The 140,608-nt window shown below is 52.6% G+C and overlaps 4 protein-coding genes across 4 annotated transcripts; 1 reads left to right on the top strand and 3 right to left on the bottom strand.

Moving 5' to 3' along the window:
- Positions 1 to 33,685: 33,685 nt before the first annotated feature.
- On the top strand, positions 33,686 to 52,865 carry ONECUT3 (one cut homeobox 3). Its single transcript, XM_053581264.1, has 2 exons — positions 33,686 to 34,874; positions 52,573 to 52,865. Exons 1-2 carry the CDS (start codon positions 33,686 to 33,688, stop codon positions 52,863 to 52,865), a joined length of 1,482 nt encoding a protein of 493 aa, XP_053437239.1.
- Positions 52,866 to 58,272: 5,407 nt separating this feature from the next.
- Positions 58,273 to 84,179, bottom strand: ATP8B3 (ATPase phospholipid transporting 8B3). Its single transcript, XM_053608794.1, has 28 exons — positions 84,081 to 84,179; positions 82,663 to 82,724; positions 82,106 to 82,197; positions 81,448 to 81,561; positions 80,508 to 80,606; positions 80,352 to 80,413; positions 79,859 to 79,931; positions 79,664 to 79,734; positions 79,132 to 79,214; positions 77,270 to 77,428; positions 76,335 to 76,423; positions 74,322 to 74,512; positions 74,004 to 74,212; positions 73,749 to 73,777; positions 73,506 to 73,662; positions 72,849 to 73,037; positions 72,648 to 72,760; positions 70,264 to 70,428; positions 70,023 to 70,134; positions 69,128 to 69,203; positions 68,781 to 68,892; positions 68,159 to 68,525; positions 67,835 to 68,058; positions 63,048 to 63,131; positions 61,793 to 62,032; positions 61,492 to 61,630; positions 61,127 to 61,254; positions 58,273 to 59,301 (listed from the first exon to the last, which is right to left on the bottom strand). Exons 2-28 carry the CDS (start codon positions 82,712 to 82,714, stop codon positions 58,273 to 58,275), a joined length of 4,458 nt encoding a protein of 1,485 aa, XP_053464769.1. The 5' UTR covers positions 82,715 to 82,724; positions 84,081 to 84,179.
- Positions 84,180 to 88,530: 4,351 nt separating this feature from the next.
- REXO1 (RNA exonuclease 1 homolog) lies at positions 88,531 to 122,352 on the bottom strand. The gene is made up of 16 exons (XM_053581208.1): positions 122,062 to 122,352; positions 101,727 to 103,507; positions 100,749 to 100,853; positions 96,075 to 96,288; positions 94,244 to 94,407; positions 93,181 to 93,312; positions 92,860 to 92,983; positions 91,920 to 92,033; positions 91,584 to 91,721; positions 91,327 to 91,440; positions 91,108 to 91,181; positions 90,637 to 90,747; positions 90,128 to 90,243; positions 89,885 to 90,023; positions 89,630 to 89,750; positions 88,531 to 89,419 (listed from the first exon to the last, which is right to left on the bottom strand). The coding sequence occupies exons 1-16, from the start codon at positions 122,210 to 122,212 to the stop codon at positions 89,331 to 89,333; spliced, it is 3,687 nt and encodes a 1,228-aa protein (XP_053437183.1). The 5' UTR covers positions 122,213 to 122,352; the 3' UTR covers positions 88,531 to 89,330.
- A 5,593-nt stretch (positions 122,353 to 127,945) lies between these two features.
- On the bottom strand, positions 127,946 to 140,095 carry KLF16 (KLF transcription factor 16). Its single transcript, XM_053581251.1, has 2 exons — positions 139,507 to 140,095; positions 127,946 to 130,343 (listed from the first exon to the last, which is right to left on the bottom strand). Exons 1-2 carry the CDS (start codon positions 139,961 to 139,963, stop codon positions 130,042 to 130,044), a joined length of 759 nt encoding a protein of 252 aa, XP_053437226.1. The 5' UTR covers positions 139,964 to 140,095; the 3' UTR covers positions 127,946 to 130,041.
- Positions 140,096 to 140,608: the final 513 nt, after the last annotated feature.

Here is a 140,608-nt window from a genome sequence, read left to right as displayed (position 1 = left end):
CAGATGGTGTCAGTGTATCATGGAAATCACTGAGTTTCTGAAGAACTATCAGTATGTTCAAGATAGTTACAATTGTGAATCTATTAAACCAGTAATAACTTTCCACAACCAGGCAGTAACCAGTTAGGAAATAGTATATAAAAAATGAACTCATTCACAGCAACAAGGAGAACAAAAATAAAAGTTCAAAAGGCTTTAGAAAACCAAGACTCAGTGCCTGTGGCTCAGTGGCTAGGGTGCTAGCCACATACACTGAGGCTGGAGGTTTGAACCCGGCCTGGGCCTACCAAACAACAATGACAACTAATAATAATAACCTTATTATTATTATATAGCCAGGCATTGTGGTGGGCACCTGTAGTCCCAGCTACTTGGGAGGCTGAGGCAAGAGAATTACTTAAGCCCAAGAGTTTGAGGTTGCTGTGAGCTGTGACACCACAGCACTCTACCCAGGGTGACAGCTTGAGACTCTGCCTCAAAAAAAGCACATGTATACTTGTCACCCATTCACCCATTGCTGTGTAACAAATGGCCACAAGTTTAGTAGCTTAAAACAATGGCCATTTGTTGTCTTGAGATTTGTGTAGGTCAAAATTTAACAGCCTCCTCTACCTAGGATCTCACAAGGCTATAGCCAAGGTGTCAGTGAGGCTGCATTCACTTCTGGGGCTTGGGGACCTCTTTCAAACTAATGGGGTTGTCAAACCCGGCCCTGGCAAAAAAAAAAAAAAAAAAAAAGCAGAAAACTGCAAACTAATGGGGTTATTGGGAGAATTTAGCTCCTTGAAGCTGTGAAATCCAGGGTGACTTCTTCAAAGAAAGCCAGGAAAGATAGGATCTCAGCTGATGTGAAGTCTCTGACTTGAGAGAGACTTATGCCCTCTTTTAATCAGGGCTGAACTGATTAGGCCAGGCCCTCCCATTTGACTGATTCAATGTCACCTGAGTAGGGACTTTAATTACATCTGCAAAATCCCTTCGCCTTTGCCATAGTCTCTGTGTTAGAATCAAGTCACAGGTGATACCCACACTCAAGGGGATGGGTCTGTATGAGGTGTGACTCACTGGGGGAGGGGAGTCAACCTTGGGTGTGTCTGCCATGAAGGCTACCCTCTGGTTGCAGGGGTAGAGCAAGGAAGCTGAGTTACCCCAGTCACATGGACAATTTTACCTCAGTCAGCCAACAACTAAGCAGCCCCAGACATGTGAATGAGCCTAGTTAAGATGAGTAAAGCCAGGGCAGGCTCAATGGCTCATGCCTATGATCCTAGCACTTTGGAAGGTAAAAGCGGGGCCAAGAGGTGGAGGCTGTAGTGAGCTATGAAAGTACCACTGCACTGCAGTCTGGGTAGACTCCAGACTTAGTCAGGAGTTGTGTTACCCACCTGTAGTCCCAGCTACTTGGGAGGCTAAGGTAGAAGGATCACTTGAGGCGAAGTGTTGGAAGCTACAGTGAGCTATTATCACACCACTGCATTCCAGCCTGGACAACAGAGAGAGACCTTGTCTCTTACAAAAAAAAAAAACAAAACAGATATGCAAAAACCAACCAGTTAACCACTCCCAGTCCTAGGAGCAACATGCTTCATGCTGTTATATCTTGCTGTCTGTGATACACACTGCTGTATGCCAGTGAGATTTTGCCATGTTTGTTATATGGCATTATTATGGCACCTGATGATTGACGCATTCTATGTCAACTAGGGTCTTAATAACTTTAATAGACTTCAATAGGTTTAATAATTTTTTTTTTTTTTACAAAGATGTGGACAACTTGGCTAGGCCTGGTGGCTCACACCTATAATCCCAACACTCTGGGAGGCTGAGGTGGAGAATGACTTGAACTCAGGAATTTGAGATTAGCCTGAGCAAAAGCAAGACCCAGTCTTTTGGGTGGCGCCTGTGGCTCAGTGAGTAGGGCACCGGCCCCATATACCAAGGGTGGCAGGTTTAAACCCAGCCCTGGCCAAACTGCAACCAAAAAATAGCTGGGCATTGTGGCAGGCGCCTGTAGTCCCAGCTGCTCGGGAGGCTGAGGCAAGGGAATCGCGTAAGCCCAAGAGCTAGAGGTTGCTGTGAGTCCTGTGACATCATGGCACTCTACCGAGGGCGGTAAAGTGAGACTCTGTCTCTACAAAAAAAAAAAAATTAGCTGGTGTTGTTGCAGGTGCCTGTAGTTCCAGCTACACAGGAGGCTGAGGCAAGAAGATTGCTTGAGTCCAGGAGTTTGAAGTTGCTGTGAGCTAGGCTAATGCCATGGCATTCTAGCCTGGGCAACAGAGACTCTGTCTCACAAAGACAAAAATGAAAACATCCAGACAACTTGAGAAGCCATAAGAATGGTGCAGTGCCATGGGATTGGGGGTGATGAGAATGTTCTGGAATTAGATAAAGGTGATGGTTACATGAGTCCGTGAATACGCTAGAAGCCACTGAATTGTACACATTAAAATGCTTAATGAATGTGAATTTCACCTCAATCTTTGAAGAAAGAAAAGATAAAAACTTGGTTTCTTTGGTGAACACAATATAGCTGTCAGAAATTGTGAAAAAGATATCTACTGGCCTACAAATGTTCATAATATAACTTTTTTTTTCTTTTAGACAGAGTCTTTCTCTTTCATCCAGGCTGGAGTGCCATAGTGTCATCATACTTGAGGGACCTCAAACTTGAGGGACCAAGTGATCCTCCTGACTCAGCCTCCTGAGTAGCTGGGACTGCAAATGTGAGCCATAATGCCTGGTGCATAATATAACTTTAAATGGAAAGAAAAGGAAAAAAAAAAAACAACCCAGCATTGATAAAATAGATATATTCATATCTCTAACTATATCTGCTTTTTAAAAAGCCTAAACTGGGGTGGCGCCTGTGGCTCAGTGAGTAGGGCGCCGGCCCCATATACCGAGGGTGAGGGGTTCAAGCCCAGCCCCGGCCAAACTGCAACCAAAAAATAGCCGGGCGTTGTGGTGGGCGCCTGTGGTCCCAGCTGCTCGGGAGGCTGAGGCGAGAGAATCGCGTAAGCCCAAGAGCTGGAGGTTGCTGTGAGCCGTGTGACGCCACGGCACTCTACCCGAGGGTGGTACAGTGAGACTCTGTCTCTACAAAAAAAAAAAAAAAAAAGCCTAAACTGGTGTGGATCACAATATTAATAAGAGAGGTGTCAAACAATGTGGGATTCTGGAATTGAAAAAGAACAATAGAGAAAAACCTGGTGAATTCTAAATAAAGTCTGTGAGATATAATACATTGTTCTATCCTTGTTGTTATCATAGTTATTGGAGTATGAACCTCAGGGGAAGCTGAATGAGGCATGGACAGGAAATCTCTGCCCTATCTTTGTAACTTTTCTTTCTTTCTTTCTTTTTTTTGGTTGCAGTTTTTGGCTGGGGCCAGGTTTGAACCTGCCACCTCTGGTATATGGGGCTGGCACCCTACTCCTTGAGCCACAGGTGCCACCCTACAATTTTTCTGTACAGAGAAAGAGATGAGCTATTTCAGTCCCAAGAAATGAAATTACCACTAATTATATTTTCTTCATTTTACTTTTGAGTATTTCCTCATGACTCGTTCTTTCTTTTTTTTTTTTTTCTTTAGACAGAATCTTACTATGTTGCCCTCAGTGGAGTGACATGGTGTCACAGCTCACAACAACCTCAATCTCTCAGTGATCATATTTTTTTGCAGTTGTCATTGTTGTTTAGCTGGCCTGGGTCGAGTTCCAACCCAGCACCTTTGGTGTATGTGGCTGGCTCTGTAGCCACTGTGCTATTGGAGCCTAGCCCCTTATGACTCTTTCAAGCAGAAAGAAAGAACTGCTAACCTTGTACTGCAGATCACAGGTAATGTACGAAGCCATTTTTGTAAACTTCTTCAGTATTTATGTGCAATTATTTTACACATATGTGCATGTTTGCATGCAAGAAATTTCAAAAGGTTTCTCTCTGGAACAGTGAGATTGATATTTTTTGTTGTGGTTGATGGTGTTCATTGTAATATAGTGTTACTAACCCAGACACTGTTGTTTGTGGAATAAAAATATAATAACAGGATGTATTTTTCTACCCCTTAAATTTCCCCCATGGCCTCTTGTGAATTTGCCTGATGACCTTTCTGAACACTCACAATAATTGATACTTAATCAAATATTTAAATAGCTGCTTCAAGGAAAGCCACAGTGATTTGGCAACTTTGATGATAAATAATATTTCTTTCCTTCGATTCTCACCCCCACTCTGGGGCTGCTGGCTCCCCAGTTCCCCCTTTTTTATAGCTTAGCCTGAACATCATACCTCCCCACTGGAGTTTTGTAAATATCTTTTGGTTTTAAGAGTTCCCCAGGGAAGCCTTGATCTAAATGAGGTGTAAAAATCTAAGCGGCGCAAAAAAAAGAAAAAAAAATAGCACGAGGTTGGAATCAATATTCTCTTCACAGTTCCATCGATTAACAACCATATTCTTCATTTATTAATTATGAAGGGGGATCTCAGAGCCTCTGTCTCCTTCTTGCACTGTGACATGGCGGCTTCTCCCTCTTCCTGCCTGCCTGGGTTTGGGGCCTGCAGTACCCACGGCTCAGCATCCCCCTGGCCAGTCGGAAAGCGGAGGGAGGATGTGTTCTTTCCCCACCTACAAGTCCAGCCCAAGCAGGGGGCTGTGTCTGGGTTTGGAATCTGCCTGGCTGCACTGGAGTCTGCGTTTCTACTCTGGCACTGGCTTGTCCTGTCTCTCCCACTAGAACATAAGCCCCAACTGGGACAGAGACAGGCAGGAGAGGGCAGTCCAGAGTAGGACATTAAAGGGCTGCAGAGTTAGACTCTTGGGGGTCGTCTCCCAGAGGTCTTGCTCAGGCCACCATAGACGTGGCAGCTGGCCATGGTGCCAGGCAGTTCAGGCATCGTCTCCCCCAGCCCCCACACCCCACGAGCTGTGTGGGCTTCAGTTTGCTCCTTTGTAAAATGACACCTTGCTCAGATGAGCTGATACCTCATGGCCCTTGTCTGGGATGAACCTCCCTATATACATATTCTTGGATCTGGGAAATCACTGGGTCAGAGGCCAGATCAAATTTGTCTTTGTCCTCAGAGCATGGCATCAAGATGACCCAGGAGTGACCACAGAAAATGCCTGTGTGTAGATGATGAGTGAATGAGTGAACTGATTGATAGATGGATGAAAGAGTGGATGGGTAAATGTGTGGGTAAGTGGATAGGCAGGTGGGTGAAAGGACTGATGAATGAATAAATGGGTGGGTATATGAGTGTGGGGAAGGTGGATAGGTAGAAGAATGAATAGGTGAATGGCTAGTGAATAAGTAAATGGATGAAAAGTGGGTGGATGCAGGAGTGGATGGGTGAATAGTTTGGTGAGTGGGTGGGTGCATGGGTACCTAGCCAGGTGGGTGAGTAGATAGGTGGAGGAGTGAACGGGTGTGTACTTGTGGGAGAAAGAATAGAGAAATGGGTAGATGAATGGGGTGGAGGGGGATAGATAAAGGGATGGGTGGATGAATGGATAGATAGGCTGGTGAATAGATGTTATCATAGAAGGATAAATAGATGGATGGATGGATGGTTGGATGGATGGGTGGGTGGCTTGAAGGACTGATAAGAAGGATGGGTAGATGGATGGATAAATGAGTGGCTGGATGGATTAGTGGATGGATGATGAGTGGATAGATGGATGGATAGTTGAGTCATCAGATGGGCAAGTAACGTATGCTGGTAAATGTCTGTCTTGTTAACTGTGTGGGTGGGTGGATGGGTGAATAAATAGATGAGTGTCTTGGAGGAAAGGCAGGTGAGTGAATGGGTTGGGCATGAATCCATGTGTAGGTCAGATGAGTAGACACCCGAATGGGCACAGAGGTGTATGCTGGACCAGTGGGCACACAGGTGATGAACAAAGAGCTTACGTGGGATTACGTAGCACAGGTTGCATGCCCAGCGCTTAAGCTTTCTGGAACTCCCTTTCCAAGTATTCATTGTACCTTTCTGAGGAAACCAAAAGAAAGACACAAAGGAGGCAGCGAACAAGGGAAGCCTCTGCTGGGCTTGAAGCTGGGATCTGGCAGAGGCCTCAGGAAGTGGGTGGGAGGAGAAGATTTCCCACCATGAAGGGATTCTTGGATAGGTGGGAAGCTCAGCGACCCACCTTCCTCTCTCCTGACCTGGCCTCCTTCCTGAGGGACCCTCTAACACCCAAGCTGGCCACTCTCCACCTCCCCCTTTCCCTCACAGGTCTTCGTGCGCACCCCGCCTTCCCTTGCTGGTTCCAGGAGCAGAAGGGGTGCCCAGACGAAGAGCCCACAGCAGGAGCTGTCAGTGCTGCTATTGCGGGGAGGAGGCGCCTCCACCGAGGTCGATGGGAGTGGGGGTGCAGGCTGCGGTTTACACTGAATCCACAAAAATCACCGAAGCTTGAAAAGTGCTCAATACGCCATCGATCGATCGCTCTCTGCTGATCGGTGCCTGCGGCCCTGGAGGGGCTGGGAGGAGAGGCGGGCCCTGCACCTGCCCTCCACCCTCCTAGGCCGCAGCCCCAGGGGCCCCGAGGAGCGCCAGGCCTGGGGGGAGGGAGGACGGGCCCCGCCGCTGCAGCTCAGAACACCCCCCTCCCCCCTTCCGGTATGCTGCGTGGCCTCAGGACTCCAAAATCCTTCCTCAAGGGTTTTGGCCGACTTGGAATTAAGACGGAAAATCGTGTGACCTTGAGTGCGTTTCTTTACCTCTCCATGTTCCGGTTGCCTGATTGGTAAAATGGGTATCGTGCTTTGTGACCTGTCTGGAGTCCTTGGCTTCCTGATGGTCCCCCTTGTGCACCTTCTCCTCCATTTTAGGTGCTTCCTCCTTCTTTCTCATTAGGGCAGAGGGAACAGCATATGCAAAGACTTGAAGGCTAGACAGAGCATGGGGGTATAGAGGAGAAGGGAAAGTGCAAAGGGCCACGTTTGGTTTCTAATCCTGGAGGTGAACCATGGACAGATACAGAGCAAAGGCATGACATGAGCCAATTAGCATTCTTCCCCAGGGCTGTGCCTGTGTCCTGCCTGGCCTCCGTGTTGGTCTTGCTTCCTCTTCCTCACCCTGCATGACCCACTGGCCACCACTTCCGATGCTTCTCCCTCTCTCTTGCTGTTCCCAGGTTGGCTCTAACAGGCAACTTCCAAGTCCAGATCTGAACTCAGCCCTCCCCCACTCTAAGTCCTCCCATCACTCCTCAGGGTCAGATGCTCTACCCACCCCATACTTGTCTTACTGCAAGTCTAGCCACAGGTTTCCCAAACAGCCAGGCCCTGCTTCAGGCTCCAGGTGCCATCACACTTGCTTTCATATCACCCAGCCTGGGGCTGAGCAACTTCTCCCACCTAGAGTTCTTTCCCCACCCCCCACACCTGCTAAGAACTTCTTCTCCCTCCAAGCCCCTTCCTCAGGGCCCATGCTTGGGGCCGTGTCTGACTTCTCCCTCCCAGCCCAGATTTGGAGACTCTCTGTGGCTTGACACAGTTCTTCTCCACTGGGTTGAGTCCATAGGAGGGAGTTTGCTGAGAGTTTTGTTAAAGGTAGAAGGAGACATTTGGAGCCCAGGCTGGGAGGGCTGGAACCTCCTCTAACCACTGGAAAAACTGAGACCCAGCTGGGGGATTCCACCTCACTCCCTCCTTGCATGCCAGCCCCTAACCACACCCAGAATTACCACCCTAAACCAGTTCCCAGAGGGAGAAAGAACAGGCAAGTGAAACCAGTGGCCTCCCTCCCTCCCTCTCCTTCCACAAGACCCCCCTTTCTAGTCCACTTCACCACCCTGAGTCTCAGCCCCGCATCTGACCTGTGTTGAGCAAGGCTCCTGCTCACATCTTCTCCCCAAAGGTCAGGGAGCTAATTTCATTTCTGTGTATCTCTCACACCTCAATGATTAATAATTGAAGAAAATGTATTTCTTCTGGGGCCCAGGATAAATCAGAAATAACCACAGCATTTGTATGCTGCTGCAGGTCTGGGGACCAGCCCTGAGATGAGGTTCAGGTTTCTGAGGGTCCAACAGTAGTGGATACCAAAGTGGCAGCACTGAAGAATAATCTCAAATTTTTCATAACAGCAGCCCCAGCAAGAATCACTCACTTCCTGAGGACTGCTCCCCATCCCCATGCTGAGCTGAGGCTTTGGAAATTGCTGATCTCATGGCCTCTGTTGTACAGATGGGGTAACTGAAGTACAAATCAGGAAAGTGACTTGCCCAAGGTCACAGAGCTGGGATCCAAACAAAGACCACTCTCACCCTCACCACTTTATACTGTCTTCCCATCACCAAGGCCTGCTTACTGCACCCAGGATTTCAGGGAGCCACAGAGCCAGGGGGTCTAGGGAACCTCTCCATCCTGCGCCCCAACGACCTGCTGCCTGCACATCATAGAAATATCATCCCCACTCACTTTGACTGTCCTGGTAATCTTGGGGGCACTGCTAAGTTCCAGTGCTTTGCCCAGTCATTCATCACAACCACCTCTGTTCACAAATGGCAAGACCAAAGCCCAGAGAGGTAAAGCCACCTAATCAAGGGCCTTTTTATTTGTAGTAAGCATGTAGTAAGCATGTGTGGGGAGTGTTCTTTATTATCTGCAGAGGGATGTAAGTTCAAGTGTATCCTGCCCACATCTGGGGCTCCAGCCAAGACCCCTCCTGGAAGCCCCAAATGAGTAGGAATAGGGGATGTTTCACCCCATGTGGCATTTGCTTATTGCCCATGGTCTACTTGAGAGAAATTGGTGAGGCCAGAAAACAATGAGCTATAGCTGTACGCACAGCAGCACAATCCACAGAGGCCAATGGGTGGAGACAACCCAAGTATCCATGGATGAGTGATCAGATAAACACAATGTGGTCCATCCCCATGCTGGAATATCACTCAGCCATGACAAGGAAGGAGGCTCTGATATAGGCTACGGCATGGAGGGACCTTGAGGACATCATCCTCAAGAAGAGAAGCCCAACACACAAGGACACACAGTGTGAGATTCCATTTATATGAAATGTCCAGAACAGGTACAGGAAGTAGATTTGTGGGTGCCAGGAGCTGGGGAAGGGAAGGGAATAATTGCTGATGGGGACAGGATTTCATTAAGGAGGTGACGAAAATGTTTTGGAACTACATAGAAGTGAAGGTTGCACAACACTGTGAATGTACTAAATGCCACTGAGTCAACACGTGGAAATGGTTGACTTTATGTAGTATGAATTTACCTCAATTTAAAGGAAATTTAAAGGGAGAAGAAGCCTGCTCATTCCATCACTGGATGTGGCTCTGTGTTTCAGTGATGTTGGCTTCCTATGAGGTGGGGTAACAAAATTTAACTGCTTTTTATTCAGCAGTAAGCGCGTGCACATGCGTGGGTTTGTGTTGTGTATGTGGGGGGGGGGTGTTCTTTGTTATTCCCATTCTTACCCCAATTGATTTCAATGTGTTATCCATGACCTGGGCAATTGCACTGTTTTTCAGAACAAAATGTGCTGGGACTAGCCTTGCTCCCCAAGCAAGGGGGATTGATAAACAGTGGCTATCTGTTCCTTGAGGGTAATGCTGGGCAGTCATTAAAGGCATAGAGGAGGAGAAGTTTAATGACATGGAAGATGCCCCTGTGGTGATGTGAAAGACATAGCCCACATGACGGCTGGAGGTCTTGTGAGCCCATTTTGGTAAAAAATGGTAAAACCTTGTTTGTTGGTAAAACCTTGTCTGTTGGTAAAAGGTTTTTAGTAAAACCCTTGTCTGTTGGGTTTTTAAAGCTCTGGGCCTCTTTAAACATGTTCCTGGGGTCATAGGCTGAGCAATGCCCTGGGACCCTGGAGGGGACTGTTATCTTCTCCCTCTATCTGTAATGGATGGGATAGTGTCCCCCCAAATTCATGTCCACCAGGTACCTCAGAATATGAACTTACTTGGAAATACACCCTTAGCAAATGTAATTAAAGTTAAACTGAGGTCATACTGCATCAGGGCAGACTCTAAATCCAATGACCTGTGTCCTTATAAAGAAGAGAGGACACACAGATGCAGAGAGAAGGACATGTGATGGTGAAGGCAGAGACTGGAGCAAAGCAGCTACAAGCCAAGGTATACGGAGGACCTCTAGCCACCACTAGGAGCTGGAGGAGGCAAGAGATCCTCTGCTGGAGCTCTAGGAGGGGCTGTGACCCTGCCAACACCTTGATCTCAAATTTCTGGCCTGCAGAACTGTAGGAGAATAAATCTGTTGTTTGTGGCCTTTTGTTATGGCAGCCTGGGGAAATGAATATACCACCCAACTTGAGAAAATGCAAGAGGGTGCAATGTGGTGCTGGGTGCTAGGTACTGGGCAGCCTCAGGCTCCTTATGTTTTCCAGCATATTCATGCCTCCCCAGGTGGTGCATGCAGCAGGGAATCTGCCCCTGTTTGCAGAGGGAGGGCCATGGCAGGGTGAGGTGGCTCATGATTGTAATCCCTGCACTGTGGGAGGCAGAGGCAGGAGGATCACTTATGGCCAGGAGTTTGAGGCCAGGCTGGACAATATGACAAGACCCTATTTCTACAAAAAACATTTTTAATTAGCTGGGGTGGTAGTACGTGGCTGCAGCCCCAGCTACTCAGGAGGCTGAGGTAGGAGGATTACTGAACACAGGTGTTGAAGGTGAGCTATGATGACACCACTGCACTCCAACCTAGGCGACACAGCAAGACCCTGTCTCTAACAAAACAAAAAACAGAAACAAATAGGAGGAAGAGGCAGAGAAGAAGAGAAGAGGTGGGAAAGGAGGAAAGAGAAGAGAATGGTCTCACTTTTCCTCTTTCTTCATCTGTAAAATGGGCCAAGTGACCCAATTCAGGAGATTTTGAAGACCAGTGAGTGGATATGCGCCAAACACTTACCACAGTGCCTAGCTTACACAAATACTCAACAAATATTAAGAAGACAAATCCGAGGTAGAAAAAAACAAGGGAGAGGGAGGAGGAGAAAACAGAGGAGGAGGAGGGGACGCCACTGTGTGTCTGTGGGTCAGTGGAGGTGCCCTCTCTGGGTCTCGGCTTCCTCATGTGAAAATGGAACATGGCCCACTGATGCTCGGGACAGCCTGGGGCAAGTGCGATCTTCAGCCCACTCTTCGGGTGGGAACGTTGAGGCTCAGAAGGAAGGGAGGAGGAAGGACAGGGCTGGACCCCAGGGGGCTGAAGAGGACACCGACCGCCTCTCCCTGGGTATAGGGAGCCTTCCCGCCTCTCCGAGCTGCGGTCACTGTTGTTGTCATTACTATTACTGAAAGGAGTGAGAAGGCGGAGGCGACCTTCCTCCCAGCAGCCCCTCTCTCAGCTTATTAAGCGCCTCGGGCCGCAGCGATCGATGCCCGCTGGGCGCCGGCTGCAGCCCCCTGCCCAGCCAAACGGCCGCGCATGCGTGCAGGCGCCCGATTGATCGGCTAGGAGCCTAGCTCCCGCGCCTCGCCGTCCCCGCCCCTCCTCCCAGCCACGTTGCCGGGCAACCGCTGCTCTGCTCGCTCTCATTGGCAGGCGGCCGTCCGGACTCCCGGCAGCGCGTGGTCAGTCGGTCAGCGCCGCCACGGCGTGGCCGGGGGCCTGGCTCCGGGCACGGGTCGATGCCGCCTCACATCTGACCTTTCCCCGGTGCGGGGAGGGGCTGGGCGCGCGGGGGCTGAGCTGCGGAGGATGGAGAAACCTGGACCATCTTGGGAAAAAAAAAGTTTATTGACCCGTTTCTTATCTTGGGGACACATGGCCGTGATGGGGGAAGGGCGGCAGCGAGGCCCCCTCAAGACACACGTGGGCCCCCCCTTGGCCAATCTCCATCCCGCAGACGGGAAACCAGGACTCAAAAGAGCTCAGTGGAATGACACAGCCACCCCAGATTTATAGGGGTGCAGTGGGGCTAGTACCCAGAAAGTGTGGCTCAGTGACCTCCAGTCCCTCTGCCGCACCAAGCTCACAACTGCACCCTCCTAAGAAAGACAGGATATCTTCCAGTATCACTGGGTCCCCTACATTCTCTGCCTGTGGCCTTAATTATTTAAACATAAATGTTCTGTTGCAGTTACAGGGGTTAGGGATGCTGTGAGATCTTCCTTTCCAAAGGACATCTCCAATGCACAGAAGTCCAGAGAGAGGACTCAGGATGTAGACCTCAGAAAAGCCGCTAGTTATTTTGAAGGGGGTCTGGGTGGTGCCCTCAAATGCACACACATTTATACACACTGATACACATACGTGCATGAATAGACCTGAACACACTAATATGTGGCTACTAGCAATATACTCACATGCACACACACATTTACACATGAGTGCACTTATATAGCACACATACCTTCTCACACTTATGTGTACACACACACATATACACACATGCATTCCACACACACACACATATACACACATGCATTCCACAGTTTAGTTTTTTTTTTAAGTCCCTAAGTTCCTAACAACAAATTGGGCTTATTAAAATGAACAACTAACCAGCCTGGGCAGCATAGCAAGACTCTGTCTCTAAAGAAAAAAAAAAATCAACAACTGGCGGCGCCTGTGGCTCAGTCGGTAAGGCACCGGCCCCATATACCCAGGGTGACGGGTTCAAACCCGGCCCCGGCTGAACTGCAACCAAAAAAATAGCTGGGCGTTGTGGTAGGCGCCTGTAGTCCCAGCTACTCGGGAGGCTGAGGCAGGAGAATCGCTTAAGCCCAGGAGTTGGAGGTTGCTGTGAGCTGTGTGAGGCCACGGCACTCTACCGAGGGCCATAAAGTGAGACTCTGTCTCTACAAAAAAAATAAATAAATAAATAAAAATCAACAACTGGATTTTGTCAAAGGCAGGTTTATTGGTTTTGTTTGTTTGTTTTTGAGACAGTCTCACTTTGTTGCCCTCTGTATAGTGCTGTACCACCATAGCTCACAGCAACCTCAACTCTTGGGCTCAAGCAATTCTCCTGCTTCAGCCTTCCAAGTAACTGGGACTATAGGCACATGCCACAATGCCTGGCCATTTTTTAGAGACAGGGTCTCATTCCTGCTCAGGCTGGTCCCAAACTCCATCCGCCTTGGCCTCCCAGAGTGCTAGGATTACATGTGTGAGCCACTGCATCCCACAAGTTTATTGTCAAGAATAAAGATGTTGGCTTGGTGACTGTAGCTCAAGTGGCTAAGGCACCAGCCACATACAGCAAAACTGGCGGGTTGGAATCCAGTCTGGGCCTGCCAAACAACAATGACGGCTGCCACCAAAAAATAGCCGGGTGTTGTGGTGGACACCTGTAGTCCCAGCTACTTGGGAGGCTGAAGCAAGAGAATTGCTTACGCCCAGGAGTTGGAGGTTGCTGTGAGCTGTGATGCCAAGGCACTCTACTCAGGGCTACAAATTGAGGCTCTGTCTCAAAAATAAAATAAAATAAAAATAAAGATGTTGGCTCAGCGCCTAAAGCTCAAGCGGCTGGGGCACCAGCCATATACCCTGGAGGTGGCGGGTTTGAATTCAGCCCAGGCCTGCCAAACAACAAACACAACTACAACCAAAAAGAAAAAAATAAAAGAATAAAGATGTTGTTTATAAAATTCCAGGGTTCCCTAGATAAAGCCAAAAATATGTCTTTCCCCTTTGAACAAAATTGCATTATTTGATACAAATGTGAATGCTTTAAAATTACCATGCATGATAGTTTTAATATGTATGCGGTGCCAAGTCCAGTGCTAAAAGATTTAAATAACAATCTTTTTAAAGATTGTTTAAATAATCTTTTAAACAAATCCCGCACATGCCCAAATTGGTATGGTTTTGCAGGGGAAGAAACTCTCAATGCCATTCTATAATCCCCTTAAAGGAAATAGAAAAGGACAACATAGCTGCAACAGCCACAGCTTAACTGAGCTGTGTGACTTTGCTCAGGTCTCTGTCTTCTGCACAGAAACGCCCTACAGAGCTTCAGCCTTCATCCCACTCCCTCAATATTTGCATTTATTTTATATTTTTCTAATAATACTTCCTCCAACATCTCCAATCTCCTTCCTTGGGCTTTCCATTTCTAATTCTTAACAACTGAGGAAGGTTGCACTGACCAGCACATTGTTTGGGGGTTATTTTCTAAAGGAGAGTTGGAATTCAATTTTTATTTTAACCTGGTTATTGAGTAGGGAGGGGGAGGGAGGCACAGGTTAGCTGAAAAAGCTGAATTTTATCAAACTAGGAGCTGTGTTGAAAATGGATGCTTGGGGGTTCTAATGTAGGAACGGTGAGACAGCAGAGTGTGCATGTGAGGCTGTGTGTATGAATATGTCATGGACTGTGTTCATTTGTGTGTATGCGTGAGTGTGAGAGGGTGCACTGAGTGTCTACACGAGCACACTGTGTGAATGAATAGAAGGACAGAGTCGCAGAGGCAGGCCAGCATCTGCAACTGTGTGAATTTTTGGTGTATTGTGGGGTTTGTGTCTCTTTGTGTGTACACGAGTGTGTGAATGTGTGAGAGGGTACATATATATGTGTTGTGTAAGTGCACACATGTGTATATGTGTGTGCATCTGAGTGTGTTATCAGTGGCCACGTGTTAGTGTGTGCAAGTCCTTTCATGCATATGTGTGTGTTGGTGTGTGCAAATGTGTGTGCACTGAGAGCTTCTGTGAGTAGGTACATATGAGTGTATGCCTGTATGTATTTGTGCATTTATTTGTGAGCTTGTGTTTATGTGTTTGTGCATGTATGAGAGTATGTGAGTGGCTGTATACCAGTGTGTAAAAATGTGAGCATGTGATCCGGTCACGGCAGCCTCCGCAGCTATCTACGGGTATTTTTCAGGGCAACTGATGTGAGGGTTGGTACATTAGTGGGAGAAGACAAATATGGCAACAGATACTATGAAGACAACAAGCAATTTTTTGGCCATCACCGATGGGTTATATACACTACCGAAATGAATGGCAAAAACACATTCTGGGATGTGGATGGAAGCATGGTGCCACCTGAATGGCATCGTTGGCTTCACTATATGACTGATGATCCTCCAACAACAAAACCACCTACTGCCCGTAAATTTATTTGGACAAACCATAAATTCAACGTGACTGGCACCCCAGAACAATACGTACCTTATTCCACCACTAGAAAGAAGATTCAGGAGTGGGTCCCACCTTCAACACCTTATAAGTAAAGACAGTGAAAAACAGATTGAACATGCAAAATACGGGCTCTTCATGTAATTGCACTTTTACTGCTGACCATTAACTTAATAAAAGTTGTTTGACTAAAAAAATAAATAAATAAAATAAAAATAAAAATAAAAATAAAAATGTGAGCATGTGCATGGATATATTTTTGCTCATTTCGAGTGTGCCAGGGTGTATGTAAGCACGCACAGAATGGGCGTGTATGTGTGTGTGCATGCATGGCGTGTATGTTTGTGCATTTGTCAGAGCATGTGCACGCATCTGTGTGTGTGTTCAAGTGTGCCTGTGCTCACCTGTGCCTGCACCTGCGTCACCTCTGTGCTCAGCCCCTGCCTTCTCTCCTGCTGTTCCCACTGCAGGATCACTGGTCCACATGCCCACATTACTCCAGCTTACCTCAGGGCCCCCTTCTACTGCCACCTCCTTGGGAGCACCCCAAACCCACCAGCCCAGGTCCAGGCCCCAATATCAGCCCCAGTTGCCTCACCTTGGGAGGACCTGCCACCAATTCTACCTGTTCACTTATTGCATAAATAGTAGCCTCTGCTGGGAGGTCTATAGGGGCAGAGGCCTGTCCCTCTTGAGCACTGCCAGGTGCCCAGAGCCTAAGCCGGAAGATTGGAGATGATCACAGGGTGTGTGAGAGTGTCAGCCTAGGTTGTGGTGCTGCATGCAGGAACTCTCAGCAGTGCAGTGTGGACAGCCCCTGGACAGATGGAGAAAACGAGGCCCAGAGAACAGGTCCCTCATGGCCTTCCCCTGCCTCATCCTGATGGGCAGCAGCTGTGTCCAGGCATGCTGTCCTCATTGGACATGGCTGGGTGCATGGATTTCCGAAGGCTTCTCTAAATCTGGCAGCTTTATTAACCCAATTCGACAGACCGAGTGATTGACGAGTTTGCTTATTGGCTCCTCCTACCTCTCCAGGGACCTGGGCTGGGTGCCCCCATGCAGCCTCACCAGCCCAGGAGGAAAGGAAACATCAGAACCCCCTCACACCCTAAGACACACACTCATAATTACTTACAATTATGCACTCTTGGTAATTGGATCAATTCAAGTGGGTCTTTCCTGAAAGTCATGCACCAATCAATGGCTAGCAAAATTTAAAATGCAAATTCGAGGCTTGGCTTGGTGGCTCCCACCTGTAATACTAGCACTCTGGGAGGCTGAGGCAAGAGGATTGCTTGAATTCAGGAGTTTGAGACCAGCCTCAGCAAGAGCAAGACCCCTTCTCTACTAAAATAGAAAACTAGGAAAATAGAAAAACATGGCAGAACATGCCTGTAGTCCCATCTACTTGGGAGGCTGAGGCAAAAGGATCACTTGAGCCCAAGAGTTTGAGGTTGCTGTGAGCTATGATGATGCCACGGCAGCCTACCCAGGGTGATAGAGTGAGACTATTTCAAAAAATAAAATAATAAATTTGACTTCATTAAAAAAATAAAAGGGCGGCACCTGTGGCTCAAATGAGTAGGGTGCCGGCCCCATAAGCTGGAGGTGGCAGATTCAAACCCAACCCCGGCCAAAACTGCAAAAAATAAAATAAATAAAATAAAATGCAGAGTGGTGCCTGTGGCTCAAGGATTAGGGCACCAGCCCCATATACTGGAGGTGGTGGGTTCAAACCCAGCCCCAGCCAAAAACTACAAAAAAAAAGGAAAAAAATAAAATGCAAATTCAAATGTCAGCTTGGAGAGGACAAGAATTCCCCCCTTTATTTTATTTATTTATTTGTTATTTTTATTTTTATTTATTTATTTATTTTGAGACAGAGTCTCACTATGTTACCCTCAGTAAGGTGCTGTGGCATCACAGCTCACAGCAACCTCAAACTCTTGGACTTAAGCAATTCTCTTGCCTCAGACTCCCAAGTAGCTAGGACTACAGGCACCTGCCACAACACCCAGCTATTTTTTTGTTGTAGTTGTCACTGTTGTTTAGAAGGCCCAGGCCAGGTTCGAACCCACAATCCCAGTGTATGAGGCCAGCGCCCTCATCACTGAGTGACTGGTGCCGAGGCTATTTATTTTTTAAATTTGTTAGAGACTGGGTCTCTCTCTCTCTGCTGCCCAGGCAGGAGTGCAGTGATGTTATCATAGCTCACTACAGCCTTAAACTCCTGGTCTCAAGCCATCTCCTGCCTGAGCCTCCCAAAATATTGGCTCGTGTCTCTAATCTCAACACTTTGGGAGGCCAAGGCATGATGATAGCTTGAAGCCAGGAGTTGGAGACCAGTCTAGGCAATATAGCAAGATGCCATCTCTAAATATATATACATATACACATCTAGCTGGAAGTGGTGGTGGCACATACTGTAGTCCCAGCACTTTCAGAAGCTGAGGCAGGAAGATCACATGAGCCCAGGAGTTGGAGGCTGCAGTGAGCTGTGATGGCACCACTGCACTCCAGCCTGTGCCACAGAGGGAAATCCTGCCCTCAAAAGAAAAAAAGGGTAAATGATATCACTAATATTAGCTAGTACTGAGAAAAGTGTTTATTTTCATTTTTTAAAATCCAGGCCCATCCTAGCCCAGCATACACACCTTACAGTGATGCCAGAGCTTCTCATCTCCTGATATCCAAGCCTTTGCATGTGCTGTTCCTGGTGCCCAGATGCTGTTCCCACTTCTTTCCAGGCATGAACTCTGGCACAATCTACAGCTTTCAGGTTAAATGTGTGTACCGCAGGCTGGGGCCCTACCCCTGGGTTCAGCCACCCTCTCACCCCCAGATCCCTCATGCCCAGGTGCAGGTCCCGCAGTTGGCAGGTACAGGGAAAGGTGTGTGAGCAATCCCATGCCCAAGACACAGCTAGTAAAATGAAAATGAATGGAGACTGCACAGCTGCAGGGATGTAGCAGGAACCCTGCAAATGGGGTGGTGGGGAGGGTCATTAGCACACACGTCCCGCCTGAGCCCTGCCACCGGGGGAGGATGGCAGAGGTGCATTTAAGGACCCAGCACCACCTTCTTTCTCAGCTGGCCAGGCCACCCACCCATGTGCGCTAAGCCCAAGCAGCCCATTAAGTGATTTTTTCCTCCACTTACAGCTAGCGCCATTGACAAGGATACTCAATATCTGATGATGCACTGGCCATGGAAAAGAGACCACAGCCGCCTCGATAAAATATTCCCTCTTTTCAGCACCTCCCCTGCACCCTGCCCAGGGCTGGTTTGACACCTACAATGTGCTCAGGTCTCTCCTCAACTTGAAGGAGAGGTGTGTCCCCCACCTCAGTCTCCCAAGTTGAGCTATGCTGAAATTCCAGGTGGGGACAGCATGGAGGAAGGAGAAGCAGTCGTAGATTCCCATAGGGATACCTCCTCTAGGAAGCCCTCCCAGAAGTTCCATGCTTCTGATGCATGTGGCAGAGGGGCTTAGGTTACAGATGGCCCTCTTTAAGTGGACTGTACCAACTCTTTGGGGACCGTGTTTCGTCTATATAGATTATACCCTGTCTGTGTAGAACTGTACACTCTATGTGTGGGTTACACCCCTCTCTCTGAGGGGCTGTGTCCTCTATGTGTGGAGCTTTACTTTCTCTGAATGGTCTGTACCCTCTGCCTGTGGGCTGTACCTTCTCTGTGTGGGCTGTATCCTCCCTGGTGGCTTGCACCCTCTCAGTGCAGACTGGATCCTCTCTATGGGGACTGCACCCTCTGTAGTAACCCCACCCTCTCTATATGGGGCTTAACTGCACTGTCCCAATGCTCAAATTCTCCTCTGTCCTCATCCAACTATAGGAAAGATGGAGCCGGGCACTGGTGCTCACAGCCCAGGACTCTCCCTCCCTCCTTCCTTCTTTCCCTCCCTCTTCCTGGAAGGATGGGGTGGGGGCCCAGATGTGTTGGGCATGGGAGGAATCATACAGCTTATTGGGCTGAAGGGAGACCTTCAGGATGAGATGGTGACAAGCTGAAGAGTAGACAGACCAGGCTCATGCATCCATCTGGAGATGGGGGCATAGAGTCTGAATCCGGTCAGGAGAGGAGATTAGAGGTAGAAAGTGGTGGCTTGGGAGAGGAGCCTCCTTCCCAAGCCACAGACCAAGGGCAGTGCCCTGCCTCTTCCTCTCTGGAAGTTTGGAGAGGCCTCACTACAGATATTTCCCAGACGGACCCAACTTCCTTCTGCTGGGGCCTTAGGAATCCCCCACCCCAGTAGGGTGGGTGAGGATCAGACAAAGATATCAGTGCTATTTGTAAACCATGGGCTATGGCCAGAGATTCTCCCAGAGTCTTCAGCATTACAAAGTCTACACACAGAAGGGTCTCAGGAAGGTGGGGGGAATGAGTAAGGAGAAGAATTTTGCCCCCATCTCCAGCCAGATTCCAAATCTTCTCTCCAGAACTAAAGGCCCAATGGACAAGAGGAGATAGGGTGGGGGAAGAAAGGGACCTCCTAGGCAGACTGCCACCCACAAAAATGAGTCCCATTCATTCTCCAAGTAATAATGACGCACCCACTGTGCAAGGTGATCCTGCGGTTTCAGAGTGGGGCCAGAGCTCTTAGGAAGCCTCTAGGGCTGGGGGTCCGGAAGATAGAAGCGATATAGATCTGACCTAGGGGAACCCCTTGGAAAGTGGCAGGCCAGGGGCAGGCTAGGGACAGCCCAGGGGAAGAAAGGAAGCTGCCCAGAGGAGGGGGCATTGGCTCCAGGCTCTGCAGGCAGATAGGAGTTTCTCAGGGAGAGGTCAGAAAACGTGGCCTATTTGGGCTGAGCTGAGAGGGGCACAGCTGGGGAGAATGCCTCCTAATGGGAGGGGAAGGTGGGGTAGGGACTGAGGCCCATGAACTGGGCTAGGACCAGACATGGGCTAGAGGGGCCAGGCCCACTTGGAGTGGGCAGTAAATTCCCACCCCCTGCTCCATTCACTACACATCCAACCCAGCCTCCCCCACTTCAGCATTATTAATTTTTCAAAGAAGAAAATGCTTTTTGTATTTTTTCCAGGCAAAATATTGATAATGGGCTTAATGTGTCCTTTCTGCTTTTGTGTGTGGAGAGAGCTTTTCTGTCCTAGCTGCTGCAGAGGCTGCCCCCCCACCAACACTCCTGCACCCCTATTGGCAGACTCCGGGCGCTTGGCTGCTGAGGCTGGGCGTCTGCAGGGACAGGATGGTGGTGGGGTGACGCGGCCCCCTCCCCACATCAAGCTGCGCCCCCCCCCCCAACTCCACTTCCACAAAGCCGTCTGGCAGCAGGTCGATGGTCCCCCACCAGGGGAGCTGGTGTTTTCGGTAGCTCCAGGCTGAACTACATCTTTGAGTTGTTTGAAATTTTGCTTCCTTTCTCTCATGGTATAGAGAAGAGGGAAGGTAGGACCCTGGTTCATTCATTCATTTGTTCATTCATTTATTCATTCACTCACTCGTGGATTACCCAAGAATTGTGCACCTACTATGCACCAGACCGCAGCCACCACTGGGACAGACCTGGCCCCTGCCTCCTCGGAAGTCACAGTCTGGTGACAGAAAAGGATAGAGACCAAGCAAAAAATTTCTAGGAAAAAAATATGTTGTTATAAATCCTGATAAGCCCCCGGAAAGCGAAACACAGAAATAACAAACCATAAAACAGGGGAGAGGCTGTTTGAGTCTGGGGGCTGGGGGTGGGTGCTTCTCTGAGGCAATAACCCCAGCTGAGACCTAAAGGAGGATGATGGGTGGCCGTGGTGACCAGGAGCAGTAGGGACCATGCTCTTCCTCCGAAGGGAACAAGCTGTGCAAAGCCCCAGAGGCAGGAAATAGAAGAACCTCCTCACTCGGCAGTGCTCAGACCTAAGCCTGCATTGGAATTCCCAGGAGGGCTCAGTGAAGCACAGATCACCAGCCCCCCAGATCAGGAGGTCCCCCTGTGGTTGGAGAATTTGAATTTCTGACAAGTTCTCAAGTCACCACACTGATGCTGTTGGTCTAGGGACCTCAGAAGCACTGAGCCAGTGGCTTTACAGAATGAAGACATGTGTCAAGCCTCAACCTTAAGGAGCAGGCAAGCAGTGGGGAGTGCAGCCAGACAACCCTAGAGCCCTCATTTATGTTCTGTGTCCTTTAGAAAAACTCACTTATACCTCTGGGCCTCAGTTTCCCCATCTGGAAAATGGGTGTGATAAGGATCCCAGTTTCCTATATCCCAATTGTCACAGGTTGAGTGGTTAGTGCACAGCTCAGCACACAGTAGTTGTTCTATAAATGTTAGCACCAAGCACAAGTGCTGATGATAACCATATAAGGGATTGATTAAGATGCAGAAGTGGCGTTCACTGAGTCAGTGGCAGGTCAAAAGATGCAGCTGAGTGAGAAATTATCACAAATTGGCTCAGTGCCAGTAGCTCAGTAAGTAGGGCACCAGCCACATACACCAAGGTGTAGCAGGTTTGAGGCCAGCCCAGGCCTGCTAAAACAACAATGACAACTGCAACCAAAAAATAGGCAGGCATTGTGGGGGGCAGCTGTAGTCCCAGCTACTCAGGAGGCTGAGGCAAGTGAACCGTTTAAGCCCAAGAGTTTGAGGATGCTGTGAGCTGTGTCACTACAGCACTCTACTGAGGGTGACATAGTGAGATTCTGTCCGCCCCTCCCCCCCAAAAAAGAAATCATCACAAATTTACTAGTTTCAAACCATACACATTTATTTTCTTTTTCTTTTTTTTTTTTTTTGGCCGGGGCCAGGTTTGAACCTGCCACCTCAGGTATATGGGGCCGGCCCCTACTCCTTGAGCCACGGGCACCACCCCATACACATTTATTTTCTCACAGCTTCTTTAGGTCAGGAGTCTGGGGATCCCATGACCAGGTCCTCTGCCCAGCCTCTCCCAAGTCTCCAGTCAAGATGCTGGCCAGGCCAAGTTCCTTTCTGAAGCTCAAGGTCTTTGTCCAAGCTCATGTGGTTGTTAGTAGAATTTAAGTCCTTTTGGTTGTTAGACTGAAGTCCCTGTTTCCTTCCTGGCTGTCAACAACCACAGGCTACTCACCATTCCCTGCTGCCTGGCTCTTTCCAGGGAAACTCTCAGCAGAAAAATCTCACTTTTGTCTACTCACATGGAGCCTTAAAGAACACAGTCACTGTGGAAGTGACACACATCTTTATTACATTCCATAGGCTAAATAAATCACAGGTTCAGCCCACACTCAAGGATGAGGGCTGAAATAATGGGGACACTTTACAATTCTTTTTTTTTTTTTTTTTGGCCGGGGCCAGGTTTGAACCCGCCATCTCCGGTGTATGGGGCCAGTGCTCTACTCCTTTGAGCCACAGGCACCGCCCCACTTTAGAATTCTGTGACCACACCAATGGCCACAAAATTGTTCATGGCCATAAACATGTACATATTTGCAAGTGTTTCTCTTTTTGCATTGCCTGCTGGGAAGCTCAGAGCTACAATTGTTGCTCATGTGTGGCAAGAGTCCAGAACCACTTGATGTGAGTTTTGTAGACTGAGTTTTCTCTTCCAGTGACAACTTCTCTTGACCTTCATTCCAATTTATTTTCTCTGGCTGCCTAGCAACTCTTTGTACCCCAATCTTTCTGACCCCCAAAGGGCTAATAATGACAGATGCTCCTGTCTGCTCAGTGGGCAGTGTTCTAAGGGCCTTACAGGAATTTTCGCATTCCATCATCTCAGGAACACCCATTGTACAGGTGGGATCACCACACAGAGAGGTTGTAAGAGCTAGCCCAGCACCACCAGCTAAGAGGGAGAGCATGGACTATAGACGGGGCTCAATTCCAGGCAGTTGGATTTAAAAACTTGTGCTATACCCCTGTGTGCACTAGGCACCATCAACACTGGCAGGAAGACTGCAGGCATAAACCCCTCCCCCAACTCTGAGCCCAGGGTTTGAATGCAGGGCTGCCACTGGCATAAATAATCATTTACGAACACACTCAACCACATATTGATCCAGGGCAGGTCAGAAAGCGTTGCTTCAGGAAAACCTGCTCCCTCAAGTGGTGCCCAGAGGCCACCCCAGTATGGCCTGATGAGGTCCATAAACCAGGCCTGCTCAGACAGGAGCCTGGCTGGGCTCTGCACTCCTCCCAGAGCCCCTCAAAGGGAAGACCAGGATCCCAGGGCCAAGGTGTTATCATAAACTAGGCAGGCCCCAGGTCCAATGCTTCAGATTCAATTAACAGACCTCTCATGGGTATCCCTACTGTGTGCCCTCTGGTCTAAGCTAGATGATGGGACGCCAGTTCATCACAAACCTTGTTTGTGCCCTCCAGGGGCTCCCAGGGTGGGGAGAGAGATAACCGCCAACACAGAAAGCAACCTACTGTGCTGGAAACAAGCACTTAGTAGGTCTTCAGGAAGGGAGGCTGAAGAGATTTTTGCCAGAGGCAGGACCACAGTCAGGCCCTTTTGGGGATGCTGACCTTTCACCTCTTATCCTATGTCTCAGCTGCCTCCTCAGCACACAGTCCTGAGTCTGGCTCAAGCCAACTTCTTGTTAGGACAACAGCTTAACAGGGATGAGGGCTGACCAGGTGCTTGGGTCCAAGGACTTGACTTACATTCATTCATAATTCAATGTGATCCCCATCTTACAGATGGTTAAACTGAGACATGAGAAATTGAGTGAGCTGCTCAGAGTCTGGGGGCTAAACTCAGGAGCTTGGGCCTGTCTCTTTGCAAACCCTGAAGCCTGCATCCACACCCCAGTTCTGCAATTATTCAGGTAGCTGGGGAGCTGGAGTCTCGGTTTTCTTACCCATAAAATGTGAATGACTGGGCGGCACCTGTGGCTCAAAGGAGTAGGGCGCTGGGTTTGAACCCAGCCCCGGCCAAAAACTGCAAATAAATAAATAAATAAAATGGGAATGATCTTCCTTGCCTTGCCAACCTGCTGGGGAAAGGAGGTAAGGGGAAATGAACTGAGGCCAACATTCCAGTGATTTTTTTTCTTAATTTTTTTCCAGGCTAGAGTGCAGTGGCCCCATACCTCACTGCAGCCTTAAACTCCCGGACTCAGGTAATCCTCCTGCCTCTGAGTAGCTGTGACTACAGGCACGCACCACCATGCCTGGCTAATTTTTTCATTTTTTGTACAGATGGGCTCCACTATGTTGTTCAGGCTGGGACTCCTGGGATCAAGCAATCCTCCTGCCTTGGCCTCCCAAAGCACTGGGGTTACAGGTGTAAGCCATTGTGCCCAACCTCTGAGATGCTGAATGCTGAATCTAGGACCCCCCCACCCACTCCATCTCAGCCTCACTCTGGGCAAATCCCAGGTAACATTCTCTCTACCTTAATCTTCCCCATTCACTCCTCTCTTGCAGCCCTGTCATTTCTGTCCTCTTAAGAGGAATGAAGATGGAAAAACCCCAACCTAAGGAAACTCTAAGGAACAGAGGATGGTGGACCTCAGGGTGCCCAGAGACACGGAAATCAACCTCTGGGGCATCAGTTTGCTCACCTGACCCACAGGTGACCACAAGCCTCTCATGTGGGGGACTCAGGCAACTCATGTGGGGGGGGTCTGGTGAGGGAGGAGTCTGCACATCTCTTTGTTTGCCCCTCACCCTCCGCCCAGCCTCCCAGGCAGAGTTGGCCTTGCTGGCTCCCTCAGCTCCCCCAGGATCGATGTAAGGATCAATCCCAATGGCTGAGTGGGGGCTGGGTGGGGGCCTCCTCTGGGAAGCCTCCTCCCCTTTCTCCCCTCCCTCTTTTTCCTCTCCCACCTCCCCCTTCCCTCCCCTTCCCCTTCTAGCTTTAATCCTCTGACTCCCACCATGGATTTGCTCTTGCTGCTTGGCAAGGGACTAAAGCTTTGTGGCTCTACTTGTCACAGTGATTCCTGAGTGCCACTAAGTGTTCTTGAGCATGTACTGTGTGTTTTGTCCCCCCATTCCACAGATGAAAAACCGTGGCTCTCCAAGGGCCAGAGATGTGGATCGTGGGGGCTGGAGTTCTGACCCAGAACCTGTCCTTCACCTGCAGAGTGCAAAGCCCCTGACACTGAGTAGGTGCTGATAGAGGCATAAGGCATTCCTGGGGGTGAAGCCCCAGAGGGCTGGAGTCCTAGGCCAGCTGCCCTGCAAACCAAATGCTCCCCAGGGCAGCCAGGCTGGGGTGGTTCAGTCTCCCTGCCTATGAGATGGGCACATGATGAAGCCTCACCTGGGAGATGCAGAATTAGCCACAACAGTGCTGAGCCCAATGGTTCAACACACATCCTCTCCACCCACTACCCATTAGTCCCTCCCCCCACCAAAGCAGCTGAGAGGTTCTGACTGTGGGAGGTACCTTGGACCTGCCTCAGTTTCCTCATCTGTAAAACAAGCAAAGGGAGCAAGCAGATGACTTTTGGGGTCCCTCCCCAACACTCCCTCAGCCTGCTGGTGCTATGACCACAAGGGAGCCCCCTTTCCCTGGGCCTGGCATCCTCCCAGGGACCCTCCTAATGGGTAAGGGCAGGAAAGATGTTGTCCCTGGTCCGTCACTCTCAACAGATTCCTTCCCCCAGGACTCTCACTTCTCTACATCCAGGCACCTGGTGAGAGTGAGGAGGGGGCTCCAAGAAGTTCTCCCTCCCTGCCATTCCCAGGGAAATGCTGCATCTTACTTTTGGGTACACAGAGAGCTCAATAACAACAGAAACGTTTTGTTTTGTTTTGTTTCATTTAAAGCAGAGGAGGAGGAAGAGACGGAAACCCAGCAGCTCCAACCCAGCCAAGGTGTGGGGATTTATTATGGAGGCAATTACTGAGCAGAGCGTCCAGGGACTGCTGGGTGGGGCAGGATGCTCATTAGGGAGGTGGCTGAACAGCAATTACAGCTGTTTGCACTGGAGGGGAGGGCAGGGGAGAAGGGAGGAGAAGGGAGGGAGAAGAGAGGGAGAAGGGTAGAAGAGAGGAGGAAGAGAGAGGGGAAGGGAGGAGGGGGGACGAGGGAAAAGGAGGGGAGGAAAGGAAGAGGAGAGGAGGAGGGATGAGGGGAGGAGAGGAGGAGGGATGAGGGGAGGAGAGGAGGAGGGTTGAGGGGAGAAAGAGGGGAGGAGAAGAGTAGGAGGAGGGGTAGGAGGAAACAGATGGGAGGAGGTAAGAGGTAAGATGTCTAGAAGGAGAGGGGGAAAAGGATAGAGAGGAAGAAGACTGGGGAGAGGGTCCTTGGAGAACCCCAAACTGTCTTCACACTTAAAGAGCATCAAGTCCCTCCTTCTCCTTCCCAGAGGGAGAAACTGAGTCCCAGAGAGAAGTCCTACCTCTGACACCCCACAACTGGTTCTCCCTGTCCACTGCTTCTGTCCTGGGGCTCCCACGTGAGGAGCTGGCATGGGGAGGGTACCCAGGAGCTGGTACCTGCAGCCCCTCCATACCTGTACTCACCTAGAGCAGAGTTCATGGACAGAATAAGGAATCCTGAGCAAGTGCAGATTGAGCTGCACCCCAACTGCCAGGATATGGGGGGTCCTGGCCTTCCTGGGGTTGTCCCCAGAGCTGAGGAAGGGACTTAGAGCAGGGACTGTCTCTATAACTGGAATCCCCCCAGGATATTTACATTTTTAATTGTTAAAGAGGCCTTCTTTCTGGAAGGGGGGGTGCTCAGGTGGTCTAGCTGAGGGCAGAGGCTGCGCTGTGTCAGGTTTGTGTTCAGCTGTGCAGCTGCATGGCTGGGACAGAGATTGAGCCCCTCTGAAGCATGGTGCCCAGTGTGGGTTTCATTGTGCCTGGAAAGTTGGAGGCCTGCAGAGCCTTGCTGACCATCCTCAGCCAGATGGGACACAAAAGACAGCTAGACACACTTTGGGGCCACCCAAAGCCCTGAAGTCAGTGTACCTGCTGGTGGCCCAGAGGCAATCTCAGAACTCCCCTGTGCCTCTGTCTTCTCATCTGAAAAATGGGAATAATTGGAGTTGCTGCCTCATAGCACACTCCCAGCTCACAGCAGGCACGGTAGGGTGGGGAGGGAGGTGAAACTGGGCCAGCTGGGTACATCATTGTCCCTTGGGAATTGGAGGTTCCCACCTCCTGGGAAGAGAGGAGTGAGGCTGGTGCTAATTCAACAAAGGGAAAAAACAAGTTTCCTCTCTGCACAGGGTGACTCACCTGTCAAGCTCAGAATAAACAGCTCCCCTGACTGCCACACATACAAACACACACACACAGAGCTGTGTGTGCCCATGCTACCCCCACATCTGGGGTTCCCCTCAGTTTTACATACTGAACAAGGAAGGGAATTGATTATTCAAAGGCCTCCTAGGACCCTCCCCAGTAGGTCTCTCAGCCAGGGAGGAAAAGCAATCCCCTCATTCAAGTCCTGGCTGTGAATCTGTCCCCCAAAATACTCAGCCTAGTTCAGTTTTATCTCATTGATTCATGCAACAAATATTTCCTTTTTTTTTTGAGACAGTCTCAAGCTGTTGCCCTGGGTAGAGTGCTGTGGCATCATAGCTCACATCAACCTCAAACTCAGGCTTAAGTGATCCTCTTGCATCAGTTTTTCTATTTTTAGTAGAGATGGGGTCTCACTTTTGCTCAGGCTGGTCTGGAACTCATGAGCTCAAGCAATCCACCTGCCTTGGCCTCCCAGAGTGCTAGGATTACAGGCATGAGCCATGGAGCCCAGCCAACAAATATTTCCTAAGGAAGGCCTGAGACATGCCAGCTGTTAGGCTAATGCCAGACTCCTGTTCCCTGCTTCCCTTCTTCCTTAAATTACAAAGAGTCTTTTTGTTCCTTGATTTACCAATCTCACTGTAACTCCTATACATCCTACAGAACACATCCTCTCACGCAGGGGGTCCTCAAACTATGGCCTGCGGGCCCCATGAAGCGGTGTGATTGTATTTATTCCCGTTTTGTTTTTTTACTTCAAAATAAGATATGTGCAGTGTGCATAGGAATTTGTTCATAGTTTTTTTGTTTTTTTTTTTAACTATAGTCTGGCCCTCCAAAGGTCTGAGGGACAGTGAACTGGCCCCCTGTTTAAAAAGTTTGAGGACTCCTGCAGGGCCTCTCCTCCAGGAAGGGGTAGAATGCCTCCCACACCCCAGGTGAATGAAGTTGACCCTGTGGTCTTTATTTTCCCCTCCCTGAGTGGAGGAGCTCCACAGGGAGGGGCAGGGGCTGAGCCCCCAGCTCTAGGGTGGGGGAAGTACACAGAGAGGTTTGTTAAATCCAGGGCATGACCCAGCTCCCATCTTCCCTCCTAGTCAGACTGATTACCCTGGGACGCTTTTGTTCCCTTCCCTCAGACTTTACTTGCCACTCTCTAACCAAAGGTACAAAAGGAAAGACGGATCTAAGGGTGACAAGGATACAGGGGTGGTCTGTCTTGGTGGGATGGGGTGCCCTCCCCTCGCCAGTTCTCCACCCAGCGGAAAGGGCGCTGGTGTGTTCAGATAAATGGCTAGTTGATGAGGCCCAGACACTCCTGTACGGTGTCGGGCAGGGCCAGGCCAGGCCAGGAGCGGGACGAGGTCACAGGCCAGGTGCTGCGCAGCGGAACCCACCAGGGCGGGGTCCTCACTCCCTGCCCAGACCTTGGTGTCTGTGTCTCCGAAGCGGGCGCTGGCCCAGGTCTGTACTCCCCCCTCCGTCGTCCGGTTTCCTCGGCTTTCAGGGTGCAGAGACTCTGCACCCCAGGTGTCGAAAGCCTGTGAAATCAGGCTGAGCAGAGCTAGTCGCGCCGACCGTGGGCTGAGACGACGCCCAGAGATACCCCGAGGGCAGCTTGGGCCCTCTGCACCTTGGGATTCCTACTCCGGGATCCGCCGGACCCCTTGCAGCCAGGAGGACAGCACGAAGAATTAAACATATGTATTTATATTTTTAATTGTAAATAAGGGAAGAAGCCTCCCTTCCGAGAAGAGGGTGGCGCTGGGGTGGTCTAGCCGAGGCCAGAGCCGGGTTAGCGCTCAGCTGCATAGCTGCACAGCTGGGACAGAGATTGAGCCCCTCTGAAGCACGGCGTCCAGTGCGGGTTTCGTTGCGCCCGGGAAGTCGGAGGCCTGTAGATCCGGAGCGGCGGGCGACCAGCCCAGCCCAGGGTGGGGCGTCCTGGAGTCGGCTAGTCTCCTTACTCCTCCTAGAAGCTGCAGCCCGTGCCTACCCGCTCGGCCTAATTTTCCCGCACTGCAAAGTGAAACCAACGCGCAGTTTTCTCAGGAGCTGCAAGTTGGGTGTGTGTGTACGTGTGTGGATAATTTCTACGGAGCCCAGAAAGATCCAGGTCTGAAGGAGAAAGCGTTGCTGTCCCCAGACACATCTGGCTGTGCGTCAGACCCCCAGCATCTGACCAGCACCAACAGGCCACACGCAGAGGAAGTCACAAAAGGGGGGGGAAGGTGGGCAAGAGGAGAGCGGCCAGGCCTGAGCCCAAACCGGGGCATTGACCTGGGAGCCCTCGAGTCCACGGGCTCCAACGTGTCATTTTATAGGTGGGGCAACGGAGGAGCAGCCAGGGTGCCTGGTCGTCCCCTGCGTCTGCCTCAGGTCTGAGAGTTGGGGACAGGAGAAATGTCATTTCCTCCTCTAATCGTGTCCCTCGAACTGAATCCTGGGGCCCACAGAGGCCAAGCTGCTGAGGGAAGGCAGACTAAGTCGCTGAGCTCCAGGGACCCTCTGCCCGCCCCCTGTCCACTGTGGCTGCCCAGCCCTGGGGCCCCCGCGCAAACAAGAGCGTGTTTGCGGAGCGCGCGGCGGGCGGCGCGGCCGGAGAGCGATGAGGATTCGATGGAGCCTGGGCGGGCGCGGGGATCGATCGGGCGCAGCTGTCGCAGAACAGCCTGCGGGAGCATCCACCCCACGGGCCAACGCTGCCCGGACGCCCCGAGACCGCAAGCAGGAAAGCTGGAATGTTAGGCCCGCCAGGAGCGAAACCCCAACGTCGTGACACCCGGGTTTGGGCGCTCAGGCAGTCACGGCTACCAACGTCCGAGAGTGGAAACTTTGGGCACAGGGCACTGAGCTCTACCGGTACCCCCTCCAGGCCGGAAAAAATCTGGGTCTTTCCCAGTCAAAATTTAAATAAAGTCCCGCGACCCCGCCCGAACGAAGGCGGCTGGAGTAGACAGAAAGACGCCGGCCGTACGTAGCAGGCGGCAGGGCCCAGATTTGGGGCGTCTGCATGTTTAGGGAGCTGCGGTGGGACCTGTGAGGATGTAAGGTTCCGGCAGTGGGCGGGAGGGGGCATGCATCGCCGTTATCTATTAAAACCTCGGTCTAAGAAAAGGGGCAGGAGTGCGCAGCAACAGTGAACTTTCCATTTCCGTGGGAGACAAATCGAGTTAAACAATCAGTTGCTGACCCCGGAGGGGCTTGGGGAAGGCCTAGAAAAGGTAAACTTTGGGTATCTATCCTCCTCAATATTTTTAGGGGCGATGAGAGGCCAGCAGGGAAGCCTGCGCGTCCAAGAAAGCGGCAATGGGCTTGGAGTGGGGGGAGGGCTTATGCAGGGAGAAAGTACTAGAACAATTCGGGCCCCCAGGGCTAGAAGAAGGCCCAAGCCCCAGTCTCCCTCCGCTTGTTGGACTGTCCAAGCCCTGTGCTTTCTGGCTTCTCCCAGATTGCGGCTAGGCACAGAGAGGGTTTGTGTTCTCCTCTGACTACCCAGCACCTGCTGAGGCACCCCGAGGGGCAAACATGGACTCTGGGAGTCAAATTCCAATTTACTTGTAGGGAAAAACTGAGACCAGAAAGCCTGGGTTGTAGCCCAGGTTCCTGAAGGGCCGGGATGGGGTGCACCCAGTCCCCATCCAGACCACCCATCCCCCCCAAGGCAATTTGCCTAATGACTTAAGATCGATCAAGGCCTGAGCAGCCTGCCGGTCCTGAAGCTGGCTCAATTCTATTTTACTAATTAATAAAAGGCCACTGGTGGGGGAATGTAGGCTTGGGGCCCCAGGGGGCCATGCTCCCTGTTTAGGGACCCAAAATTTTTGCTTAGTCTCCTAATGGGAACTCAGCCTCTACAAGAAGCAAAGTCCCAGTCTCTGGGGAACTCCAAGTCCCCATCAGCCTAAGTCTGGGGTGGGGGTTGCCCATACCTGCATAAGTGTGATTCCACCAGACTGGCAGCCCCTTCCAAGTCTAGGGAGCTTGGGAATGGGTCACCGGGTGTCCTAAGGCAGCAAGGGGCAGGGCCCTTCCTCTCAAAGCTGCAGATCCACCTTTTTTCTTTCAGAATGGATGCTTTCCCTGTTAGAAAAGTCACACATGCTTGTTACAAAAAATGAAAAATACAATTGAGCTGTAGGAAATACTTTTGAAAAGGAAGCCCACATAATCCCAACCCCTGCCCCTGCCCCATGGAGCTCCCTGAGGTTGGCATTTTAGGAGAACTTTCTTCTTTCTACGTGTTTTCCTACTCATAGAGACCCCCTAGCCCCACCTGGTCTGGGCTTCCTTGAGCCTGGGATGCTATCATTTTATGATGGCTGATTGATTTTTAGATCCCACGATTATTTTTAATTATCTGTGATTGTTGGAGGGTGAGATTGAGGAGCCCTGGCTAGGGCACAGCACAGCCAGACTCTGACTCTGCCCCAGGGTGTGGGGGACACTCTGCTGTTCATACCCACCCCTCTCTCCCCACCTCCATTTCCTACCTAGAAGATGGGTGTAATTATGTAAACTACCTCAACTTGTAGATAGACCCTGGAACTGAAATGTCCAAGAACCTAGACTGGGATATGTGTGGCACTTGGACAGACTTAGGAAAGGGGTAACCTTACCGTCGCCACCCGCACCCTAGTCTACCTGAGGTTTGAGGCAGTATAGAATTTGGTAGTGTGACTCCACTCTCTGCAGCTGGGGAAGGAAAGATTGTGTGCCTGGTTAACATTGGGCACTTCCTCAATGCTGAGTCCTAAGCACTAATAGGAGTTCCTTTAACCCTATCCCACCCCAAGACTTGCATCAGGACACTCTAGTACCTGATCTTTCTAACCTGTAGGTCCAGATCATGTTGTTCCTCCAAGCCCTCCAGTTCAGAGCTAGTCTCCTCCCCACTCCCTTTCTGGTCAATATAGACCCACCTCCAGCCCTTGGCTGAGGCAGCTGGAAAGACCCCCTTCCTATATCACAGAAAAGGAAACTGAGATACAGAAAAAGCCTTGGTATGAGGCTACAAGCCTAGTCACAGTTCAGAAAATCACATCTCAAATGTGTAACCATGTCTGGCGGGGGTGTGTGTGTGCTGGTGATTATGTTGAAGGTCCAAGGCCTGTGACGGGGTCAGGGGGTGCCCAAAGGTTTGCATGTAGTGGAGAAGGAGCTCCTCTACCCCTAGTTTAGAGCTCTTGGTTCTGCCCATTGAGATGGGGGACTGGGGACCCCAGAAGAAAGCTCTCTTAACTTTACCCCCTTTCCTCTCCTAAAGAATGGGCAGCAGTGGGGGAGCATATATAGGGATGAGGAGGACGGGGCTAGGTCTGGGACCCTCACCATAGACTCTGGCCCTAACAGGAGGGTACCTGGGGCCACCCTCTAGGTTCTGGCCCGGCCGCCGTGGAACCCCCTCCTTGATCTCTACATCTTACTCCACTGGAGGGGTCTCATGGGGGAGGGTGAGAAGCCCCCATTTATACCAGTTCCCACAGCCCCTGGGTCTCCCTGTCTCCAGGTGGTGAGGAGAAGGGATGTCTTGGCTCCCCCATCGGAAGAAGATGCTTGGGGGACAAAGAAGAGTTAGCAGCAGGGACTTCTCAGGAAACAGACAGGATGAGCGTCCTCAGCTTCCCTGGGCCTCAGCCTCCTGGCAACATGTAGAAGAACCCTGGAATTGGAAGGAGCCTTTGGCAACCTGAGGCCAGGTACTACATTGTACAGTAGGCGAAACTGACGTCAGGTACCCACACATGGGACAGATCCTAGATCCTAACACCGGCAGATAATGCCCCTGACCCGGCCGACTTTCCTCGTGTGAGGGGGCTAGGACTCCGGAAGTCTGCAGGGAGGAGGAGCTGAGCTTGAAGAGGCCCGCCACGTCCTGGGGAGTTGTTTCAGTGGAAGGGACACTGCAGGCTTCCCTCCAGTTCCACACTCCCAGGAACTCTCTGGAGATGAACTCAGGAGCGCCAGGCAGGGAAGTAAAATTCCAGACTCTCTGGAGAGAACCGAAGAAAAGAGGCACGAAATTAGAGACCAAGAGTCCAGGTTTCCAGCCCGACCTAGGAGTAGTCTGTTTCCGTACTCTCATCCGTTGTCCGCCCAGTGGGCGCGGGCGGACGCAGAAGCAGGGGACCACAGAATCCCATGGTCTAGTGGACACCGGCCTGCCTGGCGTTTGAGGGGGCACGGGCGGGAGAAGAGCGAGACTACGGTGGGAGCCGGTGGGCGGGGGCGCTGACGTCAGACTCGGGCCCGGGCGCCGGCGGCCGCTCCCCCGCCACATCCTGGTGGCCGCGCTCGCAGCCGGGCCGGGCTGAGCGCCGCACAGCCGGGCAGCCTAGCGCGCAGCCACCGGGGAGAGGGCGGGAGCGATGCAGCGGCTTTGAGCGCGCCGGGCCGGCGCCTAGGAGCGCGTGCGGCTGGAGGGCGACAGAGCATGGAGCTGAGCTTGGAGAGCCTGGGGGGCCTGCACGGCGTGGCCCACGCGCAGGCGGGTGAGCTGCTGAGCCCCGGCCACGCGCGCTCGGCGGCAACGCAGCACCGCGGCCTGGTGGCGCCTGGGCGCCCGGGCCTGGTGGCCGGCATGGCGAGCCTGCTGGACGGCGGCGGTGGCAGCGGCGGAGGTTCCGGGGGTGCGGGCGGCCCAGGCAGTGGAAGTGGAGGTGCTGACTTTCGCGGGGAGCTGGCGGGACCGCTGCACCCGGCCATGGGCATGGCCTGTGAGGCGCCTGGGCTGGGCGGCACCTACACGACGCTCACGCCCCTGCAGCACCTGCCGCCGCTGGCGGCGGTGGCCGACAAGTTCCACCAGCACGCGGCAGCCGCAGCCGTGGCCGGGGCGCACGGCGGCCACCCCCACGCGCACCCGCACCCAGCCGCCGCGCCACCCCCGCCGCCCCCGCCGCAACGCCTGGCAGCCAGCGTGAGCGGTAGCTTCACCCTCATGCGCGATGAGCGCGCTGCGCTCGCCTCTGTGGGCCACCTCTACGGGCCCTACGGTAAGGAGCTGCCCGCCATGGGGTCGCCACTGTCGCCGCTGCCCAATGCTTTGCCTCCAGGGCTGCACGGTACCCCACAGCCCCCGCCGCCACCGCCGCCCCCGCCGTTGGCTGCCTATGGTGCGCCAGGCCACCTGGCTGGGGACAAGCTACTGCCGCCCGCCGCCTTCGAACCGCACGCCGCGCTGCTGGGACGCGCAGAGGACGCGCTGGCTCGCGGGCTGCCCGGAGGAAGCGGCGGCGCAGGTAGCGGCGGAGCGAGTGGAGGTGGCGCCGCGGGGCTGCTGGCGCCGCTGGGCGGGCTGGCGGCGGCCGGGGCTCACGGTCCGCACGCGGGAAGCAGCGGCCCTGGCGGAGGCGGCAGCGGCCCCAGCGCGGGCGCTGCTGCAGAGGAAATCAACACCAAGGAGGTGGCGCAGCGCATCACCGCGGAGCTGAAGCGCTACAGCATCCCGCAGGCCATCTTCGCTCAGCGGATCCTGTGCCGCTCGCAGGGTACGCTCTCCGACCTGCTGCGCAACCCCAAGCCCTGGAGCAAGCTCAAATCCGGCCGTGAGACCTTCCGCAGGATGTGGAAGTGGCTGCAAGAGCCCGAGTTCCAGCGCATGTCGGCGCTGCGCCTCGCAGGTAGGAGCGCGGCGCGCATAGGTTGACCGCAGGGCGACGAGTCAGCTTGGGGCTCCCCAACACCGAGAGCCATCCGGGCCAGCTTCCCAGGTTCAGACCAAGCGCACTAAGCCAGCCCGAAACCTTTAGCCCGAGGCTAAACTGTGATCTGTGATCTGCAACCTGAGCCCCTCTCGGTTTATACAGTTTCCAAAAGAGAGAAAGGGATTGTGCCATCTTCCTCCGCCCCCATAGCCTCCTTTGCGCTTTCACGAACGAGTAGGGTTCTCTAGTCCTATTTAGACTCTGGAAAGGGTCCAGGCACCTCCCTGAAACAGCCCTCCGGGTAGCTCATTGTGTACGTATATGTCTTTTTGTGTGAGTGCACACAAATGTGCGGGATGTGGGGAGGGAACTGGGTCCCCGACGAGCTGCTGTAGTCAACTTGGAGTGCCGCTCCCCTCTTCCCAAAGGGCCCTGGAGGGGGGTCACTGAGCCTCCAGTCCCAAGCCTCTGAGTTCCGAGACCGTGTACTAGGTAGGCGCTGGCTCTGTGGCGGCAGAGGCCCGGCCAGCGCTCAGCCTCCGGCCCAGCGCGCGCTTCTTTGTAATTCGGCCTCCGCGATCGATAGCCCCCTCCCCCTTCTGGCCGCTGGCAAAGGTCACTCGAGAATGGGCGGGGGAGGAGCGGCCCGGGGGACCCTTGGTCAGCCGCCCGCAGGCCTTCACACACCGCGACTTCGGTCCTGGCTCCGGAGCGCGCGCCCAGCCTGCCTGCCTTTCGGTTTTGTCTCTCTCATTTCTACTTATCTCCTTTCTCTCCGGACAAACTGGTCTCTATTTCTCGCTTGTTTTTCCGCTCAGCCTTTCTCTTGTTCTTCCCCATGCTTTCTTCTCGCTTTCTGTCTCTGTGTCTCTGTCTCTCTCACTCACATTCAGCCACTGGCTCCTTGGGGACCCACTCTCTCTCCTCTCTCCCAGCTGAAAACAGAAGTCCACGCTAGTCCCCGCTTGCTTAGCGGAGCCAGACCCTCATTTCCTGGGGATTAGTGTGGGGTGGAGGTACAAGAGAACCCCCGGCCTAGGTGGGGGACGTCTCTTTTCCTGGCAATGCTGGGGAGGAGGTTGCCTACCCCAGCCACAGGGACAATAGCTGCCGGTGGCTGGCGCCTGATCGATCGCTACTCTAAGCACAAGGGCGAGAAGCGGGGGGAACAGGAGGAGGCTTTAGGAGGCGCCCCACTAAGGAGGATGTTGTGGGGAGCTATTCCCCAGCTCTCCCAGCCAGGCAGGGGGGCATGGAAGAGAGAGCAAGAGTTGGAGGATGAAGAAGGTCTTCTGTCATTCCTCCCCAGCCAGCCACTCCCTCCCTCCACCCTAGGTGGACTGGAGGACCTCCAGGAGCCTGTACCCACGGGCAGGCCTCAGTTCCCCCCTTCTGCAGAGTAGGATAATTAGCTGGAACTTCTTATGGGATTCTTTTTTTTTTTTTTTTCTGAGACAGTCTCACTATGTCGCCCTCAGTAGAGTGCTGTGGCATCACAGCTCACAGCCACCTCAAAGTCTTGGGCTTAAGTGATTCTCTTGCCTCAGCCTCCCAAGTATCTGGGATTACAAGTGCCCACCACAGTGCCCGGCTATTTTTGTTGTTGTTGTTGTTGTTATTGTTGTTAAGCAGGCCCAGGCCAGGTTCAAACCGTCAGCCCTGGTGTATGTGGCTGGTGCACTAACCACTGAGCTATGGGCACCGAGCCATTCTTATGAGATTCTTAAATCCCTCACTTTGGGGCAGTTAACCAAGTGCCCAGGGAGGTCCATGTTGGAAATGGCTACCAGAACCTAGACAGTCTTGTATAAGGGCAGGATCTGCTCTGCTCTGTCCTGCCCCCATGCCATATGCAATGACACGGCCTGCAATCTACAATGTGGTTGACTTCAGGGGTGCAGAGAGCTCACCCTATGTGCAAAGCTAAAGGTATAGCTCTAACTTGTTAGATACTGCTGCTGCCACCCAGCCAGTAGCACTAGGTGGCTTATATATTGGGACACTCCACCACCTACAGCCTCCTCACCAGAGCATATATTTGAGGAACATTGTCTCCCCCACAGGTGTACCTGAAATTCACATGACTCTCTTTTCCTCACCTTCACTTTATGTAACTAGCATGACGCATTAGCCATATTTGAATACAACAGATCAGCTTGAGCATCACAGAATGAGAGACCACAGGTGAGAAGTCCCTTGAGGGTTCCTACTGCCTGGTGAGCAGCACCAGCCCTGCTCAAAGACCACCCAGTGACAATCCCTGGGTCTGTGTTTGCTTCTACCCACCAGACAGCCACCCAGGACTAAGCATTCCCCATCTTGTCAAAGGTGTAATTACAGATGGGGAAATTGAGGCCAAGTTTTCCTCTCAGCATTGCCCCTCCCTTTCTGTGGCAACGGTGAACAGTTTCATCTCTAAGCCCCGATTTCCCGAACAGGAGTTAAAATAGCTGCCTTTTCAAAGTAACATGGGGGATTGTGTGGGGAGGTGAGTGGGCACTGAGGATGGGCTGGGCTCTGTGGTGTTGCCGGCAATAAATCAGGACTAGCCGGCCGTTCTCCAGCTCCCCTTGGTGGCTACCCAGGTCGTGGGTCGGCCGACCGGCCTTGCAAATCCTAACTGTCCAGTTCACCCCAGCCCTGAGCTCCTACCCGCCTCTGGCAAACTCCCTCCCACCGGGATGTTAGAGGTGGCCGGGTGAGGGCGACAGGGCAATTAGGCTCTGGCCAAGGCCTTTAGTTCCAGTTGCTGCGCAAATGAAAAGTGGTTAAGTGGCGGCAAATCGTGGTGGTTAAGGGGAGGTCGCGGTGGGGGGTGTCTGTGCTGTCTAGCTTGCACTGGGAGCGCAAAAGTCCCTGCTGGTGCCCGACCTACTCACCCACGAAGAGAGAAATCTGTCCCCTTCGCACAATTTGACCTAGTAGGGGAGGACTCCCTGCCTTTCCTCTTTACACATCTCCATCCAGGGCGCCTCCCCAAGGTTTCCTCTGCCAACTTTCCTCCCTGAGTCCGCCCCTGGAGCGCTTGCCCGCTGCCTGCCTCGCCACTCTCTGACTCTCTCTAGAACTGCTGCCAGGAGAGAGACAGAGACACGGAGGGAGAAAGACACATGTGTACAGATGAACAGAAAGAACGGGAAGAGGCAGAGATGAGAGTAGGTAGGGAGGGAGGGAGGAAGAAAGGCAGAGAAAGACAGACGGACAGAGACAGAACGAGATGAAGAGGGAGAGCGAGAAACAGAAAAAGGAGAGAGGGAGTGGAGAGAGAAAAAGAAACCAAAACTGAAAGGAGCAGAGGAAAAGAAAGACAAAAAGAGAGGGGGAGAGACAAAGAAAAAGAGAGATGGGAAGTGGGGATCACTGTCCTGTGGCTGGAGGACCCCTCTGTCCCCCAGCCCATGGACCTCTGTTCCCACCCAGGGCTAAAGGGCAGCATCTCCCTTCTTCCAGGATGGGGGAAAGGGGTGGAGAGGGGAATGGGTTCCTTCTTTGTTTCACCAAAGCACCTAAGAAATCCCCAAACAGGGGTGGCACCTGTGGCTCGGTGAGTAGGGCACCGGCCCTATATACCAAGGGTGGCAGGTTCAAACCCGGCCCCGGCCAAATTGCAACAACAAAAAAAATAGCCGGGCGTTGGGGCGGGTGCCTGTAGTCTCAGCTACTCGGGAGGCTGAGGCAAGAGAATCGCCTAAGCTCAGGAGCTGGAGGTTGCTGTGAGCTGTGTGATGCCACGTCTACCAAGGGCGACAAAGTAAGACTGTCTCTACAAAAAAAAAGAAAGAAAAGAAATCCCACAGCAGACTTTGGAGTCCCTAACCCCACCGCCTGGTCTGTGTGCCTCAGTTTACCCATCAGTAAATTGTGTGCGGAGAGCTGGGTAGTGGATATGACACTGTTCGATTCTGGGCTGTCTAGGCTCCCACCTCAGGGTCCACTGGAGTCCCACAGAGGGGGAGCAACCTCCTCATTGAAACCCTCTTCTTCCCCATCTCAAATAATAATTATGGGAGAAGGGCTGGGGATAGGGTGGGTGGACTCCTCAGCGGGGGTGGTGGTGGTCGATGAATTCGAATTACTGTCTCTAATTCATCACCCTCGCTGGGTCAATAGCTTTGGCCGTCTTCAAATATCGTTTTTAAATTGCAACTCCGGAGGAAAACTATTTTTTGTAACTGATCAGAAAAAAAAAGAATATATGTATATGTGTGTGTATGTGTATATATATGTATATATAAATAAAATAAAATTTTAAACGGAGGTAGTTAAAAGAAGAGCCAGTTTCCTGTTGGCACCATTGTAAGACTGGAGCTCAGAACCCTTTGGGAGTGGTGGAGATGAGGGGAAACCGAGACTGGAAGGAACCCAGGGTAGATGGTATGCTTTGTTCCTGGACAGAACAAATTGTCTTAAAGACAAAACCTGGAACCCAGAGCCGAGGGCGCTGGGTGCAGTAACAGCATAGTGACAGCGCAGCTCCGTCTGGTTGGCAGTTATTGAGCAAGGTGTTCCTGGGGTTGGAGGTCTGGGGGGGATGCTGATGGAAAGGAAGAAGAGTCAGAACAGTCTTCCCCACCTAGGCTAAGACAGGCTCTGCCACTCCCACCTCCTTGTCCTAATGTGCTGCCGCAACACAGATGTTGGAATGTGGGGTGGGGTTGGGGGAGGCTGTCTGTGGCTGCAGAGACTCAGCTCAGAAAGGTCCAATCTGGAAGTCTCCTCCCAGGGACAGCTATATATCCCCCTACAAGCACTCAGAACCCCCTCACTCTTAAGGGGATTTTTTTTTTTTGTTTTTTGCCGGGGCTGGGCTTGAACCTGCCACCTCTGGCATATGGGGCCGGCACCCTACCCTGTTGAGCCACAGGCGCTGCCCAGAACCCCCTCACTCTTAAAGACCCCTCTGCCATCTGTAACAACCTCACCTCCCACTACACAGAGTTCACATGTCTTACAGATACCCCCAGAAAATATGCCCCAGCCCTCTGGGGGCTTGGAGACCTGGGCCTCCCCTGGACTCCGTCCCTCACTGGTCTTGGGCAAAAGGGTCTGAGCCTCAGTTTCCTCATCTGAGAAATGGGCAGAATTAAATGACACCCAGGAGAGAGGGCAGAGGTATGAAGGGGACATTGTAGGCCCCACAGGGGTGCATGGAGTGGGTTAGACTACATCCAGGACTGGGAGTACCAGACACCCTGTGCTCAATGCCCACAGTGACTCTGGGTGTCCCCAAACCAGCCCCTTCCTCTTAACCTCAAGGCCCAGGAAAGACCTTGCCTCCCAGGCAGAGGGGGAGGGTCAGGAGGCGGGCTCTGAGGTGGAAAGAGGGCTAGTTGGATGCCCCAAGCCCTACCTCTTCTTGGTTTTCCTGTCAGGAATAAGAGATGGAATCATCTGGAATGACCCTTCAAACTGGGTGCAGTCTCTGTGCCCATTCTGTAGACCAGCAAGCTGAGGCATAGAGAAAGAAAAGTGCTTTGGCCAAAGCCATACAGCCCAGGTTCCTGCAGAGGGAGAACAGCCACAGCTCCCCCAGCAGTAAAATGGGCTGCTAGGAATGTTTCAGCTCCTCCCACAGGGGTGGGGTGAGGGTAAGTCTGGTGGAGCTAAAGGTAGGCATGAGATGCCCACATTCCCTGACTTTCTGCAGAGGTGAAGGGGACTGCTCAAGGTAGATGGCAACTGGGGGACAAGGGCTAGGAGATGAGGAGGCCCAGGACAGCAGAGGAAGGGGGTATTACAAGCACCTTGGGTGATTTCCTGGTGAGTGGCAGGTGACTAGCTCCACCTTTCCTCCTTAGAGGAGCCACATCTTTTAGGGGCTGTGAGTCCTGTGTTCCTCTTCTGGCTCCCCTAGAGTCACTGTATTGTGAGCACACTGAGCCCCCTCTCCTCTTGGAGACAACCAGAAACTGTCAGGAATGGGGGGTATGAACCAGGTCTAATTTGGAACCACCTGGATCCCCCACCTTGTTCTTCCTGGTGAACCTCCCTCCCCAATGTCAGTGCCAGGCCCAGTGAGCCCCATTCTGTAATTATATCAGAGCTGGAAAGATGGGACACTCAGTTAAGACTACAGTTAAGCCCATAGATGCATTGGGGGATTTGCTTCCATAATAAGGGGTTGGACCTGGCATTTGCTCCTTTATTCTGAAGACCCCTTAGTGTAAAGCCCCAGAACTATATCAAAACTCGCCATTCCATTCTTTTCCCTGAATCTCTCTTCCAGTCTTTTCTGTCAACCATTACCACTCTAGTCTAAATAAACCACCACCAATGGCATCCTCATCCTCCTCTTCCTTGATGGTTTCCCAGCCCTATTCCCACCCTTTGCTGCCCTGTGCCCCACAGCCTGAAGTGGCTTTTTATGGCCACTTGGGAGTTTGATCCCCTGGTTAGCATGCTGCCTCAGAGCCAGTATCATGTAGATACTCTGGCAACACCTTTCAATGCCCTAATCCTCCAGCCTCCTGCATGGATGTGGGAGGGTGCTTCTGGCTAGTGGGACCTACAGGGACAAAGGCTGAAGGCAAGAAAGTCCAGAGTAGCTGTGAAGAGTGAGGGTGGCCTCCACAATCTCTTTGCATGCACCCAGCAGCGGAGTTCAAGCTGGTTTGAATCATGTTCTTAATTAAATATGGACCCTAATCAATAGGGGAGGCACTAGTTTACGAGGGAAAGGCTGGTCTGGGAACTAGGAGTGGCCTGAGAGACTCATCTGACCTTGGGCACTGTGGGGACACTTATACCTCAGTTTCTCCCTTACCAAACAAGTGCAGATGTTGGTGAGGCTCGGAGACAGTTGGCACCCTCTTCCCTTTGGAGTCTTGTGCAGGCAGGTCTGGGGGACACTGGGGGACCCCTCTGGCTTACAGTCAGGCCACAAAGCCACAGATTTACAGAAGAGAGAAAGGAAGAGACTTGGCTGTGGAGAAAGGTACACTTGGTGCAGGCATTGCATGCATGGGAGCACAAGTTTAGATACCCACATTCACACTAGGATAGGTCTGCAGACATCGGTTTATGGCCCCCAATCACCCTTGCGTGGGTCTGGCACGTGAAAGGCCATAAAGTGGGTGTGGGGGCACCTGGAGGAGCCCCCATCTCTCCTGGTGGCAGCCACTGTACCATTCAGAGATATGAGCAAGACCCGTGCCTGGCGGCTGAGGGTGGTCCTTACACCCCCAGCTTTGGATGCCAGACCACTTCTCAGGACATTTGAGCAGATGCTGCCTGACCTTCTCCCTAGTGCTAAGATGTTGAGAGAGTCACTGATGCTCACAGAGAGTGGGGGTGGGTGAATAGAGGACTCTGGATATGGGAACCATGAGTTTCCAAGTGCCCTTTTGCATCCAGGGCCCCATCAGAGGGGATGTATGCACCTCAGTCTTGCCCACTGGGTCTGTCCTCAGCGAGGTTAGGCATTCCCTAAGCCCGAAAGCACCCAGAATGCACCTGCCCTCCTCAGCGTGGTGGGATCTGGACTCACACGGCCAATCTGGACTCACATGGTGCTAAGAGATCCGACATCCCTATACTGCACACCCATGGCCATGGGTCACCTGAATAGGTGCCCACATCCCATCCCCTGGAAACTGCACCTCACTCAAACAGCCTTTGGGCCTCCTTCCCCATGAACAGGAGCCCCAGATTGTACTGCCTGTGTGCTCTGTGCTCCGCTCCAGCCCAGTGGAAGCTCAACAACTGCTCTGGTTCTCTTCCTCTACCTCCCTTCTGTTTTTTTTTTTTTTTTTTGCCATCCCTGTTCTTTTTTTTTTTTTTTTTTTCCTTCAGTTTTTTGGCCGGGACTGGATTTGAACCCGCCACCTCCGTATATAGGGCCTGCGCCCTACTCCTTGAGCCCCTACATCCCTGTTCTTAAAAATGAAAAATCTACATTGTTTTAAAATAGGTGATACATTCACCAAGTTCCAAATTTAAATGGAATAAGAGGGTACTCTCCACTCACCTTCCTCTGCCTATCACAGCTTGTATTTCTCCTTGTCAAGAAAGGCAACACTTAAAGCAGCAACATGTACAAATTCTTTTTATTTTCCTTTTCCTTTTTTTTTTTTTTTGTAGAGACAGAGTCTCACTTTATGGCCCTCGGTAGAGTGCCGTGGCCTCACACAGCTCACAGCAACCTCCAACTCCTGGGCCCAAGCGATTCTCCTGCCTCAGCCTCCCGAGTAGCTGGGACTACAGGCACCCGCCACAATGCCCGGCTATTCCTTTTCCTTTTTATTTTATTTTATTTTATTTATTTATTTTTTTTTTTGGCTGGGGCTGGGTTTGAACACACCACCTCCGGGATATGGGGCCCATGCCCTACTCCTTTGAGCCACAGGCGCCACCCTCCTTATCCTTTTTTATTTTATTTTTATTAATTAATTTATTTATTTAGAGACAGAGTCTCAAGCTGTCACCCTGGGTAGAGTGCCGTGGCATTACGGCTCACAGCAACCTCCAACTCCTGGGCTCAAGCAATTCTCCTGCCTCGGCAAGTAGCCTCCCAAGTAGCTGGGATTATAGGCATCTGCCACAACGCCCGGCTATTTTTCTTTCTTTCTTTTTTTCTTTTTTGGTTGCAGCCATCATTGTTGTTTGGCGGGCTGGGCTGGATTTGAACTCGCCAGCTCAGTTGTATGTGGCTGGCGCCTTAGCCCCTTTTCCTTTTTTAAACAGCCTCCTTATGTCTCCCTCCACACCTGGAGAAATCATTTCCCGTCAGCAAAGAGCGCCCATCCTGGTCACTTTTGCCAGCTGCCTAGTACTTCCACTGGTTGGGCATTTCATTCTTTATATTACCACTTCCCTCCCTGCCCCACTGATATTTAGGCTATTTCAAATAGTTTCTGGTCACCATAGGGCCGCAGTGCCTATGTCCAGGGGCAGATCATTTTGTGTATGTGAGTTTATCTGTGGATTAATTTCCCGATAATTGCAATGGTGGGTCAAACCTCCTCCTTTCCGGGCTGGCCTCTTTGTCCTTTTTCTTATCTCTGGTTCCTTTCCTGTCATCTTTTTCAAATCTATTTCCAAAAGCCAGCCAAATCTCCTTAACATTTTTTTAAAAATCAAAGCCCTGTGTGTGTTGGGGGAGGAGTTCTCTGTGTGTTTGGTGACTCCTTTGCCCCTATTTGCGGATTTACAGGTGCCTGAATGGGGGCATGTCTCTGCGGCTGAAGGAACAAGTGTGAGAGCTACCCCTCCCATGAAGTTACAACCTCCAGATGGAGCCTACTCCTGGGAGGGGTAGGCCAAAGCTACTGGAAACAGCTCATTTCCCTGATAAGTCTTTGAAAGGTTCAGAACTAATTTGAAAATGCAGCCATTAAAATCCCATCAGGGGAGATTGGAGGAGAGAGAGGAAAGGGAGGTGGGACCTCTCTGGAGGGCTGTGTGCTGGCCACGGGGTACCAAGGCCTGGAGTGAAGTGTGGGCAGGTGCACCAGGCAGGCGAGGGAAAGGGGAGGTAGATTGAGGGTGCGGGGGTGCAGATATGGGGCCAATGAGGCCCTTGAGGCAGTCCTCACCTAGGCGCAGGGGTGTGGCTCAGCACCCTTCCCTGCAGAAGACCTCATGCCTCCCATGGGAACCCCTTTTTCAGCTCCCACAGGGGTGCAGGGTATAGATAAAGAGAGTTAAGAGATGTGCTCCAGGTCCTCCCAGGGTGACCAGACATACGACACTGGGCAAGTCATCACCAACTGACTCTGGTCCAGAGAGGCCATTGAGAGATGATAAGCTCAGTGCAGCCCTTGGGGACAAGCCACCAGAGTTGGGGCATCGGTGTTCCTTCCATGTGGGCCCAGGCAGCTAGTGACCAGAGTAGGATGCATCACCAAGGAAACCAGTCATCATCCCAGCTGGGGACCAGTCTTGGTATTGAATTGTCTTCTCCAAGTGAAGCTAGAGCCCAGAGCAGGAGGTAGCCTACAGGTAAAGAGAGGGACATTGCTGCTCATCCCACACTGAGCCCAGGTGGACGGACCCCCAGGGGACAGGCACACAGGGATAGACAAGAGAGCTCAGTTGATGGTGCTCTGTCCAGATAGAGACTGACAGACAGGGGATGGTCACTCAAGTTCCCTCAAGGCTGAATCATGAAGCCATTTTTTAGTCCACCTTTGGGCATCATCCAGCTGTTGTCCTTTGGGGGCCCTGTCCTGCTGGTGCCACCCTAGCTCAGGCCTCTCCTGTCTGAGCCACACCAGCAGTGCCAGCCATCCTCTGGGCTTCACTGGCCCTCCCCTGACTATTCTTTTTTTTTTGTTATGTATTCATATGTTGTGTTTACATGGTATCAGAGTGGCTTATAAATGATAAAGCACTCATAAATTAATTAAGCCTAACGTTTGTTTATTTATTCATTTATTTATTTATTTATTTTGGTTGCAGTTCAGCCGGGGCCAGGTTTGAACCCGCCACCCTTGGTATATGGGGCCGGCACCGACTGAGCCACAGGTGCCGCCCTCTCCCCTGACTATTCTAACACCTGGGTGTGTGCCCAGCTGTGTCCCCACATGGAGGCCTCACTGAGCCCAGCTGAGTCCTGAGGCCACCTCCATGCCTCCTGCTGTGGAGAGGGAGGGCAGCCAGCCTCCTTGTTTGGGAACAAAATCACAGGCATTGCTTTCCATGTATCTGTGTGATTGTTAGAGTAACTCCTCTTCCCAGACCTGGCTGTGGAGCTGAGGCTGCTGGGTGTCTAGCTGCTCACATAGCAGGTGCTTCATCTAGAACCAATGGATGAATGAATGAGTGGGTTTCAGGGATTGGCTTTGGCATTCATTCATTTATAGCTTGCTTCACAGGTTCTGACAACCCCTGCACAGTAGGATCATCACCCCCACTCACAGATGGGGAAACCAGGGTCTGCATCCACTTAATCAAGTAGAAAACTGATGTCTACAAAGCCCAGGGTATGTGTTTGGGGCCACTTAGCCTACAGAGCCTAGCCTGATGTCCCCACTGACTAGGAATGGTGAGGGGAGCTCAGCCAGAGGCAGACAGGGGCCATCCTGGGGGCTAAGTGAATAAGGACGTGCATCCCATGCAGACTTCCACAGGGTGACCCCCACACCCATGCCCAGACCCCTGTACACTCAACATCCCTCCTGCCCCACATCTACTTTACCAGCCTCCTGTACCCCATACCCACTGCAGATGAATGTCACACTGAGATCTGCTGGCCACAGTTCTTCCCCCATGGCCCAAGGCCACCATGGCCACTTCCTCTGGGCCATACCCATCCAACACCTTTCCAGGTCCTCCCACAAGCTGGCCTATCTTTCCCACCTGTCACATGGATAGCGCCTGCCACAGTCACAGGTTTTCCCAGTCTCTCAAATGGACATGGTTTGCTTGTGTGTGGACATGAACCTCTCATTGTAGCCAAGCTCCTGGGCACATGACACACCCACACAACACTCACTCAGACCACCTGCACACCACCCACCCAGCCAGGCCCTCTTAGGCACACACAGTGGTGGAGAACCTCCTTGAGCCCACACAAACATGCACCAAGGGATGGTCTGAATTAGGCACAGGCAGAGGCACTCTGAAAGGAGCCCAGCCACAGAGTGCCCCAGGGGAGAGGAGGGAGGAGAAAAAGAGGGAGGGAGGAGAAGGATGGAAGAGGAAGAGCAAAGGGAAATTGAAGAGAGGGAGAGAAGGAAGGGAGGGAGAGAGAAGCTGGGGGGGGGAGGAGAAAGGTGTAGTCCTCTAATGGAGGGAGAGGGGAATTACTCATCAGGATCCCAGCAGGGTGACTGAATCCAGGTTCTCACCCTCCCACTACTGATCAGCAGGCCCCAACCATTCCCCTGATGAAGGTGCTGGTGTATATGTGTGTGTTGGGGGTGGTGGTGGTGGTTTCCTGGTGTCTTGCCCTGCCCTCCAGGGCAGTGGCAGCCTGAGTCTCCCTTCTAGTCTAGGCTGAGACTCCCCTCCCAGTGCCCCACCATCCAAACAGGGGGGTAACCCAGCAGCAGGTTAGTCATCAAATATCCTCAGCCACCTCCTATAGACACACATTGTGCTGAGCAACAGAGAGGTCTCAAGCCCCATGGGGTCAGTGCTGGGCCAGAAGGAGGGACAGTGGCCAGGATCCCAGAGGACAAAACTGGGCTCCTGCTTGGGAAGAGAAGAAGAATTTCCTGGGGGAGGGACTATTGCTCTGGGGCTTTGAGGGATGTGTAGGAGTTCTCTGGCTGGGACTACTCCCTGCTCCTAACTTCAGTTTCTCCATTCTTCCTCTCTCCAGGAAGATTCTTGTAGAAGCTGAGTGCCTGCTCTGAGAGTGGGGGAAACTTCATGGTCATATAGTGACCCACTCACTATAGATCCCCTCTCTGGTCTCTGGATGGTCTGCTGGCCCTGGCAACTTTTAGAAAAGCAGGAAGCAGAGGGAGCAGGTGCTGTTGGAGGGGGGTGTTAAGTCCCAGGGAAGGGAAGCCAAAAGGCTTTTCCCTTCCTTTTGCCCCACTGAAGACAGTGGAGGCCTCATCCCTTTGGAGCTGGGCTGAGGCAGCTGCCCTCTGTCATACACAGCAAGAACTGCAAGGATATCGGGGACAAAGGGGCAACTGCACTTCCAGGAACTCAGCCCTGAGGTTTCCTGATCCTACATGCTGCTGAAAAGAAAATGACTGGCCTTGTTGGTGGTGGAGACCCCAGGCTAGGATCCCAGCCTCAGCACTTTTCCAAAAAGGCTGCCTTGGGGCTGGAGGCTGGACACGGCTTCATGAGCACCTTTGCTATGTGCCCCTTTGCTCAGATTTGGCGATGGGATCTCAGCCTCCTTTGGGTGGTCTTTGATCTCCTCCCAGGGCCTCTGCAACCCCGTGGGAGCCAGCTCCAGATCTTCTTCATCCCTGGGCCCCAAAATGACTGATAACTGATCCCCGTGGGGAAGGTAGGTGGGCTGGGAGGCCCTGGAACCATAAATTCAGGGCATCTTAGGATCCTTTGTTCAGAGCCTCAGGCCCCAGAGGTGGAAGAAGAGCAGGGCTGACTGGGGGCAAGTGGGCATCTGGACAGACACATTCCCTCACTTCAGGGACTATGGGAAATATGAAAAGAGGAAAGGGTGGGGTGGGTGGGGATAGTTGCAGGATCAAATTGTGGTAGGTGGGTCAGGGGAGCTTCAAGGGGAAGGAGATACTTGAGCAGAGATTAGAAGGTGAGTGGGGGAACTTGGGGAAGAGCAACCCATAGAAGGAACAGCCATTGCAAAGTCTCAGAGGTCAGACTGCGCTGGGATGAGGCCAGTGGGGGAGGGGGCTGAGTGGGCAGGGTGGGAGATGAGGACTGGGAGGTTCCTGGGCAGGGGAAGGAGGGAGGGGGAAAAGGGTGGCCTGCACTTTGGAATGCTTGAAGGAGGTGAATGGTCCTTACCAAAGAGGGACTGAGGTCCTCCAGGAAGTGACTCACCCAGGCTCCCAGAGCTAGCTGTGACACCTCCTGCCTGGTGGTGATAATCCAGGTCTGGGGCCACCCTCATCCCCCCCAGTTGGGATTTGGTGTCCTAGACGAGAATAATGGGAGAGATAGAAAACAGAGGAGGTGCCTAGAGGTGGTAGATGTAAAGGGGAGATGTGACCAGAGGTCAGCAGAGGTCTCCCTAAAACAGGTGGCCATGGTGGGTCCACAGCCTGTGCTGCTGCTAGTTGGTCAGTCGTCGGGCTTTTGGGGTCTAGTCTGTCTCTGGCCTTTCCTTCGTAAAAGAGGGACATGACAGCTGCCTGTGGGGCAGATCAAGGGGTGGCCTTTAGGGCTAAAGTGAGTGAGGTGGCCATAGTGACTTGAGGCATGCTGGTGGGGGGGTGCATAGGGAGACATCCCCCCATGCCCACTCCCAGCCCCTCCGTGGGGGATGGGGCGATGACAAAGCGCTCTCAGTAAATAGCTCGGACTAGAGCCTGGATCGATCGGCTTCGAGAAGCTGTAATTAGATTGAACCAGGGAGGGGGTGAGCCAAGCCTCTTTTTGCTGTAATCGACAAAACCTGAAGTTTTTTCAGGACTCTGCTTCACCCCAGTCCTCTCCCAGCCTCTGCTTCTGGGCTCCTATTAGGCACTTGATTGGGGATGGGGAAATGGGGTGGGACTTGGAGGAGGCGACCTACCTCTCACCTCCTTCTCCCATCAGAGCCAAGCAACTTTGGTTCCTGTCTTGTCCTTGGCGGGACTTGCTTGGCAGCCTTGGGCAGGTGTCTTTCCCTCTCTGAGTATATAAAGAGAAAATCCGGGCCTTATGGAATCATTATAAGGACTGAAGAGTAGAACACATGTAAAGCTCTTGGTAAAATGATCTTGTGAGTTTCTGAGGAGCATTTATGTTTCTGCTCCTAGTGTAAAGGTAGGACGAATTTGTGAGAAAATTGTTAAATGAATGAATAAATGACTGAATGAAGCGAAGATTACAACAGATGAGGTAATCCCCTCCTGTGACCCTGTGACACTCACAGGGTATCCAAGTCCCAAAGAGAGGAGAAGTCTATGCAGTTTCTTGTTTCCTTAAAATGTTTCTTTATGCAGATAAAATATAAACATATGTTCTTCCCTCCCCTTTCATACAAAAAAAGGCTATCTGGTTCACCACCTTGTAGGTTTTGCCTTGCCATCTTTATCTGTACCTACACCCACCTCTTCTGTCAGCTTCTCAACATAAGTAGTTGCCAATATAGTCTTTTGCTTAAATCAATGTTCAGTAATTAACATTGTTATGTTTTTTCTTTTTTTTTTTTTTTTTTTTTGTGTGTGTGTGTGTGTGAGTTTTTTGGCCGGGGCTGGGTTTGAACCCGCCACCTCCGGCATATGGGACCGGTGCCCTACCCCTTGAAGAGCATCCACAGTTGAGCCATATAGAGTTTTAGGATTACATTTCCTTTCTTGTACAACTGTTTGATTTTGTAGGAGTTAATAGTTGCCAAACATAAATTCTTCCCACACACCCCAACAAAATGCAAAACCAACTCAATAGGATTTTCCACACATATCATTTTATCTCTGATCTAAGTGGGACTGTCCTCCTGTCCCAAGTACCTTGGTCTAGCCATCTTCTAGGGTCTCTCCTCTCCTTTTCTCTTTCACCTAGGTTGGATACCATTTCCTGAATTCCATACTTCCCTTTTTAAATATACCTCCTCATTTGGATGGAACACATCCTCTAGTAGCTTTCTGAGAAAGGGTACGCAGAAAGTCATCTTTTGGAGTCCTTGGCTATCTGACTATCTTTTTATTGCACTTCCATGCTTGATGTTTGGATATTTGGCAATGCTGTCTGAATATAATTTTTCTTCAGAATTTGGAAAGCATTGCTTCACTGTCTCCTTGTTTTTGAGACAATCATAGCTTCTCTGATTTCATGTGACTTTTCATTTCTGGAAGCTTTTTAGGATTTTCCCTTTATTCCTGGTGCCCTGAAATTTCACAAAAAGGGGCATCAAATATGTCTTTTTCATGCGTTGAGCTGAAGACTTCCGTTAATCTTGAAGTTCCTGTCCTTTACCTCTAGATTTTTTCATTCTTTATTTGATCATTTCTTCCTCTACTTTTGAACTGACTTTTGATCAGATGACAAAACCCTTTCATTTTAATTCATCTTCTAACTGTATTATCATCTTTCTCCCATTTTCTACCTCTGCATCTAGCCTGGTCTATTTTCTGAGATATTTGTTTAACTTTATCTCCAATCCTTACCTTGAATACTTTTTATTCCAGCTATTATCCTATATTTAAATCGTAAGAACATTTTCTCACTCTTTAATGTACTTGTTTCATGGATACAATAGTTTCCTCTTACCCCTCTGGGAATATTAATTGTAGCTTAATTATAATTACAATTATAGCCTGCTTTGTCATTTTCTCCAGTGTTTATCCCTACCTGCAACCATTTTTCGTGGTTGTTCTTTCTCCTTCTCTCTCCTCTCTCCCTCTTTCATGTTAGATGATTTTCTAAAATGTCCAGTAGCTGCAGCCATCACTCACATTTAATCCTAAAACCTGAAACAAATAACAGTTAGAAGCTCTCTCTGCCTAACCCAGATCAGAGGAAGTGAAGCTCACACAATATATGGGTGAACCTGTTGTCCCTGAAACATGAGTCACCACACAGGGAACATTTATTTATTTTTGTGGACGTGTATGTATGGACATCGATCTAACGCATCAGCTGTTCTGGCTGTTCTGGAACCAAAAAAAGCAAGCTTGCTGTGTGGTCCCAGTAGGCCACAGGGCTGGCACAGAGGAGGGCCAGGGAGCAGAGAGACTTGCTAGTAGAGCATGTACCACTGGTCACTTCTGGGGCCCAGAGGGAAGCAGAGTGGGGCAGGCTGTCCACCACCCACAGCCCCAGGCTGGGTATGGGATTTTGGTCTGGAATTTCCAGACTGGATGCCCGTCCCTTTCCTTAGAGCTGATACCACCAATTAGCCCATCTGCTGGTGGCCCACCCCTGGGTGGGACAGCCCACTTTTGCACCCACTATCGCCCACCCCCTCACCTTCACTGCATTGAGGGGAGGTGTCTGCTTTGCAGCAGGGACAGGGCAAATAACAACTCTGCCCTGCTGCACTGCCCTCAGCTGTTGTTGTTTTCCCCTTTGTAAGCATCTCAGGCCTGCTCTATCCCAGATGGCCCAAGAGGAAGGGCAACCTGCTCCCCTGGGAGAGGGAGAGGTGGTCCCTACACCTTCGCCGCCTCCTCTAATGTCTCCTTCCTTGGGTCCTCTCAATTCCAGAGGGTCCCCTGGGTGCTTGAGGGAGGCCAAGCGGAGTGGTGCTCAAACTGTGATGGGGGTGGAGACTCAGACTCTACAGTCAGCCTGAGACAGGGTCAGGCCTTGCAGAGAGAGCCCAGGGGAGTAGAAGAAGCAACCCTGACTACCCCATGGTTGCAGGAGGGGGTTGCTGGGGCTTGTGATGCACCCCAACATCTATTAATTCACCATTTTTTGTGTGTGTGGTTTTTGGCCGGGGCTGGGTTTGAACCCACCACCTCCGGCATATGGGACCGGTGCCCTATTCCTTGAGCCACAGGCGCGGCCCTAATTCACCATTTCTTTCACCCAAGGCTACACTGAGCCAGAAATAACTCACCAGTAGAGGTTCTATGTCATTTTCTCAACCTCCCCAGTTTGGAGTTGCAGAAAGAAGGGGAGAAAGTGACCAACGCCAGTTTTTGTTGCCCTGTGGATGAAAAGTCTTGGGGAGGAGGCAGGAGGAGAGGTTTGGGAATACAGGGCTGGGGAGGAGTTGCTTGGGACAGGCACCATGGAGAGGGGACTGGGGGAGGGGCGGTGTCCATGCCTGTGTGCTCACCGTGTCCTCTCCTCTGTTCCCCCTCACCTGCCCCCCCCACTCCTGCCTGCCCTCCCTCACCTTCCATTTCTGGCTGTTCCACTTCCTTGCTGTGTTTCCGGTCCCTTCCTTCTGCCCTGTGTGTCTCTGTGTCGCTGGTCCCTCCCTTGTCCCTTCCTCCTTTCCCCGGGTTTCCCTGCGTCTTCGTCCTTACTCGGGTCCCCCACCTCACCCCACCCCCGCTCTGCTTGGTGCTGCGTGCTTTCTCCTCGTGTGGTCTGTATCCCCTCTTCCCGGCCTCCTGGCGCGCGCTGCTTGCCTGTCCCGGGACTGCGGCATGGTGGTGCTGCTCCGGCCGCTGCTCGCCGACAGCCTGCAAGCGCAAGGAGCAGGAGCAGCAGAAGGAGCGCGCGCTGCAGCCCAAGAAGCAGCGCCTGGTGTTCACCGACTTGCAGCGGCGCACGCTCATCGCTATCTTCAAGGAGAACAAGCGGCCGTCCAAGGAGATGCAAGTCACCATCTCGCAGCAGCTGGGCCTGGAGCTCAACACCGTCAGCAATTTCTTCATGAACGCGCGGCGCCGCTGCATGAACCGCTGGGCGGAGGAGCCCGGCACAGCCCCGGGGGGCCCGGCCAGCGCTGCTGCCACCTTCTCCAAGGCCTGAGGCGCACCCAGCCCCCCGACCGCGTCCCCCCCTCCCACCAACCCCCTTGACGGCCTGGCCTGAGCCCTCTGTTCCCACGTCTCCAGCCCCATCCCGCCCGCCCAGAGACCTGCCCCCGGGGTGACACAGGAGTGGGGAGCGCTGTCCAGGCCCCCCCCCACACCTGGGGGTGTGTGCAGCACACTCCCCAGCCCAAGTGCACAAGAAGGGCCCCTCTCCTTCCTCCATTCCAACCCCCTCCAGGCCAAAGGAAGCCCCCGCCCCCAAGGGGGGAGGGGGAGAGAGAAGAGGTCCCCCAGCCACATCTCAGATCAGGATGCCAGGGGGCCTCGAGAAAACCAGGGCTCACTGTGTGGTCCCCTAAAGTGGGCCAAGAAGCACATACTATAAGTATAAACCGGGTATTTTAAAAAAAGGAATTTTATGAATAACTAACCTCCCCTTCACCGTACGCCCCCACTCCCAAAAAGAGAGGCAGGAAAAGCCAGCCCTTCCTTCCCTCCTTCCCTCCCGGGAGGAGGTGCCCTGCAGTACACCCCTCTGCCTCTTTCCCAGAGCTCCCCCCAACCCCTTCCAGGGTCACCCAAACCCCCTCAGACTGCATCCTCACCGTGCCCCACACCCAAACCCATCCGCCCAGCTGACAGGACAGCCCCCACCGCCAAGAACTGAGCCGCTCCTGGGGGGGACGGCCAGGGTTCCTCGTGCCAAGAATCGCCTGCCTTAAAGCCTGGGGAGGGGGCCTGCGGCAGGCCCCAGCACCCACGGAGAAGCACCCTCCCAGCCCGCCCCAGGCCAGAGGGAACAGCAGGCTCCTTCATGCGGGTAACTTCCAGATGCCTCTCCCTCCTCAGCACCCCTCTCTAGTTCACTTTACCTTTAGGCACCTTGTTGAACGTCACACAGAGAAAGAGGCAACCCAGGAGATCTGAAGACTGACTATGTCCAGATTCCACCCAGAGGAGATGAGGCCCCAGGAGGCGCAAAGCCCATCATGCCTGAGGCCTTGGGGATGTGGAGGTGCTTGAAACTCCCTGGAGCTCACCGATTCACCCTCCCAGAGGTTGCTGATCTGGAGCTGGAGAGGGCAATGGGGGTGAACCTTGACATCTCTCCCTAAGGAGAGAGAGAAGATGCTGAAGAAGATGGAATCTGCTGTATCCATTATTTTGCCAAAAAAAATGAGAAGGGGAAGGGTGAGGACGAGCTTCCTACCCTGCCCTGCCCCGGCTCTTCTTATCTTGTCTGGGTGACCTTCAAGACTGGCAGATGGCTGGACCTCAATTGCCAGCCTCCCTGGGGTTCAAGATCCAGAGGCTGGAAGGAAACCCCATCCTTTCCAAAGCCCAGACCCTACTCATCCGCTGCCTCCCAGGGAGGGGGCCACCCCACCTCTTCCCTTGAGAATGCAAAAGACATTTCTAGTGAAATGCCCCTTCCCCTCCCCCAGGTAAAGGCTACCTCACTCAAACGTTCATGTCTGTGATTGGAAAAATCACACCTGATACCAAAGATTTCCCCCAAGGACTAGTGCTGGTTGCTACTGTTCCCTGGACCAGGTGAGCACAGACCGGCTTTGGGCCCTGCCTACTAGGGGCTGCCCCTTCCCCTACCAGAGAGAATGAGAGAGAGAAGGAGAGAGAGAGAGAGAGAGAGAGAGAGGGAGAGAGGATAGTGAGGTCGATGAGTGCCTTCTTCTTGAACCAAAGATGTGTATGGAGTGTTCTCTTGTCCTTATCGACTTGCTATTCTCCCAGCTTTTTAAACAACTGGATCTAAGTGATGCTTCTAGAACCTTTGGGTGTTGGGGCAGAATTCTAAACATAAAGAGTCCCCATTTCCGCTCAGCAGTGAACCCAATACATGAAGACACACCCAGAAGATTTACACACACACACACACACACACACACTCTCTCTCACATCTACACTGGATCTGTTCCTTTTTTTGCTGTCCCTAGGAGTTGGATTCTGGGAGGCCCCTTCCTCCCACCTCCACCTCAAACCCAAGCTCCTGGGTCTTCCTCCATCCTCACCCCCAAGCTTCTGACATGGATCTGGAGCTGTCCTGCTCACTGGATATATGGGAATCCAGCAGGCCCAGGACCATGAAAACATTTTTCTTTTAAAACTAGAAGGACACAAATCAACTTTCAGGTTGTAGAAAATGTTTTGTGTAACATATTCATATATTTGTGTATATATGCACTTAATGAGGGAAGAGACTCCCTTTTAAGGTAATGAAGAGTTTGGGGGTCAGGAGGGTCCGCTGTGGCCCTGGTCCCATGACCTTCTTAGGAAATCCATGTTGGGGTCTCTGACCACCTGGCAGGGGCCAGTGTGGGATGGGGATTTGCTAGGCGCCCTCTGCTGGGACAGTCTTTCACTGGTCCCTGGCCTTGAAGGCCCAAGGGTTAAGTGGGAGGAGCCTCCTGTTTTGTCCCCTGCTGGAAAAGCATCACCTCCAGATCCTTTGGGTTGTGAAACATTCTAGGTATGAACTGTGGTTGGATCAGGATCAAACCCCACTGTCAGAGAAGCAGCCTAGGACTCCCGGATCCTGTTCAGACACCATATAACACACACATTCGCGCACACACACACACACCAGCTTCCTTACCCTCCCCTCCTCCAAACATGGTCAGTCCCCCTAAGGGGGTTGTCATTTCAATCTGCCCCCTACCCCATCCACGCCTCCCCCATACCTAGTCGGTTGTCACATACCAAAGAGCATTCTCCATACGGGGAACAATACCTCCAGCACAATTCCTTTGAGCCTTTGACAATTTTCTCTGAAATACCTCAGAATATTTAATGTATAGTTTATGTGATTAAAAAAATCCTTAGCTAGTTTTTGGAATATGTGACTTGAAGCTTTATACCGTTAAATTATAATTTTGCAGACGATGGCATGTCATGTCGTCCCATGGGAGAGACATATTGAATGTCAGGGCACTGGAAGCTGAAAGCTGGTGGTCACAAGCAGAGTCAGAGGGAGGTGATCATGAGAGAGACTGAGAGGGAGGACTGGTGGCGTTTACAGATTTCTTATTTAAACAAGTCCTTTAGGAAAGAGAGAAGGAGAGAGAGAGGTATACCTTTCTGTTCTCTGGCTTGTTCAGTTTTCTCGTTTTTTGGAGTCATGTCTTATAAGAGTATTTATTATTCTATGTGTTCTGTGTTCAAATGTAATTTAAGAAAAAAAAAAGGAAGAAAAATGAAAAAAAAGACATAATGGAATTTGATTTGCTGCATGACTAATGTACTCTTTCCTGACACTAATGTAACAAATGGCTGGGGTGGGGGGTGGGGGCGGGGCCCCGTGGGGGGTGGCCCCAGGATTCCGTGTTGCATCATTGTGTCTCATGCCCAAGGTGGTGCTGTTCCATGGTTCTTTGTGTTACTGTTTCTTTCCTGCTTTCTAAGGAACTGTGTCCAGCTGGTGGCAGGTGGGCTGGGCCCCAGGTAGACAGGAAGGAGGAGGCCAGCGGCAAGACCTGGGCATCCGGGTTTGTTCCATCCACCAGCTCCCAGATGCTGCCTGCCTTCTATGGTGGGGCAGGGACCACTAGCCTCCTCATTTATTGTTCTTGGGTCCACTGGAGTGTCATCACCATCCTGCACCACCCCCACTCTGTCATCTGGTTGGTTTCACTTCAGCATGAATCTCCAAGTGTCTTGATCGGAGGAGGGAGACAATCAGATAATTCAAGACTTATTGCCCAGGGTAGAGGCTGGGGTGTGCCCCAACTTCCTGAAGCCCTATCACCCCCACCCAGACACCCTCAGCCTCCTGGGTCCAGGGCTGGGTATGTGTTCATCTTTCTGTCTGGCCTGGGAGGTTGGGGGGTGTACACCTGTAGAGACCCTCCCTCCCAGCTCACTTTGGGATCCTAGAGGATAAAGTCCCCGCCACCACCACCAAATCAGGAAAGTGGACTCTGGGACAATGTCTCTCTGCCCATGACTCTGCTTTGGCCATGAGGCCCAGTCTTCAAGCCACCTCCCAACAGTCCCTGGATGTGGAAAAGGAAGAGGACAAGTTGTCTTAGGGTTCCTTGTGTTAGCTTCCCAGGAGGTCAAGGGCTGCAGGGATGAGCCTGTGGGGGAGACATAGGAGGGCTCACATTCTAGAACAGCCCCTGAGGAGGTGGGGGTAGCCAAAGGAGGTGCTTTATACCCTGTGAGACAGAAGGCCTTAGTCTGCCTAGGGCTGGGGGCTCAAGAGACCTGAAATGAAGACAGGGTGAAGGGTGCACCTAGGCCCCTGCACCAGCTGGAACTTGGGCCATTTCACGTTCTCTGCCAACAAATCTGAACCAAACCAATGCCATCAGCCTCCTGGGACATCTCCTTGTGGTCCTGTCAGATGCTCTTCCCCATAAAGGCTGTTTTTGGTGGGATTATCTCAGCCTGCTGGGGGGGGGTGCCTGGGAGGCCAGGTGGCCCTGGGTGTTTTCAAGAGACTGGAAATTAGGGTTTATCCAAAGTCCTCTGTCCCCTAGTGCTTGAGGGGAAGAAGAATGACCTCTTTGCTCTCACCCTCAGGGGACAGGCTTTCAAAAAACAAGTCATTGTTAACCATTGCTGTGCTGGGTTTGTTTTCTTTTTCTTCAATAAATTTTTTTCTAGTCACTCACCTGGGCATGTGTGTTGGCCGACTGGGGATGGGTATAGGAGGAGGAGGAATGGGGCCCACCACAAGACTTGTGAGGGAGGGAAGAAGGACTCTGCCTCCATCCCACTTGCCTCTCTCAGCTCTGAACCCTACCCTCTTCCTTGGCCACTGGCCTGCCTTGAGCCTCCACCCACACACACTGTTTTACCTTTCACAAGGAACAGTTAAGAATCAGATAAAAAAGTTTGGTGTTGGGCGGCGCCTGTGGCTCAGTGAGTAGGGTGCCGGCCCCATATGCCGAGGGTGGCGGGTTCAAACCCAGCCCCGGCCAAACTGCAACAACAACCAAAAAAAACTTAGTGTCTTTGAGTCAACCAAGTCCCAAGATGCAGACCTTCTCAGGACCTACTTCTAAGACATTATTGCCCACTGCTTTCTGGAGTCTGAAGTGAAAGTAAGTTTTGAAGGGAAGAGACCAGGGTAGCCTGGTGGAAGAAGAGGCTAGATGACACCAGAATTGGAGTTTATAAACTGTTTAGAAAGAGGCCTGATGGCAGGCAGTGGCAGGAGCCAGGACTGTCAAACAGAATCTGTTTATACCTTTCTCCCTGTTGAGAACAATGAAGTTTACCCACATTATCTACCTCAGGGTGAAGAAAAAAACCTTTCCCTGCAAATACCCTATTGAGCCACTAGAGGTCAGTGTTCTAACTTTTAAAACCTGGAAAGACTATTCCATGTGGCATCACAAAAAGAAGTGTAGGAAGAGTGAGCCTAAAGAAGCCCCGGGTCAGATGGACCCTGGTTTATTAGACAAAGAAAAAGATGTGGTGCCCTTGTCATTGGAGGAAGGCCTCCTGTTGGCTGCTTGAGAATTATAGGGCAATGACTGCTCCTCTGGGGGCAGGGATAGCTCCTCCACCAAATCAGGTGACAACTGCTGCTCGATAGGCACCGGCAGCCACTCCATGGGTGATGGCTGCCTCTCTGTGGGAAAGGGCTCCACCTCCATGGGCTGCTCTTCCACAGACGATTCTTCTGTATTTGGTAGAATCTTCACCACTGATGTGTGGGTCTTGCTGGGAAGTGACACTATCCCTTCCTTAGGGGCGTGTGGCTTCTCTTGTGAGACATATGGCTGGCTCTTCCAGAATGAAGTCCTCCCAGATGATAACATCTCCTCTGAGGATTCTTGTTGGCTGTCCAAAGCTGGCTGGCCTGAAGGCAAAGGGTGTGGCTGGCACTCAGGAGGGCCCAGCTGGTTTTCTCTGGGCAATGGTGGCTTCTTCTGAAAAGAAGGTGTCCTCTCTTTGGTTGATGGCAGATTCTCAAAAAGAGATGGATTCTGCTTGGGGAGGGAGAGGCTCTCCTGTGCCACCTGAAAGTTCTGGAAAGACCCAGATGGTTTGTTTATGCTACTGGGCAACCTTTTGGTAGAAGAAAGTTGGTTTTCTGAAGAAAGAGGGGATTGCCTGTCCACAGAGAAGGATGAGTTCACTGTGGAAGATTGATGCATGTCCTCAGAGGACAACTTCCCCTGGTGATGGTGCTTCAGCTTCCCTAAGAATGATACCCTCCTGAAATGCCAGGATGCATTCAAGGGCAGCTCTTGAACAGATGGCACTGGAGAATCAGGTATCACCTCACTGCTGACCTCTGGTGGCCTCCGAAGAATTGTGCCCTGAGTGATGAGGTCTGCATAGCCCTCACGGTGGGAGAAGGCATAGCTGGAACGCCGGCTTCTTGTCATTCGCTGTAAATGAGGTATGGGCTCCACAGTGGTAATCTCCTCAGTTGGGGCCTCCTCCTCCTTCTCTTCCTCCTCCTGAAAAGTGAAGCAGGAGGGGGAGAGTATGGTCACCAAGCTCCCATACTTTGGTGATTGGTTTTATATTACCTGCCCACCAGTGGGGGCCAATTCAGAGCCAACTTCTTTCCTACCCAAGGTGAGCTAGAGTCCTCTCTGGATCAGCTAATCAGTCTTGCTCTGGGATTTAACTTTAGACCCGCTAATTATGTCCTGCTCTGAGAGCTATCTCTGGACCAGCCAATCAAAGTCTTTCCCTGAGAACTAACTCTGAACCAGGCACTCAAAATTCTTCTCGGAGACCTAATTCTGCACCAGCCATTAGCTGCCTTGGGTGCCTTCTGGTCATAAACCCAGGAAAGGTGAATCTGGGATAGCCATGTGTCTAGCCTGTGTGGTAGAAGGTGGCAGGAACTGGTGGCAGGTGTATGGCATGTTCTGGTCCTCCACTCCAGTCAAGCCTGGGACCTATCCCAGCTGCAACTTGTTTTTCCATGTTTGATTTATATGAGCTGGTAAATTCCCCCTTTTTATTGTAGTAAAATATACATTAACATAAAATTGACCATCTAAACCATTTTTCATGGCTCAGTGCTCCTAGCTCAGTGGTTAGGGCACCAGCCACATATACCAAGGCTGGCTGGTTCGAAGCTGGCCCGGGCCTGCCAAACAATGACAACTACAACAACAACAAAAAATAGCTGGGCATTATGGAGGGCGCCTGTAGTCCCAGCTACTTGGGAGGCTGAGGCAAGAGAATCACTTAAGCCCAACAATTTGAGGTTGCTGTGAGCTGTGACACCACGGCACTCTACCAAGGGCGACATAGTGAGACTCTGTCTCAAAATCAATCAATCATTGTTCAGTACACACTACAGCTTGGTGGCATTAAGCACATTCACACTGTTGTGTAACCATCACTACCCTCCATCTCCAGAACTTTCTCTCCTCCAAAACTGAAGCTGTGGCTCAGCACCCATAGCTCAGTGTTTAGGGCACCGGCCACACACATTGGGGCTGGCGGGTTCAAACCCGGCCCAGGCCTGCTAAACAACAATGACAACAACAATAAAATAGCTGAGCATTATGGCGGGTGCCTGTAGTCCCAGCTACTAGGGAGGCTGAGGCCAGAAAATCTCTTAAGCCCAAGACTTTGAGGTTGTTGTGAGCTGTGATGACACAGCTCTACCGAGGGTGACATAATGAGACTCTGTCTCAAAAAGAAAACAAAAAACTGAAACTCTGTCCCCATGAAATACTAATTCTCCACCCCCTCCCCAGCACCTGGCATCCACTATTCTATTCTCCTTTGCTATGATTTTGACTCCTCTAGGGACTTCCTAAAAGTAGAATCATAAAATATCTGTCATTTTGTGTCTGTCTTCTCTTACCTAGCATGATGTCATTGAGGTCCATCCATGTTGCATCCTAGAGCTCCCTTCCTTTTCATGACTGAGTGATATTCCAGTGTTTGGATGTACCACATTTATCCAAATTGTCCCTCAATGAACTCTTCAGTTATTTCTTAGTACCCCCTTTTGACTAAACCATTTCAAGGTTGTTTCTGTAACCTCAACCCTAAGCCTTAGATCATTCCTGGTAGAAATCTGATGATGTTAGCCTTCTGAGTGATCCCTGCTACTTTCCTTGAGGCATCTCGCCCCACCCCCAGGGCACTGGGTGTGCCTGGGGCTTTGTGCCCGTCTTCCTCCCCAGCCCAGTGCCTCCACGGGCCAGCAGAGGCTGAAGCACCTTGGAGTCTCTACTCCCAGCACTGGCTTCCCCACTATGGGATCCTGGGAATGTACAGAGTGGGGGGACCCCAGGCAAACCTCACCTTAGGGCGGGGCTTCTTGAGAGCTTGGTAAATGATTCGAAAGGCCAGGATGGGCAAGGTGTTCAGGGACACATTCAACAGGATGACAAGCAGGATGGAAGGGCAGGACAGCACATTTCTGTCAACAGCTGGGGATGGAGCAGGGTCACAGCAGAGCCTCGCCTTCCCTTCAGGCCCCCAGCAGATACCCCCAGACCACAGGACACCTTTGTGCTGGTTTCAAAAAAGGAACCCTTGCCCCGGGGGTTCTTTTGTGCAGCCACTGACTTTTGTGATCAACATGCAACCTGCACAGCTGCCTGTCCTCAGTGCAGGGACACCCATGTCAGGACCTCCTCATCCCCACCCTGACACTGTTAGCTCACACAGAAATGGGAATGTCTTCGGGGAGATCCTGTAGAGCCAGTTGCTCTGGGTAATGCAAGTCATGAGGCCGTAGAAGCTGAAGCTGAGGAGGATGGACAACACGCACAGCAAAGTCCAGTACCTGATGATTAGGATGACCTGGACCAAGAGGGAGGGTCTCAGCTGTAGGACTGGGGATCCTGAGGCCAGGAGTGAGTGAGGCTAGGACACCAAGCCTTTGGGGTTCAGGAAGGGTATCCACTGAGACCTCCAAAGCCAGGAGCCCTGGGGGGGACCTCAATTGGCAAGGACCCTGCCCACCTCCATGGTGATGGACAGCAGCCCTGACAGGGCCACAACCACCGAGAAGGACTGGTGGTCACTGAAGCTGGCAGGCCCTGCAGTGTCCTGGCTGATCCACAGGGTCATGAAGAAGTTGACTAGGGAGGTGACTGTGCCGTGGGCGATGGCTTGGAAGAAGACCCAATAATTGAAGAGCTCGTCCTTCTGCCCTGCCATGTATAGCTCAGGCATCTCCAGGCTCCTCTGGTCACTCACATCCTGGGGTGGGTATGGAGGGATAGCAGGATCTTGGCATAGGGTGGAGGTGGGGGCCCTATAGAGTTATGGACTCTGAGAGTCCTCAGAGTTCATGTCAATTAAAATAAAAATAAACTTGAAGAGTTCTGGAGACTGGTGGGCACCACTCAACCGTATGCGTGGGAATGGCTGAAAGGGTGGCAGGTGTGCTATTTGAACTCTCACCACCATTTAGAATTCTAGATAACATGAAATGACATAAAAAGCTGGTTCCTTTGTCACAGGTCTCCTTACTGGCCACGTGTGGCTGGTGGCTTCTATACTGGACTGTGTAGGTGTGGAATATTTCCATCTTTTGGGACATTCAACGGGACCCCAACCCCTTCACACTCCAGACCACTTAGCTGGGGCCTCTCGGGGCTGGGAGGGGGAGCAAACTTAGCAGGACAATTTCTTCTTTTCCTGGGGAAGGGGAGTAGAGACAGGGTTTCGGTCTGTTACCCAGGCAGGAGTGCAGTGGTGTCATCATAGCTCACTCCAGCCTCTAATTCCTGGGCTCAACTGTTCCTCCCACATCAGCCTCCTGAGTAGCTGAGACTACAGGCTCAAGTCACCATTCCCAACTAATATTTTTTATTTTTTCTAGAGATGGGATCTCACTATGTTGCCCAGGCTGGTCTCAAAGTCTTGGCCTCATGTGATCCTCCCACCTGGGCCTCTCAAAGTGCTGAGGTTACAAACTTGAGTCACCACATCTGGCCCAGGACTGCTTATCTGATGCTGTCTCCCCAGTGCCCAGCTGGATAGACAGAGGCACTGGGGCTTACTTGGCAAGAGGCCTCCTTCTGCTGACCCCAAGATCAGGCTGAGTTCTGGTGGAAGCAGGTACATGGTAGTGGGTGGGGAGAGGTGTGAACTGTCGTCCCGCGCCCCCCCCCACAAAGCCCTGCCTTTGGCTCTGGGGGAGGAGAGGCTGGCTGGGGCACAAATGGGAGGGCCAACCTGGAAGAAGGAGGCTGGGCCTCCACCTGCTCACCTGCTCGAAGAGCCCGATGTAGAGAACTGGGAGGGTGGTATACAGGAGGTTGAACAGGGCCAGGAACCAGCCTTCATACAGGGGCTGAATCGGGGAGAAGGAGGGGAACAGAGTCAGCCTGCAGATGCCCAGGGAGCCCCACTATACTGGCCAGGCACCGGAGGAAGATCTCAGGTGAGTTAGACAGTCACCTTACAATCACAGCTGGGGCTAAGACTGGGCTTGGGTTAAGTGATGCTTGACAAAGGCTGGAAGATAAAAGGCAGAGAGAAAAAAGCATGGTCTAATTCTTTTCAAATGGCACCTCTGAGTTTTTGTTTTAATTGGGTGACTTCAAGAAAGAGCTACAGAAGGAAAAACAGCTATAAAGAATGTGCTTCAGGGTGGCACCTGTGGCTCAAGGAGTAGGGTGCCAGCTCATATACTGGGGGTGGCAGGTTCAAACCCGGCCCTGGCCAAAAAAAAGGACAGTGCCTGTGACTCAAAGGAGTGGGGCACCAGCCCTCATATGCTAGAGGTGGCGGGTTCAAACCCAGCCCCCAGCCTCCATCTCCTGGGTTCACGTGATCCTCCTGCCTCAGCCTACCAAGTAGCCCAAGTAGCTAGGACTACAGGTGCAAGCCACCACATCCAGCTAATTTTTCTGTTTTTTATGGAAAAGGTGTCTCACTCTTGCTCAGGCTGGTCTCAAACCTCTGGTTATGACAGTTGGCCCTATTTCATTATTTAGAATACAGTTGGAAGAAACCCAAGGCTGACTACTTCAACTCCTCTCCCAGTGCACAGATTCAGCCCAGTTTTTAAAGAAAATTACTTCTGGTTTTGGTGCCTATAGGTCAGTGAGTAGGGCACCAGCCACATACACCAAGGCTGGTGGGTTCAAGCCCAGACCTGGCCTGCTAAACAGCCATGACAACTACAACCAAAAATAGCCAGGCATTGTGGTGGGCACCTGTAGTCCTGGTTACCTGGGAGGCTGAGGCAAAGAGAATAATTTAAGCCCGAGAGTTTGAGGTTGCTGTGAGCTTTGATGCCACATCACACCCCTGAGGGCAACATAGTGAAACTCTAGCTCAAAGGAAAAAAAAAAGACAATTACTTCTGGCCAGGTGCATTGGTTACACCTGTAATCCCAGCACTCTGGGAGGCCAAGGTAGGAAGATCACTTGAGATCAGGAGTTTGAGGTTGCTGTGAGCTAGGCTAAAGCCACGGTGCTCTAGCCTGGGGCAAAAGAGTGAGACTCCATCTCAAAACAAAATAAAAGAAAAAGAAGTAATAAAAATATGTACTTCAGTAGTCCCAGCTGCTCGGGAGGCTGAGGCAGGAGAATCGCGTAAGCCCAAGAGTTAAGAGGTTGCTGTGAGCCATGTGACGCCACGGCACTCTACCTGAGGGCGGTACAGTGAGACTCTGTCTCTACAAAAAAAAAAAAAAAAAAAAAAATATGTACTTCAATGCCAAAATCAGTATATGTTTATTCCAGGATTGAGCAAATAAGTAAAGATATTGTCGATAACAAAGATCACATCTCCCACTCGTGGAGAAAACAGCTACAAATAAGTATATGGAGAAGGCTAAACTCAGCCCTGGGCGGTGGGATTGGAATCAGAGGCATTGGTGCAAACACATGGTTTTTAATATACACACAGATAGATATATGATAAATAATAGATTATATAGACAGGCTGGGTGTGCTGACACAGCACTGTAATCCCAGCACTTTGGAAGCTGAGGTGGGAGGATGGCTTGAGCCTATGAGTCTGAGGCTGCAGTGTGCTATGTGATGTCACTGAGCTCCAGCCTGGGTGACAAAACAAGAACCTGTTTCTAAAAAAAAAAAAGATAGATTAGATACAGAGATATACATATAGACATATAGATGATAGATTGGGTACATAGAAATATAATCATGCACATAATGACATTTATTTCTTTTTTTTTTTTTTTGAGACAGTCTCACTATGTTGCCCTCAGTAGAGCTCTGTGGCGTCACAGCTCACAGCAAGCTCAAGCTCTTGGGCTTAAGCAATTCTCTTCCCTCAGCCTCCCAAGTAGCTGGGACTACAGGCGCCCGCCACAACGCCCAGCTATTTTGTTTCTGTTGTTGTTGTCATTGTTGTTTGGCAGGCCTGGGCTGAGTTCGAACCTGCCAGCCCCGGTGTATGTGGCTGGCACCCTAGCTGCTGAGCCACATAATGACATTTCAATCAAAACAAATCACAGAAATATGACAGTGGCCTCGTAAGATTAGAATATTGTATTTTTACTGCACATTTTCTTTCTTTTTTTAATTTTCCTTTTTTTTTTAATTTACTGAACATTTTCTATGTTTATTTTATTTATTTATTTTTTCTAACCACCTGCCAAGGAAACATTTTCTATGTTTAGATGCACAAATAATTTCCATTGTGCTATAATTGCTGTACTCAGCACAGTGATGTGCTGTACATGTTTGTAGTCTAGGAGCAATAGTAATAGGCTACACCATCCAGGTTTGTGCAAGTCCATTCTTTGATGTTTGCATAACAATGAAATGCCTAAGTTGCAGGTTTCCCAGTGCATTTGTTAGAATGTATCCCCATTGCAAAGTGATACATGACTGTAGGAATAGAAATATATGTGTGTCTACACATGGGTTAATATGTGTATATTTCCTAGATCTGCCTATAGAAAAGGTAACAGCATCCCTATAGCAATGAGCACATCAGGCACTCAGACTTGGGGTCTAATTACACCACTCCAGTGAAGAGAACCAGGGCTCCTTAAAGCAAATGGCTGATGCCAGGGCTGGGACAAGGTAAGTGGAAAATGAGCCTGGAATGTCGTGTGGCACAAGAAGGTAAGGCCATACTCAGAGAATAGCAGGTAAATGTCAAGAAGACAAAGCTGAGATAACTTGAAATACAGAAAATACAATATCCACAAGCCCATAGTGATATGAATGAATAATTAAATAAATGAATGGAGGGGAGAAGGAACAGTTCTTCCTGCAGAAGATTTCTAATTGGCTTGGTGCCCATAGCACAATGGTTACAGTGCCAGCCACATACACCCAGGCTGGTGGGTTTAAACCCAGCCCGGGTCAGCTAAACAACAATGACAACTGCAACAAAAAATAGCCAGGAGTTGTGGCCGTGTGCCTGTAGTCCCAGCTACTCGGGAGGTTGAGGCAAGAGAATGGCCTAAGCCCAGGAGTTGGAGGTTGCTGTGAGCTGTGACATCACAGCACTCTACTGAGAGCAATAAAATGAGACTCTGTCTCTAAAAAAATAACTAAATAACTAAATAATAAACAATAAAAAAATAAAGAGTTTAAGGCTGCTCTGAGCTGTGATACCATGGCATTCTACGAAGGGTAACATAGTGAGACTCTGTCTCAAAAAAAAAAAGAAAAGAATTCTAATTAATAAGTAGAGAAAAATTGAAAGCTTTCTGCTTTAATTTTGGGAACAAGATGAGGAAGCCCCCTTTTGCTGTTTGCTATTCAAATACTGGAAGTACTAGCCACTGCAATAAGGCAAGAACAAGAAATAAAGGGCATCCAAACTGGAAAAGAAAAAGTGAAACAACCTCTATTTTCAGATAATATGATCCTGTATGTAGGAAATCCCAAAAAATCCACAAGAAAGATAATAGAGCCAAAAATGAATTCAGCCAAGTCACAAGGTACAAGATCAACACATGAAAAAATCAGCTGTGTTTCTTTTTGTTTTAGATAGAAACTTACTCTGTCACTCTGGGTAGCATGCCATGGCATCATTGTAGCTCAAACTCTTGGGCTCAAACCATCCTCTTACCTCAGCCCACCAAGTAGCTGGGACTACAGGCACCCACCACAATGCCCAGATAATTTTTTTGTTTTTAATAGAGACAGGGTCTTGCTCTTGCTCAGGCTGGTTTTAAACTCCTGCACTCAAGCAATCCACCCACTTTGCCCTCCCAGAGTGCTAGGATTACAGGCATGTGTCACCATGCCTAGTCTCAACTGTGTTTTTGTACACTGGCGATAAACAATCCAAAAAGAAATTCAGAACACTATTCCATTTACAAAAGCATCTAAAGGAGAAAAATACCTAGAAATTAAAAAGTAAAACAGAAGGTGGCGCCTGTGGCTCAAAGGAGTAGGGCACCGGTCCCATATGCTGGAGGTGGCGGTTCAAACCCAGCCCCAGCCAAAAACTGCAAAAAAAAAAAAAAGTAAAACAGAAAATAATAGGTATTTCTTATGGGTGCTTCAGTGAAACTTTCTCTCACTTAAGCATGCGTATTAGTGATAGGGAGCTCATCCCCTCTCAAAGACACCTAATTCAAGACAGTTTCCTTACTGAAGAGAAAATCACTGCCCTATAACTCTTCTAAGGCACCAGAGAACACATTGAGGTTTTATCATGATAACATGGAGAGTCTTGAAGTCAGGGACCTATTGGCAACCAGTTCCCACAATGTTACTTTCTCTGGGGTTCAAGTTCTGTTGTCTTGACTGTCTCCCTGAGGAGCTTTGTTTGAAGCACTCATCCTTATTTCAAAGCTCTCATTGGCCAAATATCCCTGAAAATGCTGCACCAATAGCTGGGCAGGTACCATTACCTCCTTTTATCTGGGCTTTATACTTCTACGAACGTGGCCTCCTCAAAGGCTGCAGTGCTGTGTGACATGGAGCAAGCCCTGCCTAGTGAGGACCCCTGAGTTCTGAGTATACGTGATACTCCTGGCAGCTACAGGAGGAACACTGCATCCCCACAGGACTGCTCTCCCCAGTGGGGCAGCGGTGGCTGGGAAAGCTCACCTGGGCACTGAAGCCATTGTAGAAGGAGAACCAGATCTGAACCATCATGCTGGCCAGCGTCTTGTAGAAGAAGTAGCGCAGGAATTTGCAGACCCGCATGTAAGACCAACGTCCATGCACCAGCAACAGCCGCTGCAGGAAGCAGAACTGGGCCAGCACATAGTCACTGTTGTGCACTGCCTGCATGCCCTCCTGACCTGCCAGTCCCACGCCGATGTCTGCAGCTTCAAGACACATGTGGCCACTCAGCCCCTAGCCACCCCGGGAAGCTACCCCGGCCTCCCCCAGCCCTGCCACCCACCACCCACACCACCTGCCACCCACTCTTGATCATGTTGACGTCATTGGCACCATCCCCGATGGCCAGGGTCACTGCTTGCTGGTATTTCTTGACCAGCGCCACAATCAAGGCCTTTTGCTTGGGCGTCACCCGACAGCAGATGACAGCCTGGCATCTTGAGGCCAGGTCCACGAAGGCCCGCTCACGCCACACCTCGGGGCTCTCTTGGGTTTTTGATTTGTTGGACTTGGATTGAGTCAACTGGGTTCCGAAAGTCCTCCACAGCATGGATATCTGCCTGGCCCGTAGGACATCCCTTATGCCTTCACCAGGCTCTTGTCGAGACTCATCTGTATTCTTGTTCTTGATCAGTGCACGGGGCTCTTTGCGCAAAGACAGCAGCACCTGGTCCTAGCCAGCAGGGAATAGGGCTGTGTCATTCTGACAGCACCATCTCCATCACCAACCCCCTCAGGCTGGCCTCCTGTCTCTTCCCCAGGTCAGGCTTGCCCATGTCTGTCACCCACTCTAGCCCCTCTGAGTCCAGTCTCTCCACATTATCATTTTCCCAACAGTCCTCCTCCCAACCCAGGGCCCTTTGGGCCCCACCCCACCTCTAGTCACCCAATTCTTCCAGCCCCTCCTCTAACCTGAGCTGAAACTAACCAAGAAGTCCCCATTGATGACCATGGCCACATTCATTTGTGGCAGGGACTTCAGAAAGCTGTTCTTGGTCAACAGGTTATTGTTGCACTCTGAGTAGTCCTCCAGGATCCGGCTGGGGGTGCTCGCAAGGGTCAGCAAGGCTAGAGGGTGCGGCCTGCTTTCTACCCTGCCCCCTTCCCTCCCCCAAGGTGCTTCAGGTTCCCCCTCTATCAAGTGACCTCTGAGTAGAGGCAGAGAGGCCCATCAGAAGCCAGCCAAGTTGTGGCAGAGGGTGTTCTTCCAATCCCCAGGTGCCCCCAGATCCTTGTCCCTCCCACTTGCTGGCCCCCCATCCCCCCATCTCTTACAGTATCTCCTTCTCCTCCAGGATGAGCATGTTCTCTGTCAGCAGCTGGCAGGCAAAGCTGATGTTCACTGCCGTCTCTGCAAACAAACTAGGCTCAGTGCCTACTTGGCCCTACCAATCCCAGCAGCATGCTCCACCCTTGGGCTATAGTGATTGGTTCAGAGAAGGGTATGTAAACTGGGCTGTCCATTAAGAGCCAGCCCTCAGATTTAGGCTGCAGTTCTAAGCAAGAGCTGCTCCCTCTCCACTGGCTGCTGAGGAATGTGAGTCAGAGAGGCCGGGATCGTTGGGTGTATCATGCCTAGGGCTTATGGAAATAACTTAATTTTCTTTTAAAATCAGAAGGGAAAAATAGTGAATATAATTCAGCCTGGACATTTGCTCTTATATAGTCAGAAAAATGGCATTGTTAATACAGGGTGGTCATAAAGTTCGTATGCAATTTAAACAGTTGTAGCTATTTAAATGGGGCCTTGCATTCCATGGCAGAAGAGAATTAGGGCTCCAAAGGCACAGGACCTGAAGTTCCCATCCCAGCTTTGCCCTTAAGTGACTAGACCACGTCAGGCAGGTGCCCCAAGCCTCTGAGTCCTATTGAGCCCATTTGTCACACCAGGGTAATAAGGGGTCCACTTTGCAGGGTTGCTATAAGGGTGAAGCTCTCACCAGGTACTCTGCATGGCCCCTGGCCCCCAGGAAGTACCCTGAGCATTGCAATGTTTTTAATCACTCCTGTTTCTCCTTTTCCCCAGGACAGCATGGAAGGCAATGAATGTTTAACTCAAACAAATGAGACCAGCTGACAGCTGGACTTTGGACAAGTTATATGATCTGAACTGGGGGAGTGCAGCTTGACTGGTGACTCAGCGGCTGCTGAGAGCCACTCTGGGACCCACCTTGCTTGTCCCCTGTGAGCACCCATATTTTGATGTTCCCCTTCTTGAGACACTTGATGGTATCAGGGATGCCGTCCTGCAGTTTGTCCTCGATGGCTGTGGCTCCCAGCAGCTGGTGGGGGGTGAGTGGCAGTGGGGGAGGGCCGGGGAGAGACGGAGCAGGGACCTGGCTCCCTGGCAGGGCTGGGAAATCCCAGGTCCCAACTGCTATTCCACCCCCCTCCCCAGCATATCTGCCCACCTGGAGGTCCTGCTCCATCTCCTCATATAGCTCTTGCAGGGCCTGTGCCCGGTCCTGCAGCAAGATGCTGGCATCCTTGTGCCGGCGCTGCCACTCCTCATAGATGTCCTTGTCCACCTCCTTGTAGGCCAGGCACAGCGTCCGGAGGGTCTCTTTCGCAAAGGCCTGGGGACCGGCCAGGCAGGACCTGTTGCCACCTGTCTCTTCTACCCTCCCATGCTCAGCTATTCCCCCTCCCCGACCAACAGGCTGCCTGTCATCCTCCCACCTCCCCACAGCAGCCAGAGGGGCTCAGAAAACCAGCATGGGACCCCAACTCCACACCTGGACATGCTCAGCTCGCTTTTGCTTCCAGACTTTTGCATAGGCCTTTCTCCTGCCAGAAACACTCTCACTACGATTTGCATGGTAAACTCTAACTATTCCCCCATGATTCTCTGGGCAGCCCACCCAACTGGACCCCAGTCAGGGCTCCCCCAGCCCCAGGCCCCTCCCTCTAACCCTTGCTTAGTAGAATCTCTGCACTTCACTCTTTACCTGTGTCACCCAGGGTTGAGTGCAGTGGTACAATCATAGTTCACTACAGCTTTGGATTCCTAGGCTCAAGTATTCCTTTTACCTCAGCCTCCCAAGTAACTGAGACTACAGGTGTGAGCCACCATGCCCATATACTTTTTTTTTTTTTTGCAGTTTTTGGCCAGGGTCGGGTTTTTGAACCTGCCACCTCCGGCGTATGGGGCTGGCGCCCTACTCCTTGAGCCACAGGTGCTGCTCTGCCCATATACTTTTTTTTAAATTTTTGTGGAGTCGACATTTCACTATGTTCCCCAGGCCATCTCAAGCAAGCCTCCTGCCTTGGCCTCCCAGAGTGCTGGGAATAGAGATGTGACCCACAATGCTGGCCACCTACCTTATTTTTCAAGGGCTGGGCTGGGGTTGAGGCCTCCGTGGGGAAGGGAATAGGAAGGATCCTTTGGGGCTTACCCCAAGGGTGGGTAAGCCACACCTGAGAGCTTGGTGGTCTCCAAGGAAAGTACTTATGAGGTTCCTTTCTTCCCCCTCCCATCCCAAAGTTTCTGCCCCAAGGAGGTCTTACTTTTATTCTTTTTTTTTTTTTTTTGTAGAGACAGAGTCTCACTTTATGGCCCTCGGTAGAGTGCCGTGGCCTCACACAGCTCACAGCAACCTCCAACTCCTGGGCTTAAGCGATTCTCTTGCCTCAGCCTCCCGAGTAGCTCTTACTTTTATTCTTGATGGGGGGGTGGGTCCAAGAGGTTGGGCTTGGATGCCATAGAGGGTATCCTGAGCATTGGGAGCTCCTGAAAGGCCTTTACTCTTCTCGTGACTTAGTTTACCCATCTAATCCTTGGGGTGATTGATCCAAGCCATCTTGCTGAGCTCCTGGGCTAGATCATTATTCTGACTGCACTTCTGGTTCTGGGTCAAAGACTGGATGCCTGGCTGCCCCCACACCATGGTAGGGCAGGGAATTCACGGAGGTCTTAAGTGAAGGGCCACAAGGCATTCTTTCCCTACCCTGCCCATGGGCCCCTGTTCCCTCTGGCCCTGTAGAGTCAGGGCTGGGCCAGAGTAAGAAAGATGGGGGTGGGACAGACCTAGGTTAGGGGGACAGGGTAGGAGAGGCCCCCTGAAAGTGGGTACCTTGTGGGCGAGCCTTGAGAACCAAAAGGTTCTGAATGACAAAGCTCTGGACAGGCATTCCAAACACAGGGAAGAGCATGTGCAAAGGCTCCAATGTATCACTTGAGCATGGGGGAAATTGCAAGGCAGACATTGGACTGGAAAGTCCCCTGGGGGACAAGGAGAGGCAAGTTAGAGAGGTCAGCAGGAGATAGACAGCCTTGAAGATTGATCTAAAGAGTTTGGGCTTCATCCACAGAGAGAAAAGGTTTAGAATAGAGAGGACTGAATGTATCCTGAAACCCAGTCTAGGGCCAAAGCGTAACCACAGGGTGTCCTTGTGTGAATTAGAAAAAGACACCCTCTCAAAAAAAAAAAGAAAAAGAAAAAGACACCCTCTCTGGGCAGGTATACTTTGGAGTTTAGCCCTCTTCCCCTGTTTCCCCGAAAATAAGACAGTGTCTTATTTTAAGGTGTGCTCCCAAAGATACGCTAGGTCTTATTTTCAGGGGACATCTTATCTTTCCTGTAAGTAGGTCTTATTTTCGGAGGATGTCTTATTTTTGGGGAAACGGGGTATGTTTGTGTTGGGGGGTGGAGAAGATGCTTTGTGCAATGTACAACCTACCCAACTGTACATGGCTTCCCCCAGGTGCCTGTAGCCATTTCTCTGTACACTCTCCTCCCTCCACAGCCCTGCCCTGTCCCTGTCCATATATGTTCCTCACTGCCAAGGGACTCACAGCCAAGGCCTCCTCTGTGGCAAGCTCGGATACATCTCTCTTGTGCAAGCGATCCAAGATGACAGTGTCAGCACCCTTGGTGTAGAGGCAGATGGTGCCCTCCGGTTTTCGGACTATAGGAGGAAAGATACAGCTGTCCACACACACTCCCCTCTGTCTACCCTTACCTTGAGAGTTAGGCTATGGGCAGCCAGGGCTCACCCAGCACTGACATCCGCTTGCGTATGCTGTTGAAGTCCATCATGGCCAGAACCTGGTAGACCTGCTCCTCCCCCAGCTCCATCAGCGTGATGGTGTCCTGGGTACGCGACATGAACACGTAGCCGAAGTTCCGGGCCGCCGTGACCAGTGCCTCCTCATCTGGGGAAGCCGCCTGGTACAACAGCTGGTCTAGTGGGGGAGGGGACCATTGGGGTATAGGAGGCATACATTTGCAGAGGTCTGGCCACACGTGGGCCCTTTTGGGGTCTCATGATGGGGCCCACCTCCACTCCACAGTGCAGGGAAAGAAACTGGCAGGTGCTTACAAATGTTTAAGGGACAGTGGTCTCTAGGACCTGCACAATCTCTAAGCAAAATAGAGGGAGGTGGGCACTTAGGTCCCAGTCTAGATGACCTCCCCACTCAACAGCAGATTCCTCAAGCTTAAGAACATCTCTGGAAATCCTTTAGCCTTGATGATGACACATGCTTCCTCCAATCCCAATACTAAGCAATCCCTTGGTTTGGCTTCTGGCCTGGACACCCTCAAGGTGGGGCCTGGGACAAAGGCCTGAGTGTCCTCTAAGCCCAGTGGAAAAGCTCTGAGCCCAGGGACCCCTGAGAAGGAGGAGAGGTGGGGGTAGCCACAGCGCTCACTGTCTTTCTCCTGCACCATCACAGTGTGGCAGATGGCAAGCACGCGCCAGAACTCTTGCACCACCTTGTCTTTTCTGGCTCGTACGATGTACAGCAGTTTCTTGTTGTGGAAAAGCAACTTCCCATCAGCAAATTTGTTCCAAAAGTAGGGGTTCTCCTGGGGGTGGTGGGGGCACAGGTAGCTATGAGTGGCTCACTGACCATCCCTCCTGTCTTCTGGCACTGCAGGGAGGCAGCGCTTACCTTAAGGGTCCTTTCCTCTGCGTCTGGACCTGAGGAAAGACCCTGTTTCAGGTCCTAGCTTTCCAGGACCATCTTGGGGATGGGGGTCCCATATTCCCTGCCCTTGGACACCCAGCCCCCACTTAAACAGAATGAGGGTCCCCTGAGTACCAGCTCCCAGCTCAGGCATCAGGGCGCTCCCAGACCCCTGGGTGAACCTGGTGAAGAAGGGGACCCTGATGGTGGGGCAGGGTTGGAGGCAGGGTGGGGCTCTACCATAGATGCAGCCACTTATGCAGCACTTCTTGAAGGTCATGACATTCTGTGTGAGCGTGCCTGTCTTGTCGGAGAAGATGTACTGCACCTGGCCCAACTCATCGTTGAGGCTGGTACTGCGGGCCTTAGCAGGGATATCCTGTGGCTCATAGTACATCTGCTTGTCCCAGTTAATGAAGATGCTGTTTCCCAGGTAGATAAATTCAGCTCTGCAAATGCACTTGGGGTCACACCCCGGCTCTGCCTGCTGATCATAGGCCTCCCCTTGACCCACCTGAGGAATGGGCATGCCTGCAGGAGAGGCTGCCAGGGACTCACAGGATGAACATGGCCATCGGTACCATGACACTGAGCAGGATAAGGAAGCCCCAGAAGATGAAGAAGGACTCGAGGACCACGCTGCCCCTTTGTGGTGTCCACACGTAGTAGTGCCTATCTCTGAATTCTTTGAAGGAGAAACCGAAGCTCACAGCCAAGGCCATAGCGATGACCACCAGGAACAGGAAGATCTGCCAGGTGATGGGAGGGGCGAGGGTGTGGAGAGCCTGGGGGCACTGAGATGCCACAGAGACACCCAGTAGGACATGCTCAGAGATGGGCAGGGCCCCCAACTCTGCATCAGGGGAGATGAGGAGAAAGCAGACAACCCAAGGGCAGGGGAACTTATAGAGTTTTTGCCAAGGTTTTATAGCTGATTTCTTTTTTTTTTCCTTTGAAGACAGATCTCACTCTGTCACCTAGGCTATGCTGCAGTGGCATAATCATAGCCCACTGTAGCTCCAACTCGGGCTCAAGCAATCCTCTTGCCTCAGCCTTCAAGTAGCTGGGACTTCAGACATGCAACACCATTCCAGGTTAATTTTTAATTCTTTGGAGAGATGGAGTCTTGCTTTTTCCTAGGCTGGTCTCAAACTCTTGGCTTCAAGCAATCCTCCCAACTCGGCCTCCCAAAGTACTAGGATTACAGGTGTGAGCCATAGTACCCAGCCTGTGGTTGATTCTTTTTTATTATAGTAACTTCTTTTTTTTTTTTTTTTTTTTTTAATTTGGCCGGGGCTGGGTTTGAACCCGCCACCTCCGGCATATGGGACCGGCGCCCTACCCGCTGAGCCACAGGCGCCGCCCTATAGTAACTTCTTAAAAGATACAGCTGATTGGTCAAAAGTTAATAGTTAATGATTGTTAAACATTTCAGTAGAGAGTAGGTAAGCACCTTATTTCCTATAGGCTTGAAAAATATCAGGACCAGAATTTATTTTATTTTATTTTTTATTTTATTTTGTGACAGTCTCACTACGTTGCCCTTAGTAGAGTGCCATGGCATCACGCTCACAGCAACCTCAAACTTTTGGGCTTAAGTGATTCTCTTGCCTCAGCCTCCCAAGTAGCTGGGACTACGGGCACCCACCACAAGGCCTGGCTATGATTTTTTGTTGTTGTCATAGTTGTCATTGTTGTTCAGCAGGCCAGGGCCAGGTTCGAACCCACCAGCCCCAATGTATGTGGCCGGTGCCCTAACCACTGAGCTATGGGTACCAAGCCACCAAAATTTATTTTATATTACATAATACAGGCCAGGTGGCTTATACCTGCAATCCCAGCACTTTTGGAGAACCAGGTAGGAGGATTACTTGAGGCCAGGACTTTAGGACCATCCTGGGCAACATAGCAGGATCTTGTGTGTACAAAAAAAAAAAATCTTAAAAAAATTAGCCAGGCATGGTGGCATACACCTGTAGTCCAGCTACTCAGGAGACTAAGGTAGGAGAATCATTTGAGCCTAGGAGTCAAGTGCAAAACTGCAGTGAGCTATGATCACACCACTACACTCCAAACTTGGCAACAAAGAGAGACCATATCTCAAAAAAATTTTTTGTAGTTGTTATTTTAACAAAAGATTCTGGGTGGCGCCTGTAGCTCAAGCGGCTAAGGCACCAGCCACATACACCAGAGCTGGCAGGTTCGAATCCCAGGCCTGCCAAACAATGACAACTACAACCAAAAAATAGCTGGGTATTGTGGTGGGCACCTGTAGTCCCAGCTACTTGGGAGGCTGAGGCAAAAGAATCGCTTAAGCCCAGGAGTTTGAGGCTGCTATGAACTGTGACAACATGGCACTCTACCCAGGACAATAGCTTGAGGCTCCATCTCAAAAAAAAAAAAAAGATTCTCTGGTCCAAACACCTGTTCATAGGATCCTATGTTGCAAGTTTAACAGAAGAGGGAAACTGAGGTCTAGATCATGACAGCCAGAGTTTCTGTATGTTGAGTGGGGTCCTTCCTTGCACCTCCTCTGTGGCACCCAAGGAAGGGCACTCATTGGCAACTCACCAAGATCACCAGCCTGTTCATCAGGCGGTCTAGCTTGGTTCTCTTCAAATGGATCTTGCCACAGTTCTTCATAATCTTTGTGTCAAAACCTATGGAATTTGCAACCATCTGTCCACACATCCACCCACTCATCCACCTGTCTATCCTCCTATCCATCCATCCATCCACCATCCACTCATCCATCCATCCACTCCCTAACTCATCCATCCACCTACCAATCTATCCATCTGCCTTCCATCCATTCATTTATCCACCCATCTATCCATCCACCCATCTTCCATCCATCTTCCATTCACCCATCTACCCACCCACTCAACCACCTTTGATCCATCCACCTACCCACTCATCCATTCACCCAATATCCCATCCATCCACTTACACATCCATCCATCCACTCCTCCACGCACCCACCCAGTCATCCACCCATCTATCCACCCATCCATCCATCTACTTACCCACCCACCCATCCTTCCATCTACACATAAGCACTCCATTTTGTTCCAGCCAGAACAAAGGTGCTGGCTCAACATGTCCTTTTTTTTTTGAGGCAGAGTTTCACTTTGTCGCCCTTGGTAGAGTGCTGTGGTATCATAGCTTGCAGCAACCTCAGACTCTTGGGTTTAAGCAATTCTCTTGCCTCAGCCTCCCAAGTAGCTGGGACTATAGATGCCCACCACAACACCCAGCTATTTTTTAGAGATGGGGCGGGTGTCTCGCACTTGCTCGCCGGTATGGAACCTGCGAGCACAGGCAATCCACCCACCTGGCCTAAAATGTCCATTTTAACAGTCTCAGAACCAAGGACCCAGAGACATCAAGCCAGGAAACCCATATTACCAGGCAGATCTGCAGCAGCCTGGCCTGTGTCTGCGGCTTCTCATCCCCCCACCCCACCCTGATCAGCTCCCATTCCAGGGGCCCTAGAGACACCATACCAGCATAGATGACCATTCCGTAACATGTGTCAGTGTTGCGGATCTTGGAGCCACGGAGAAGGAGGTTGCCAATGTCCAGGGGGTAGGTATTTTCACCCCATTCCAGGCACCCCACAAAGTGGTGCATTCTGCTGTTGGGCTCCTCACACATCACCCTGCCTGTGGGCAGCAAGGTGGCCAGTGCACCAGTGGCATGGCTGAGTTCCCTGCCAACCCTCCCCAATCAGTGCCCACAGGAACATTCCTGTCACCCTCCAGCCCCAGAAACCTGAAGTGGGGCCCTGTTCCTTCTACCCTGACTCACACTTCCCTTATCCTCCAGCCAGATGATCCCCCCAACCCCATTCCTTGTGGTTCTGGTGCTAGGATGTGGCAAGATCTCTATTGGTGGATTGGTCATTAATGTCTGTGAGCTTCATGAGAGCAGAGGCCAGCCTTGTCTTGGCTGCACTGTGACTGAAGGGTGCAGCCCAGCATCTAGTACATGGTAGGTACTCAATAAATGTGTGAAGTAGGAAAGACAGAAAGGACACCCACATGGGGCATGGGCTTGTCTGGCAGCTTGCTGCTATTATCCATGGTCACCTGTTCCTCGACACCTTGCAACAAGGAATTGTCAGCCTCACTTCTATTTGAGGAACCAGGCTCAGGTTACAAAGACCAGCCGAGGGCAGTATTCACTGAGGGTCAGTATTACAGTGGGGTATGAGCTGGGACCCTAGAAGGAGGGACCACATGGTTCTTGAACGATCTTCATCTGCTTGCCTTAGGAATTTGGAATCTGACTTAGTCCTGAATGTAGGAATCAGAGACATCTAAGCTAGAATGGATGGAGTGCAGAGGAAATGCAGGGCAAGCCCATGCTGCTTGTCACTGCTATGACCCTTGGTCTCCTTCTCTAAAAAATGGGGTTATGCCCTGCAGGAATGCTGAAGCAGCTGGACCAGGTCAGGGTTCACAGAAAGCCTCCTTGCCAAACACCCTGGGGTCTTCATGATCCAGTAGGAAGTGCCTCTCTCTCTGATCCTGTCTCCTCATGTCCTCATGGGGTCACATGGCAGGAAGGAGGGGAGAACCACTGGCCAAGTTCTAGGACTATCAGGACAGTTAGAAGAGAGGATAGGTATGCTTGCTCTCCATTGAAGCTAAGCCTTTTCCTAGACATCATGGGCAGTAAGGAAAAAAACTGTGTTTGGGCATCAGTCCCCTCTGCCCCCCAAAGAGTCTGCTTTTATTTTTATTATTTTTTTAAAGATATTTTTATTTGACAGCTTTTTTTTTTTTTTTTGCAGTTTTTGGCTGCAGCTGGGTTTGAACCTGCCACCTCCAGCACATGGGGCTGGCACCCTACCCCCTTGAGCCACAGGCTCCGCCCAAGATTCTGCTTTTAAATCAATTAGAGTAGCCTGCTTTTGCAACAAGACAAGGAAAAAGAACTGTTAACTTGCCTGTGCCATAAGACAGGAAAAAAAAACAAAATTGTATCACTATTTGCTGGCTGCAGCAAATAGTAACTGTATACACAATGTGTGAAAAACATGTCCAGGAGGAAAATAAGAAACTGCCAAAGGGTGGAGTAGAGATGGTGCCTGGTTTTTGCCAGCCTGTCCCACCACATGAATTGCTAGACTATGCCAGTGCACCCAGACTGCCTTTTTGATGAAATGATTAAATGATCAAAGGTATTTGTGTTACTGTTAAATGCAGCACAGTAAAATAAAGTGCTATATCATGTTTTGTAACAAAAATAACAACAACAAAATATCCCAGACTTTACCAGCTTTTTGCACTAATTCAAGGAATATGACATAGAAGCCCAGATGGGGTACATGAACAGCTACTCCTCCATCAGTGCTTCTCACCTTGGAAAGACGCCATCTTCCTTGTATTGGTCAACTTGTAGTGGGTGACCATCAGGGCCTGTCTGAACTTCAAGTTGGTCTCCCTGGAGACAGGGAAGGAAAGAAGGTGAAAAGAAAGGTGAGAGGGGAGGGGATAGGTGTCTCCCCAGACCAAAGAGCTCCTAGCCCCCTTCCAGAGTCATGCAAATATTTTCATTGAGCACCTACTATGTGTCAGCTGCCAACCAGAAGGCTGAGGCCCAGAGAGGGAGACAGCCTTGACACCGAGCACATTTGCCAATGGGCTAAGGATGGGGCCTTGGCCTTCCCACTCTCAGGCAAACAGTAAGGCCCTGCAGAAATCCTGGTGCATGGAAGGTGGGTCCCTTACTCTGGTTGATTCTCATCATCTCTGCTGGCTGGATGAATGACCCAAAGTATCTGAGAGGGAAGGGGTTAGACAGCTGCCTCTGAGGCAACTGGTAAAAGGGGGCTCCTCTGGGCTGTGTACCAAAGCCCCCCCCAGGCCCCCAGCAGTGCTGAGGCTCCTTACCCGTCGATGTCTGCTGTCTCCAAATAGCACAAACTGCTGGGCTCTGTGCTGGCCAGCAAGAGCAAGTCAGCCTAGGTAGGGAGGAGTATTGTGGGAAAGGGATGGACTATAAGCAGGAGAGGCTGGGCAGCCAACCCCAGGGGTAGGAGGGCACTCACACAGAGGGGAGTTCTGGGGCAGGTGATACCAGCTCACCGGCACGATGCTATCCCTGCTGAGACAGACTATATCTCCCACACACAGATCCTTCCATTTTTTCCAAACGAAGCTGCAGGGAGTGGAGGTGTGAGAGGAGGGCCTCCCTCTACCTCTTCCCTACTGAGCATGACCAGAAGGAATGGGTAGCAAGGGGCTGCAGCTGGGTGTAGGGGCACTTGGCTTCCCCAACCCCAGGCCTTTACTCCCAAGTCCCTCCCCACTTGGCAGCCTACAAAGCTAGCTCAGTTCTGGGCTTTCCCCAGGAAGCCTTCCTTGACTTCCCGCTTCCCTCCTCAGAGGTCCACACTCCTGCCCAGTGGCCTCCGGGGTCCTGTACCTGAGTCTTTTTCAGACTCTAAGCTCTGCCAGGATTAACAATCAGTGGCAGGCACCTAGTAAATGTAGACCTGGATTCCCCACCAGATTCAGCCAGGAGATGGAGAAGGTGTGGAAGGTGAGGGACCCTCTGCCCCAGGGCCACCAGTCTCACCTCTTCCCCATCAGGATCTGGCAGGGCCTGTTGTTGATGGCTTTGTCACTCCTATGCCGACCCTGAACCACGAAAGAGTGGGTCAGAGGGACCACTCTGCCTTTCCCACCCTGGCCCCATGCTCACACCCAAGGGGACTCCCCTGGCCCTACTCACAATGTCGTCCACTAGATCTCGGGTGGCACGGATGATGATGAGGCAGACCAGAGGGGCGAAGAGAGTGAACCACGGCAGTGTGGAGATCTCAGGAATGCTCTGCCATGGACAGGGGTGAGTCACACCAGTCACTAGCAGGGCTGCCTCCCTCCCTGTCCTTCTGGGTACTCCCCTGCCCACCTCCCCTGCCCTCCCACTCCCTGCTGCTCCCACCGCTGAGTCCCTCCCTTTGCTCAGAGCTTCTCCCCTAGCCTTGTCTCCCAGAACTCCTCATCATCCTTGCCCAGCTTTCCTCCTCCAGGGAGCCCTCCCCAAGTCCTCACCTCACTACTCCTCCATGTCATCCCTGAGGTCTGAGCTCCACTGTCACAGCCCAAGGCCCAGCCTCAGACCTCACACAGCAGGCACTGACTCATGCTTAATGACTGGATGTTGAGAGTGAGTGGGACCCTGGCCAGATGCCCATCCCCTGACGCTGCCTTGGATCCCTCCTGCTTCTGCACCCTCTGAGGTCTCCTCATTGGACAGAGGCTGGGGGGAGTTGTGTGGCCGGGACTTTGCAGGCTGAGGAGGGGCTGTGTCCTCCCACTCTCCTTTTCTGCTCAGCAGGTATCAGTGGAGCACAGAGAAGCTGCCCTCCTCTGGCCAAGTGATCCATCTAATCATTCAACATGTATTGAGCACCTCCTGTGTGCCAGGCAGTGGGGACCCAGAAATAAGGGTCCTCAGGGAGCTCCCAGGGTGTGGGGAGTGGGACACTGATGCATTCATCACACAGACAAATACATAAAGTTGCCTCAGGTCTATGGAGCAACACTACCAGGTGGTTGGGAGGGCTTCCTGGAGGAGGTAACATTCCTGTTATGGCTCCAGAGGAAGCCTGGACCAGGAGGGGAGCAGGGAGAAGAAGCAGAATGGTTGCAGCATTCGGACACCCCACCTGCAGGATGATGATCAGGAGGAAGTACTGGTTGGAAATGCGATGGAACTGCTCGTACAAGTTAAGCGGCAGGAAGGAGAAGAAGTTGTACTTAGCCGTGTGGATGACGTTTGTCTGCAATGAGAGCCGATAGCCACCTGGCATGGGGGCAGTGCCCAGGCCAAAGGGGTCCTGAGGTTGGCCCTGCCCCACTTTGGCCCCCACTGACTAAACATCTGCTGAGCCAAAGTTCATTGAGCACTTGCTGAATGCAAGGTCTGGAAGCCATGATTAATTATCTAATAAATGCAAGGCCTCAGGCCAACGTTTACTGAGTATCTGTTGGATGCAAGGACTGGAGCTGGCATTCATTGAGTCTCTTCTGAGTGCAAAGATTGGTGGAGCTGGGACCCCAAGGTGAGAGACCAGGAGGATTTGGGGTGGGGCCCTGATAGACACAATGTACTTTCCAGGTCATGCAGTCACTTACTTCAATGTGCGCTGGTATGGGGCAAAGGAGACGCACATAACACCCCCATACCAGAGATGAGGTGAGCAAGGCAGATGCTACAGTCCTCACCATTCAAATGACAATATGGAACAAATGCAAGCAAGGAAAAGCATGGGGCTCAGCCTGGCAGCTTTGGGGTGGGGGTGGAGCACCGGAGGGGCTGCCCACCTTATACTTCTCCTTCTCCCAGCACAGAAACACCTTCTTCTTGAACTGCGAGTGGTAGGCCCGGTTGTTGGCTTTTGCCTCCCAGGTGAATGCTGCAGCCAGGGCAGAGCCAGGCATCATTGCAGCATGAGGCCCAGGACAAACACACCTAATAATACCCCAGGGGAGGCTAATGGGGCCCAAGGGGACCCAGTTTGTGGCCAAATAAGTGGAGCTCATAAACAAACGAGGCACCTGCCTGGCTCCTGTACTGCGGTAAGTAGGTCTGAAGACTCCACCTCCCACCCAGCTGTGGGCCCCAGATGCAGAGAATAGGCCCTGAGAGACTCACTGATGTCCATTTGTTTTGCAAGACCACAAACCCAGCCTGGGCATCCCAGACCTTCCTGGGCTTTCCACCTCCATATCCTGAGTCCACCATTCAGCAATAGGGTTTGGGACCACTTGTAACTAAGTGAGAGCCCTAGGCAAGGCCCCTCATGGGGTCTGGGCGTGGTCTCCCCATCCCCTCCCATCTCCCTCCCATCCACATCCCACCCTAGGCCCAGGATGTGCACCTGTGTTCTTGTCACCATCTTCCAGATCTTCTCTGTAGGTAAGAGTGCCCATGCTGGTGGGGCTGTTGGGAGGAGGGCAGCAGGGAGATGGGCCCCAGGTCACATCAGTGGCCTCAGCCCTGGCTGGAGGGACATGGTCCACTCTACCCTCAAGGAGCTCACAGCCTGAGAATTGATCCTTTCAAATGTCGCCCTAACCCTCCCATGCCTCCACCCTGGGCTCTGAAGGCCCAGCCACTGGCTGCATGTCCTTCTCTGGATACCCTCAGGCCCAGAGAAGATTCCCAAACCTGCAACAGTACTGGCCACACCACCCTCTGGCCACTGCTCCTCACACTCAGTCCAGGCTCTCATTGCCCATCTCATCCTGGTTCTACTGCAGCCCTCCTGCCCTGCTCCCCACACAGCACCCACTTAAGTGCTCAGTCGACATTTTTATTAACTGACTGAATGAGCCCCTGGGTGAGATGTTTCATCTCAAAGCAAAGGATCTGAGGGGAAAGCTGCTCTGAGAGGTCTGTGGCCTAGGGGCTGCTTGAGTCCAGCCCAGCACAGGCAGACACCAAACCTAAAGAGCCTCAACCTTCTCCACTAACAGGTTCAGGAAGTTGAGTCTGGGTCTGCATCAGGGGACCCTGGTGCAGACCACCCCTAAAGGGCACCCTCCCAGCTGCCCAAATGACCCTAGGCCCTGACCAGCACTCTAGCACTGCCCTCCCGCCAAGCCCTTGCCCAAGCTGTTCCCTCAGCCAGGAGAGCCCTCCCTCATGCGTGGATGATCCCTCCTCACCCTTCAGGTCTCAGTTCGTACTTCCCAGACCGTCCAGTCTGGGCCCTGCGCCGCCTCTGGCGTTCCCCTCTGCCTGGGGTGTCCCCCATCCCAACTCTGACGACCTTCTGTCCTCTATTTCTTTCCCTGTCTTGGTTGCCTGCCGAACCCTGAACCTCCCCTCCGCAGGGTGTCTGAGTCATCAGTGTCCCAGGGGCCTAGAGGGGTAGGGCCTGGCTCAAGGCCAGCCCCAAGGGCTCTTGAAAGCCTAAGCGGGGCCCTTGCTCTGACTGATGAAGAAAAGTGGGAGAGGAAGGGGCGGGTGAGATCTGGGTGCGTGACAGGCAGACAGCGGGTGGAGGTGATGCTATGAAGGTCAGAATCCACCCAAGTTTATTCGGGGACAGAAACACACACGGTGGTTGCTTGCTTCCTCGCCACCCTCGGCTAACCAGAGCACCTACACAAGGACGCTCCGGACATACCGCGCCGTGCGGCCCAGGCTCTCAGTACCCCGACCGCGAGAACCGCTAGGGGGCTCTCTCTCCACCTCCTCTGCTCCCCACCCCCATCCCTGAGCCGGGGCGGAGCCCAGAGAGGGTGCGCGGGCGCCTGGGGACGCAGAGCAGTGGGAGCACCCGCAGCTCACCTGCGCGGGCCGGGGCGGGCAGGGCCGGGCTGCCTGCGGTGGGCCGCCGGCGTCCAGGGCGGCGGACGTGGTGGGGCTGTTGCCTGGCGCCAACCGGCTTGAAACGGGCGGCGCGGGGCCAGGGGCGGGGCCGGCGGGGCGGGGCCGCGGGTAGGGACTGGGGCTTGGGGAGGGGCCATGGTAGGGGCGGGTCCCATTGGATGGCCGCGGTCGATGCTGACGAGGCGTGGCTGGGCATCGGGGGTGGGGCCAAGGTAGAAGGAGAGGCAAAGAGGAGCATTGTAGAACATGCTAGGGTAGGACCGCACCTCGGTGCGAGCCCAAAGTAGGGGAGGAGCCCAGGGGAGCCTTGACAGACTGGCCAAGGTGGGGGCGGGACAAGATAGGGGCGGGTCCCAGCGGGCTGAGTGAGGCCCAAGCAGGCGGTGGGGAGGGCGGAGCTAAGCAAAGGAGGGACAAGGTAGAGAGTGGGGCTGAATGTGGTCTTGAGTACACTCAGGAAAGGAACCTTGGGGGCGGGGCCAGCTAAGAAAGTGGGACCTGACAGGGCCGTGTGAAGTGGGTCGAGTCTAAAGGTGAGGCCTGCAGGAAGTTGGGGTTGTCAGGTTACAGCTGGGATGGAGCCGTGGGCTGCAGTTGGGAGGTTCTTGTAAAAGCAGAGCCTGGGAAGGGTCTGGGCAGACCAGGAAGGGCCTTGCAGATTGGCTGGAGTTGAGATTGGCGGGGCCCATCTGGATAGAAGGGGAGGAAGGACAGGTAACCGCAGGTACAAGGGGCGAGGGGTGTATGTGTGGTCAGGGCACTTGGGTCCATCATTTATCCATCCCATACATGTTAAACCAGCACCTCCTAAGTACGGTGCAGAGCTGGACCCCAAGCTGAGGTTATGTCACTGGAACCATCCCAAGACCAGCGGGAAGCCAGAGGGGCTCTGTCCAAAGCACACCCACCCCCACGGTGCCTGGGACTTGGGGTGAGGAAGTGAGGACATGGTGAGGTCCAGCACAGCAAGGAAGCTGGGCCAGCATCCAGGCCAGAGATGGGGTTGTGAGAAGGGGCTACCAAAGATAAACTCCCCCTGAGGATGGAGCTCCCTAAAGTGGGCATCCAGGGGGACGGGCAAATGGGGGGCGGGGGGCTAGGGAGGTGAATAAGCTCTGGGGGTTTTTTTTGTTTTTTTTTTAGAGACAGTCTTACTATGGTGCCCATGGTAGAGTGCTGTGGCATCTCAGATCACAGCAACCTCAAACTTTTGGGCTTAAGGGATTCTTTTGCCTCAGCCTCCCAAGTAGCTGTGACTATAGGCGCCTGCCACAAAGCCTGGCTATTTTTTTTTGTTGTAGTTGTCGCTTGTTGTTTTAGCAGGCCCTGGCCAGGTTTGAACCCTCCAACCCCGGTATATGTGACCAGCACCCTAACCAATGAGCCACGGGCACCTAGCCTAAGCTCTTTTTTTTTAGACAGAGTCTCATTACATCACCCTCGGTAGAGTGCTGTGGTATCACAGCGCACAGCAACCTCAAACTCTTGGGCTTAAGTCATTCTCTTGCCTCAGCATCCCAAGTAGCTGGGACTCTAGGTGCCTGCCACAATGCCTGGCTATTTTTCTTTTTTTTTTTGGTTGCAGTTGTCATTGTTATTTAGCTGGCCCGGGCCGGGTCTGAACCCGTCAGCCTTGGTATATGTGGCCAATGCTGTAACCACTGTGTTACAGGCGCCGAGCCCTAAGCTCTGTTTTTGTTTTTTTTTTCTCTTAAGCTCTGTTTTTAATATTTTCACTTTTAGGGAAATTAGGAAGATAGCAGTGCCTGTAGCTCAGTGGGTAGGGCACTGGCCACATGCACCAGGGCTGGTGAGTTTGAACCCAGCCCCGGCCTGCTAAAAACAAAAAAATAGCCAGGCATTGTGGCAGGTACCAGTAGGCCCAGCTACTTGGGAGGCTGAGGCAAGAGAATCACTGAAGCCCAAGAGTTTGAGGTTGTCATGAGCTGCTGACACCACAGCACTCTACCAAAGGCAGTGAAGTGAGACTCTGTCTCAAAAAAAAAAAAAAAAAAAAGATAGTGGACTTTTCTCCACTCTCACCACCCTGCCACCCCCTCCCTATCTCTCTGGCCCAGCTCCAACAGATGGGGGTATCTGAGTCTGATTCTATGCCCCAATCTCCTTTTTTTTTAAGAGTCTAACCCTGTCGCCCTCAGTAGTGTGGTGTCACAGCTCACAGCAACCTCCAGCTCTTGGGCTTAGGTGATTCTCCTGCCTCAGCCTCCTGAGTAGCTGGGACTACAAGCGCCCGACACAACACCCAGCTATTTTTTTTTTTGCAGTTTGGCTGGGGCTGGGTTCGAACCTGCCACCCGCAGTATATGGGGCTGGCACCCTACTCACTAAGCTACAGGCGCCACTCTCTCTCTCTCTCTTTTTTTTTGTTTGTTTATCAGGCCCGGGCCAGGTTTGAACCCACCAGCCCTGAAGCATGTGGCCAGCGCCCTAACCACTGAGTATGGGTGCCCACCCCAATCTCCTTTTCCTGCTCCAGACACCAGTATCATCTATTAGCCGATGCTGGATGAATGAATGAATGAACAAATGATGGATGTGGTAAGCATAGCACCAGACCCAGCCTCCTCCATCAGAGCAGTAACCCCCTAAAGGTTCTGTTATCGAACCCCCACTTTTCTTTGGAAGCCCACACTGCAAGCCTGTTTGGCCCCTGGGGATCTCTCCTTTCATTCATTCAGTAAACACTTATCTAGCACCTACATGGTTAGTTATGAGGAAAACCTTGGGGTCTCTCCTAAGGGGCATTTGAATAATTTGTTCAAACAATCCCCTGCCCCAGTCTTCATAACTACCATGTAGGTGCTAGATTGTGTTTTATGAATGAATGAATGAAAGAAAATCACACACCCCTCCTGGGCAGACTGGTTTATTATTACTTCCAGCCTGGCCTCCTGACTGCTCATAAACTCCCTGCTAGGTGTACAGATACCACACAGAAATTCGAAAAAACAGGGCTTCTGTGAATACACTGACACCCTTTAGAAAACAACTCCTCTTTTACAGAAGAGATGGGCAAAGACTGCCACAAGAACAGCCTCCACGAGGGTAGAGGGGCCTGGCTTAACCAAGAACCCCTGGGAGGGCCATGTAGGCATCACCACAGATTCTAAGGGCCCTGAGAGATGCAAACCCCAGCAGTGAGAGAGGAAAACACTCCTCCCTGCAGCCTTGGGACAGGAAGCCTATGGGGAGGGCCCCATGTTCTTCCCTTCCTGAGAGACCAGGGAGGCAGGAACCACCCCACCCCCAACCACCCCCAGGCAGTCTCCCTTCCAGAAGTTTATGCTTAAAGCATCAGACTGGGCCTCCGGGTCCTGTGGGCTGAGGTTTCCTTAGCATTTCCTGTTCCATGAAGCTCTTCAGCTTGGATTTTTACTTTATTCATCTTTTTTAAAAATTATTTTTATTTGCAATTTTTGGCAGGGGCTGGGTTTTAACCCACCACCTCCGGTATATGGGGCCGGCACCCTACTCCTTTGAGCCACAAGCACTGCTGTTTTTTTTTTTTTATTTTATTTTTTAAGACAGGGTCTTGCTCTGTTGCCCAGGCTAGAGTGCAGTAGTGTCATCATAGCTCACCACAGCCTTGAACTCACAGGTTGGCACCACCAGTCCCAGATAGCTTTTATACTTTCAATAGAAAGTAGGGACCTGGGCGGCGCCTGTGGCTCAATCAGTAAGGCGCCGGCCCCATATACCGAGGGTGGCGGGTTCAAACCCGGCCCCGGCTGAACTGCAACTAAAAAATAGCTGGGCGTTCTGGCGGGCGCCTGTAGTCCCAGCTACTTGGGAGGCTGAGGCAAGAGAATCGCTTAAGCCCAGGAGTTGGAGGTTGCTGTGAGCTGTGTGATGCCACAGCACTCTACCCAGGGCCATAAAGTGAGTCTCTGTCTCTACAAAAAAAAAAAAAAAAAAAGAAAGTAGGGACCTAAGCACCCCTGGGCTTTCCACCCACAAGCCAAAACAATTTACAAATGAGCTGAAGTTGCTTGGAGCTGCATGCACTGCAAGCTTCATGGATTTTGCTGGAGGGTGACAGGGCAGCTCTTGCTGGGCACCTAACAGTGAAGCTGTCCTCCTGCTGGTCACCTGCTCAACATCCCCTATCCCAGGCAGGCTAACTCCAATCCCAAAGTCCAGCCCAGCATGCCTCACACCCTGTGCAGGGGATATCACCCACTGTCCCTCAGAGAGGGGCTGGAAACTGATAGGCTACACACAAAGGTGTGGCCACTTGGGGATCCAGGGCTGGTTTTTTGAAGGTAAACAAGGTTCCATTTCTGTTTCCCCATGTTGGCAGGGAAGAATTGGTCTTGGCCACAGTGACAGTGGCCTCCACAGGTGCATGCAGAAGTGTTACCTGGCACCAAGAACACCACCACCGCTGTGATATCTAAAATCCATACAAACATTTATTCTGTCCCTGGCCAGAGGTGGGGGAGGAGAGGATATAGGAGCCCCACAGAGGAGGACAGTGTTCCTCAGGAAGACAATGTCCAAGGCTACAGGCCCTGGGGCCTGGCTTGGTTTTGAAAGGTCCCAGAAGTTGGGGTGGGGGGTGGTGGCAAGTTCTAGAAGCCAGCCACCCAAAGGCAGACCCAGCCCTCTGGAGCCTAGAAATCCAGGCCCACACTGGGCCAGGTGTGGCCCCTGGGGCCAGGCTTGGGTCTGGTTCACATTCACCCCTAGCTCCTAGGAGGGAAGGCAGCAGTGGGCCATGCCCCCAGGTGAGGACAGTCACTGTGCAAGTTGTCAGGTTTAAATTTAAAATAAAAATAACAATACAAAATTAAAAAAAAAAGGTATCGCTTGTCTCAGACAAATCCGTGACAATACCCTGCCCGCCCACCCCCCCCAACACCAAGTAAGGAGGACGCAGGACTGGGACCTGGCTGGGGGTGCTGGGAGGAGCAGGCAGGGCCAGTCGGGTCAGCAGCGGTCTCACAGAAAGGACAGAGTCTGGGACGGGAAAGAGGAAGGACAGGTGAGAGGGGCCACAGCAGGGTCAGGGCTCCAGGGTTGGTCTCGCTTTTTGTTCTCTTGTGCCACCAGTTCGTCCCGTTTCTCTCGGTTTTCCGTGTCTTGGTGAGGTGGACAGGGTTAGCTCTCGAGATTTATTGCACTGTTTTGGAAGAGGCCTGGGGCTAAGGATGGGCCGGGGCAGCAGGAGAGGCGGGTGGGTGGGAGTCATCGCTTGGTCTTAGCGTCTTCTCGGACCTTCCAGATCACCAGGTGCATGCAGGCGCCGGCGTCCTCACTGGAGCTGTGCCCATCCACTAGGGGGCAGACAAAGTCACTACCCTGCCCTGGTCCCAGGGACGAGAACCCTTCACCTATGACTGTGCTCATCCAATGGGGACACACATAATCACCACCCTGTCCTGGCACAAGGGGATAAGGTTCCTCACTGCTCATTGGAGCTGTGCCTATCCACTGGGGCTGATGTGGTTACCATCCTGCCTTAACCCCACTGGCCTGGCACTCACCATTGTCCTGGATGATCTGTCTGAGGTAGTCGGCCATGAGATTTCGCAGGGAGCGTTTGTAGGGGAGGCCCAGGCGGTGGGGAAAGAGCACGGACGTGTCCACCACAGTGCTGTGGATGACCTGTGGGTGAGAGGTGCCACTTAGAGCTGTGGTCAGGGACTGGGGCAACCCTATCCCCCGAACCTTATCCCCTCAATCCCATAGGGCCTAGAGCCATTTAAGAACCACCAGTGGGGCAGAGGAAAGCAGACTACCTTCAGGGCCAGCAGGTCGCTCTCTAGGCTGTGTCCAATGAGGATAGTGTCTGCGTTGAACATGCTCAGCAGGACAGCTTGCACATCCCTTAGTGTGATGCTCGTGTCAGCAAGGTCGGCCTCTGTCACTCCAGAAAACCTGAGCCAGGAAAGGACCAGGGGCCATCAGGGCTAAGCCCTAAAGGTGGACCCTGGTAGGGAGGGGCTCTGGGGTTCCAGCTCCTAGAGGGCCCAGGGCCACACCTGGTGTTGTAGTCGACAATCTCGTTGTCAGGCTTGACAAAGGTGTCATAAACCACTTGCATCTCTGTGTTGACCACTGTGACACGGGTCAGCTCCAGGCCATACGTGGTATAAGACTAGGTGACAAGAAGAACGGACTCAGATGTGACCCAGCCACTCCAGACTCACCAGCCCTCCCTCCCTCTCCTGGCACTGAAGGCCCTCAAATGCAATGACAAGCTGCTACGGTCCCGGAGCCTGGTCCCACTTGCAGATATGGAACTGAGGCCAGAGGCCTTCCGAGTTTCTGAAGGAGCTTCCAGAAGAATAGTTGTGTGAATTTAGGGTACCCCTCCCCAATTGGCCTTCACTGCTTCCAAGCACAAGAGGGACTGAACTCAGTGGGCCCAACTCTCTTTCTCTTACCCTAACCCTGCAAGGGGCCCTCAGTCCCCAGGGCCCAAACATTCAGTAAGCACTATGGGCACCTGGGCAACCCTGGCTTGGCTAAGATGAAGAGGTAGACTCACCATCTCACAGTCCAGGGCATAGATTCCTGGGTGGGCATCTTCTGAGAGTTCCTTCTCAAAGGTCTTCACGAAACCCTCAAGGCTTTCCTTTCGGCCATCCTGCACATGTTGCTGAGGGTGGGGAGAAGTAGGGTGAGGGGCAGCTGAGAGGCTGCAGTGAGGAGTTGACATCACAACTCCATGCCCCCAGAGGACTGTCCTATTCATTCATCCCGTTTGTAGATGAGAAAAGGGAGGCTGGGAAGTCTAAGACAAGAGTTTGGCAAAAGGCCTCCAAAGACCTAACGTAGGAAAGTGCCCCAGAGAGCAGGGTGGGGCCCATGCTCTGGGGAAGACATGGAGAGGGCTGGCTGGGGCCTCATGGCTAGGACCCGAGTCCAGGACTCTGCTGTGTCCCAAGCCTGAACAATGAAGAACAGGCAGAAGTCTGTCAAGAGAGAGCAGAGAGGGCACCAGGGCCCTGGAACTTACCTTTGCAACCTGACAGCCGACAGAGCCAGTGGCAGCTGAGCAGCACATATACTGGGTCTCCCAGCCTCCAGCCACTGCAAGAGACACACCAGTCAGGGCCTGGCCCAGCCTGTTCCCAAGCCTTAGATAGCTCATCCCAGGGCCCCATGGGGGCACCTTCCAGGTAGCCTGGCGCCTGCCGGTGCCTCCCACCAGGCTAACTTGGGTCTCAGGCCTCACCTCGGTTCCGGCGGAGACGCCCCCAATGGTAATAACACTCCTCATCGCGGACACAGCGTCCAGAGGAGGATACAAGGTACTCAGCACCACAGCGGCAGCAGATCCTGCAGGAAGCTGTGGGGAGGAGGCATCAGGCCGGCACCCAGGCGCCCTACAGCCCAGTTCCTCACTGGAACTGTGCCTACCCACTCAGGCTGTTCAATCTGCCCAGACGCCCTTCCCTCCACCTGAGCACAGAAGTGTAGGAGGCCACTCACAGTCCTTGGGCTTCTTCTCTTCAGCTGTGAAGATGACAGCACCCCCAGGCCACTCTGGGTGCGGGAAGGGGTAGCCATTCTCCTTGAGCTGCTCCTCAGTGAGCAGGTACTCCCTCAGGCGGCTGTATAGGGCAGCCCCTGTGGACGAGCATGAGAGGCTACCAACTGCTGTCTGGGGATAGCCCATTGCACACATGCAGGAGAGAAGGGGCTACTCAGCCTCGAGGGCCAGTGGTGGCTACCAGCTACTGCCTGTGACCACCCTGGTAGAAAGGCGGTCTGGGCCAGGACATAGGAAGGGCAGGAGGGGCAGGAGGGCCGGCACGGCTGCCTCACCTTTCAGATCTTCCACACGGGGGCTGCTGGGGCGGCTGAGTGAGAAGCTGGTCTTGGCAGCCAACTTGCCCCCTAACACTACCTCATGTGACACAACCCTCCGGCCACTGGTTTCTGGAAGGGGAAGTGGAGGAAGAAAAGTGAGGGTGATCTAGACAGGCTTAGACCCCTCCGCCCCCAGCTTACTCGCCCACCTGGCCCTGCTGCCCAGCCCCCCTTTCCAAGACCACTGCCCTTGGGGTCAGGTCTCAACCAGAACCAGAAGAGGCCTGCTGGGGGGTACAGAGCTGGGGGATCTAGGGCAGCCCCCACAGGTGTGGCCCCAACCCCTACTTTCCCTGTAGGGAAAGCTTTCACTACCTCTGAGGGGAAGGGGGGAAAGGCTAGAAGAACTGGATGGGAATCTAATGGCTTTGAGGGCTTTTGTGCTACTACAGGCTGCCTGGGATGTAAAACCTCAACAGGGCCCCTCTGAACACCAGCGAGCAGATAATGGGGGCGGGGGCGAGGGAGGCAGAGCTGGCGCTCAGGATGGGCACTGGCTGATGGCTTAATGCACCCCCTCAAGAGGCTGTAATGAAATGCCTTAACCTCGCTCTTTCTTCCTCCCCAGAGCTTAATGCACAGAGCTCACACAGCCCCAAGCCTCTTGCTTTGAAGAGGCCGCCAATGGCTCCATTAACAGCCCCCAGCTTGCAAAGGAGGGTGGCTAATAGAGAGAAGAGGCTGCTCTGAGGGTACTAGGGACAGCTCAATCTGCTATAGAAGCCCAAGTGCCAAGGAGCCAACAAAGACCCCAGCCCACCCCAGGCTTCTGTGGTGCTTTTTGTCTGAGACTCTCCCAAGACTCAGGGTCCCTGTGGGGGGGCCTGTCATACCTGTAGGGATGCAGGCCTGGATGTTGTTTATGCACACCCTACCCCCGCCTTGCTGTACTCACTGTTGAGCCCAGGCACCGCACTGGGGACCAGGCCTCGCAGCTTCTTTAGGGTGTTCACAGCCACATTCAGGTAGATGTTCTTGCTGGGACTGCGGTCATAGGCTACCTTCTCCTCATTCAGTGCCTGGGGAGGACACACTGTGCTCAGCTGAGGCCCCAATAGATTGGCACTAGACGTTCCGATAGTGGGGTCAACTGGCATCTCCCACAGGCAGTCCTGGGGCTGAGACACTAGGATCAGGGAGACATCTGGTACCACCCTGGCCTGCCCCCTAACCCCATAACCAGTCAACCAGCCCAGCCCAGCCCCATGGATCCCACCTTCTCTACAGCCTCCTGGTTGGAGGCACAGAATTTGAGACATTCCTCGATGAACAGGTTGAGATAGCGCTGCCGGATGACAGTGGGGACTTTGCCCCCAAACTCTTTGGGGATAATGGGTTTCTTTAAACTCTAGAGAGAATATAAAACCAACAGAGGGTGAGGCTTTTTTCAGGCTCTCTGGGAGTAGACACAAAAACAGGAGGCCCTCCAGCACACAGGGGAAGCCCCAATGTAACCTAGGGCTAGAGCTAGTGCTAAGGTACACACTAGTGACATACCAAACTCAGTCCGCCAGCCGTAACACACAAGGCAAGATGTGGACAACATGGGAAATTGAGGGTGGGGGGTGGGGGGGGAAGGGAACTTGTACTTTCTCTAAACCTAAAATTGCTCTAAAAAGTAAAGTCTATTAGCAGCTCCTGTAGCTCAGTGGGTAGGGCACCGGCCACATACACAGGGGATGGCAGGTTTGAATCCGGCCTGGGCCAGCTAAAACAACAATGACAACTGCAACAACAACAACAAAAAAAAAATATCTGGGCGTTGTGGCAGGCGCCTGTAGTCCCAGCTATTTGGGAGGCTGAGGTAAGAGAATTGCTTAAGCCCAAGAGTTGGAGGTTGCTGTGAGCTGTGACACTATGGCTCTCTACTGAGGGTGCCATAGTGAGATCTGTCTCAAAAAAATAAAGAAGGGTGGCACCTATGGCTCAGTGAGTAGGGTGCTGGCCCCATATACTGAGGTGGCAGGTTCAAAGCTGGCCCTGGCCAAACTGCAACAAAAATTAGCTGGGCGTTGTGGTGGGCGCCTGTAATCCCAGCTACTCGGGAGCCTGAGGCAAGAGAGTAGCCTAAGCCCAAGAGCTGGAGGCTGCTATGAGCTGTGATGCCATGACACTCTATGGAGAGCAACAAAGTGAGACTCTGTCTCTTAAAAAAAAAAGAAGTCTATTAATTAAAAACAAAGCAATACAAAATACAAAACCAACAGAGAAAATTAAGAGGGAAAGCAAAGGTAAAGCAGTGCTGGACCAAGGGAGGCTGGTGGGGTGGGGTAGGTCACCTGTAAGGACGGGCTGTGAGCTACCCGCTTGGGGGTGACAGTGGTGGTGGTCTTAGATGCCATCCCAGATAGTGTGCGTGTCTTCAGCGGCTGGCTGCTGGGCTCTGGGCCATGGGAAGGCTGGCTGCTGCTGGCCGTGAGAGTCCTCTTGGCACCTGTGGGGGCTGGTGGGGCACAGGGGACGTGAGTGCAGGAAGAGAGAATGCCCATCACCGAGCTACGGAGCACCAGGTAGCTGCGGTCGTTCAGGGTCAGCAGCACGTGCATCTCTGAGCGCAGGGGCACGGGCCGGGATGCGGGGCTCGGGCTGTGGAATGACATTAGGCTCTATTTGCTTTCGGGCAAGTCCATCCAGATGGGGGAAACAAAATCAGGCTGCAGAGGCCGGCTCGGGCAACGTTGCCACCGGGGCAGTCCAGTGAGTGGCGCGAGGCGTGGCAGGCCTCTGCCACATGTTCCAGCCCCAGCTCTGAGGCATTGACATCCGAGGGGGGAAGGCCCTGGCTCCTGGACAAAGGACCAGAGGGTATGAGACGCCCCTGGCCTGCTCATTGTGACCAGCCAGCCTGCCCAGCTGTCTGTGTTCTGGGGCTCCCTTTGATGAGGTCACAAACCAAATGGTTTCCCTCCTGGAGGGAGGAGGGTAGTTTCCAAGGGTTGGCCAGGCAGGGCAGCTGCACTCTAGTATTTGTACCTGTGTGCAGTTTAGGGAGCTCCTACAGGCCCTCCAGGAAGGAAGCAAGCTGCCCACCATACTAGACATGAATCTCTCACAGTGTGGAAGATTTACTCTCAATCATGGAAGGAGAGCCTCAGGCTCCTTGAGAGGACCTGGCAAGCTGGAAGTGCTAAAGGAGGGTCCTCCCATCCCAGGTCAGTGCACCCCTGCGGCACCAGCAGTGTGCAGGAATGTCAGACTTCCCTGTATCCACAACATGACAACTCTACCACCCCTCACCAGCTGTAAATCAGACAACCCCAAGTGCAGACAACATGGACTAGGTAAAGGGTGGGCATGGCTTGAGATGGACTCAATTTAGTTGCTTCCCTTCCCCTGCTGCTAAGCCCCTACCACCATGTCTCTTGCTGGCTCTGGGTAGAGAAGAACTAGAATCATTGGGAGGGCTCTTCTTCCTTAAAATAGGGTGTCACTCTGGTACCCAGGTTTTAGTGCAATGGCATCATCACAGCTCACTGTAGCCTTTAACTCCTGGGCTCACGTGATCCTCCCACCTCAGCCTCCTCAACTGCTGAGACTGTAGGTGGATCACCATACCTAGCCTTGGAAGGCTTTCAGACAGGAAGGCTTTGGGGACCAGTGCCAGGGAATGGGGACAGGGGGAGGCTAGTGGAGAGGGATTTGAACCCCAGATACTCCTGGGTGGTCTCTGATTCATCAGCAAGGGCTGCGCCTCCCCAGGGGTAGGTTAGAGACATAGGGCACCCTCCCTAGCCCACAAAGGCAGTAACAAATTCTCTAGGTATTTCTCACCTGCAACCTGCCTCAATGTGGAAATTCATAGAACACAAGACAATCACACCACTAAATGTCCTGCCCATCCCAACTGCTGAATAGAGACTGGACTTCCATATGGATAACAGGCAGTGCCCCTCAGAATGCAGGAAATGCAGCCCTGTCCCAGAGCAGATAAGCTGGCTTGATTCAACCACAAGCCACACCCACTCACGCCATCCCAGGCCAGAAGCTACACTTGGGCTAGGTCCTGGCACCCACCCTGCCCTGCCCACCTTGAGCTGACACTGATGCTCTGACCCTTGTAGCCCTGGGACAGAGGAAGCTAAGGAAAGATAGCTCAGCAGCCGGACTTGCCTGTGGCCAAGTGGGGGTTGGGGATGTGGGCGATCCTCTTCTTCTTGCCAGGCGCTGAGATGTGGACAGAAGACGGCTTCTCCACCAGCCTAGGGGCGGCCTGCAGCCAGCTGGCTGACTCCCTCTGTGCTTGCTGGGCCCGCAGATAACACACCTCCTGGGCAGTCGGGGGCCGGGCTGGAGGCAATGCTGGACCCCTCCTCCGAGGCTCCACCTGGATGATGATGATAAATTCCATGGCAGGGCTGTACATTTGTGGTACCCAGAGTAGGCAGCACTGGGCAGGCTGCCAGAGGGCTGAGGCGGCTGCCTTGCTGGCCACCTCCCAATCTCCAGGCTACTTTGGTGGGAACTAGCATCGTGCCATGGCCCTCAAAGCACCAGTCTGGCCCTGCTCTGCTGACTCCTAACCTCTCTGCCTGAGGCTGGCATAGTCAGCCTTGATATAGGCACAGGGGAAGTATGAATGTTGACTCCTGACTAGATTAAATAGGTACTTCAATCCAATCTCACTTAGTCTGATCTGCCAAATCTAGCCTTCAAATCCTTGGGTTCTAGTGATGGGATTGGCTGGGACTCCTGGTTGCTACACTCAGAGTTGGGTTCTCTGTTTTTCCTGTGCTAACTCACTATGGCTGCACAGCAGCCCTACAATCAATGTTGTCTCTCGACAGGGAAGATGAGAGAACTAAGGCTCAAGGAGGTTGTGCAGCTTACCCAGGGCCACACAGCAACACCCCAGAGCAGAACCTGCAACTGGCAACCTGCTACATGGAAGGCAGGGTGGCTCCAGGCTGCCTCTCCCTCTGTGCTCTCCCCAGCACCATGGACAATTTTTTTCTTTTTGCACTGTGGATAATTTGACAATGGAAAATGGGCCAGACCCACTTCTCTCCTAGGACACAGCAGTATAAAGACTCTTCAAAAAGTTCATGGAGGGGGCGGTGCCTGTGGCTCAGCGGGTAGGGCGCCGGTCCCATATGCCAGAGGTGGTGGGTTCAAACCCAGCCCCGGCCAAAAAAAGCCACAAAAAAAAAAAAGTTCATGGAGGCTCGGCGCTTGTAGCTCAGTGGCTAGGGGGCCAGCCACATACACCAGAGCTGGTAGGTTCAAAACTAGCCTGGGCCTGCCAAACGACAACTGCAACCTAAAAATAGCTGGGCATTGTGGTGGGTGCCTATAGTCCCAGCTACTTGGGAGGCTGAGGCAAGAGAATTACTTAAGCCCAAGAGTTTGACGTTGCTATAAGCTGTGATGCCACGGCACTCTACCCAGGGCGACATAGTGAGATTCTTGTCTCAAAAAAAAAAAAAAAAAAGATGAAACCAAGACCATGCTGAAGATGAAGCCCACAGTGACCATCCACATCAATTTTTGAGAAAAATTAATATTGTTCTTGAAGAGGACTTAATTAACTAACAACAGAAACAACACTCAACGCAATTTTTTTTTTTTTTTGTAGAGACAGTTTCACTTTATGGCCCTCGGTAGAGTGCCGTGGCCTCACACAGCTCACAACAACCTCCAACTCCTGGGCTTAAGCGATTCTCTTGCCTCAGCCTCCCAAGTAGCTGGGACTACAGGCGCTCACCACAATGCCCGGCTATTCTTTGGTTGCAATTTGGCCGGGGCCGGGCTTAAACCCGCCACCCTCGGTATATGGGGCCGGCACCTTACCGACTGAGCCAAAGGCGCCGCCCCTCAACGCAATTTTAAACAAGCGGAACCAAGGTTTCTTTAAAGAAGTCTTAACAGAAAAAAAAAAAGTAGTAGTAGTATTAACAGGGCTCAGTGCCCACAGCATAGTGGTTATGGCACCAGCCACATACACTGAGGGTGGTGGGCTCGAACCCGGCCCGGGTCAGCTAAACAACCACAACAAAAAATAGCTAGGCGTTGTGGTGGGCACCTGTAGTCCCAGCTACTTGGGAGGTTGAAGCAAGAGAATTGCTTAAGCCCAAGAATTTAAGGTTGCTGTGAGCTGTGACACCACAGCACTCTATCAAGGGCAACATAGTGAGACTCTGTCTCAAAAAAAAAAAAGTATTAACAGGAAACGGAACCTGGCACAATCAAAACAGCAGTTACTTAGAGGCAGACGTGGTCTAGTCAGAGACAAAGCAGACCAGTCAAAAGCTGAAGTCATCGCATTGGGGGATTTTCAAGGCAATTTTATTTTGCTTGCTGGCTTTCTGAAGGGCCAACAACATAGCACCATCTGCTTGTTGGGAGAGTGTGCTGAGAAAGTTGGCCAAGGCTTTCAGACAAGTACCTGGAAAAGCTTCACCGGAGGGTCTTCCTCCTGCCCACTCCTCTCATCACACAAGAGTGGCAAATCACCAGGAAACCACCTCACAGACTTGATTTGGCTCCTTCTGTGTTTGTGAATTAACCTTTAAAAAATCTTTAAAGGGCACTCATTTTTCTTCAGTTAATAATATTACAAAGACTGCACTAATTTGGTTGCATTCCCAGGAACCTCAATTCTTTAGGGATTAAACTAAATGGCTGGTGTCATCCCTTAGAAGTGTCTCAAACATGATGAAGATTATGCTAAGAAATAAAGTTTTGTTTTTTTTTTTTGTAGAGACAGAGTCTCACTTTACTGCCCTCGGTAGAGTGCCGTGGCGTCACACGGCTCACAGCAACCTCCAGCTCTTGGGCTTATGTGATTCTCTTGCCTCAGCCTCCCGAGCAGCTGGGACCACAGGCGCCCGCCACAACGCCCAGCTATTTTTTTTGTTGCAGTTCGGCGGGGCTGGGTTTGAACCCACCACCCTCAGTATATGGGGCCGGCGCCCTACTCACTGAGCCACAGGTGCCGCCCAGAAATAAAGTTTTACAATGGCTCACGCCTGTAATCTTAGCACTCTCTCAGGCTGCGGTGGGAGGATCCCTTGAGCTCAGGAGTTGGAGACCAGCCTGAGAAAGAGAGACCCCGTTTCCACTAAAAATAGAAAAAATATTCAGGCTTTACTAAAAATAGAAAAACTACCCAGGCATTGTGGAGCACATCTGTAATCCCAGCTACTTGGGAGTCTGAGGTTGCTGTGAGCTACAATGACACCATGGCACTCTACCCAGGACAACAGAGTGAGACACTTGTCTCAAAGAAAACAAAAAACAGGGGCAGCGCCTGTGGCTCAGTCGGTAGGGCGCCGGCCCCATATACCGAGGGTGGTGGGTTCAAGTCCGGCCCCGGCCAAACTGCAACCAAAAAATAGCCGGGCGTTGCGGCGGGCGCCTGTAGTCCCAGCTACTCGGGAGTCTGAGGCAAGAGAATCGCGTAAGCCCAGGAACTGGAGGTTGCTGTGAGCTGTGTGAGGCCACGGCACTCTACCGAGGGCCATAAAGTGAGACTCTGTCTCTACAAAAAAAAAAAAGTAGTTTTGGGTGGCACCTGTGGTTCAGTGAGTAGGGCACCAGCCCCATATACCCAGGGTAGTGGGTTCAAACCCAGCCCCGGCCAAACTGCAACAAAAAAATAGCCAGGCGTTGTGGCGGGCGCCTATGGTCCCAGCTGCTCGGGAGGCTGAAGCAGGAGAATCACCTAGGCCCAGGAGTTGGAGGTTGCTGTGAGCTGTGATGCCATAGCACTCTACCGAGGGTGATAAAGTGAGACTCTGTCTCAAAAAACAAACCAAAGAAAAAAAAAAGAACAGTTTTTAGGCCAGGCATGGTGGCTCACGCCTGTAATTCTAGCACTCAGGGAGGCCAAGGTGGGTGGATTGCTTGAGCTCAGGAGTTCAAGACCAGCCTGAGCAAAGGAGAGACCCTATGTCTACTAAAAATAGAAAAACTGAGGCAAGAGGACTACTTAAGTCCAAGAGTTGGAGATTGCTGTGAGCTATGACACCATCGCACTTTACCCAGGGCGACAGCTTGAGATTGTCTCCAAAAAAAAAAAAAAAAGGGTGGCTCCTGTGGCTCAGTGGGTAGGGTGCCGACCCCATATACCGAGGGCGGTGGGTTCATACCCCAGCCCCGGCCAAATTGCAACAAAAAAATAGCCGGGCGTTGTGGCAGGCGCCTGTAGTCCCAGCTACTTGGAAGGCTGAGGCAAGAGAATCGCCTAAACCCAGGAGTTGGAGGTTGCTGTGAGCTGTGATGCCATAGCACTCTACCGAGGGATAAAGTGAAACTCTGTCTCTAAAAAAAAAAAAAAAAAATTTTTTTAAACTGTTTTTTCTCTTTCTTTTTTTTTTTTTTTTGGAGACAGAGGCTCAACTCTGTTGCCCAGGCTAGAGTGCCATGGTGTCAGCCTACCTCATAGCAACCTCAAAGTCCTGCATTCAAGTGATCCTCCTGCCTCAGCCCCAGTAGCTAGGACTAGAAGTGCCTGCCAAAACGTCCAACTAACTTTTCTAGTTTTAGTAAAGACGGGCTCTCTCTCTTGCTCAGGGTAGTCTTGAACTCTTGAGCTCAATTGATCCTACCACCTAGGCCTCCTGTAGTGCTAAGATTACAGGTGTGAACCACCATACCCAGCCTATTTTTATCTTTAGAGTGACATTTTTCCATGAACCTTTTGAAATCCCCTCTATGATTTGCTGGAAGAATCCATCAGCAAATGGGCAAGAGGAGCTTTCTTATGCAGGAGGGAGCAGAATGGATGGGGTCCTAGATCCTCCAAACCCTGCCCTCTCTCTCCCTTCAGCCTCTATAGGCCCTTACCTCCTTGCCTTGCTTGGAGAGATGAGAGATCCGCCTCTTCTGCCCGGGGAACAAGGTGGTCAGACCCAAGTGTGCCTTCTCCTCGCTCCTTTCTTCCTTTGGGGGCTACAACACACATCCCTTCCTCAAAGTGGGTCTACCTCTGTATTTCACCAACCACCAGAACCAACACACACCCCTTTCTCCTCCACCCTGGCCTCAAACTGCCCTCTGGCAAGTGAAGGATAGAACTCTGCAGACCTCAACCAACACACAGGGATTAAAGCAAGAAGTATCAACAAGCCTCCGGGCAGGGACAACCCTGTCTTTTGGAGAGGACACCCAAACTCAGCATTCTGAGACCCTTCCAAGGCCTCACCGAGTTATGCCCATTCCCAGGGCCCCCTTGGTCAGGATGACACTAGTCTCCAGAGGCTGAGGGGCCATGGAACTGAGCACTCCTACCACTCAGGTAGGGGGAATCTGGCCCGGCCTGGCTTTGTATGAGGTGAGCTCCCTCTGGTGGCTGACGTAGGGATACTGGACAAGGACACCCAGCCAGGTTAAGGCTGGTCCAGGAGAACAAAAGCTATGCACACAGGGTAGGGTGGTGGGGAAAAGGAGAGGGACTCTGGGGGTGGAGAGGCTGGGGGGTTGGGGAAGGGGAGAGACTCGGAGAGGGAGGAGGCTGTGGGTACGGGTGGAGGCCTGATACCCCTTTGCTGGTCAGTCGGAACGGGTCAGTCCGAGCGCTGCTGCAGGAGCCTGGCCAGGCGGCTGTGAGCCAGCGTCCTCTTTCTGGATGGGTGCGGGACGGTGGGCGGCCACCGAGGGCTCCTGAGTTTTAAGCGAGTTAAGGGGCCAACACTGAAGGCAGCATCTCTACCCGGCCAAAGACTTGGAGTCATCTGGAAACAGCTCCAGGACAGGATGCCCCTCACCAGGCCTTGGTCATGGCGGCCTGCCCTGGAGCCCAGCCTGGACGCCCAGCGCCCTCACCTGCCGGGCCAGCCGGCCCTTGTCTTCGGTCTTGACGGCGGTGGACTCGTTGAAGATCCGTAGGCACTCCTCCATGGGATCTGAGTCGAAGTCCACCTCCTTCTCCAGGGCTGAGTAGTCTACCTCCTCCTCTGCGCCCTGCCCAGCGCCTGAGGAGGAGGGGGAGGAGGAGGAGGATAACGGGGCGGGGGAGGAGGGTAAGGAGGCCTTGAGCCGCTTGGGCAGCCCCTGCACCTCTGAGAAACCCAGGCTTGAGTCTGAGTCTGAGTCTGAGTCTGAATCTGAGCTGAGGCTGGGCAGAGAGGGAGCCCAGACCCCCGGCACCCCTGGCCCTTCAGCCTCATCCTCGCTCTCATCCCCAAAGAGGTCAGCATGGCTCAGGGCCCGCTTCTTCAGCTTGGGTGTACCCTGAGAGGCACCCTCGTCCAGTGAGCGGGCCTTCCGCTCTACCAGCTTCCCTGACAGGGCTTTCCCGCTGCTTTTTCTGTCTGGCAGCTGGGGGTTGGGGGCACATCTGCTGGATGCTGGCTGGGAGTCCTGAGGCCGAGGGTCCCCTCTGGAGGGGCTCAGCCACTGCCCTGGATGGTCAGGCCTCCCTTTCCCTGAGCTGGCCACCAGGGTGGCTGAAGATGGCTTTTTCTTGGTCCTTTCCAGCTGCTCTGTCTCATGCCGGGAGCTGCTGGCCTGTGGGCCCTTCCTGTCACCAGGGGGCTTCTCCCCAGGCTGCCCTCGGCCCTTGTCCTTGGTCTTGTCTTTTTTCCGGGCACCATCCTTGTGGCCAGGGGCTGGTGAGGTCCTGCTTTTCTTCCTCTTGTGTTTTCCCTCTTGGGAGTAGCCCCCATCCTGCTGGGAGGCCTTGGCTGGGGAAGTGGGCTTGGTTGGGGGTACCCCACTTGGGCTCTTTGGGGGTAGTTCAAGGTCCCCCACATCACACTGCACAGCTGTCTCCTTGGTCTCCCGCAGGCCACTTCCCTCAGCTTCTAGGGCCTCTTTGCAGGATGGCTGCCTAGGGGCCTTGCTCTCAGGGTCAGCCCCAGCTTTGGCAGGGCTGGTCGTGGGAAGCCCATCACCTGGAGCCATGGCAGTATCATCTTCTGAGTCCGAGAACCTGGCGTCACAGCCACCAAAGGGGTCACAGGGCTTCTTGAGGGCAGGAGTGTAGGGCTCGCTGCCACGGGAGCCCCTGGGCCGTTTGATGGCCCTCTCATCCCTGCAGCTGGCCCTGCCAAGATGCCGGGCTGAGTAGTTGGACAGTGGATCATATTCCAGGTCTGTGGATGGCTTGGAGTTATCCACCACATATTTGCTGCTGGGGACAGGGCGGCTATGCCGTCGAGGTTGGCTCACAGCCTTGGGTACATACTCCAGGGCACTGCAACCCCCTCCACCTCGACCTGGGCCCCTCTCCAGGGAAGCCAGCGAGTACTTGCTGCCTGGCTCAGCAGGGACAGCCAGTGGGGTGGGCTGGTAGCTGGCACCAGGATTTAACAGGCTGCAACCACTGGGGTTGTAGTCAAAGGCCAGTGGGAAGGCATCCTCATCCAAGCCCACAGTGGGGCTAGGGGTGGGGCCTCGGGGCACCAGGGTGGGTGCCTCGCCTGAGCTGTACTCTCGAGCCGTCTCCAGCAGCTCAACCTCGCTGCGCACAGCCTCAATGGCCTGGTTGACACGCTCCAGCTCCAGCATGTCCGAGGGCGGCTCATCCCCCTGGCCAAGGGTGCCATTTTCCCTGTGTTCAGAGGACTTGGGGAGCTCAGGGTTGTAGGGGTCATAACCCAGCCCTGAAAGGGAAGAAAAGAAAACAGCCAGTGAGCAGCCAATAAGAGTCTGCCATGCTGGCAATGCCCATATTCGAATCCCCAGAGCCTGTGGATACCTCCGACAGCAAAAGTGACTCTGTTGGTGGAATTAAACCTTCCTCATTTATTTTGTAAATATTTTGTGAAATTAAAAAAAAAACAACCCTCCCTCACTGATGGGCATGTGAACACACTGAGCTTTCTGGAGAGCAAATTGTAACAACTTTGAGCAGTTCAAATGCTGTGACCCTTAGACTCCAAATTCTAAGAATCCATCCCCCAGACATACCCACACAGAGGTGGACGTGCAGACATGCCCACACAGAAGTGGACGTGCAGAAAATGTGTAGACATTCAGACCCGTCTGTTGTAGTACTTAATGCAAAACTATAATGGTAATAATAGTAAAGGAAGTGACCTAAAAACCTAAATGCAAGTCGACTGGGTTAAAAGGGATGAGCGTGCCCTGTACTGATCTCTAAGTCATGTGGTTACAAAAAAAAAAGCCCACAAGGTAGAGGTGTCAAATCATCACTGTACATTTTCATAATAAACATGAAATCAGCAATTTGAATACAGGTCCAGCCAGGTCCACATCAAACCAAGCCAATGGTCCAATCTTAAGCAGAGGGAGGGTCCTTCTCCATGACAAATACTATCTTGTCTTACTGTACACTGTAACACCAACTGCCAAGAGGGGTTTGAAATGTTGACAGACACACATCCAGAGGCTAACAGTGGAGCAGTGTAACATGAAATCATGCCCCCAAATGCAGATTGGCTGCTGCCCTGTGAATATGCTAGCACCAAGATGTCACCCAGTTCTAACTTGATTCTGTTGGAATGTATATATCTCTGTATTTATTGTCAGGTGTATGGGGTCTACTCATAAAACCTGTATCTCTTTGGCCTACCAGCAGTTCCACTTCCATGGCCTAAAGCCTGTGTAAAGCAGGGGAAAATATAAGGCCAGAAGAGGTGTGCACGAGGCTTTTGTGTTGAGAACAACAGAACTAGAAACAGAGTTCTGTAAGTCTACTCTGCCAGGACCCAAACAGGTGTAGGAAATAACTAGTAGGTTTTCCTGCACTGCCCCCCAAGACCTAGCTGTGTAGGCAAAACTAAGCAAGTAAACACCCAATCCCTGAAACCTTGTGGATATGTGACCTCACATGCAAAAGCAATTTGCAGATGGAATTAAGGATATTGAGATGGGAGATCATCCTGGATAACCAAGGGGGCCCAGTGTCACCACAGGGTCCTCACACAAGAAGCCAGGAAGGTCAGAGGCAGAGACTGGAATATGATGGGCTGCTGGCTCAGACGGTGAAAGAAGAGTCCCCAAATCGAGGGATGAGGGTGGCCTCTAGACTCCAGAGAAGGTGGGAGACGGGTTCTCCTGTGGGAGTCTCCAGGAGGAAGCTACCCTACCACACCTTGATTTTAGCCTAGGGAGACCATGTCAAACTTCTGACCTCTATCACTATGAGAAAAATATGTGTTGTTTTAACACACATTTGCCACATGTCTATTGGTGGCAATTAGCTAGCTATAGCATCTACAGGAAACTTATGCAACGTTAGGCTATGATAAAAACACAATGAGAAACTGCACAGCTGGCTGCCCTTCTGTGAGAATGCAGGATGGACCTTCCCGTTTCTGGTATGTGTGAAAGGACACCCTGCAGGTTCAGTGGTCAGGCCTGGGTGGCCTATGGGGTCCAGAGCAGGGGGCAGGAGTCCACTGTGAGCATGTTGTTTTGCTCTTACCTTAAAACCATGTGAGTTTTGGGCCCACTTTTAAAATTATATTCAGAAAGGAGAAAAGTTCAGATGACTGGGAACACAATAGGGTAGTGAGAGGGCCACAGGCTAGGGACTGGGAGGTAGGGATCACACAGCAATAACCATAGATACGGCAGCAATGGTGCCATGGTGGGGTCTCCCCACAAGGCACAAGCTGCAGCCAAGGCTTTCTGGGGCATCAGTAGGCCTGCAGGTGAGCTCGTCCCTCCCTCAACTCTGCTGAGAATGCTGAGACTCTGGCAGGCTGGGAGTGTGGGGTCAAGAAGCTCAGCTGCCAGAAACACAGTCCTCCCACTCCTCCTGGGGAGGAATAGCACAGGTCAGGAGGGTCCTGCAGGTAGGGCCACAGCTTCCCTTGCAGTCGCCTCAAGGAGGCCAGAGAACTCAGCGCCAGAAGTCCTGGCTGCCCAGTTCATTGGAGCAGTCATGTCAAGGCCACCCAGCCAATTAGCCAGGGAGACACAGGTGGGGACCCTTACTGGGGACATCCACCAAGGAGGCAAGATTGGGTCAGGGACAGGCCTCACATAGCCCACTGGCTTCGCAAGGCTCCAGGTGACACTGCCTCTGTAGCCACACCCTGCATCAGAGGGTGGGGCTAGGGGTAGAGCCTGCCCTGTGGGGCACAGGTTGGAGGGAGATTGGGCCCCAGTAAGGGGACCAAGGATCTGAGAGTGAACGATACAGAAGTCTGCCTCCTTCCCAACCCTTTCCTGAGCTCTGAGACACAGCCTGCAAGATCAATCCCAGCCCCACTGAGAGACATAGACCACCTACATTTCACTCAGAATACACCTCCAGCCCTCCACAGAACAGCAGAGTTCAGACCTCCCGACATTATGGATTTTGAAAGGAGAGATAATTTCCTTCAAAAGGTCCTTCTAGAAGGTCCTGGAAGGGAGGGTGCCCACCTCCCAGTAGGCCAGAACCTGCAGGGAGACCTTGAAGGGTAGACAGGAACGCCAGGCAAGCAAGGTCTGAGTGGGGGCTTGTTTTCCAACAGGGAGCCTTGGCAGTGTTTGTTTAAGGGCAGTTAAACCTGTGTACTTCCAAGAAGGATGGAAGTGGAAAGACACCACTCTAGGCTCGGCACCTGTAGCTCAAGCGGCTAAGGCACCAGCCACATACACCAGAGCTGATGGGTTCGAATCCAGCCCAGGCCTGCCAAACAACAATGACAACTACAACCAAAAAATAGCTAGGCGTTGTGGCAGGCACCTGTAGTCCCCAGCTACTTGGGAGGTCGAGGCAAGAGAATCGCTTAAGCCCAGGAGTTGGAGGTTGCTGTGAGCTGTGATGCCACAGCACTCTACCCAGGGCAACAGCCTGAGACTTTTTTTTTGAGACCCAGTCTCAAAAAAAAAAAAGGCACCAGTCTAGACCTGAAAGGTCAAGGTCGAAACCCCCCATGAGACCTCCCCTGGCCTGCAACCTCAGTTTCCCACTAGTGCTGTAAGGCAGCATCCTGGCCTGAGCAACCCCAAACAGGTCTGGAAGCTTCACGTGCACAACTACCAGGGGCTTGGCTGTGGCCGCCTATGGCTTAAAATTGGGCACATGGGGTCCCTGATCCCCACAAAAGTTTCCTAAGGCCTGGCAGGATCAGATGTGGAAGGTACACAGTGCTTGAGCATCCATGGCCACTCCATACTTGCCATAGGGCTGGATCTTCTAAGGGACCTGTCAGGATTGCAGAGGCTCCCCAAGAGAATGTTCTACGGGCTATGGCCCCAGGAACCCACCTGGGGGGCACGTCTAATGGCAGATTCTGAGGTGGGAGGGCCCACCAAGGTGACTCCACCCATGAGTCCCCCTCTCATCAGGGAACCGTCCTGGTTGGAAGCAGATGGAAGCAGTCCTAGGGCTGAGGGCTAGACGGAGCAAGTCTTGGGTGACTTTAAAGCCTCTCAAAGGCACAGCTTGGAGAGCCCCCTTTTCCACCTAAGAGCTTCCCAGAGCTAAGACCGGGAAGGCACCCTCAGACCAGCAATCACATTGGCCAGTGCTTGACATCCTGACCCGTCTCTTGGGACCAGCTCCTAGGAGCCCTGGGATGGCCAACCAGAGACAGAAGTCCTGGGCATCAAGTCTAGAGCTAGTGCTGTCAGCTGAGGAGCAGCACCTGTCCCTGAAAACCTTCCCTAGGCCCAGAAACACCTCACACAGGTGCCCTCTGCCCTCACAGTTCCTGCCCCTTTGGACCACTACACTCATCTGTGCCCTCATGTGCCATCCACAGGGGTGGGACCTGATGGCCCCAGCCATGGGCACTGAGTGGGACACAAGCTCCACCCACACATGGGATGAATAACTCAAAGGCAGGGAGAATGACAAGATGACTGTCCAGGTGTGGTGGCTCATGCCTGTAATCCCAGAACTCTGGAGGCCAAGGTGGGTGGATCCCTTGAGCTCAGGAGTTCCAGACCAGCCTAGGCAAGACCGAGACTCCATCTCTACTTAAAAAAATAGAAAAACTAGCTGGACGTGTGGCAAGCAGCTGCAGTACCAGCGACTTGGGAGGCTGAGACAAGAGGATCTCTCTCTTTTTTTTTTTTTTGTAGAGACACTGTACCGCTCTCCGGTAGAGTGCCATGACATCACACGGCTCACAGCAACCTCTAACTCTTGGGCTTATGAGATTCTCTTGCCTCAGCCTCCCAAGCAGCTGGGACTACAGGCGCCTGCCACAACACCCAGCTATTTTTTTGTTGCAGTTTGGCGGGGGCTGGGTTTAAACCCGCCACCCTCGGCATATGGGGCTGGCGCCCTACTCACTGAGCCACAGGCGCCGCCCTATAAGAGGATCTCTTGAGCCCAGGAATTAAGAGGTTGCTGTGAGCTATAATGCCACAGCCCTTTACCCAGAGCAGCAGAGTAAGACTCTGTCTCAAAAAAAGAAAAAAAAAGGGCGGCGCCTGTGGCTCAGTCAGTAGGGCGCCGGCCCCATATACCGAGGGTGGCGGGTTCAGACCCAGCCCCGGCCAAACTGCAACCAAAAAAAAAATAGCCGGGCGTTGTGGCGGGCGCCTGTAGTCCCAGCTACTCGGGAGGCTGAGGCAAGAGAATCGCTTAAGCCCAGGAGTTGGAGGTTGCTGTGAGCTGTGTGAGGCCACGGCACTCTACCGAGGGCAGTAAAGTGAGACTCTGTCTCTACAAAAAAAAATAAATAAATAAAAATAAAAAGAAAAAAAGAAAAAAAAAAAACAGGGGCGGCGCCTATGGCTCAGTTGGTAAGGCGCCAGCCCCATATACGGAGGGTGGCGGGTTCAAACCCGGCCCCGGCTGAACAGCAACCAAAAAATAGCTGGGCATTGTGGTGGGCGCCTGTAGTCCCAGCTATTCGGGAGGCTGAGGCAAGAGAATCACTTAAGCCCAGGAGTTGGAGGTTGCTGTGAGCTGTGTGATGCCATGGCACTTTACCAAGGGCCATAAAGTGAGACTCTGTCTCTACAAAAAACAAAACAAAACAACAACAAAAAAAGACAAGATCTGAGCATGAAGACACTCCTTGAATTTCTGGAACATTTCTCTTGTGGGACCCTGACTGAACCCCTGCCTTCCCTCAGTTGATCCTTAAAAGGACCCCATTTGGGCCAGACCATTTCAAAAATGGGACACTGAACCTGGCCCCCTCCCACCCAGACAGGAGATGTAGGGGCCCCAGCCCGTCTGACACTGCATGTGCTCTGGGCTCCCGGCCCTGATAAGGCATCCCCAGGGACTGGCTCCCCAGCCCAGGTGGTGGCAGCAGCATGCTGGGCATGCATGGGGCAAACAAGGTCCTGTCTACGTGGAGCTCAGCCTTAAAGGAGACAAGCCAGCCCTAGCTGCCGTAAAGGTGGAAAGCGCCCACACCTGGCATGATCCCCTTGCAGGTAGAGACAGGAGGACAGGACAGAACAGTACAGTACAGCATGAGGAGGGGCCAGCCTTGGCCACAGGGCCTGAGCACCAGCCCCACTAGGATTTCCCTGGAAGGTGGCGTCTGACCAACAGTGACACCCGAAACCTACCTCCAGAGGAATCAGAATGATTCCAAGGTCCGCACAAGGGGGCCTCCATCCACTCCAGGGGGGTCTCTGCTCCACAGGGAGGCCCTCAAGCCCTGTTCTAAGATGTCTAAACACCCAGGGCCCCTGAAGCACTGTCCACCAGAAGGACAAGAACTGGAAGCTTACACAAAGGGACCTGGCCACTAACACATGAACTGTGCACTCAGAGAGCCCCAGGGCTGCCCTTAACACCTGGGGACACAACCACAGCACCTGTGCCACAGGTCCAGAATGCAGGGACACAGAAATACTGGAAAGGGCTGGCATGGAGCCCAGCTGGGATGGAGGGCTGGACCCTACCACTCAGTGGCATCAGAAACACCCAGAACTCAAGGTGTCCCAGTTCAGTGTCCCTCCAGAGACTCAATGCTGAAGATGGAAGCAGCACTGTGACAGGGCTTCAGAGCAGACAGAGATACACAGGAAGAGCCAGAGGAGAGAAAGGAAAAAAAACTCCAGCCATCCCCTGGGACCACCAGCTCAACTCTTTGAGGACCTTGGACATACACAGCACACAGGCTGCCCAGCAGCCACTTTGGGCATCAAGCTTGAAAAGGGTTGTCAGAATGCTCACAGCATAAGGTTGGGCAACAGGGATGTCACAGGACATGAAGTCAGCCACCTTTCAAAACCAGCAGAAATACAAGTATAAATCACAGAGGAAAAATCAATCAACCAATCAATCAATCACAGAGGAAAAGGACTGGTGGGGGCCAAACTGTTGGCAGGAACACTGGGGCTAGCGGTGGCCTTCTGTTCCTTTTGCCAGTCTCCATCCCCACTAACCTGTCCTCAGTGGACAATAATTGCTTTCATGGTCCAAATAAAGACGTTTTTTAGGCTGGGTGTGGTAGCTCATGCCTCTGATCCTAGTACTCTGGAAGGCTGAGTTAGGTGGATTATTAGAGCTCAGAAGTATGAGACCAACCTGAGCAAGAGCAAGACCTTGTCTCTACTAAAACTAGAAAACTTAGCCAGTAGTGTAGATGCCTGCCATCCCAGCTACTCCGGAGGTTGAGGCAAGAAGATCGCTTGAACGCAAGAATTTGAGGTTGCTGTGAGCTATGATGGCACCATGGCACTCTAGCCTGGGGCAACAGAATGAGACTCTGTCTCAAAAAAACCCACAAATAACGATATTTAAAAAAAAAGCTCTGCCAGGCATATGTGTAATCCCATCACTAATCTAGGAGGCTGAGACAGGAGGATTGCTTGAGCTCAGGAGTTAGAAACCAGTATGAGCAAAGTGAGACTGTCTCTACTAAAAATAAAAAAATTAGCTGGCGTGGTGGCAGGTGCCTGTAGTCCCAGCTACTTGGGAGTCTTAAGAAGCCCAGGAGTTGCGGAGAGGGGGAGGAGAGAGGAAGGAGAGAGGGAGAAGAAAGGAAGAAGAAAGGACAGAGAGAGGGAGGGGAAAAGGAAAAGAAAAAAGCTCTAACACTACAATAACCCTAGAGCAGTTTCACAGGGAGTATTTCTGGGGTCACTTTTCCCTGCCATCTCGTACTAAGACATAACACCATCTGGGAGCCTAGACAGGTGCTGAAGGAACACTGGGCTACGTAGAGGCAGCACCACGGGTCTTCCCACCACCCTAGCCAGGGCATCACAGGTAGTGCCGAGGACTGGGGTGGCCGCATCCCCTAAGCAAGAGCCTGAACACCAGGGCCTCCGTGAGCAGCAGCTGTTTTATTGTATTACTTGACATCATGCACAGGTGCTGGGTGGTGACAGAGGGGGCTAGCCTCTGAGGTGGACCGAGCTGCCCCTGTCACTCACTTCTTCAGCAAATTGCTCTTCCTGCCTAAATACACAGAGAGTGCATGTGGTGTGCAGAGGACTTCCTCCAGGCAGCTCTCCAAGACTCTCGCTGTGGAACTAGAAGTGCCCTGTGGTGTCTGGTATAGGAGGAGAGGCATGGTGGAGACCTCACTTCACACCCCTCCTTAGCCAGGGCAAGTGGGGTACAGCCCCCACAAACCCAGGTTCCCTGGGGCCTGCTCCCAAAGCAGTGTTCACTCCCTCTTGCTCTGAGCCCTAGAGCCACTGTGGGGGGAAGGAGAGGGGAAAATCTGTCTAGACAACCCAACTGTGACTTTCTAACGTTAATTGGGTACAGATGGATTTAGCTGCTAGGATAGACAAGGTCAAGATGCCAGCCAATACATGCCTGGCCTCCGCCCCCCTGTCATGCTCTTCTCTGTACCCCAGTCTTAACCAAGGTGACCTGGGGCAAGATCCTGCAAAGGACTGTAAGAAGAAAAGAAAGAAATGCTAACCCAGAGTCCCTGGCCCCTCAGTGCCTTCAGCTCATCAACTCTCCCAGATACAACCCTCTGAGGTGATGGGGAAGAAACACCAGAAAGTGGAGAAACAGATTGGGCAGGCTAAAGCAATACTCCAAGGCCGCTTCTCACACACCATAAGGTGCAGGGAGCTCCCAACAGCCCCTCTGAGCCACAGACCGTGAGAAGATCCCTGGCCTTTCAGTGGGCTGTCTCCCTGCCCAGAATCCTGAAATGCTGCACTCCTGACCCCAGCTCCACTTCCAGCCACCGAACTCCTACTCATTCTTCAAAACCCAGATCAGTTAATCCTATCACTTTAGGAGGCCGAGGTGGGTGGAATGCTTGAGCTCAGGAGTTTGAGACCATCCTGAGCAAGAGCCAGACCCTGTCTCTACTAAAAATAGAAAAACTAAGGCTGGGCACAGTGGCTCACTCTGGGAGGCTGAGGCGGGCGGCTTGCCTGAGCTCACAGGTTGGAGACCAGCCTAAGCAAGAGCAACACCCTATCTCTAAAAATAGCCAGGTGGCTCAGCGCCCGTAGCTCAATGGTTAGGGAGCTGGCCACATACACTGGAGCTGGTGGGTTCAAACCCAGCCTGGGCCTGCTAAACAACAATATGACAACTATAACAACAACAACAACAACAACAAATAGCCAGGTGTTGTGGCAGGCGCCTGGAGTCCTAGCTACTTGGGAGGCTGAGGCAAGAGAATTGCTTAAGCCCAAGAGTTTGAGGTTGCTGTGAGCTGTGATGCCAGAATACTCTACCAAGGGTGACAAAGTGAGATTGTTTAAATAAATAAATAAATAAAGCCAGGCGTTGTGGCAGGCACCTGTAGTCCCAGCTACTTGGGAGGCTAAGGCAAGAGAATCGCTTGAGCCCAAGAGTTTGAGGTTGCTATGAGCTATGACGGCACAGCATTCTACTGAGGGCAACAAAGTGAGACTCTGTCTTGAAAATAGTAGTAATAATAATAATAAACAAATAATAGAAAAACTAGGCAGGCATTGTGGCAGGCACCTGTAGTCCCAGCTACTCAGGAGGCTAAGGCAAAACTCCTCTAAGTTTTGGAGTTTGAAGTTGCTGTGAGCTATGATGACATGGCACTCTACCCAGGGCTACAGAGTAAGACTCTGTCTCAAAAAAACAAAACAAAACAAAACAAAAAACCAGATCAGTTAGCCAAGCATAGTGGTGTATGCCTGTAGTCCTAGCTACTCGGGAGGCTGAGGCAAGAGGATTGCTCAAGCCCAAGAGCTCGAGGTTGCTGTGAGCTATAATGCCATGGCACTCTACCCAGACCTACAGAGTGAGACTCTCTCAAAAGAAAGCCATATCAGTAACTATAAGCTTGGGGACACTCCCCAGATTTCCCTGCAACTAAAAGTGTCAACTATTCTCTCCCAGACCTGGGCCCATAGGTGTGGCCCACCCACTAGCTGTCACCCCATCCATTTCTGCTTCCCAATTCCCCTCAGCCTGGTCCCACAGATACTTACTGAGTTCAGACCAAACAGAAAGGCTCTCAGAGAGCACTAGGGCCAGTTCCTGGTTTTAGAGAGGACACCAAGGCCTGGAGCATGTGTGCCCAGGCGGAGGTCACAGCTGGGCTACTCTCTTCTACCAAACCGGAGCAAGAGGCAGGAGGTTAGCCACCAGAAAACCCTGGCCGAGCCCTTTGCAGAGCCTATTGTGGGGCAGGAGTAGCTCCATCCCTGAAGCTGTTTTCAGAAAACCTCTGAACACCTACAAGAAGCCCCAGTGGATCCCCAAACACTGCCAGCACAGATGCTGCCTCAAACAGTACACAGTGGCCACTACAAGGACCCCCTAGGACTCAGGCATTAGGGAAGGACAAGGAAAGATGACCTGAGATTCTCCATAAGGCTTGGGGACCCCAGAAGTCTGCCCTGACAGGCTCCCAGCTCTCAGAGACCCTGTTTCCTTTCTAGTTTTTTGTTTCTGAGATAAGGTCTTGCTCTACCACCTGGGGGCTAGAGTGCAGTGGGCTCAAAACTACTGGGCTCAAGTGATCCTCCTGCCTCAGCCTCCTGAGTAGCTGGGACTATAAGCAGGCACCACCACATCCAGCCAATTTTTCTGTATTTTTGTAAAGACGGGGTCTCAATCTTGCTGAGGCTGACTCAAACTCCAGGCTTCAAGTAAGTCAGTGGTTCTCAAGCTGTGGGTCACGACCCACAGGAACTGTATTAAAGGGCCATGGCATTAGGAAGGTTGAGAACCACTGAAGTAAGTGATCCTTCTACCTCAGCCTCCCAAAGCATTAGGATTATATATATGAGCCAACTTGCCCAGGCTCCTTTTTAGTTTTTACTTTAACAAATCCACCTACGGCACATGGACAGTGTAAGGAATGAACCAAATCCTACACATCACCCACTCAGCTTAAAACCCCTTGCTCCTCACTGGACATATGCCAAGGGGGCTCTGAGATGGAGAGGAGGAGGAACTGGGTCTCTCCTGCCATAGTGAGACTAGCACCAGCCAGGCTGCACTCCACATGGAACACTGGGACCCACTGTGCCAGGAAGAGAGGCTCAGGGAATGCAGAGTAAATGGAGGCCAGCTCTTTCCCAGACAACTCTGCAAAACAGAAAGCAAAGTCAAATGCCTTCATCTGGCACTGCACTCTCCCCATGGGGGCTGAAGCCAACAGGTGCCACCTGCACCTGAGTCCCTGGAGGAGGGCTGTGGGAGCAGGGATGGGACATGTTCAGGCACCAGCATAGGTCCCCTGAGCCCCTCCCACTGACACAGGCATCCCCTGACACTAAAGGGCCCCACCCTGAGTGCCCAGTTGCTCTGTCACCTCCCAGGCTCAGAGAGAAGGAATGGAGCTCTTCCCAGCTTCTGCCTTCTCTGTGGGCCAACAGCCAATGCACCATCCTGTTCTCATCCTAAAAAAGACAGCCCAAGTGTAGGAATGCTAGGTCAGGGTCCCCATCTCTCTGCTGCCACTTTTGACCTTCGGGGCAGGATTGTTGTCTGAGGTGGTAGTGGAGACATTCTAGGCACTTCAGGGTGCTGAGCAGCATCCTCAAATTGACAACCAAAATGTCTCCACAAACAGGTTGAGAACACTGCTCTACTGATGGACACTAAGCAAAGAATACTAAAATACCAAAACAAGTTTCAGCATAAACATGTTCCTTTGTATCTTGATTTAAATGGCCCAAGGCCAGAGAGTCTAAGTCCAGGTCAGGATTGGAGGTGAGAAGGCAGGTTTTCAAAGCTCCCCAGACCATGGGGAAGGGACCACCAGGTGAGGACTTCAAGACTTGGGGGAGGAACTTCAGAAAACCACAAAGACCAATTTAATCCATTTCAATTACAACCACTATACCAGGACACCAATTGCAAGGCCTTTTGTTTTTTAGATGTGGGAGGAAACAGCAAGCTGGTAGATGCAGGACTTAGGGCTATTTATTTATTTAGACAAAGCCTCAAGCTGTCGCCCTGGGTAGTGCCATGGCATCACAACTCACAGCAACCTCCAACTACTGGGCTTAAGCGATTCTCTTGCCTCAGCCTCCCAAGTAGCTGGGACTACAGGCGCCTGCCACAACGCCTGACTATTTTTTGGTTGCGGTTGTCATTGTTTGGCAGGCCTGGGCTGGATTCAAACCCACCTGCTCTGGTGTATGTGGGTGGCACCTTAACCGCTTGAACTACAGGTGCCAGGCCAGGATTTAGGGCAATTTTAAAAGCACTTCTTGCTAGGCACAGTGGTGCGTGCCTGTAATCCTAGCACTCTGGGAGACCGAGGCAGATGGACTGTTTGAGCTCAAGAGTTCGAGACCAGCCTGCACAAGAATAAGACCTCATCAGGCGGTGCCTGTGGCTCAGTCGGTAAGGCGCCGGCCCCATATACCGAGGGTGGTGGGTTCGAACCCAGCCCCGGCCAAACTGCAACCAAAAAATAGCCGGGCGTTGTGGTGGGCACCCAGCTGCTCGGGAGGCTGAGGCAAGAGAATCGCTTAAACCCAGGAGTTGGAGGTTGCTGTGAGCTGTGTGTGACGCCACGGCACTCTACAGAGGGCCATAAAATGAGACTCTGCCTCTACAAAAAAAAAAAAAAAAAAGAATAAGACCTCATCTCTACTAAAAACAGGAAAAATTATTTGGGCACTGTAGCAGGCACATGTAGTCCCAGCTACTTGGGAGGCCGAGGCAAGAGGATTGCTTAAGGTTTTGAGGTTGGTGTGAGCTATGACACCATGACACTCTACCTAGGGTGACAAAGTGAGACTCTATCTCAAAAAAAATCAATCAATTAATTAAAAAGCATTTTCTCTTTTGACTTTCCTATATTCTCCAATGTTTCTAAATAGAACATCATTTCTAGTACAGAAAATAATAAAGTGCTGACAGAACTGAGACAACACATACAGGCTTCCATCCAATGGGAAACCTGGGTTCTTCTCACTTCACGCTGCACTGTGATCCATCTTGGTGACAAGAGTGGTGAATTCAGCCCTGACAACCTTTATAAAAAGATGACTGCTTTGGAGAACCACAGCATCTCTCCACTACTCCCATCTTTACAACAAATCAAGAGCAGAACAACAGAAACACCTGCCCTATGGTGGGAGTTTGGGTCAAACACCAATCCTCCCAGCCCTGGGGAGGGTCTTACTCCTGGGGACTGGAGCTTGCTCCTGAACTCACAGGTTCCCTGAACAGGCTGAAAAAGAAAATTAGGTGGCCCCAACAACATCTGTGGTTCTCACCACCACAATGGGAGAAGCCAGGGACGCTGCTCAACAGCCTACCAATGCACAGAACACCCCATCACACAGAACAACTTGGTCCCACATCCCTCCAGTGACCCAGGTGGCCCAGCCACTGGGAGAATAGCCTCAAGTGTCCACACACACTGAGTAGGCCCCAGCACCCTAGAAAGACTACTACTTTCTGCTGGGTTCTCTCTGAGGAAGGGGTGAGAAATGGGTGAGAAAATGTTGGACCAAGGAGAACATACTTTTGTCAGGTCTCTAAAGACAAGGTCCCTGCCACCCATCCTGAAACCCAAAGGTACCCAGCCCTCAGAAGGAAACACTCCTGGGTCAGAATAAACCCCTCCTGGTCCCAAGTCAGCTTACAGAAGAAATGAAACAAAACCCACCCTCTGGGCTCAGCGCCTGTGGCTCAAGCGGCTAAGGCACCAGCCACATACACCTGAGCTGGTAGGTTCGAATCTAGCTCAGACCCGCCAAACAACAATGACGGCTACAACCAAAAAATAGCCAGGTGTTGTGGCGGGTGCCTGTAGTCCCAGCTACTTGGGAGGCTGAGGCAAGAGAATCACTTGAGCCCAGGAGTTGGAAGTTGCTGTGAGCTGTGATGCCACAGCACTCTACCCAGGGTGACAGCTTGAGGCTCTGTCTCAAAAGAAAACAAACAAACAAACAAAAAAAAAAACCCACCCTCTGCAAAAAAGCACTGGACTGGTCAGGGCCTCCCTCGCCCCTCCCACCTGGCTTTCTAGGCTCAGAGGTCCCCTGGAGACTTGCCACCAGGATGCCAGATCAGCAAGACCTTCCTAGTAGGGGGAAGGGCTGCCCCAAGCCACATCTTAGGTTTCCAGGGTCAAGTTCTATCCTTCTGGCAGAGCTAAGCCTGGGCCATGCTGGGCACTTAGGTGGCAAGCATGGCAAGCCCTGGATTTAATGGCCTGCATCTGCCCCACTGCCCCATTTACCAGCCGGGCATACACAGGCAAATGGCTTCCCCTCTCTGGGCCTCGGTTTCCTTATCTATAAAATGGGAATAATCAGTCCCACCACTGTCCAAGGGTCAGAGGGCCTGTTCAAGTGAGTGCTGTGGTCACTGGGCATGTCTGTAGCCAAGTTCGGTATTGGGAATCCCGGAATACACCAGGGGTGGATCTAAAGGGCCAGAAAGAAGAGGACCACTGCCCAGCCCTGACTCTGCTGGGACTCAGGAGGCTGCCTGCCCAAGGATGGAGGTGCTGTGTATGTGGGGGGAGCCCTGAGGCCCACCTGCAGGCACTGTCTACCAGCACCTGAGCACCCCTGCCCAAGGGGTAAAAACAACCAGAGACAAAATGTGTCCACCATGCCCTTGCTACTACTGCCTCTGCCCCACCATGCACACTCAGTTTGTGGACCTGGTTGCCTCCCTTCACCCAACCTTTCCCTCACCTGGGAATGCCTCCCTCCTCTCCTAAACTGACAAAATCCTATTCCTTCTAAAAAGCACAATACGTTCAAACATCTCCTGAGAAGTATTCTAGAAAATTCCACCACACCTGCCCCAAACCTCCATTTTAAGGACTCCCCCACCATGAAGGTCACTCCTTAAGAGTCACCAGGGTCTACACTAAGATTCTGTCAACAGCCCAACCCCAGAGCAATTTCACACAGTTTCCAGGCTGTGGGGTCCTCAAGGACAGCAAGCCTGTGTACCTGACATCCATCATCCCACTGCCTGACTCTGCCTGATGGATGAGACAGCAACTTCTCAAGGCCCATGACTCTCCCACTGGAGAGTTCCCTCAGTACAGCCATGCCAACTTAAGAGTGGGCAATCAGGGGCGGCGCCTGTGGCTCAAGGAGTAGGGCGCTGGTCCCATATGCCAGAGGTGGCGGGTTCAAACCCAGCCCCGGCCAAAAACCACAAAAAAAAAAAAAAAAAAAAAAAAAGAGTGGGCAATCCATCAGGCTCCCTGACATCATTATCTTCTCAGTGCTGTTCCTCTCACCCTCCGCCTCATTTATACAGAAATTACTATTTGTGGGCCAGGCACAGTGGCTCCCCCCTGTAATCTTAGCACTCTGGGAGGCCAAGGTGGGTGGTTTGCCCTGAGTTCACAGGTTCGAAACTAGCCTAAGCAAGAGTGAGACCCCATCTCTAAAAACGGCTGGGCGGGCTTAGCGCCTGTGGCTCAAGCTGCTAAGGCGCCAGCCACATACATCTGGCAGGTTCAAATCCAGCCTGGGCACGCCAAACAACAATGACAGCTGCAACCAAAAAATAGCCAGGCATCGTGGCAGGCGCCTATAGTCCCAGCTACTTGGGAGGCAGAGGCAAGAGAATCACTTGAGCCCAGGAGTTGGAGGCTGCTGTAAGCTGTGATGCCACGGCAACCAGGGTGACAGCTTGAGGCTGTGTCTCAAAAAAAATAAACAAATAAATAAAAACAGTCAGGTGTTGTGGTGGGTGCCTATGGTCCCAGCTATTTGGGAGGCTGAGGCAAGAGGATGACTTGAGCCCAAGAGTTAGAGGTTGCTATGAGCTATGACACCATGAGACTCTACCGAGGGTGACAAAGTGAGATTCTGTCTCAAAAAAAAAAAAAAAGAAAGAAAGAAAAAGAAAGTTACTGTTTGTGAGAGCATTTCTGCTAGAGCAGAAACAGCCTATGCTCTGGAGACCTAGGATGGAGCCCACTTTATCTGTGAAGAGCTGTGTGCTTTCCCGTAAGTTCTCTGGTAAGACAATATCCTACCTCTTGGCAGGGTGCAGACTGCTCAAGATACTGGAGGCAATGTGGCGCTGTGGTTGAGGATCTGGAGTTCAGGGTCAGACAGGAGGGTGGACAGAAATCAGATCCAGCCCCAGGCCCTCCCCTCACACAAGCAGTGGTAGAGCTGGGCACTGGAAAGCTGTCCTCCATGGGGACAGTTCACAGCCCATGACACTCAGGACATGGCACAGAATACAGGGTCAGAACCTCCCTGAGTCCCAGATATATATAATACCCACTGTATAGGTTGCCAGACCAATCCCAGGCAGATCCAGCCAGCTCAAAAATAGCTGAGGAGGGCTCAGTGCCCATAGCTCAGCGGTTAGGGCATGGGCCACATATACCGAGGCAGGTGGGTTTGAACGCCCCTGCCTACTAAACAACAATAACAACTGCAACAACAAAAATAGCCAGGCACTGTGGTGGATGCCTGTAGTCTCAGCTACTTGGGAGGCTGAGGCAAGAGAATCACTTAAACCTAAGAGTTAGAGATTGTTGTGAGCAGTGACGCCACGGCAGTCTACTGAGGACGACACTCTATCTCCAAAAAAAAAAAAAAAAAAGGCTAAGCAGGTCTGGGGATCAGAGCCCAGGAGGAAAACCCAGAGTCCTTCAAACCTGCTGCTCAAAGCCACCACTGACCCTCTGATCCTGTTCTACCTGCCCACTCATGTCATAGCTCCTGGACACTGCTTGTCTCCACAGGGCCAAAACCCGCCTGCCTTTGAGCCTTCATCACATGACCCCTCCAGTGCTCTCCTCTGCACTTGGGAATGACCACAGCTCCCAGAGGCCCAAGACTTGCCCCACCTGGGTGGTGATGTTGCCTCACTAAGCCTCAGTTTCCCCACCAGCAGCACCTAGTTCTGAAGGTCAAGGTGATGTGCAAGCCCACCCCTCACAGATGTTCCAGGGCTAACTGCCAGCATTTCACCCATCTTCCTCTCACGTCTCCTCTCTGGAAGCCCTTTCCCTCTGGAATACTCTCAGAGGCCAAATGAACATGTTTTCTCATCATTTACTGCAGATACAAAGGTACACAGGTGTGCTTGCAAAGAGCAGGGATTCAGAAACCAAAACAAATCGGAATGAACACCTCACAGTTAAAAGTAAAGGGAACTAAAGGGTTCCTCTGCCCTTCCACAGAGCCCAAGAGGGAACAACCAAGGTTAGATCATTCCTGCCTCTACATATCTGAGAGGATACTGGACTGGTCAAAATCTGGACAGGGTAAGCATGTCCCACCATATGAAAGATCGAGTTGAGATCTAATCCTGTCTCTCCGCAGGGAAAGGCAGTCTTCTACTAGAAAGTAACAAAAGAACCCACCCTCCCAACCTCCCAGAGATGAGAAAAGGCCTATTTATTCTTGCCAACAAAAGCAAAATGCAGACATACTAAGGTAACAGGTAGGCAGTTGCATTTTCTCTGTGGCAGATTGGGGCAGACAGGACTACATCACCAAATGGACCCTCAAAAATTATCCTTTGGGGCTCAGTGCCTGTAGCACAGTGGTTACAGCGCCAACCACATACACCCAGGATGGCAGGTTCGAACCCAGCCCGGGCCAGCTAAACTGTGTTAAACTGCCCTTTAACACAATAGAAACAAGCAACATGAGTCAGGGTGTCACCATCTCCCACATGCACTGTCTTCCTCACCAACTCCCCAGCCCATACCAGAGCCAGCCCTATGCTCCCAGGGTATCACGATCTTATGCTAAGGTATCTGTGAGCATGTCTGCCTTCCCTCCTCAACAGCAGGTTCCACTCACATCAAGCACAGCAAAGATGCTGGATGCTAAGGGCTAGAAATTGAATGCTTGCATCTGGCCAGCTGTGAACAACTGGCCACAGGTTCAGGTGTTCTAAGCAAATTTATGGGGGAAATTTAAGAAACTCCTACCCTTTTTTCTGGCAAAATGGGAAAACAGGTCTACTATTTAATCCTGGCAATGGTGTTCCTCTTTTGAACGAAGAACAACAATGACAATCATTGTGTCATGGGGAAGGTGAGAGAGAACGCTTGAAACTGATGCCAAATGAGGAAATCTGCAATGTTATAAGTCAAGAGAAGAGTCACTCCTGAGGCACCAGGGAGTCTGGATAATTCTCCCTCCAAGCCTTTCTTTGTGATGTCCCTCTCTTGCTCTAATTTGAATCCTCACTGTAAATTATTAGCTCAAATCTCACACCTTCTACAAGAAAAGGTGACACTGATTACCATGATTATGCTATTTGCAGTCCATTAACTTTCTCTGCCCAAACACAAAATCAGAGCATTCCTTGGAATGCCTACCTCGCCTCATTCCCATCCCAGTCAAGTGAGTTTTGATGTAATCCCTATCCAGTCGTGTTGGACACACAGCTCAACGCAGGTGCTCCTCTTTGACTATAGTGGAAACAGTGGTGGCCACTAACAGAGGCGCGGCAGGGTAAAGTGTCGCGGAAATAAACAAAGGCTACCACAAGCGCATGGGGTTGGGAGAGCGATGGCAAAGTTTTCCTCCCAAGGAGCGCAGGAGAACGAGTCCTAGGCCTGCCTAGGTTGGCGGCGCTCCCTTCGCAAACCCCATGTGTGCCACGCCCGGTGCTCAGTGTTCAGTCTGCGTTATCTCATTCTGCCCACGCGACAGGCCTGGCAGACCACGTCTTCTCATTGTTTACATTACACACTCGTGAAAATCGAGAACTAAAGAGTTTCAACGACTTGCACTGGGTCCCGGGTGGGTAGTCCTGGCCCCAGCAGGGGGGGACGTCGCCCGCGAATATGTGGAGAGGGAGCTGGGCCGGAACCGTGGGCCCATGGTGGGGCTGGCAGTGGAGTGTAGACCTGGACCGGGAAACCGAGACCAGGGCCGGCGGGCAGGCGGGCATTACCTGCTGCGGGGGACGCCGCTCCGCCGCCGCCGCCGGGGACCCAGGCCCCGCGGTGCCGGAAGTGGCAGTACGGCCGCCGGCAGGGCCCCCCAGGTGCCCCAGCCCAATACGGGCAGTCGATAGCCCGGAAGAAGCCAGTGGAGCGTAGCATGGTCCGTTCCGCGCCGGGGCCCCGGCCCGGAGCCACCCGGGCCCCCGGGCCCCTCACCGGCGCCGCAATCGCCGCCGCCCGCGCCTGACGGACCTCACAGCCGCCATCTTGCTCTGAGGCCCCGGAGGCCCCTGGGACGGCACCGCAAGGAACCCCGGGAGGGCTGTCCGCAGCGCGCCTGCTCAGAAACGCCAAGTCTCGTGGGACAGAGGCGGGTAGTGGACCCATGGCCGGGACAGGAGCCTGCGGAAGAAAGTACGGAGAGCGCGAGCTGCCCTGATTCAGCCTCCGGAGCTTTGCGGGCCGCACCGCCCGGCCATCTGCAGGTGCAGCGGCATCCTTTTAAGGCCCAAGCCCCGCGGGCACCCGGGCTGTCTACGGCGCGCCTGACCACAAAAAGTCTCCCAGGGCCCGGCTGTGGTACGTTTGCATCTCATTTGCGTTGGTTAGTATATCTCCTTAAAGCACCCTCTGCTGGAAGAAACGAGTCCTGCGAGCGGGCCTTACCTGACCAGGTAGTTCCACATTCACTTATTTATTCACGAAATATTGAGCGCCTACTGTACCCTAAGCCCCACAACAGCTAGATGGTACGAAGAATAAGGCGAGGACAGGGAGGTTCAGAGTCTGGTGGGCTAAGCCTGCATCTTAAAAGGGAGTTTAAGAACAGCCTGGGTTGGGCGGCGCCTGTAGCTCAAAGGAGTAGGGCGCCAGTCTCATATGCCTAAAGGTGGCGGGTTCAAACCCAGCCCCGGCCAAAAACAACAAAAAAAGAACAACTTGGGTTATTTTGGTGGGATTTTAAAACGGTGCTACTACGGAAAATAGTTAGATGGTTCTTCAAAAAGTTAACATTATGGACCCAACAGCGGTGACTCACGCCTGTAATCTTAGCACTCCGGGGGTCGGAGGAGAGTGGATTGCCTGAGCTCACAGATTTGAGACCAGCCTGAGCAAATACGAGAAACCGTCTCTAAAAAATAGACGGGCGTTGTGGCGGGCACCTGTGGTCCCAGCTACTCGGGAGGCTGAGGCAAGAGAATCGTTTGAGCCCCAGAGTTTGAGGTTGCTGTGAGCTATGACACCACAGCACTCTACCAAGGGTGACAAAGTGAGACTCTGCCTCAAAAAAGAAAAAAAGGTAACATCATTACCATGTTATCCAGCGATTGTTTCTACTTCTGGTTATATACCCAATACAACTGACAGCAGAATCTCAGAGATTTGTATACCCATGTTCACAGCAGCACTATTCACAAACAGCTGAAAAGTGGAATCAGCCCAAGTGGTCATTGGTGGATGAATGGATAAACACAATGTGGTATATACATTATTCAGCCATGAAAAGGAACAAGGCTCTGACACAGGCTACAACATGATGAACCTTGAGGACATTGTGCTCAGTGAGAGAAGCTGAAGACACAAAAGGACAAATATTGTGTGATTTCACTCATAGGAAGTCCTTAAAGTCATCAGATTCATAGAAACGTAAGGTAGGATGGTGGGTGCCAAGGGCTGGTGAGTTAGTATTTCAAGGGGACAGAATTTTAGTTTGAGAAGATGAGAAAGTTCTGGAGATGGATGATGGTGATAGTTGCCTAACAGTAGAAATGTGCTTAATGCCACTGAACTGTGCACTTACAAATGATTAAGATGGTGGTTCATGCCTATAATTCCAGCACTTTAGTAGGCCAAAAGTGGGAGAATCATTTGAGGCCAGAGATAGGACAAGTCTGGGCAACACAGCAAGAAGGTAAAGAGAGAGGAGCTGTGGCGTCCCTGCCTGGCCTGAGTGCTACAGATGCTGACTTAGTGCTGGCCACCTACTTCTGTCTGTATACAAAATTAAAAAACTCAGCTGGGTGTTGTGGCAGGTGCCTGTAGTCTCAGCTACTCAGGAGGCTGAGGTGGGATGATCACTTGAGACCAGAAGTTGGAGGCTGCAATGAGTTGTGATCATGCCACTGCACTCCAGCCTGGGTAACAAACAAGACCCTATCCCCCTTCCCCTCCCCCACCAAAAAGAAAGAAAATGGTTAAGATGGTAAATTTTACATCATTTGTGTATTTTTTTACAACAATTATAAATATCTCAGCGACTCAGGGGGCTGAGGCAAGAGAATCACTTGAGTACAAGAGTTTGAGGTTGCTGTGAGCCATGACACCGCAGCACTCTACTTAGGGTGACAGAGTGAGACTGTCTCAAAAAAAAAAAATTATAAATAAATGACAGGGCACAGGATAGGAGTCAGGTGGGTTGGGATGGGTAAGAGACAATTTTCTGGAAGATCTGATCTAGTCTCAAAGCCTTTCCATCACTGGCAATGGAGGGATAGACTTCTTGATATAGCACTAATGATGCTTATGAAATGAAATATTATTTATGAGATTGCTCCATCCATGTGAGTTGGTCTTGGTCATTCATTCAGCTAGTATTTACTGAGTATCTAATATATGCAAACAATGCTAGACACATCAGCAAGCAAAGCAATGATCCCCACTCTGGTGGGGGTGGTACTGTAGACAGGGAGGCCAACAATGAAAATAGGAAATAAATAAATGTGGAAGCATGGGAATGGAGAAAGGAGAGAGGCAGAGGGGGCTGAAAGAAGGATTTGTCCAGGTGGTCCTATAGAGAGGTGGGTTTTAAGCAGTTGTTTGTTTTTTTGAGACAGAGTCTCAAACTGTTGCCCTGGGTAGAGTACTGTAGCATCACAGCTCACAGCAACCTCAAACTCTTAGACTTAAGTGATTCCCTTGCCTCAGCCTCCCAAGTAACTGGGACTACAGGTGCCCGCCATAATGCCTGGCTATTTTTGTTGTTGTTGTTGTTGTTGCAGTTGTCGTTGTTTAGCTGGCCCGGGCCAGGTTCAAACTCGCCAGACTGGGTGTATGTGGCCAGTGCCCCACCCATTGAGCTACGGGCACTGCCCTTGAGCAGTTTTTTTTGTTTTTTTGGGTTTTGTTGTTTTTTTTTTTTTTTGAGGCAGAGCCTCACTATGTTGCCCTTGTTAGAGTGCTATGGCATCACAGCTCACAGCAACCTCCAACTCTTGGGCTTAAGCAATTCTCTTGCCGCAGCCTCCCAAGTAGCTGGGACTACAGGCAACCACTACAACACCTGGCTTTTTGTTGTTGTTGTTGCAGTTACCGTTGTTTAACTGGCCCAGGCCAGGTTCGAACCCACCAGCCTTGATGCATGTGACAGGCACTATAACCACTGTGCTACAGGTGCCAAGCTTTTTTTTGTTGTTGTTGTTTTATTTTATTTTATTTTATTTTATTTTATTGAGACAGAGCCTCAAGCTGTCACCCTGGGTAGAGTGCTGTGGCATCATAGCTCTCAGCAACCTCCAACTCCTGAGCTTAAGTGATTCTCTTGCCTCAGTCTCCCAAGTAGCTGGGACTACAGGCGCTTGCCACAACACCCGGCTATTTTTCGGTTGCAGCCGTCATTGTTTGGTGGGCCCTGGGCTAGATTCGAACCTGCCAGCTCAGGTATATGTGGCTGGCACCTTAGCCGCTTGAGCCACAGGCGCCAAGCCTGTTTTGTTTTGTTTTTTACTATGTACCTTTTTTTGTTGTCTCTAGCCTGATCAGATAGGAGCACACACAGAGGGCAGGAATAGAGAGGCACTCGAGTGGCAGAATTCCCTCTCAGCCACTGAATTGTTTTACCAGCACCATTCCTGATCATGCAGAACAGAACCCAGCTAGCAGCAGGGAGACAAGACCACCACACAGGACACTTTTCTACAGTATTTCAGGTGCCTACCACACAGGAAACCTTGAAGAAAATCAGTTTCTAGAAGCTGCTGTTACCTCTTATTTACAATTTATTTATTTATTTTTTTATTTTTGTAGAGACAGAGTCTCACTGTACCGCCCTCAGGTAGAGTGCCGTGGCGTCACATGGCTCACAGCAACCTCTAATTCTTGGGCTTACGCGATTCTCTTGCCTCAGCCTCCCAAGCAGCTGGGACTACAGGCGCCCCCCACAGCGCCCTGCTATTTTTTTTTGTTGTTGCAGTTTGGCCGGGGCTGGGTTTGAACCCGCCACCCTCGGCATATGGGGCCGGCACCCTACTCACTGAGCCACAGGCGCCACCCTTATTTACAATTTATATATATATGATAGATATGAGATACATATAAAAGGTACTGATAACTACTGAAACAAAAAAGGTAAAGAGAGTCAACCAGTCTTCTAGAGGGAGAGCATTCCACATAGTGGGCACAGCAGGTGCAAAGGCCCTGGGGGAGGGGTAGGATGGTGCCTGGTGTATTCCAGGCACAGCAAGGAGGCCGGTGTGGCTGGAACAGAGTGAGTGAAGGGACGAATGGGAGAGGGGAGGACAAGGACATGGGGTGAGTTGTATGTACAGGAACTGAGAGCCTCAGAGAGGACTTGAGCTTTTGACCACAAGGGAGGTGGGAGCCATGGAAGGTTGTGGGAAGGGGGATGGGACCTAACTCAGGTGCTCATAGGTGTTCTCTGATGACTGCTGCAGGGAGGACAGACTAGGGAGTGAGCAGGGAGCCAGGAGCCAAGGCAGAGGGGACTGGCAGGTCCATCTGGGCAGTACTGGGGCTGGACCAGGTGAAGACCCTTGAAGTAGGGAGAGGTGGCTGGATTCTGGATCTGTTTTGAAGGTTGAGCCCAGGGAGATTTCCAGATGGACTGGATGTGGGTGATGAGACAAAGACAGGAGTACAGGATATCCCAAGGATGTGACCTGTGCACCTTGAAAGTTGAAGCTACCTTCAACTAATGAGGGGGCTCAAGTGCAAACCTCACATTCTAGTTTTTTGCCCCAAAGGGGCAGAAAACCAGGCAGGAGCTCGAGTGGGTAAAGGGCTCAGGGAGTGATGTTTCTGGGCTCAGACAGGAGCATACATTGTGGGAAAATGGGTGAGGGTAGGAGTCAGGGGCACATGGGAGACAGGCTGTGAGGCTGTCATAAGAACAAAGGCAAGATCCAGCTGCCCAAGTCTGGGGCACCCTTGGCAGTGGCCAGGCCTCCAGGAAGTTGGGCTTGAGTGAGCGGCCACGGGAAGCGGGCCACCACCTTCCCAGAGGTGGGACCCTGGAGAGGGCAGGTACAAGCAGGAGCTCCTGCAACCTGCCCCACCCACCCTTCATTCCTGAACTGGTGAAATCTGGAGTGTCTTTTTCCTAAGCAAGAATTCAAAGCTCTCACCAGCTCCCAATGCTCTGGGGGAACTAAACCCCCAAGAAGCCCATTTTCCCTGAAGCATTATCCCCCTTTTCCCAATTCCCTTGGGGCAGTTGGCATATACCAGAAGCTCAATACATGAGCTGCCGACTACTGAGCAGGCACGGCTAAGGTAGTATGGAGGTGGGGGGCGGTCAAGGGACCCTTCGAGAAGCCAGGTATTCCCATCGGCTCCCACAGTCCATGAAGTACTGGAAGGGGCAGCAGTGGACAACTATAGGCAAGGGAAGCTAGGCTGGGGGCACAGGTGTACGAGGCATGGGTGCCAGACACGGCACACCCTGCTGCAGGCACCCGCCCCCCCCCCAGTGCCAGAGGGTTGATGGTGACCTGGCTAAGAGCCCCACTGGAGCCCCAGATTCACTAACCCGCTGCCTCAGTTTCCCCGGGAGATGCTGGATGACCTTGGGGGCCATACTGGTAGGTGGAAGGGGCTCAGAGGGCCCACAGGTAGGGGGCCCATGATGGAAAAAACCACACAGACATAGAAGAGGACTTAAAAAAGGGCTTGTTTAATTAATTAAATACAAGGATGAGGCCAGGCAAGGCAGGGGAGGGATGCCACCCACAGAAAGCACAAGTCCCTTGGAGCCCTCCTCCCTTGCCTGGCCTTCCCAGCCATAGCCAAATGGCTGGAAACAGGCCCCAAGAACAACCAACTCCTGAGGGGAGGAGGGATGTAAATCTCTCCAGAACACTGGAGAGGGGCCAAGGATGCAGAGGAGTTCTGGAACTTGCAGCCCTTACCCACCCTTAGGCAGGTAACTGCCAGAGCTAGAACTGACCAAGAGACATCCAGAGGAAGACAAAGAAAATGGGGTCCAGCCCTCCCCCCCACCCTGTAGACTAAGGCATTTCACTAACACTACCAGAGAGGAATCCAAGGGCACAGAGTGGCCCTGCAAGGACACCCTGGGAGGCAGAGGGCCTAAGGCTGACCTGGGCAGACCCTCCGAGCCCAGCTCCAGAAGGGCAAGCCCTGCTACCCTCCCCAGGCTCTGCCCCTGGGTCCTGCCACATTACGGGCTGAGTCCAGGTGCCACCCAACATCCAAGCTTCCAATAGGGAGACAGGAAGGTTCTGGAAAAGGAGGAGGGGAGGCAAAATCTACCTGCAGCTAAAAGTTGGGGGATAGGCCCTTCCCAGGAGCCATTCTTCCCACTGGAGAATGGGGATCTTCAGAACCACATCTAAAAGGAAATCTCACCCAAGCCATGATATGAAGACACCTAGAGAAGACATGGCATGTCACCCTCAAGAGGTAAGTCCCAACTCCCTCCCTCAGGTTCAGATCAGAGACCCCCATACACACAGACTCATACCCCTGAGGATGAGGGACCACCCAGAGGGGCCCAGAAGAAAGGAATTGGCGCCTGAAAAAATATTCTACCCGGTCCAAAAAAACGAACTATCCCATAGGGCTGAATAGCTAGCCCTCTGGCTTGCAGTCCATGAGGCACGGCCTCAACTGCTGGCCCCAGGGACCACCTCTGCCAGGCAGCCAGGACTATGAGGGGAAGAAAGGAGAGGAAAGGCCTGGGGGCCTAGGAAGAGCTGCAAACTGTATTGGCCCTGGCTCTACAGCCTCACCTGCAGGCAGGGGAGGGGAGCGTGGGATACCCAAACAGGAGAAATTGATTGTCAAGAGATACTGCAAAGGATAGCAGAGTCAGGGACCCAACCCCAGGCAGGGGCAGGGAAGTGGGCCCATGGCCCCAACCTCCCCCAGAATCTCTTTCTCATACACCCACCCACCCAGAGAGGGAGAAAGCCCCCACCCCACCATGCCAACACAGACAGGAAAATAAATAAGCCAGATAGCACTGGCTCAGGAGCCCCTACTTCTAAACCAGAGTCAAAATCTCTTTGGAAGAACCCTATTCCACCTTCTTCCCTCCCCCAAGCCTCAGAAGACCTGGACCTGTCTCTGGACACCCTAATGCCTCCCCATTCCTGGCCATACCTTGAGGCCTGGTGTGCTGGGGGGACCCCCTTCCCAAGGGCAAACCCTGTGGACACCTGAGATTGAGAACCCGAGTGGGGGTTAGCCAGGCTGCACCCCCATTTCCCTGAACTTCACCAATGGCTTTCAGTGGGGTGTAGGGAGAGGTGGGGCCCACATGAACCCCTGGTTTGTCTATGGCTCTTTGCACACTTCATCCCAACCTGCAGGGAATGGGCCTAGGGGCATAGTCCATGCCCTGGGCAGGGCGCACCTTCTCTGTGCCTGCTTCAGCCCCCAAACACGGCCCCTGGAGGAAAGCAGGGAGGTGGAGAAGGGGAGGGCTTCTGGCTACACCCCCAGGGAACCCCACTGCAGAAGGGGAAGGAAGTTAGTAATCATGGCTATTTACAGACACAAGCCCCAGTCATACATCCTGAGGGCCACCCCTGAGGCTGGCTGACCCAGGTCCACTCTTAAACTCCCTCTTTGCTTTCTTGAGGTGGACAGGGGCATCTTCAGGGTCCACAAACAGCTAGGAGAGGTCAGGGCACTCCACTGGACCCTGTCTGGCAGGAGTATCCTGGAGTTGCTGGTGGTCCATGCCAAAGCCTGGCTGGGGTGTGCTCAGGGCAGGCTGGACAGGGGCCCTACAGGCCTGCAGGGGCTGGGCTTGGCACAGGGCTGGGTGCAGGGCTGCCAGCCAGGCTGCAGGGCAGCGAGTCGCTGGGGGAAGTGCTTCGGGCACCTGGACGCCGGAGCAGATCTGGGCAGAAACCCGGATGGCGGCGGGCATGCTTGGTTAGATGGTCACTTCGGGTGAAACGCTTGGGGCACAGAGGACAGGGGAAGCGCTTCTCGCCTGTGTGTGTCCTGTGGTGGCGGGCCAGCTCATCAGATCTCGCAAACTTCTTGTCACAGCCTGGCCAATCACAGGCAAAAGGACGTTCACCTGGACAGAGGAGCAGAGGACAGGCAGGGGTCAGTGGTAAGGAGGAAGCAGAGACATCCCAACCAATCCTAAAGATGCCCCCATCTTAAAGACTAAATTCTGATTGTGAGTTTAAAACACATACAATCCCCACTGGCCCTCCAATAAACTCAACGTGAGCCCTTACTGAATAATTCTCCCTTTATTTTCTACCAACATTTACCAGGGACAGTCCTGCCAGTGGTTTTTTTGCTGTTAAAACCTACTGACAGGTGACTAGCTGAATGCGGCATCTTACCCCTGTAATCCCAGCACTCTGGGAAGCCGAAGAAGGCAGATTGCTTGAGCTCAAGAGTTCGAGACCAGCCTGAGAAAGAGACCCATCTCTAAAAATAATTAAATAAATAAAATACCCAAGCGTTGTGGCAGGCGCCTGTAGTCCCAGCTACTCGGGAGGCTGAGGCAAGAGGATCACTTGAGCCCAAGAGTTCGAAGTTGCTGTGAGCTATGACACCATGGCACTAGACCCAGAGTGACTGTCCACAAACAAACCAACTGATACCTGAAGCTGAACTACTGAGAGCCCACTCCCAGGGGACCCCAGCAGGGGGGTTAGAAAGGGTCCCCCAGTTTATTTTCCACCCACATGCACACTCAGAACGCATGTGTGGTTTTTGGAGTGGGTGCTCCATATGGAAACAGGTCACACTGTCCCTGAACACAGTCTACTTCTGCCCACTCCTCCTATGGCACATTCAAGGGCTTTGCAGGTGTTCACGAGCCCACCCAACCTCTTCCCTTTCCAAATGCCCTCCTGGAGTGGAAAAGACAGGGTGGGGAGGCATAGTCGGGAGATTTTCCCTGCCCAACCCTAGCTTGGGGCCCCTCTGTGAGCAGAGACGTGTGAAGAGCCCACCATGCCTCAAGGCCACCTGCAACCTGGAAGAATCAGGTACTGCCACCCGGCCCAAGTGACTTATAGGCTGAGTGGGTAAAAGGGAAGGCGCCAGGAGGGTCACGGTGGGTCACAGTGCAGTGGCGGGAAGGGGGCGGGGCCAGGCGGCTGCAGCTGGCTGCACTGGCCCCACCCCTGCCGAACAGATGGCGCTGGCCAGGGGCGGGCCACCACCCGGCAACTTCCTCCGCAGACCCCTCCCACCGCCCAGGTCGGCCTCACCCATCCTGCCCCCCAGCAGGGGTCGCCAGCCGTGGCCGCCCGTTCCCCAGAACCTTGCATAGGGTCTTAGCTCCAGAATAATGCTGCTCTCCCTCATTTTACCTGGCCCAAACGCCCTCAGCGCAGGACAGACAACGATGCTGTCAGCGTCTCCCCAGCAAACAAGGGTCTTCAAGGACTGGGAAGGGGGCAGGTCAGTCCACTCAGGCCCCTGACTCCCCCCCATTGCCCCCCAGTCCCCCACCCCCCGCCAGGCTCCTGGCCAAGGGGCTGTAAGAACCCAAAGCGTGCTCCCATTTGGACCACGTGCCAGGTACCTGGAACCCAGTTATTTGGAGCATTGTTTTACCCCATACCCAAGAGTTTTGAAGAGGGGGTAAATGTGGAGTTTAGACACGCAGGCCGGGGCACCCGCACGCATCTGCTATGCCCCTTGTGGCTGGGTGGAGCCAGGAGTAGAAAAGGAAATGGCAGAACCATGTTCCCCAGGGGTGCCGCAGTGGGGACTCAGTAGCCAGGAGGGCGGTGCGTCATGGGTTGTACACTGGGGGGTCTTTGCCCAGCACTGGGGGCTACACTGACCCAGGGATAATGCCCAACAGTAGGTTTAGGGTTAGGAGAGATGCCAGGAAGGATTTGGGTAAGAACTACAGATAGCAGAGGGTGTTTCGCCAGGGGCCTGGATGGGCCCCCAGCAGAACCCCTGGTGGAGGAGCACTGAAGTGACCAGAAGTCAGCAGGGTGACCCAGTGACATCTCTGCTCTAAGAAGTTCAAGGACTGCCCTGGAAGGAGACGAAGAGGGAGGGAAAAGGGTTAGGGAAGTGGGAGGGATGAGTCACTGAGAGGTACCTGCCACCCCCCAGGGCCCAGGAAACCAGGAAAAAACCTCCCTTTCCTCACCCTATCCTTCCTGCCTGCCACACCTGATGCCCCCAGTAAAATAAAAGACAGGGATCAGAGCTCAACAGGGCCCTCCAAAGAGGTTTCTCTTGTGATGCTACAGACCACACAAGAGGCTGTGAACCCAGGCAGCTGAACAGCCAACGTCCCCCAGATCACCAACAGCCCCAAATCCATGGCATTGCCCCCTCCACGCCCCAAGTCTTCACCCCAACAATCCAAAAGGCAGGTTCTGAAGCAGCTGGAGGAGGGGTCCCAGTGGGGACAGAGCCAAGAATCTCTAAACAACCCTGGAAGGGACCTCCACTCTCATCCAGACCACTGGGACCTGAGTTCCCAAGGGCCTCACCTTGCCAGAAGGGAGTCGGGTTATGGGGGCATGGCTGTTGGCTCTGAAGCAGCCCCTGCCCCTCAGAGGAAAAGCATGCAACCCTGTCACCATCTTGCAGGGCATAGGTGGGGGAAGACATCCCTCTGCTGATCTGCCCAGCAGTTGACTCACTTCTCCTTTTAGGGGCTGGTCCCTGCCTCCTACCCTCTCCTCCACTCCCCTACTCCATTCCACTTTGCAAAGAGCGGGTTGCAAAAGGGATGAACAGGTCAGGAACATACTCTGCCGCTGGGACCTCCGCAGCCCCAGTGGGCCCTGCTCACGTGGTCCTGCTCTCGCCGGGGCCAAGGGTCACCTACCAGCCCCGGGCTAGTCCTCCCCACTCACGTAATTGGCAGTGTAGGGGTATGCAGGCTACCCGCCTCTGCGACCCTGGGCAAACGTCTACATGATGCCAGGTCCTGCTATCCTATCAAATGACCCTTTCACGGGGAGAGGGGCCTCAGGGGCAGCCACTCATCTGCTCTAGACTACCTGACTGGACCCCAAAAGAGGATGCAGTGAGGGGGAACCACGTAAGGAGGGCTGTGTGGACCAGGCTCAAGTGAGCTTGGAAAAGCTGGGGCCACCTCAGGTGCTATATGGGCTTAGAAAAGAAGTTCTAGAAGGGCTTGAAGATCATACCTGTCATACCATGTTGGGTCTCAATCTGCATGGTCTTCACGAGGACATGGACAGGGGCAAAGAGCCCTGGTTCTGAGAGTGAGGGATGATTCATTTCCTGGGGGAGGGGGGGGAGGGGATGTTGCCGGCCACCTGGGGGCAGGAGTACACAAGTAACCAAGAACTGCCCCCATCTGTGGGGGCAAAATAATTATCCCAGGAGAGCTGGAAAAGGCTACAGCAAGAGGAGGTGGGTAAGCCACCCAGGGCAGAACAGTGGGCATATTGAAGGAGGTGACCCCTGAGCAGGCCCATAGAACTTAAAGGAGACTCACAGGAGCCTCAGCAGTGGAAAAGACAGAAAAGGTCTGATGAAGTCTTGAGGTCATGTCCTGGCAGGGTGAGCATCATCCACTCTGGGGTTTTGAATACCATCTGGACTTTGGCCACCCTCACCCCCACTGCAGCTGGAAAACTTACCCCACCACCTTCAGAATCTACACTCTACCCTGGCTCCTCCTTGCTCACTAATACAGTAACCCAATAGCCCCCACCAGGGCCACCTAGACTCCCCTAGGAGGAGGAGGAGGAAGCCTTTACCTGGGCTGGGGTTTGAGGCCCTGCTGTGCTCTCTATCACCCCTCAGGGTGGTCTCCCAGCTCCACAGGCACCCCGCAATCCCCTTTCTTCTATCTAACTAACCCTAACTCTTTGTGCCAGGTTTCCAAAATGCTTGCATCTTGTGTGTGTTGCTAGCATGACCCTGGCATGCAGTAGGTGCTTAAGACACATATGTACAGACCTAGAGAATCAAGCTTGGGCTTCCAGCAGGAGCCACAGCAGATAAAGTTTGCTTAGCATGTCATTTACCTGGTGCCCCCCAGTGCCCACTTCACCACTCAGACTGGCAACTTCCACACAGGGCTGTTGGTACATGGAGGTGAGGGGGGCACAGCTCCCATAAGGCCCCTGAGTGAGTGTGTATAACCTCTGTTCTAAAAACAGCCTTAAGCCAGGGTGGCCCACCCAACTGGCCTGTCCTCTCCCTCCCAGGAGGCCAGCTCTTCTGGTGGGTATCATCTGTTACCTCCCCACCCATCTGGGCCACCTTTATCAGGGACCCTGGGTGTGGGTGGTTATCACCCCTCACAACATTGGGGGAGCCCTCCCTCACTCATAACTGGGGCACCTACAGTCAGTTCCAGCTGCTCTTGGCATCCTACAGGCTGGAGGAGGGGGCTGGGCAGTCCCTGTCCCCCAATAAGCTATAGAATCCTGAGTGTCACCCCACCAACACTGACAGCCTGACCCCAAGGGAGCCTGATGCTCTGCCTGAGGGTGGAGGTGAGGATGCTCCACTGAGTGGGTAGGGGGATAAAAGGTGTGGGGTACAGCTGCCTCCCTCCTCTGGGCCTCAGTTTCCTTATTTGCCTCTCCTCCTGGGGCTCTCTTCAGCAGAGTACCATAACCATCATCACCCCCATCCCAGGTTACTGGATCAGAAAACCAGGAGTCACCCTTAGTGTTCTCCTTCACTTCAAGTCCTCTCTTCCACCCAGTCTGTAGAGGAACCACCTCTCCTCCTCCCAGGCCCCGCCCTACCCTCAACTCCTCTCAGATCATAATCCCTTCTCCATAAACGGATTTTCCTCTGCAAAGCTGAGCCTGTCTCCGAACCCCTGCCCCCGCCTTTGGGATTAAGTTCAACCCTTCACCTTGCCAGACAGACCTCCTCCCCACCCCAAAATCCACGCCCCAGCACCTGCATGCTTCCTTCTCTGTATCCACTGTCCCCTGCCCTGCCCAGCCTGGTCTGCCTCAGGCCCCTTCCTCCAGGTAGCCTTTTTCCTCCCACATCAGCATCTCTTCAGCCACCCTCTGCACACACAATCCCTGCATCCCCACACTGCCCTGCACAGCCCTGGCAGGTGCTCACTAGTATTTCTCAGGTTTCAGTGAACAGGAATACCCTAGATGGGCAGCGCCTGTGGCTCAAAGGAGTAGGGTGCTGGCCCCATATGCCAGAGGTGGCGGGTTCAAACCCAGCCCTGGCCAAAAACTGCAAAAACAAAAACAAACAAACAGGAATACTCTAGGAAACCTTGGGTGATGTCTGGGGACATCTGTGGTTGTCATAAATGGGGGCTGCTCCTGGCATGGGGTAGGGGTAGGCCAAGGATACTGCTCAACAACCTGCAGTGTCCAGGACAGCTCCACCCCAGAAAATGATGTGGCCCAAGACAACATCTCAGCAATGCCAAGGGGGGAAGGGACCCTGCATTATTAGAAGATCCCTTCTGGGCCTGAGTGCCCTCTCTGGGAAAGGGGTCAATGCAATAACTGCCCCCTCAGGAGGCACACAGCTGAGTATGCCCTGGGCACCAGGAACTCTGGGGATGGGGGGCCCACTGGGGATGGGGGGCCCACTGGGGATGGAGGCGGCTTGGAGAGCAAGGAGCAGACAGCCAGCCTCGGCTCTCGCTCCCGCCCCCGCCCCAACGCTGGCTTGCTCACTCTCAGTAACCATAGCAACGGTGTCAACATCTCCCACAGCTTCCAAAGTCCTTCCCCGCCCCAGGAGAGCCTGGGCTGGGCTGGGGGCTGGGGGCCAGACCCAGGGGACATGAGGTATATCCCTACCCCCCCTACCACGGGGGGAAAAAAACCCTATCACCCCTCCTGGCCCCTAACCCCAGGGGTGGGGGGAGCAAATGGGATAGAGAAAACAGGGAGTACCAGGCTCTCCACCACAGGGCTCCTGCTCTGGTGCTTCAGTTTTCTCATCTGTAAAATGGGTCTAAGCCAGGACTACTGTTCCGTTTACACAGAGGAGGAACAAGATCCCTAAGAGGCTTGGCGCCTGTAGCACAGTGGTTACAGCGCCAGTCCTATACACAGAGGGTGGTGGGTTCGAACCTGGCCTGGGCCAGCTGCAACCAAAAAATAGCAGGGCGTTGTGGAGGGCGCCTGTAGTTCCAGCTACTTGGGAGGCTGAGGCAAGAGAATCGCTTAAGCCCAGGAGTTGGAGGTTGCTGTAAACTGTGACGCCACAGCTCTCTACCAAGGACGACTTAGTGAGACTCTGTCTCAAAAAAAAAAAAAAATCCCCAAGATGGGGGCTGGGGTGAGAATCTTTCTCCCAGGCCTGGGGAATAGCTCTGCAGCAGCTCTCGACTAACTATGGTTCCTCACAAGATCTGTCCCTGGGTCTGCACCCAGGGCCAATCCTGCAGTAGGGCACTACAACACTGGCCTTAGAACCCACCCTTACAAGCATGGCCTTCTTAACCCCCAAACCCACTCCCTCTACTAAGGGCTGGAAAAACCAAACAACCTTCCACAAAAACAGACCTTTTTCACAGACTTCTTGGTGGTCCTGGGGTTTTGGAAGCAACATCAAAGGTGCCTGGGTCCAGGGCTAGCCTCCCAAGTCTTTATATCACTATTACAAAGGGGGTTTCCGGCCAGGATGCCCACAGCCTCCCACAAGATAGACGTGGGATGGAAGGAAACACCCCCCACCCCCAGAACACAGGGTAGACACATGGTGCTGCTGCATCAAAACATCTGTAACCGGGGCAGTGCCTATGGCTCAAAAGAGTAGGGCACTGGCCCCATATGCCAGAGGTGGCGGGTTCAAACCCAGCCCCAGCCAAAAACTGCAAAAAAAAAAAAAATCTGTAACCACCCTAGGACACCCTGACTTCAGGCCTCCCAGGTCTCAGCTTCTCACTACCTGGGGATGACAGGAATCCCTCTCATGCCTGCTCACTTAGGGACAGCTGCCACCATTTCCTGGGGGCCTATGGAAGCATTCCTTGAGTAGTTTGGTAGGAAGTGGCTTGGCCAGCCCCTTCTCCCAACCTAGGAAGCTAGGGTCTAAAAAAAAAAAAAAAACAAACCAAATCAGAATGCTGGGATCAAAAATATTCTCAGGAGGGCGGCGCCTGTGGCTCAGTGAGTAGGGTGCCGGCCCCATATGCCGAGGGTGGCGGGTTCAAACCCAGCCCTGGCCAAACTGCAACAAAAAATAGCCGGGCGTTGTAGCGGGCGCCTGTAGTCCCAGCTGCTTGGGAGGCTGAGGCAAGAGAATCCTGTAAGCCCAAGAGTTAGAGGTTGCTGTGAGCCGTGTGACGCCACGGCACTCTACCCAAGGGTGGTACAGTGAGACTCTGTCTCTACAAAAAAAAAAAAATATTCTCAGGAGCCATGCAAACGAATGACAACCTCAGGCAGACAGTTTGCAGGGGTCCTCAAAGTACAGCCCACAGGCCACTTGAGGTGGTGTGATTGTATTTGTTCCCATTTTGTTTTTTTACTTCAAAATAAGACATGTGCAGTGTGCATAGGAATTTGTTCATAGTTTTTTTTTTTAAACTATAGTCCGGCCCTCCAACGGTCTGAAGGACAGTGAACTGGCCCCCTGTTTAAAAAGTTTAAGGACCTCTGGGTTAGAGGTTCCCCTCTCAACAGGCCCCCATGCCAATCCCCTCACTATGCAGACCTAAAAACTCCCCTGGCACAAGTTAGGGTACCCCAGTCCACCACCCAAAGGGGCACCTCCATCCTGTCCTCCCCAAAGCCACCTTGCCATCTTCATGGACATCAAAATATCTCTAACAGGGAGATTCATGAATACCCACTGCTTTAAGGAGGTTAAAATTAAAGATTACTCAACAGAAAATGGTGAAATGGAGACTCCACCCCAAGTCCTGTCCTGCTGCCCTGAGTCTGTGCTCCCAGAGCATGGGGACAAGAGAGGTGTTGAGCTAAAGATGGAAAGAAGGGAAAACAGGGAGGGAGCTACCAGTGCCCTCTATCTACATCCACCACCCCCTCTTCAACCTCAGGCATCCAAGTGTGGCTCCCCACACTCCAAGGATACAAGCAGCCTGGGGGGCTGCATGCTCTGCCTCAGCCACACCACTGTGGCCAATCCTCCACCCTGGGCTCACAGCACTTGTTCCCAAAATGGGAGTCCCATGGACCAAGCCCCTTTGGAGGACTAGTTGTAACCCCCACTACAACCCAAAGAGAATGGCAGCACTGTGGCCATTGTAGAGATGAGAAAACCAAAGTCCAGGGAAAGTAGGTCATCTGCTATATAAGGCGAGAATGCCAAATCCAAGTGGCTCCCCACAGACTGTCCCCAAACCTCCAACACACTCACTTCCCAACACTCTCCAAAAGGGAAGAGCTTCTATAAGCAATGTCCAAACCCAAGAGCCTATGAGACCCACCGTCTGTTCCCAGTCCAAACTCCCAGTCCGTATGGTGGAACCCAAGGGAAGGAAATGGAGATAGGGAGAAAAGTGAAAAGATTATCAGTGTCCACCTCTCAGTTCCCCTAACCGCTCCCGAGGCTGGGCTGTGAGGAGCGCTGGTGTAGCTGGATCACGCTCCACTCCAACCCAGCAACCAAACTCGCTGGGGAAACGTGGTGGGGACCTGACTCCATGCGGGGTCCCCACTACCTGTAAATCCGCCCCTCCCTGCACTCAGGACCCAACCCACCCTCTTCGCTCCACCTCCACCTCGTTAAAATACAGAAAGGACGAAAAGAAAACGTGCCAGGCACCCCCCGACCTCCTGGCCCCGCGCCAGGTGTCCGTCGACCTCAGGGGAGAACGCGGAAAACGCGCACAGCCGCCCTGGACACGGAGACGCGGTTCCCCCTCCACTTTCACAAATAAGGAAACTGAGGCTGGTGGAGGGGGAAGGCCAAGCAAAACCTCAGAGCTGGATGCTCTCTACCTCGGTGCCCCCCACCCAACTCAGAACGCAAAAGGAAAAGAAAACATGAAGCAAGGCCCTGCGGCGAAAAGAAAGGTAGTCTGCCCGAGCGACCTGAGCCCGTTGGTGGACCCCTCTCAGCCACCGAGCCCCGGGCTCAACCGCCACGGCCTCCATCCGCTCGCCACCCGACCGCGTGGCCGCCACGCCCCCCGCGCGCGCCCCACCCACCGAAGCCCCGCCCTGCCGGCCGGCGCGGCGAAGGCCCGGGCGCACCCCCTTCCCGCCCCCCCCCCGCGCCACGCAGTTTCGGGGTCCCGCGGGGGAGGGGATCCAGAAAGCCGCCCGTGCACCGTCTGGAATCGCGGCTGCGCTCACCTGTGTGCGTCCGCAGGTGCGACTTTAAGTGCGAGGACTTGTAGTAGGCTTTGGCGCAGCCCGGGAAGGGACAGCGGTGGCTCTTGGCAGCGGCGGAGGGCGCGGCGCCGGGGGCGCGGCCCGAGGTCGGGGAAGAGGCGGCGGAGGAGGAGGAGGCGGGCGAGGCGCCCCCCGGGGCGGCTCCGGGCCCACCGCGCAGGTCCGCCAGGATGCTGGCGGCCAGCAGGTGGGGCGCGGCGACGCCTCCAGGGCCCGAGCCGGGGCCGGCAGGGGGCGGCGGCAGCGACCCCGGGGTCCCGGGAGAGGAGGCCTCGCGGCGCGCCGCGCGCACATCTAGGCCGGCGGCAGGACCCGCGCCCTCGGGGCTGGGCCGTCCGCGATGCACCACCGCGCCAGAGGAGATGGCCATGAGCACGTCGGCGGCGAAGTAATCCACGCACGCCACAGCCGCCGACATGCCGGGCAAGGACGCGCGGGGTGGGCAGAGCGGAGGCGGCGGGAGTGGCGCCCGTCCGGCCGGCGGCGGCTGCTGGAGTGCAGGAGGCGGAGGAGGAGGCCCGGCGCGCGCCGCCGCCGCCGCCCGCGCTCGGCCCGCCCCGCCCCGCCTGACGCGCCCTGACGCACCGGAGCCCGCGGGGGCGGCCACAGCCCGCCCCGCCCGGAGGACGCCCCCTCGGGGCGCCGCGGCCACGCCCCCCGCCCGCACTCCCTCCACCACACTCCGAGCGGCGCGTGGCCTCCGAGGCGGGGCTCGGGTCCGACGAGCCCGCCTACCCGCGCGCCCACTCGTGCCCCAAAGAGCCGTCCGCGGCTCTGGCCCGCAGTTAGCCCTCCCAATGCTGGGGCTCGAGGCCAGCGAGCCCCGCCCCCTCTCGGCGCGCCCCTCTCCCGGCGCGCGCCCCCGACCCCTGCCCGGAGCACCCCTCCTATCTTGGGGCGGGAGGCTGAGAAGCCCCGCCCCCTCCCCGGCACGCCCCTCTCTCCAAGGAGCTTGTTCCGCCTCAACCCGGCACGCCCTGCTTCTTCGCAGGCGCGCCCACCCCACGCCGAGGCGCGCGGCCAGGGGTAGGCTGCCCCCTTCCCGGACGCTTCCACCCTGGCC

This window comes from Nycticebus coucang, chromosome 2 (assembly GCF_027406575.1).
Source record: "Nycticebus coucang isolate mNycCou1 chromosome 2, mNycCou1.pri, whole genome shotgun sequence".
Taxonomy (NCBI): domain Eukaryota; kingdom Metazoa; phylum Chordata; class Mammalia; order Primates; family Lorisidae; genus Nycticebus; species Nycticebus coucang.
This window is presented reverse-complemented; position numbering and strand designations above follow the sequence as displayed.

Bases quoted from the DNA above. Each gene is read 5' to 3' on its own strand.
- ONECUT3 (XM_053581264.1), top strand. From the start codon at position 33,686: ATGGAGCTGAGCTTGGAGAGCCTGGGGGGCCTGCACGGCGTGGCCCAC. The intron at 34,875-52,572 runs GTAGGAGCGCGG...GCTCGCCGACAG, and splicing joins GTCGGCGCTGCGCCTCGCAG to CCTGCAAGCGCAAGGAGCAG.
- ATP8B3 (XM_053608794.1), bottom strand. From the start codon at position 82,714: ATGGGCACTCTTACCTACAGAGAAGATCTGGAAGATGGTGACAAGAAC. The intron at 68,526-68,780 runs GTTAGTTTCAGC...CCTGCTGGCTAG, and splicing joins TCATCAATGGGGACTTCTTG to GACCAGGTGCTGCTGTCTTT. The intron at 59,302-61,126 runs GTGAGGTTTGCC...TTTCAGGAGGAG, and splicing joins TCAAGAAGCCCCGCCCTAAG to GAAGAGAAGGAGGAGGAGGC.
- REXO1 (XM_053581208.1), bottom strand. From the start codon at position 122,212: ATGCTACGCTCCACTGGCTTCTTCCGGGCTATCGACTGCCCGTATTGG. The intron at 91,441-91,583 runs GTGAGTGGCCTC...TCCTCCCCACAG, and splicing joins AGAGAAGAAGCCCAAGGACT to CTTCCTGCAGGATCTGCTGC. The intron at 90,748-91,107 runs GTAAGTTCCAGG...CCCCACCCTCAG, and splicing joins TCGGCTGTCAGGTTGCAAAG to CAACATGTGCAGGATGGCCG.
- KLF16 (XM_053581251.1), bottom strand. From the start codon at position 139,963: ATGTCGGCGGCTGTGGCGTGCGTGGATTACTTCGCCGCCGACGTGCTC. The intron at 130,344-139,506 runs GTGAGCGCAGCC...TCCTCTGTCCAG, and splicing joins GCACCTGCGGACGCACACAG to GTGAACGTCCTTTTGCCTGT.